Source organism: Thamnophis elegans, chromosome Z (assembly GCF_009769535.1).
Source record: "Thamnophis elegans isolate rThaEle1 chromosome Z, rThaEle1.pri, whole genome shotgun sequence".
NCBI lineage: Eukaryota > Metazoa > Chordata > Lepidosauria > Squamata > Colubridae > Thamnophis > Thamnophis elegans.
In genome coordinates, this window is record NC_045558.1 from 30,976,505 (window position 1) to 31,120,683 (window position 144,179).

Genomic DNA, 144,179 nt, shown 5'->3' on the forward strand with positions numbered 1-144,179 from the left:
ATTGAAAAGTATTCCTTTTATCTCATGATTCCTTTTGCAGAGATGGTGTTATTTGTGGCTTGAATCAAAGAGTATTTTTAGCAATATCAATTTCTTTGCCTTTTATCGTGTCTTGATTTTTTTCCAGTTTCCCTTTAAAAATGCTCTACAAAGACAGAGAAAGAACCTGAAAATAGTTCTGAAAAACACATTCTTGACAAGGATACAGTAAGGTAAAGTAAAGGTTCCCCTTGCACATATGCACTAGTTGTTCCTGACTCTTGGGGGCAGTGCTCATCTCAGTTTCAAAGCTGAAGAGCCAGCACTGTCCGTAGATGTCTCTGTGGCCATGTAGACATCATGACTAAATGCCAAAGGTGTACGGAATGCTGTTACCTTCCCACCAAAGGGGTCTCTATTTTTCTATTTGCAACTGCTAGGTTGGCAGAAGCTGGGGCAAGTAATGGGAACTCACTTCGTTACGCGACACTAGGAATTTGAACCGCTGAATTGCCAATCTTTCTGATTGATAAGTTCAGCAACTTAGCCACTGAGCCACCACATCCCTATAAGGATACAATATATGCAGGCAAATTAACCTATGTAGGATTGTGGGATTATTGGATTTGAATAAGGCTACCCAACCATAGTTATCATCTGAAAATTTCCCACACTATATCAAGGATGTTAATGTCAGAATGTATTTACAACAGTTGTAGCATTTCAGAACTATGTGACTGCCATTTGCAACCTTTCCAGTGGGCAACTGATAGGCAGAGCCAATGAGAGAAACCAGATTTGTTTAATGAACATAGCAAAAAAAAAAAGTCTGCAAATCAGGTTTGACTGATTTAATGTGGTGTGAATGGGGAAATAACAGACTTCAGCTAAACCCTAGTAAGATGGAGTGGCTGTGGGTATTTGGAGAGTCTGGGCCTGGATTGGAGTCTTATCATCTTTAGTTCCAGATTGGGTAGCACACCCCAGACAGACCTGGTGCACAACTTGGGGGTTCTCCTATATTTGCAACTCTTGCTTGAAGAGCAGGTGGCAGTTGCTTGTTAGACTTGGCAATGGTTAACAGCAGAACAGTTGGAGAAAGAAATAGATGGGTTAATTCTGACTGCACAAGACCAAGCCTTACAAATGCATATAAAACCAGACAACAAAGGCAACAAATGCCACTTCTGCAGAAAGTTGAAGAAACAGTGGGTCACTTGGTCAACTGCTACAGGAATATTGCATAGATTGAATGGCATGACAACCTAGCAACAATTGTGCATTGGTACATCTGAAGAAATACTATCTGCCTGCAAACAAGAATTGATGGGATCATAAAATAGAGAAAGGGTTCGCAACTTGGGAGTCCTCCTGGACCCACAGCTGACCTTCGAACATCATTTGTCAACTGTGACCAGGGGGGCATTTGCCCAGGTTCGCCTGGTACACCAGTTGCGTCCCTACCTGAACCGGGAGGCCCTCACAACAGTCACTCGTGCCCTTGTGACCTCTAGGCTGGAATATTGCAATGTGCTCTACATGGGGCTGCCCTTGAAGAGCATTCGGTGACTCCAGCTAGTCCAGAACGCGGCTGCGCGAGCAATAGTGGGTGCACCTTGGTTCACCCACGTAACACCTATCCTCCGCGAGCTGCGCTGGCCTACCTGTTGATCTCCGGGTGCGCTTCAAGGTGCTACTTATCACCTATAAAGCCCTTCATGGTAGTGGGCCTGGGTACTTGAGAGACCGCCTACTGCCAATTACCTCCACCAGACCGATTCGATCGCATCGATTAGGCCTCCTCCGAATCCCATCTTCTAGCCAGTGCAAACTGGCAACTACCCGGAGGAGGGCCTTCTCGGTGGCTGCTCTGTCCCTTTGGAACGAACTCCCCGTGGAGATTCGGACCCTCTCCACCCTCCAATCCTTCCGCGCTGCTGTAAAGATCTGGCTGTCCCGGCTGGCCTGGGGCTAAGATTATAGCCCCACTCGAATTGTGTGATTGTTGCGTTTTTCTCTTTTAATATGCTGTATTGTTTATTGTTTGTTGCTTCCCCCTCCCTTTTGAATTGTGAGCCGCCTTGAGTCCCCTTAGGGAAAAGGGCGGCATACAAATAAAGGCAAAAGTAAAAAAAGTAAAGTAAAAGTAATAGAAAATGAAGAAGCTAAAGTGCTCTGGAACTTTAGAATTCACAGATAGACACCTGCCATATAATACCCCAGACTCAACAATGGTCAATAAAAAGGTAAAATGAATGGAGAGTGGATGTGGCAGTACCTGGAGGCAGCAGAATAAAAAAGAAAGAACTGGAGAAGATAGAAAAATACATAGACCAGTAAATAGAATTAAAACAACTGTGACAAAAGAAAGCAAAGGTAGTACTAGTACTAGTCATAGGTGTCATGTGCAATCCCAAAACAACCGACATTGACAAAGTCACCATCAGTCAATTGCAAAAGGCAGCTTTATTTGGAACATCCTGCAACAATACCTTTAACAATACCAAACACCAACATCTGCTTATCCAGAATTTTGGGAAGAATTGATAAGTGAATAAAAATACCGTAGCCTGTCTCACCATCTGGCTGACTGTTATAAGCTATAATAATAACCACATAGCTTACAATGGAAGCTTCAGGCCCAATTATAGTCAAAAGTCAAGAATTATCTGTTTCATATTCTTCCAGTATGAAAATTGTTTTCTATGAAAAATGCAAAAACAGAGGCATGTATGCCCTCATCAATTTCTGAAAATGTTCAAGACTGAATTTTGTGAAATTGAGTACCTGCAATCATTCAAAACTTCTAAATTGGGAAAAATTGAGCCGATCTAGTTTTTGAAGACATTTGATTTTTTTTCCTGATGGATTTTCAAGGAGTTCTTGATTAAACATTTGATATTTAATTTCAGAATAAATAGATCTAATCTAATTGATCCAATTTCATGTAGATCTCAAGGTCAGCTGAACTTAAAGATGCAGCTTCTTTTCCTGGAGTAGATTTAGTACATATTTTTCAGGGATAGGATGGACAAATAGCTACTGTGAAAATTGGTTCAAACCCACTTGGAATCTCTTAAGCGATTTATCAAGAAAATCACTAGCTGCACTTACGCAATTAGAGAATAGTTTGTAGAATCTTGTATCTAATTCTAACACAGTTCATCAATTTTAACATATTATGAATTCCAACACTTATGAATGTCAAGCCATTTACTTGGCTAAAAATAATTGCACTAGCTAATCCTGTATTTGCTACAAATATTCTCTTGTTGTTTAATTCTAATATTATGTCTCTGTAACACCTGGAAGTTGAAAGGTCAGAATGCTTAACTAAGTGACAATTGTTTGACAGATAAAACTTATGCATGGCTTGTTTGAGCTATTCTGTTTCAAACAACTACACGAGTGGTGAACTATTGAACCATTGGAAATAATTTTATCACTTTTAATCTCTTGCAACATAATTGAAGTTATCATTAGTATGTGTTTCCACAAATTGTGTCTGTGTGTCTGTGTAATATAATCAACATGGGCCCCAACTGTAAGAAGCTAATATTATTTTTGTGCATTAGAATCTGTTCCATCTCTCAAAAGTATCACCACCACAGTTTTCCTAATTTAATACCTTCTAAACACATTGAGACCTCTATTCACTAAATTAACTGCCTGAGAATTGTTTAAAGAACTAAAAGGACTGTCCTAAGAGCATTCAGAAGTGGCACAACAAATGTACATACTGTAAAAAAAATAAATTATCCCTCTGTAATTCAGAACTTTACTCTTTAGGGATTCAAAAGTACATTTAGACAGTTTTAACACCTTTTCCATGAAAATGTTCCATTCTTCAACATATCTTAACAGAGAGTTAACATTTTAGAAGAGAAAGAAAATTTTGTGAGAAAAGATTTTGCTTTGTGAATCATGGATATTATATTGTCTGTTAAGACATTAGTATGTAAAGCAGCAGTCCTCAACCTTTTGGGCATCAGGGACCAGTTCCACAGAGGTTTTTTTTCTGCAGACTGGAGGGGTGTGTAGTTTTGTGTGCTGCCTGCATCTCCTGATGCTTCACTTGTCTGCGCGGCCCTGTTTCTGGCATGCTGCGGACTGGTGCTGGTTCACAAATGGGGTTTGGGGATCCCTGATGTAAAGGACAGGAAGAGCACGCTAGCCGAGAAGATTCATTCCCTCTCCCTCTCCCTCTCTCTCTGTCTCTCTCTCTCTCTCTATCTCTCCCTCCCTCCCTCCCTCCTTCCCCCCCTCCTCACCTATCTTTTCATCTATAACTATTTGGATTTCACAAGCACCATGAAAGGGTGAAAAATCCCAAAAACAGAGGCATGTATGCACTCATCAATTTCTGAAAATGTTCAAGACTGAACTTTTGTGAAATTGAGTACCTGAAAGGGTGAAAAATCAAATGCTAGGATCTCCTGCATTCTTGGTTTAAGGACACAAAATTTAAGAAGGGTTATCCATTTTGATCAAAACAAAAATATAAGGGCAAAGCCTTCCACAGGGAGGCTCAAAAAAGTCAGAATGGAAGCCATGACCCTGTAATTGCTGTTGCCCTCTTGCCTTTTTTGATGCCTAAGTTCAAAGCTGTGGAATAATCTGGAGAGCATTGGCTTCTGCCTTTGATGAGGATACTGACCTCCCAGCAGCCAAAGGGATACAAGATTCTTTCTGCCTTTAATACTCAACCCCCTATTGAATGTTACCATATCTTAGTCTTATGGGTGAATACTTTTGTTTAAAGTTATTTTCTTTTGCTTTGTTCAATAAATCTTTTGGGCTTTTATTCATTTATGTTTTATTGCATTTGAATCCAAAGACTTCCTCTCCACATTTTACTGTGGCAAAATAGCATCCAGATAGAGGAAAGGATGAAAATTGCTTTTTCAATCCAAAGATAGAGGACAAAGAATCTGCTGAAAATGAATGCTGACTGGAATCAACAAAGCCAGGATAGAATCCCTATAGAAACTGACTTCTTAAACCAACAGTCATCCCCTGCTTGAGACTGACAAATGTAGGCTTATAAGTGGAAATGTTTTATACTTAGTCACAGTGACAGGGCAAATCAGAATCTTGAATAAGAAGGTGAGTGCAGCAACCACAGGAGTCTGGTCAGAAGTCAAGAGAATGGACAAATATCTTAAGGGCACCACATACCTAGAGAAACGTAGACTAAGAACCAATAGCAATCCAGATTGATGAGCTATATGGATGCAAAGTGGGCAAAAGACAGGAAATACCTACAAGTGTGGACATCATTTCCTGCATGGACATGGGAAAATCAGGCAAGCAAAAGAGATCAATTGTTACTTATCATCCACTGAAGCAATCAATTCTTTAATAATGTGGAGTTTTAAGGCTCAAAATAATATGCTTGTCTTTTCTGGGAAAAACACAGAAGGGATTTGTCATTGCCTGTGGCCTACAGCGCTTCTTGTAATACAATGGCTGGTCCTGAGTGCAATAATCTAATTCTTTGGGGGAATCTCAGCAAGATCCTTTCAGCTTCTATCTAATTCCCTTTAAATAAGTCTGCTGCCAACTCTTTTATCAGCAGGAGGAGTTTTAGGGGTAATTTCCCTGGTCCTTCTGTAAATCCAGTAAGAGATTCTCATAATCTTTAGCTATATACAGACAAACACAGCTTTACTTTATACTTGCATGAAGAAATGGATACAGAGCAATACAGACAGTATTACAAAGGTATCCATAGATAAACAGGACTTTATAGAAGAGGAGTTTTTAATTCACTGGGAATGAAGCTCTTTGTGGGAGAAAGATTTGATTAGAGATTAAGGCCCCCTTAAAGGTGCAGGACATTTGAAAAGCAAAGTACACATTTACCCAGACTTTTCCTTGTTCTTTGCAAAATATCCACAGTTTTTGCAATGGCTCTCATGCAGCTGGTTTTCTTTCTTTTTCACTACCTTTTTTTAATTATATGGGTTAAAGTTTCTCCATTTGGTCTGTCAGAATCAGATCTAGTTCTCATCTTGATTTGGTAAACTACAATAATTCCCTGGCCAAATTCAGTGGGTATTCCTTACTGAAGAAGCTTTCCAAACTATTTATACATCAAACCAAATGTAACAATTATTTGAATCTTTTGCATTCCCACTTCACTTACAGGGAGCAAGCACTGAGTAACATTACAGTGAGAAAATCCTAACGCTCCCACCCCTCTTTGTTTTTACTCCTGAATAGTCATTCTCTGGTTTGCTTTTTAATGTTTATTCCTTTTACTTTCCCAAGCTTCCTAAAGGATGTGCATATGTGTGTTTTTGTATTTTCATTTTCCAGTTTAACCAACAGTTCTAGGATTTCCTGATGATCTGATTCAAGTAAAGATTAGATCTGTTTCATTTTAGCTTCTTGGAAATTATCTAAGTTCAGCTACTATGGGTTCATTTGAAGTTCCCTCTTTTCATGTTTTCTGTATGATCCTTGCATTTTTCTGGGAATGGTGCAAGGCTCGGTGTGAGTTTTGTCAGATTCCGAATAGTAGAATTGAAGAAACAGAGCTATCAACACATCCACCAATAATAATTGGCTTATTATTATTGATCAGTTGAAGGTCATTGAGTCCTACATGTGGGCATCTGAAGGACAATGAGGATGGAAGTGATATCCTGACCTTACTATACAAATTATATGAATTAAATACTTTGTGTTATTTGCATGATGACCATCAGAATGACATCATTGTGGCTTTCATCAAGGACTGGCTACATCAGGGGTGGGTTTCAACCGGTTCACGGCAGTCCCTGCGAACCAGTTGGTCGGCGAACCCGGAAGTAAGTAACTTCCGCGAACAGCGACTGGCCCACCCGCCCGCCCACACTCCTTACCCGGTTTTGATGAGTTCTGCGCTTCCACGCATGCGCAGGACGCATACAGCGCCTGCGCGATCCTCCAGGAGCAGCTGAAGCATCGCACAGACGCTAGTATGCATGCGTGCACCGCGCGCGTGCACGAGGACGCCACTGGCCCCGTTCCAACCGGACCGGTTGGAACGGGGCGAGAAACCCACCCCTGGGCTACATATATTTTGGTGCCCTGTGTGCAGCCCCCCTCTATTTAGGCTCATCTTCCAATTTTGTTAAGAATTTCAAAAAGGCACCCTCTTCTTTTTCTTTTAGTTTTTGAGCTTTACCCTTATGATTTTCAGATCTTTATTTTATTTTTTTGCCTTTCTTGGAAGTTTTACCATATTTGCATAGTAAATCATTTTAATTATCTCAACATCCATTATTTTCATACTGCAACAATTCCATGAAATTATATTTAACTTGCAAGGAGGTGCACTGTCTTTCAGAGTGTGTCATTACTGCTTTTTCTGGTTTTTTTGTGGCTTTCAACTTTAGTGTTCCCTAAAATTTTGCATCTCAGAGCTGGTATTTACTCAGCCTTAGCCAAGAGCAAGCCTTGTGTATATCAAATGTTTTATGGGCTTAGTTCTAGCAAAGTTAGGTTTTCTGAAGTTTTACCAAAATAATCTAGTTCTTCTTTTATGGGGAAACTTGAAGTTTTGTTAGATGGACTCACCCCGATGATGGAACAATCAGCATTATATGCTGTCCCAAGAGCATAACTGTTGTGATCATCTTCTGATTCAGAAAGTCATGTTGTAAAAGCATCAACTTTTGTGTTCTTCCATTTACCTTTATCTTTTAGATGGAATCAGAGATTTTTCCAGAATAATAAATGAAGAAACTCTTGGAGCATTGCAAACTGATACCTTCTTATTAACTCCAATCTCCATTTCGTCTAGCTACAGCCACAATTTCTATATAGCTGGAGGGACTATAATGGGTCCAGAAGGACCAGTTGTACCCTTGTCACAATCAGAAATAATAGAAACAGAGAGGCCAACATCCACTTGGAAACCCATGTTCACTAATAATTTCAAAAGTTATCTTCGGAAATACTTTGTTTACTTTGCTTTCTAACTTAACCTATGGCTGATGACCAGTTGAAATCAAGGCTTAGGGGCAGTTTCTTCTTTTAACCTACTGGCATCACATGATTTTTTAAATTGTAAATACACATTTTGTTGTTTCCCAGGTAGAACAGCTTTGCCCTGTGGTCTGGAACTTGGTAAGTCCACTCTTAAGGGCTTGTTCACCTTTGAAACCTGCAGTTCTGTTTTCTTCAACATGACCTGTGGAATCCCTAGGCTTACTTGCACTTAAAAAAACATGCTAATCCACTTGGACCTGAGCAATTAAAACCCAGAGTCTATGCTTCTGCCATTTTAAAATTTTACCATTTCAGCTGGGACATTCCTGAGTTCTTACCTGATCCTGGCACTTCTTTAACTCAGTTTGAGCTCTTTGATAATTACTGTGGATGACTTGAAACTCTCCCATTTTTGCAGAGAAATATGCTTCATCCAGCTCTTCCCTTTCTTGCTCTTGTCACGTTAATTAATACTAATGTTATTTTCTACATGATAGTCAGATTGTGATATGCCAATTTTCGTGACCAGTGAACTGGTTTTATTACTTACTGTTACCATTTGTTATTTAAAACATTTATATGGTTGCCCATCTTCTAGCCAACTTTGGGTTAGGGTTAGGGCTCCATTGTCCTCAAGACAATGCAAATAAAACAGTACAGTACAAATAAAACTTGTACTGTTTAATTGGAGATGGGTAGATCATTTCCTCCTTTCTCAATCAAACCGAGGTTCAGTGTCCCCAAATCAGAAAAAGACACAAACAAAATTGGTGGACTATTCACACATTACATCTGCTCTCTATTGCAATTTTAATGCAACCTGTAATACTATTACCTCCTATATTCTCTAGGCTCACATCCCAACCTTTCTCCCACAGCCTGGCATGTTCAAGAAGCATTTTCTGGGTGCAAAAGTATTGGTTAAGTGCTACAATTTGTTTTCATTATGAGGCATTTTCTCTCAAGGCAAATTGGCAAACTCTGCTTCCATTCTAATGTTAAAATTAGAGAAAAACATGGGACTAGTTCTCAATCAGTAGCATAATGAAGAATATAGAGGCAGGGTTTTAATGCAGCAAACCTGAGCACGTATAAGCCAGAAACAATACAATAATACAACTGTGTAATCAAAATCTTTTCTATACACAGTATTTTCTCATGTTCGTTTTCTCATTGGAAGTTCTTAATTGTTAAAAACTTTCTCTCAACCAGGGCTAAATATGTTCTGCTTTTTCATACGTCAACAACCATCATCCATAATTTTCTTCTCTGCCTTCTGCCATTTTTCCCATTGCTGGATTGCTAAATTCTATGTTCATAAAAATACAACCCATTGTCTCTATTTTTAAAATAGATTAAGAAAAAGAATTATGTCAATATTCATACACATTTTTGCCAAAATGTAGAGTGCTGAACATGAAAAGAAGTTAATTATATGAAACTCTGGACTGTGGAACTATAGTATTCATAGAAATGGCTTACAAAATCCTACTTAAGATTGTATTTATAATGCCTAGTGTGTAGTTTCCACAACTTATATTTATTTTACTTATGACTCTAAAAATTGGGCTGTCTTCTTTCTGGAGGTAAATTGCTAACTTAAATAGCCTTGAAAAAGGGTAGCTAAAGATTTTGAAATGGGTAGTTTAGGAACACTATTCCACACAATACAGAAAATAAAATAAAGTAAGCTTCTGGTCTATTTTTTTTTTTACTGGTATATAGAAAGGATTATTGATTTCTTCAGAGCTGTTTCTCAATATAGTCCCATCTTGCTTATTGGAAAAACTGGACCCAAAGTTTGATGCATCCACTTACAATTTTAAACTAAGTTATTAAATGAATAGAAGTAGTGTGAATGGGGAAAATGGCATCTCTTCAAGATTTTTCCTTACTTTCCGTGATATTTATGATTGCTAGATCAATGCTATGAAGTTTAACTAATGTTTCCACAGTCTTATTCCACATTCTTCCAAACAAGTGAATGGACTGTTATTCTAATTTATTGAGGAGGAGAAAATTTCGATAGAAGCACCGGACTGTATTTCAGTTTTACTCCCTGTAAGTTTTAGGAAATTTCCCATTGAATGACTTTGTATTTGTGTATTAAACTTGCTAACAGTGATGGGATTTAAATAATTTAACAACCAGTTCTCTTCCTTAATGACTGGGCATGTTACTAGTGGATGTGACCAACTCAATGTCAATCATCAGACCCAGCCCCCCTCCTGGCCACTTGCCTCAAAGGCAGAGGTGAGATTCAGCGAGTTCGGATTGGTTTGGGCTAATCCTACCACTTGCTGACCCTGTCCCACCCATTTTTCAGCTTGTTTAATTCCACAAGTCTTAAAGTTGCCAAGGTTAGATAACCCTGAGCTAGATGTTTTAATTGATTAGTGTTTTTCAAATTTGGCAACTTTTAAGATATATAGACTTCAACTTCCAGAATGCTGTCCGGGCAATTCTGGAAGTCCCCACATTTTAGGATTGCAAGTTTGAAAAACTCTCTCAAAAATGGGAAAATTAAGATCCTTTTTAGCTTTGGTCTCCTTTTTTAAAAATATTTTTTACAGATTATCCTGAGCAGCATATCTATGAAGGAATGGACCATAATTTATGAGAAGAACTTTGCAACAATCTCAACAGAAGTTTTCCTCAGCCCTGCTTTGCCTGAATATGCAATATCTATGATCTGTCATTGAGCTGTGATCATTCTGGCCCTAAAAATAGACACAAAGTTGTCTCAATGATAAGAATTGTTCTCCATTCTCTTTATTTATAGTATTAGAGACCCTAAAAATAAACACACAGTTCTCCCAATCATAAAACTGTCGTCCTCTATATTTATATTTTGGAATAGTCAGATAATGAGGAAAAGCTATACAGGACAGATACATTGATTATTGATCTGATTTATCCTGGAACTGTTATCACTGGAAAAAAGGAACTTTTACACTGATACTTAAGATCCCTTCCCTACCTTGTCCCATTACTTTTGGGGGGAGGGTCTCTTGGTTTTCCTTCCTCCTTTCCTTGATTTCTTTCCAAAGAGTCTACTTGTTTGCCAACTAAATGTGCTTGAGACAGATGTGTGTTTTAAAGCACACATATTTTGCAAAGAGATGTACTAATATGAGGAAAAGATCCAAGTAAAGTTTATTAGTACAGAAATTGTAATTGGAGCAAAGAAGGAACCAGTCCGAACCAACTGAAGCCCACTTCTGTTTGCTAATCACCATCATTATTGCAAATTAAGACTCATTCTTCAGGGTTGGAGAGCCTTGGGGAGCTGCAACCTCAAGGAGAAGACAACAATAAAAACAATTATTAATGTGATCAATTTAATCCCTGCAAGGAAGAGTTACGTGTATCAGACTGTAGCTTGTGAAAGATAATCTGATAGCTAGTGGCAAACAAGCTATAAATATTCTATGTTCCTTCCTATGCTGAAATGAGGGAAAGAAATGATAGCTATGTGCTGTTACTGTAAAGAAAATTTCCTACCTCCATCCGCATGCAGATCTAAATGGCTGGGAAAAATACTTTGAACTGTAGACGATAGTCACAGGTGAAACTTTAATCCCCAGAGCTATTTACCTAGGACCCCAGATCATTTTTAGACATGTCTTCTATTTTCCATCCTTCATCCAGTGCATATCTAGAAGGCCCATGGCCTCCAGAAATGCTTTTGATTAAACACAAATGGTAATTGAAGAGGAAAAGAAAAAACAAATGTTTTCTTCCATGAAATTATTTCATCTGCTGTACATTAGGATTTTAAAAAAATAATTATGCACTGGCAGCAGTCATTCTTTTTGGTCATAAAAGTTCATGTCTTCAGTAATTGCAATTGTTATACACAATCGAACATATTTGAATGACTCACAAATAGGCTTCTTCAGTGTACATGTATTATTTTTTTCAGCTGCAGTTTATTTTATACATTCTCAGCATGATTGTTGATAACAAAGAAAATATGCCAATAGCATGAGGTATTTGAAATATGGTCAATAAGAACCCACACATTCTGTTTAAAGATTTATATGATAAAGATTGGCTTGGGATAGAACTTCTGAAATATTTTTTCTTGAACAAAATAAATTTTCAGAACTTTTTTTTAATAGTCAAAACAAGATTCAATGAATAGAGTGACTCGATGAATCACAAAGCTGAACATTTTTTTCTAGATAAAAATGGCAATAGTAGGAATTTCCATGGTTATATAATACATTATGTAAAATTCAATTATAGTTTTTAAAATGTATCATGCACATTTTCTGTCAATGGCTCATTGTTATCCTTAAAATGATACAAAATTGTTGCTGTGACATAGCTTAAAAACCTACAAATGGTCATAAATATAGAATTTCTTTTAATTGATGTTTTATTAAGAAAAGAATTCCCATGTTTTATTCATCTATGACTAACAAAAATATACGCATTTCTGTGATGGTTGTAGTCTAGGCCATCAATTTAAAACCCAGCCTTTTTGATCTGAATCTTTTAAAAATGCTAGGGAATTTGAACATAAATATATCTTTCAAACATTCCTGGTTTAAAGGCAAGAACAAGTTTTTAAAAAGATAAATATAACAGGCAGCTCATTGTACAACTTTTAGGTATAATTAGCTGATAAATCACAGTTCTTATTTTGCTGTAGGATAGGCATAATCCAAACAGCTAAGCATTTTTAACACCCCTACTTTCAGAGGGTGACTCAAAAAATTGGCTTAAATGCATTTTAGTAAAATATACAAGACTCAGATATGGCTGAAATGTGTATTTTTTTTTCTTTATCTGACAAGAAGTTTAAAGCTTTTTTTTTTCTTTTTCTTTCTAGCAGACAAAAATTAAAATGAGGTCTTTATAGTTCCTCAAGAGGTTGTTGTTGTTTGCTGCAACATATAACTGTAATATTACTTAGCTATTTCCACAACAGTCATGATAATCAATGAAACATTATGACCTCAAATGTGCAATATTCAGGAACTCTTTAAAAATCTTTCCTTCAGGCCAGTTCACAATACTATACATTAAAGTTCTCTTGATGGTGTATAATAAAAATGAATGAAATTCTAACATCTTACTTTCATGTTTAAAATAGTTTTTATGAACTGATGCCTATTTTATAAGATTCACACTTTTAGTCAGACAAACAAGGGCTGACCAAACTGTATGACTGGCATGCTTACAATACAAATCATGCAACATGGCTTGCATGTGATAAACAAGAACAAAGAAGTCCAATGTAAACACTTCAGATTCCATTAGTCAAACATTACAAATATGGTCATAAGTTTATGAAAGGCATCAATTTGCATATATCTTCTCAAACCTATTTCTATCTATATGGAATATCTAACTTCCATGTTTGGACCTATCTATTTTTTTCCCTCCTTCCTTTTTGGAATTATACACTATTCCCAATTTCTAGTCTTATATGCAAAAGGCAAGAGCCGCTAAGACAGTTGAAGTGCTTGATGTTAGAAGAAAACAGAAAAACATTTTTTAAAGAAATATTGTGGAATGAAAACAACCAAGGGCACATGTGTATACAGGGGAGAGCAAAAGGCAAGGGCACAAGTACGATGAATCAGAAGGGCCAGTTCTTTCAGTAAGGCTTAAACATTATTCCAAACCACAATGATACAATTTCCAACAGAATATATACAGTATTTTAGATTAGGAAAGTTGAAGTGAATATTACAGTGCTTATAAAAGGACCAGAGATGTTATGACAGTCAAGAGGACTTCCTTCAAAAAACAGAATTTTTGATCAAATGGAAAGAATGAAAAAGAGCATAAACTACAACAGATAAAAGATGCCAAAAGACCGCAAGGCAAAAACTTTTTTAAAAACCACCAACAAAACATTCTTCTAATACATTCAGAACAATAAATTATCCAGGAGACCATTTAGCTATTGCATGACAGGGCAATTAAAGATGTGCTAAAGGAGGGTAATAAAACTACAGAAACTGAAGGATTATTGGCTAATAGTATTCACTTCTAAAGATATAGAACAGATGCCAAGCTGGCTTTTTCAAAGGGAAAATTATTTATTGTTATTGTTATTTATTAAATTTGTTCTCTACCCATCTTGCTGCAAGGCGATATCAAATTGGATGAGTTGAGACAACAGATAGAGATGAGTTTATAGTCCAGATTGACAGGCTGAAATATTCTCAGTCCAAACAGAACTATTTTTAATGATCTATGCCAAAATCTTTCATAACAGCCTTCATGGGATAAAGTGGGTTAAATATCATAACCCAACAGATACTATGTACTTTGATTTTATAACAGGTTTTAGTAACAGTCCTCATAAAAGGCTCCTGAGTGAAACCTAGTTGTCATAGCCCAGAGGCATTACTATAGGCTGCTAGCTGATCCAAACCCTACAGACAATAGACACTACAAGCAATTCACATGCTGGTGAGAACTGCAAAATGGAATTTCCTAAGGATTAGGATTGTTTTAGTGATTTTTAACTTGTACATAAATGATCTACAGATCTATCTATCTATCTATCTATCTATCTATCTATCTATCTATCTATCTATCTATCTATCTAATCTATCCATCCATCTATCTATATCATCTCTCTTTCTCTCTCATCTTCTATTTCTAGCTAGCTATTTAGCTATGTGTATATATATATATACATATGCTATATTTATGCTGATAAATAAATAAAGGGAGACTAGTATAGATCTATTTCAAGCTATTTAGCTCTCATCAGCTAGCCATACCCAAGCTGGTATATATATATATATATATATATATATATATATATATATATATATATATATATATATATATATATATATATATATATATATATATATATATATATACACACATACATACACATACATACACACACACACACATACATACATACACATACATACATATATATATACACACACACAGAGATAGAGATAGAAATAGAGAGAGAGAGAGAGGGAGGGAGATACATTCAGGTCTGTCTTGACTATTGACATTTGCCTGAAAAAGTCAATATAGGTTTGTTTTTTTTTGGCAAGATTTAGCTACGATCGAATGATAGTCCCAGTTGCTTATACATTCAGCTGGGATTAATGCTATTAGTCTCTAGCCTAGCATATTCACCACTTTCCCAAATTGGCACTCTCTAAACTATCTAGTATGATAAAATTAAAAAAGAACTGTGAAAAACTTGAAAAGAATCCCATTAAACTGGATTAACATACTAAGAGCATTTTGGTTTTGAAATGCTAAGAGCAATTCAACAAAGAAGTATAAAGAGATGCAGGTTGGCATAAAAATTCCACTGAAATCCAAATAGAAAATTCAAGACTCACAGAAGGATTTTTTTTCTCCTGGCTATATTAGAAAATTTGCAATCAAACTTTATGATAACACAACCAATGGGTGATTTTAAAACACAACTAATGGGTAGTTTTCAAAAAGGACAGCACAGGATTAATTGAAGTGCAAGCTATTAATTGCTACTAGGTACTCAAGGCTGTGTACACAATTTTTAAATTAAAACTATGTCAAACTTTCTCACGTGCAGAATTAAGATTTTGGTGCCGTTGAATCCAAAAATGACATGGAAATCACATTTCTGTGCTGCTTAAAATTTCAATAATATTTGTATGGAATGATATAAATAATAATGTTAATTACTGTTGGTACTATAAATTCTATTTGTGAATTTCAAGAAAAAAAATTCTAACTGGTTCTAACTTGTAAAATGAATGAATATTTAGAGTCAGAAAAACATCAATGGTAATATTAAAGAAGAACGAAAAAGAAAGGAAGAAAGAATTAAAGAAAGAAGCTATTTTCCAAAAAGAATTCTTATTTTATTTCCAGAAAAAAAATAGTTCCCTATCTCTAATTTTTTGGACTGAAAAATATGGCTGACAAATTTTCATTGAAACAATTTATATATAGCCGATGTACTGAACAAGGCCCTAGAATCATCTCAGTAGTCTTCCTGAGAGAATATTATTATATAATATTTAATGTCTTTTTTTTTTTATAGTCATTTATTTGACATTTATAGGCCGCCCTTTTCCCTGAGGGGACTCAGGGCGGCTTACAATTAATAGGGAGGGAGTGCAAGACAGAACACAAGAAAAAAAGAAAAATGTGAATAAAAAAAATAAACCAGTAAAACACAACATTCATTCAGCATTCGGGTGGAGCGAGGTTAAGGTCTTATCCCCAGGCCTGACGGGATAGCCAGATCTTGAGGGCTGTGCGGAAGGTCTAAAGTTTTTTCTAAACTTTATGATACAATAAATAATTTACCTTCATTTCTATCTCCTGCTTGATGTCAGAATAATATTGAATAGCTAGCATCCTGTTGTGGTAGTAAAGATTTACATATAGGACATATATTTTTGTATTGTTAGGCTCCAGGTTGTGGGGTGGGGAAAATCACTTTGAGACAGTACTTGGACTTACTGAAAATAAAATAATAAAAATGCTCCAACATAATGACAAATAATTCATGTTTATAGCAATAGTTCTTTACCATCTCCACCTCCAATTTGTACTTAGTTGGATAACAAGATCTTTTGTAGAAATAATGTGATATCCTAGTGGGATGTCTGATGCAAAGTTTTATTACTATTGCATCCTCATTTTATATGGCCAAGATATGGAACTGATGAAAACTCTTTTGAAAGATCATTGGCAACTGGGATCAGTCCCCATGTCTGAATCTCTATCAGACTTTCATGAACTGGTGCCACAAGAGAGCTGAATTTCTGCACTTTGCATATGATGGTTCCAGTTTGCTGAGCAAGTATGCACATTGCCGGGGCTTTACAGTCTGCTCCTTTGTGCAGAAATAAAAAGTGGAACCCTTTAATTATAAATTAAGCAGATGTCTCTCCAGATTTTAATGCAACAAGTTCGGAGTCATGTATGTACTTTCCATTCAGATGCTCACTGTTGGAATCATGATGATATAGATAAACAGGAACCTCCGTGATAGATGTTGCTGTGTAGGAGGTAGACCGTGTAGAGCAATGATCACGGCGCCTTTGACCCCACTGAGTTTTATACTGCATCCATTGCCGCTTCAGAGTTCCTTGGACCTATAACCAACATATATTAATTGTTAGCAAATACTTGTGAATTAATTATAAGAAGAAGAAAAAGGTCTGATTTCTGAAAAACATATTTAGAATGGAAATAACTTCAGTCAAAATACTACTCAGTTTTCTCAAATAGCCTTCCCATTTGTCACACTATAACTCCCCTAGCAATGATCACACTTTGCATGTGTTGACATCTCACATACCAGTGGGTGATTTCCATAATCAATAAGTGACATCAATGAGATATAAAGAAGCACATGTGGAATTCAGTTCATACAAAAAGATTGTCTCTTGCCTCCCTCCTAAAACATGCCCTTCCTTTATAGAATATGCTTAGAGATCAGAAACTCTCCAAAACTGAAGTATATGCTTCTGGAAATTGCATATAGAAAGAAAAAGACATCAGGATCAGTGGTGGGATTCAATTTTTTTTTACTACCGGTTCTGGCTTGGTGGGCATGGCTTGGCTTGGTGAGCGTGGCAGGGGAAGGATACTGTAAAATCTCCATTCCCACCACACTCCAGGGGAAGGATAGTGCAAAATCCCTACTTCCTCCTGATCAGCTGGACTCGGGAGGCAGAGAATAGATGGGGGTGGGGCAAGTCAGAGATGGTATTTACCGGTCCTCCGAACTACTCAAAATTTCTGCTACTGGTTCTACAGAACTGGTCAGAACCTGCTGAATACCGCCTCTGATCAGGATCAATCCTTCTTGTGCCTGAACAAATGTTCCTTCATTCAAGCTGGGCTCTGCCTTTTATTTTGTCTTCCTTGGAACCAACGGTGCCAGACGCTGTGCTGTTTTTGTGAATTTTGAGGAAAATATTAGCTATCCAATATATGACTCCCAAAGGAGATTTAATGCTCCTTGTGGTAATGCTTTTAACCTGCAAATCGCTAGAGATAGTTAGCTATTGTCCAGGATATAAATAGTAGTAAAAAAAGTGGGAAGAAAGCAGCAAGTCCACCCTGTTCAAATTAAGCCAAAGTGAGTCTTTGAAAAGAGGTCAAAGGAGTCCCACAAAAGTCAATTAACTAGCTAGCCCTGATAAAGAGTTTTTTTTTAATAAGGTAAAATTATAGTTAAAATCTGTGTCTTGTGACACAGAGCCAGCAACCATTCAGTGTTGAACCATTCAGCAATATAACACTGTCTCAGTCAATGCAATTTTGAAATCTTTCGTATATGGCTCTTATTGTATTATCACGAGCGATTGTGGGTGCACCAAGGTACACCCACGTTACACCTATCCTCCGCGAGCTGCACTGGCTACCTATTAGTCTCTGAATCCGCTTCAAGGTGCTGGTCGCTACCTATAAAGCCCTACATGGTATCGGACCTGGGTACCTGAGAGACCGCCTCCTGCCGATTACCTCTCTCAGACCAATTAGATCGCACAGGTTGGGTCTCCTCTGGATTCCATCTGCCAGCCAATGTTGGCTGGCGACTCCCCGGGGGAGAGCCTTCTCTGTTGCAGCTCCGGCCCTCTGGAACGAGCTCCCTGTCGAGATCCGGATCCTTACTACCCTCCTGGCCTTCCGCAAAGCCACCAAGTCCTGGCTATTCCAGCAGACTGGGGGGAGCTGAGAAGCACCTACCTCCATAGAAATTGTGAATGTTGGTTTTGTTTTTAATATGTTGTCTTTGTCTTGTTCCCCTCTTTCCCTTGTCTTTTGTGAGCCGCCCGGAGTCCTCTGGGAGTGGGCGGCATACAAGACAAATAAATAAATAAATAAATAAATAAATCTTCCTGATTCTCCTTCCAAAGATTTTTATATGATCCAACATCCACCTGTGCATCCATTCTGATCTGTAATTTTTAGTTGGCACCATACATTCAGATGTGTTTTATTTTTCAAATCTAGATCCCTGTTCCAATGTCCCCAAAGTCATGAACAATAAACAACCATTCAGCAAGTCCAAGCCTTTCAATATTTAGGAGCTTCGGGAATCAGAAATATCCATTGTGACTAACTTAAAGGACATCCGGATCATTCTCAGCTATACAAGCTTTCTATTTTAATCAACTATTTTAATCAAGTCCTTCCAGCTGCTAAAACGTATGTCCACTTATTGCCTGAGATTCAATTAAAGCCATACAGTGAGATGGAAATATTAGAGAAAGTTCCATCTAAAGTTTGGAAAATATTTCCCAGTTCCTGTGCTGCATTTCAAATGTTGTATTTAGACAAGAAGAAGAGCCACTAGAGTTGAATCTGGCTTTTAGATTATTATATTCAATTTTTTTTAAGGATTTGTTATACTGTGCAATCCAGCTTAATTTTAGTTCCATTAGCTTCTTTTGTTATAGGAGACAATTTTTGTTCCACATGAAAAAAGAAACATTATTAAGAAGTTATAATTCTGTGGCTTTGCTTGGGATACCCTTTTGCCATTTGAGTTAGAGGGAGCCAATACAATTTGGAATGAAAGAAAGGCCATCAGCAAAGTGTAAAAGGCAAACTGATTACTTAGCTTGCACCTTTGATATATTCAGTAATAACCAAATATAATTTCCAAAATATAAACCAGTTAGCCATTTGGACAAAATCATTGTTTCAAATTTAGAAGAGCTTCATCCTTGGTTCACTTTAATACTCTCCCCAGGATTGGAAGTGATAAACAGGAAAATTAATGTTTCCAAATGATTGCGCCCCATTGATGGAGGGCAATTCAATCCAGAGTGTGTTATATGGCCAATTCTAAGGAACACTCATTTTAATTGATCTTTCTACTCTATAAATTCAAAGGATGTTCTGACATCCATCCAACCAACCAACCAACCAACCAACCAACCAACCAACCAACCAACCAACCAACCAACCAACCAACCAACCTTAAATTCTTGGCTCCACCTGTGAACATCAGGGTTTTGATACAAATAAAGGGGGGGAAATCATGCAGAACATGGCTTCTAATTCTCCCCTCCAATATTTTAACAATAGTTTCCCTTTGGGCTATGACATGCAATTGAATAGGAAGAGAGACAGAAAGCTTAGAATGCAGAAGAGCTTAGTTTTTCCAGGTCACAGTCCAACCGCCTCTTCCACAGAGATCCACTGATAATTTTTTAAATAATTCCCCCTTCCAAAGAACACATCAACATCTGGGCCATTTTTAGCTCAGCTGTTTTGCTGGTTTCTTCTACCATACCAAATTTGGTTCCATTCTGTTTAGTGTTCAGGGTGTTAGCCTGCTGATGAGCAGTCTTAAGCCCTTTCACATACTTTCTAACATTGTATTGCAATGAATAAAATGGATTCTTCAGGCTATTCATTTTTAAAGTAATGCTTTTGGCTTTTTCTGAAATGATATCATTCTTGGTTGGTAATAATTCACTCTCATTTATCATCTATTAGGAATAAATTGTTAAAAATCAGTCTGAAACAACTTTCTCTTCCTACACCCCAAATCTCAGTGATTATTTCCTTCTCAACTTTAAAGGATAATGGCTAGCTTCACAGAATGGTCAGGCTGCATAAATCTGACAACACCAAAATTGCAACATAAAGACTATCTATATAGAGCATGTAGATTAAACTTTATATTACAAATGTATTTGGAATGTTTATAGAAAGCATCTATATCCAGTTTTCTACTGGTTCTTCCTTTCAAAATGATTCCACAAAAGAGAAAAATGTCAGCCATTACAAATCTCCTTTCATGGGCAATGATCATAATAAGCAACATGAATTCCAGGCTGGAACCATGAAAAAATACATCTTTCTTTAAATTGAAGAAATAGCTTATTTAGCGTCATGCTTTTTCACTAGGTGGGATTGAATTTAGGCTATTACGCCAGTTTGAAAGTTAAATGACATATAGAATTCCACAGGTTTGGTAGCCCTAAAAAAATTAGGCAATTTATTTCTGACTCAATTGCCACATATGTGAGATCTCAGTCATTGCATGCATTTCTAGGGTGACATTAGCCATTCAAATGATTGGCCCTTAAAGAAAATTCTGACCTCAATCATTTTAAGCTAGAGAGTCTTTAAAAGAGAAAGAATGCTTATGGTCTTTATAGACATGAAACTGTTTAACTCTTATTTTTCTTTGGTAAATGCCAAAAGTCATAATTATGGTTTCCTTTTTTTTTTTTATTAAGCAGACTTTTCCTGATTATTGTAGGAAACCCTACAACCTATAGAAGTTTGAGGCATGAAAGTTCTTTTTAGTCATTATTTCTTAATGTTTCTATATCATCAAAAATAGAGATGGATTTTACATTACTTTGTGGACTAAAAATATAGAAGTGCCATTAATTATATCTGAGTGCACTTAATTTATTCTTATTAGATAGTTCTGTCTTTAATTTACTGTCTGGCAGTTCCTTCAAATTATGGCTTGACATATGTGAGGTTTCTCAAACATAACGAAAAGAAAAAATACCTAGAAACTTGAGACATACCAGCTCAATAGAGGTATAAGCAGTGCTATGAATTCAATAAACAGTGTTTTTGAACTCACATTCAGTTTAGTAACTTTTTTATCAATATCAAAGATTTTTCCACATAAAAATTCTCTCCTGGATTTTCTCCCCCACCTGTTTACATTTTATTTTGAGGGCAAATCTATTAGTTGTTACTCTTGTTAAGCAAAAAAATCTTACAGTTCTGCCCATAAATCCCAGTTTAATGTCTTCCCATTCTCCTTCAAAGCTTTTTAAAAAAGATGAAGATTAAATAAAAATGCCAATAGATTAAAGTCACCAAGTTACAGAATTGGAAGGCCAACAGAACCATCGAGTCTGATTCCCCATTCAGTGCAGACATACAAATGAAAACATCTATAATACATGGTTTTTTGGTTTTTGCATTATACACATTCAACAAAGGAGAATCCACTTTCTCTAAAAAATTGGGTTTTTTTAAAAAAAATCAAATTGTTCTTATCATAAGTTTAGATTGAATACAGATTTAATTATATACAGTATACTTGTAATAAGTGAAATATTTATTTCAATGGACTTACTACTTTCAAATATGTAAAGATTTAGAGTCAGCATATTTTATTTTCTCGGTTATATTTAAAGCATTAATATTTAATTTCATCTTGTTCCTTCTATAATGTTGAACTCTAGATAAAACTGGTACTGAGAATTTGTAAATAACTGAACCTGCAATATTTGTTCCAAATGTAGGTACAGAATAATAACTTTTGAAATCCTTCAGTCTATCTTGTACAATGGAATGTACAATGGCCTAAAATATGCAATTCATCTTATGATAAAATGTAACTTCCATCTCATTATAGTTAATCTCCTTTTGTTGCAAAGGAATTGTTTTCTTCCTTTAAGAAATGCTTCACTGGAAAAAAAAATGAAAATGAAGGATCTGTGCAGAATATCTTCCCACCGTCATGGTTATGTGTTAAAATTAAGCTGAGGAAAAAGGATGTTTTCAGTGATTTTATATATATATAAGTCCCAACTCAAAGGAGCAGTTCTTATACCATCATGGGCAAATGAATGTCCAATCTTTTCGTGAAAATGTCCAGCACTCACAATTCTGAGTGGCAAACTCTTCCATTAATTAGTTGTCCTCATTGTCAGGAAATTTTTTCCTTAGTTCCAAATCTGATCTCTCTTTAAAGAACTTCCACCCATTGCTTCTTGTCCCACCCGCAGGTACTTTAAACCTGAGTTCCCCAACCTTTCTGCCTTTGTAGACCAGTGGGGGGATGTAGGCAAGCATGCACATGCAAATGTAGCGCAGATGCACATGGTCGCTCACTTCCATGGCTAGGTTCCAATTGGCTCAAGGCCCAGTTGTGCGCTTTGGCCTGGAGTTGGGGATTTAGAGAAGAAGTCAACTCCTCTGTGACAGCCCCTCAAAAGTAGTGAAAGGTAGCTATCATGTCATTCCTAATCATTCTTTTTGTTAGGCTAGACATACCTAATTCCCTTAATTGTTCATTGTATGCTTTACGCTCCAGATCAGTGGGGGGTTCCTACTGGTTCAGACTGGTTCAGCTGAACCAGTAGTGGTTTGGCAGCCTGGGTGGCTGAAACTGGCAGCGACCCAGGTCGGCCATGCCCCTGAACTGGTTCTCAGGGCGGCACCATAGGAGGCGCCATCTTGTTTTTTGCTTCTGTGCATGTGCAGAACAATTTTTATTGCACTGTGGATGTGCACACAGTGTGCACCAAGCATGCACAGTGCTCACCAAGCATGCACAGTGCGCATCAAGCATGCACAGTGCGCATCAAGCATGTGCAGCACGCCCAAGAGCAGTAGTGTCTGCCGGAACCCACCCCTGCTCCTGATCCTTTATCATCTTTTGTTGTTCTTCTCTGCTCTCTTTCCACGGTCTCAGCATCTTTTTTATATCATGGTAACTAAAACTGGATGCAGTATTCCAAATGTGGCATCACTAGTGCAGTACAAGGCAGGACTATCACTTCTTGTGATCTTGATGCTGTCTCTCTGTTCATACATTAAAATTTTCAGAGAGTTGGGTCCTTGCATAATGTGTCCTAAGTAGGATAATTTGATCCTAGTCATTTTTGTCTCAAGTAAGAACGCTAAGTTGATTTGTTTAATCCATTGGTTTGTTTCCTTGGCTCTCCATGATATTCTCAGGAGTGCTCTCCAACACAAAAGTTCAAAGACATAAATAGTCTTCCTATCCTTCTTTAAAGCCTACTTTTGCTTCAATAGAATATCCCAGCAAATATATTGACTTGCACAATTCTGATCTCTATAAATACAGTATAGAAACATCATGGCATTTTTTTTTCAAAGGCTTCCTGGCTGTTCTATCAAGTGCTAGTCTGTGGCATATTTCTTGATTGCTTGACCCAATACTGTTGATCCTATAAAAGGCAGAAGCTATCCACTTTCAATATCTTCACATCTTATCAACACAGGAATGTAAATAATGCTCCTGAGCAAAAGATAGCTTTAATATAAAATCACTGCATACAATTATTCTGACATTATAACTAAAAAATGACAAATGCAACATATAATTTTTATCAAGAGGTATCATTTATATTGCTCAGCCCAGCTGATAGAAGGATTGTCTTTGCTTCTGAACCATTTTTAAAAATGTTTGATCTTATCAGGAGCTGATCATTTAGCACAGAAAACGCAGATACTGTGTCCGCAGTAAAATGACTTAAATAACCAATTTCTTTCAAGTGGAACTTGTAGTTAGTGGCAGCCAGGTTATTCTCCCAAATCACAGTGGCTGCTTTCCAAAACAATAATATCGTTCAATATCGATCTACTCAAACTGGTATGGAAAGAACTGTCAAAATTGCAAGAAGACACTGATTTATATAATCTATGGCTGCGATGGCGAATCTATGGCACACATGCCAGAAGGTGGCATGCAGAGCCCTCTCTGTGGGCATGTGCGCCATCCCCAGCTGGTCTTCTAGTTTCTGGCATGCGCATGCACACTGGCCAGTTGGTCTTCACGCGTGCTGGAGAACCGGAAACCCAAAGACCAGCTGACCACCTGGTCTTTGGCTTTCTGGTGCCCCAGTGTGTGCAAAGATCAGCTGTCTGGTGTGCATCCATCTGCCGGAAACACAAAGACCAGGTGACCAGCACACACCTGTGCAGTGGCCAGCTGGTCTTCTGGTTTCCAGCAATCTGGCATGCACACATGCACACATTCTAGTTTTGGCACTTTGTGCCAAAAAGGTTGATCTGTGGCCTCATCATTATGCTCAAGGATCTGCAGATTTTGAAGATGACTGGATTCAATGCTATGTATACTTTTCTTTTGGTGAAACCCAGACTTTTCCCCATTTTTGTTTATAACAGTAAAAGGCAAGGATGCTACGGATCAAGAGACCGTTTCAAAAATAATCTGACATGATCCTCATGCTTTTAATTTCTTCTATATTTGAACTGCTAGAATGCTAGAATTGCAAAAGACCTTGGGACATTATTTATTGCACTTATTTACCAAGGATTTACAGTGCTTTCTACGGTTAATTAAAATCTATATCAAATAAAATTAAACCAAAGCTAAATTAAATTTAAACATACTAATTAGTCAGAGCATTATCAACCAAGCCAACAAAAACAAAACAACAGAAACAATCAATGGTGTCTCTGGCAGATCTCACCTTCTGTCATCCTCTGGAATGATATCAAAGAGGATAATTTAACATGCAAGGAGTGACTTTCCATAGGAAGGCTGAGTCCAAGAGATGCTATTTTTCACTTATGATAAAAAACAACAACAACTCCAGGTTCATCTTCATTTACATTATGAAACTGGAACAATCAACAGTCTCTCCTAGCATGGTTTAGAACTTTGTAGATCAGAATGTAAACCAGAATTTTGAATTGTACCTTATTGAGAGTCAATGCCTAGTCCACAACACCAGTGCCATATATTTCTGGAAGTCTGCTAGCAAGTAGGTTGTCGTATTTTCCCCATATTTGATCTAAACAGGCCCACATAGAAGAGGTTGCTGCAATCTAAATGCATAGCAATTAATAACACCATTCAACAACATTTTGGTGTGGCACCAATTATAGAGAAGATGAGAGAAGCCCAGCTCTGCTGGTATAGACATATCCTGAGAGCAGCATCTTCTACCATTGCCAAGACTGCCTACCAACTAGAAGTCAATGGCTGGCTGCCTTGCAGGTGCCCAAAACAGAGATGGCAAGATACCATCAACTAAGATACACAAGACATGGACCTGCACCCTGGAGACACAGCTGACTGTGCAAAGTGGCACTCATGACCCAAAAAGCAGACTATGCTCTTGCTAGGAGGAAGAAGATTTAATGAAGACATAACAGTTTACTGTATCAGGATCTTCAGTCTTTAGCTAGGGCTGTAAATGGTATATCTATTTCTAGTGTCTATCCACCAGCAGCCATGATTCCCCAGAAGGCTCACCAAATCACACATCCCAAATCAGACATAAGTAGGGAGATAGTTCTGGAACTGACAGAGAATCATGATGGAGAAATGCTAAATCTTTTTTCTTGAATTCGATTGCAGAATGTTTCAACCAATCCAAACCTTGACAGACACTAGACTCTGACAAGTCCTCCACAACCTCATCTGGGATAGGAATATTCTATTCAGTATCAAAAGCATAATTTAAAAAGCTATTGTGGTACAGTGGTTAACTCACTGCTCACTGCCAGGAGTTTGATCCTAACCGGCCCAAGGTTGACTCAGCCTTCCATCCTCCCGAGGTGGGTAAAATGAGGACCCAGATTGTTGGGAGCAATAGGCTGGCTCTGTAAACTGCTTAGAGAGGACTGTAAAGCACTGTAAAGCGGTATCTAAATCTAAGTGCAATTGCTATGAATCCAGGGAAGACAAAATGTACCATATGGCCTCAGTAGTTTTTTCCCCCCAGGCCCAGGAGTCTCTTCGGATTATGTAAATATGGACAACTGAACATGATTGTAGATGCTGATGTAATCAACTGTATCAATCAATTCAATGTGTTATTCATAGTTATCATGAATCTCAGTCATACCCAAACTTTTCAAAGCAATTGTTCTTGATGTTGGTGAATTCTTGCTGTGAATATTTAACGTTTTGGGCCTTCAGGATTTTTTTTTAATATAGGTAATCCTTGATTTATGACCACAATTGTGACTGGAGCTTCTGTCACTAAGTAAGGTGATCATTAAGTAAATCCTGCTCAAATGCTACCATGGTTGTTAAGTGGATCCAGCTTCCCATGCTGTCTATGCATGTTGAAAGCTGGCGAGGAAGGCTGCAAATTATGATTACGTGACCCTGAGTTGCTACACTCATTGCAAATACATGCTGGTTGCCAAGAGGCAAAATTCTGATCATGTGACTACAAGGTGGCTGCAATGGTTTTTAATGTGAGTCATAAGACACCTTTTTTTAAAAAAACCACTATCATAATTTTGACTGGTTGCTAAAGAAATGGTCATAAATTGAGGACTACCTGTAACGTTGATTAAAATCTTTTGTTTTACTTCCCTATATTGAAACCAGAAGTTTTTTTCTACCTGATACTAAAGATTTCATCCGTTTCTTAAAGATTCATTTATTCACTGTATTTGTATTAGTTCCATTACAACAGCGGCTTGCAGAGTAACAAGCAATAATAAAAGCTTATAACAAACCTTATAAAATATTTCAACACAACAAATAAAATAAATGGTAAGTATTAAAATGGCAGAGATAAAATGGATTAGTAAACCATGCATGCAGCATTAAGATAAATGTTAAAAGATCTGAGCAATGACTGACTAAAATTGACCTGGCTCAAAATATCAACCAAGGTATTTCTGTCATTTGTTGCGAGTAATTTGTTTTGTTTTCCAAGCTAATTAAACAGGAATTCTATTTATCATATAAGGACTAAACGGCAATATTAAATGACATGAAATGAAGTTTATTTGCTTACCTCTCCATTGAAGAAACAGAAAATAGTTGCCACAAGTAAGCCCTGAAAAGAAAAAAGAAAATCAAATTATTCAGATTGTTGCTTTGATTATAGAAATTATAGAATGAATTGTGTGTGTGTGTTGGGTTTCCATTTTTTTACTACTGGTTCGCTTGCGTACGTGTGTGATGTTTCTGCGCATGTGCAGAAGCATCCGGGCAGGTGGGTGGAGCCTCCTGCCACCGCCACTGCTGGTTCGCTTGATTTGGGTCGAACCAGCAGAAATCCATTTCTGGTGTGTGTGTGTGTGTGTTATTAGAATGAAATAAATCAGATATATTTATAACATTTCACTATATGCAGGTATAGTTAGAGTATAATAATTTACAATTCAAGAATTCTGCTAAAGAGCTATTTAACCTAGCATCCTGTTACAGAAAACAGACAACTAATCTTTTTCTCTAGTACAGGAGTTTCAAACTCATGTCATCAGAGTGGCATCATGTGATGTATCGGGACTTTTCCCGCTTCGCTAAACTGGGTAAGGGCGTGACCAGCATGTTGCGCATCCAGCCCTCAGGTCAAGTGTTTGATAGCCTTGCTCTAGTAACTTCCTCTGTTTCTCTAATCTTCTTTTAAAACTATTTAAAAACTAATCAGGGATCCTGAAGTTCTAAGTAAGAATGATCGAAATAAACATTTTGATACTGTTCTGATTCAATGGTACTTGAGTCGGAAATTATCACCACACACAATGAAAAGAAATTCCATTATTGATCTTCAGTTACATATTCATATTGATGTGAAACACTTCATTTTGTCTGTCCAGAATTTCACAATTTATTTCTTACATTTAGTTTTCCTCGATCAGAGACAAATCGAAAGGGGTTCAAAATGGAGTCTCAAAAAGTCAAGATGGCACTTGCAATCAAATTCCAACTCCATATGTACACTTTTTCAATCACTCACACACACGCACACACACACACACTTATAAAGGGATAAAAAGAAAGAAAAAACCCCATACAATTATGCCTTCTGCCCTTCTTTCTATTGAGTAATTATCATGTTGAACTTTCCCCCAAATGCTTAGTCTAAACCCCTGCTCCTTTATAACAAGAACTGAACCAATAACACTTGTAAGAAAATGGAGAGGGATTCAACAATGGTCATCATGACAATGTCATGACTTTTTGATACCTCCTTCTCTGCCTCCTGTGGATGCCTCTTATGTAAAATAAAAAGTGGCATTTTTGAAGTAGTCATTCTTTCTTCCCGTAAAAACCAAGTCTTTTGATACAGAGTGGCATTTTCACAAAGAGTAGAGAAATTTGTGGAAAGAAATTATCATTCAAATGCAAACTTACAGGGGAAATTAATGGTCTGAAAGTACTTATTTCTTTTCCAAAAGAATACAGGATAAGCAGGTTAGAATTTTGGGACATTTGAAAAAAAGAAACACACCTATTTGGTGCAAGCTTTATTGTGATATTCAACCAAAGGACATAACACCTTTGGATTGGGTGATCTTTTGTCGGCAGAACACGTGCCTTTCTTGCATGTTATATTATTGTCTCTATTTCTTGCCTGCTAATTTAAAATGAAGTGGAAGTTATATCATCAATAGGATTGCCATTAACTGAGCTACCAAATTCTTCATTAGATGGTATAAGGCTATAGGAAACTCTTTGCTGCCTTCTAGAGAACATCTGGATTGTTGTAGTTCAGATATGTCAGTCTTACCCCTTGATGCATTGACAAAGGATCCCTAATTATTTGTTGCAGCCAGAGGGGGTGGGGGAACCCCTGCAGGGAAGAGCTGAGGAATTTGTTCAGTTTCTGTCGGACAAAATCACTCAGTTTCGGACAGACCTAGACTCCGCTTGGGCAATACCAGCTGATGTGCCAAAACTGAGTCTAAGTCAGTTTTCCTGGGATGAATTCGATTTTGTCACCCCTGAGGAAGTGGACAAGGCCATGGGAGCGATGAGCGCCTCTATCTGTTTACTGGACCCGTGCCCCTCCTGGCTGGTTTCGACCAGCAGGGAGGTGACACGTGGCTGGCTCCAGGCGATCACCAACGCTTCTTTGCAGGAGGGGTCTTTCCCGCAACCATTAAAGGAAGCAGTGGTGAGGCCCCTCCTCAAGAAGCCTTCCCTGGATCCAGCCGTCCTGGAAAACTACCATCCGGTCTCCAACCTCCCTTTTTGGGGGAAAGTTATTGAGAAGGTGGTGGCGCTTCATCTCCGACGGACCTTGAATGAAGCAGATTATCTGGATTCCTTTCAGTCTGGTTTCAGGCCTGGGTACAGCACAGAAACCACTTTGGTTGCACTGACCGATGATCTCTGGCAGGCGAGGGATAGAGGGCATTCCTCTATCCTGGTGCTTCTTGACCTCTCAGTGGCTTTCGATACCATCAACCATGGTATCTTTCTGCGATATCTGGAGGAGGTGGGAGTGGGAGGCACTGTTCTATAGTGGTTCTCCTATTACCTCTCCGGTAGGTCCCAGTCGGTGTTGGTCGGGGGACAGAGGTCGACCCCTAGGCCCCTCAATTGTGGGGTGCTGCAGGGTTCGGTCCTATCCCCCCTCCTATTTAACATCTACATGAAACCGCTGGGTGAGATCATACGACGGCACGGGATAAAGTACCATCAATACGCAGATGATACACAATTGTATCTATCTGCCCCATGCCAGCTCAGTGTAGCAGCGGATGTGATGTGCCGATGCCTGGACGCTGTCAGGATCTGGATGGGGGTAAACAAACTCGTGCTCAATCCCAAAAAGACCGAGTGGCTGTGGATGCTGCCCCCGAAGCACAGGTCAGACAGTCCATCCTTAATGCTGGGGGGTGAAAATTTACACTCCTCAGAGAGGGACCGCAATTTGGGGGTCCTCCTGGATTCACAGCTGACACTGGAACACCACTTGTTGGCTGTGACCAGGGGGGCCTTTGCCCAGGTTTGCCTGGTGCATCAATTACGGCCCTACTTGGATCGGGGCGCACTTCAAACAGTCACTCACACCCTTGTCACCTCAAGGCTGGATTATTGCAATGCGCTCTACATGGGGCTACCCCTGAAAAGTGTTCGGAGACTACAGCTAGTCCAGAATGCAGCCGCGCGAGCGATATTGGGTGTACCCACTGGCTGCCAATTGGTCTCCGAATGCAATTCAAGGTGTTGGTCATTACCTTTAAAGCCCTACATGGCTCAGGACCAGCGTATTTACGAGACCGCCTACTGCCACATACCTCCCAACGGCTGATAAGATCCCACAGGGTGGGCCTCCTTAGGACGCTATCAGCCAGACAGTGTTGGCTGGCGGGGCCTCGGAGGAGAGCCTTCTCTGTGGCTGCTCCGACCCTGTAGAATCAGCTAACCCCAGAGGTCTGGACCTCACCCACCCTCATGGCCTTCAGAAAAGCTGTTAAGACCTGGCTGTTCCGGTAGGCCTGGGGCTGTTGACCTTATTATTTAGGGTCCAGCCCCAATCAGAACGTATGCGTGTTGGAGAATTTTTAAATTTTTTATTTTTAATTTTTATTTTGTTTGTTTTCTTTTCTTGTTCTGTGTAAGCCACCCGGAGTCCTCCAGGATTGGGCAGCCTATAAATCTAATAAATTGAATTGAATTGAATTGTAATAGCAATCTTCCTCTTTTTAAAAGATGTTTTTATCATGTTTATAAAAGCATTTCGGGTCATATAATTTCATGGACACATTTCACAAATATAATATAATCTGAACTTGTTCAGATGGCTTTGAAATAAGATTTTAGTTCCTTACTCCATAGGCAATACTACCAAAGGTAAATATAAGAGCCATGTAAGAAACAATGAGGAGGTTAAAGGCAATAAATGAGGTAATTTCAAAATAACAAATGCTCATTAAAAAATAGCTTGTTTTGCTTTATAACATTTTGAACCTGAAACTACTGTCCTTGCCTAAAACTATTGCTCTTCCATCAATGCAGCCTTCTCCAACAGAATGACTACTAGATTTCTTGGAAATTACTTCTAGAATTATGAACCACTAGATTACCTGGTCAAATTTGCCATGAATCTTAAGAATAATAGTTCCAATAGCGCTGTGGTGATTATTCAGGAGGAAAATAGTGAAGAAATATACATACATACATATACATTTACATATGCCTATGCCTACACCTATGCCTAAGCCTACACCTACATCTATACCTATAACTATACATCAGGGGTAGGTTCCTGCCAGTTCTAACCTCTTCTATAGAAGAGGTTCCACAAATCTACAGTGCCATTTAGAACCAGTTCCAGCTCCCTCCCCCCATCCGTCCACACATCATCAAGATGAAGAGCGAGAGGAGGAATTCTGGGAGTTGAAGTCCACAAGTCTTAAAGCTGTCAAGTTTGAACACCTCTGGGGTTTTTTTTTCCTAAAGGGTTAGGGGTGCAAGGGTCTTGTAACTTGACAGCTTTAAGCCTTGCATGCTTCAAATCCCAGAGTTTCTGAGCCAACATTTTGGTTGCTAAGCAAGAGTGTTGTTAAGTGAGTTTCACCACATTTTACAAGTTGGCCATGCCCACCCAGTCACATGGTCAGCAAGCCACTCCCATCCAGTCACATGGCTGGCAAGCCATTCCCACAAAGCAGGCCACACCTACAGAAGAGGTTCTAAAAAATTTTGAAACCCACCACTGATATACATATACATTTTCCCTTGTAAGATTGAGATTGTCTTGGCAACATTTCAGCGAGGTCTCAATTGCTATCTTCAGGCTGGTGTTTTGGGCTGAAGATGGCGAATGAGACCTCGCTGAAACGTTGCCAAGCAATCTCAATCTTACATGGGAAAAGACCCGAATACAACAAGACCAGCATACCTACACCCATGACTAGAAAGTATGTATGATGTAATCAGTGGACACATTTCAATGCATTTATTCCAGTATTTTAACACATTATTCCAAAGCAGTTGCAATATAATCCATCTGTGTTTTGCTAGAGATAAGGTACAATAATGTAGTGATTGTATCTCAAACATCCCTGAAGTGCTGTTCCTCTTTGAACAATTTCGAATCCAAATTCTGGAATAATAGTGAGTTGCACACACTGAGCTTCCATAACTTTATTACAGCATACAAATACAAAAATGGCAGTTCAGGAGAATCCTAGAATCATTCTACTTCTTCCTGTCCCACCGCAGCCATTTTCACACAGAACTGTAAAGTTTGAAGCAACTTGGGATAATACAGAATAGAAGCTAAACAAAAGTAGCAGTGCTTGTTGAATATGTTTGAGGGAAAGACGCAGGAGCCATGGAATCAGAGAGTAAGATGTTTATTGCGAGATGACAAGCGATTCAAAACGTCCCTGCAACTGTCAGGGTATTTATACTCGAGCCCAAAGCAACTGTCAAATGACCAGCCAATCAGAGAGCTGGTAACAGGGAACATTTGCATATATAACACTCCTTCCCCCCAGTTATTTGCATACTCAACACTCCTCTAACATTTGCATATATAACAGTGCTGACTTCATACATTGATATGTAATTGGAAAGACTGTCCCATTCTGGGGAGTTATCAAAGATTATTTTAAAGATTAATAAAGCAGTAACCCCTTTAAAAGCCAAACACACTTGCTTCCTATTATTTTATACCACAAATTGGTAATAAATCACAACTATAGCATTGTATGGAGATTTACACATACTGGTAAATCTAAGGCATAGGCTTTGGGAATTGTGTATGGCTTGCAGACTCAGGATTTGTCCTTCTGACAAAGTAGAAACTATGGTTTATAAATTACAATATCAAAGATTAAAACAACCCAAGTACATTGTGGCTCAGTCAGTGAATGACTATCAATGGAATTAAGTGATACCACAGCATACTCAGAAGAGTAGATGTTGCTTCAATTCAGGGCTTTTAATTAGAAAGAAATCACATGATTTCTTCAGTACTATCCAAGGGTTTGACTTGTTCACAAAATATGTGCCATTACAATCTAAATATTTTCGGTAGGTTTTTCTTATCTTCAGTGGCATCCAATTTTATATGAAATACTGATGATCTTGACAGCTTTCTGTTAAGCAGGTTTAAATATTACCCAATGTCAAGTTAAGTATGCATGTGCTTTTGTAAAATTTCTTAGAAGACATTTAGTATTATCTCAGAAGAACAATTCTTGTATGATCATCCTCTTGAGAGTAGTCACAATATATTCCCCAGTTTATTTCTTTGGTTTATTTGTTTTTAATATCTTATAGCAGCAATAATAAATCAATAGATTGCATTGTAGCATATGTATAACCTTACATATATTATTATAGCTTAGAGAATGCATGTATTACAAGCTAATCAACATATTACTGCAATAATATAGGAGTCAGTTTAATCTGCTTTGCTTTTTTGCAGAATACACAATGATAGATTAAAGGGAAAATGTGGCTCCTTCTCCTGCCAGCATCACATTACTTGCATGGCATGCAAAAAAACATATTTTTGATATCTCCTGAGTCCTGATATTAGAAGACTAGCATATTGCTGCATAATCTATAGCTTGATTTGATCTTGGTTTGATATCCTGGCATCATAAATGTTGTTCTTTGCTATAAATATACACAGCTAAATATAGCTTTTTTTATAGCTACAGATGTATTTAAATGTACTTGGAGCATCAGCAATGATTTCAAAGTCTGATATTATCTAAATGCAAATATTTGCTCAGTGAACTGTTACTTAACAATTAGTTATTTATCTCTGACTGCTGATGGATTTAGATTATTTCCCATTTTGGTGGCATAAGAACCATCTATAGCTAGTCCTCAGCTTACAGCCATTGTTAGGACTGTAACTTCCATTACAAAGTGATGTGGGTTGTTTGTCATGCCTGATTTTACAACTTTTTTGGCCCTGTTACTTAAGCAATTAACTTTGATTGTTAAACAAATCTGACTACCCTCACTTTGTTTATTGGAAATACCCTAGCAAGGACTCTCAGTGGCTACTTCTGTTGTAAATAAATTCCACTTGTAAGGTGCTTGAATTTTGATCATATGATCTTGGGGGATGCTGCAACCATTTTAAGTGTATAAGGTAAAGGTAGAGGTTCCCCTCGCACATGCGTGCTAGTCATTCCTGACTCTAGGGGGCAATACTCATCTCTGTTTCAAAACCAAGGAGCCAGCACTGTCAGAAGATGTCTCCGTGGTCATGTGGCCGGCATGACTAAATGCCAAAGGTGCACAGAATGCTGTTACTTTCCCACCAAAGGTGGTCCCTATTTTTCTACCTGCATTTTTAAATGCTTTAGAATTTCTAGGTTGGCGGAAGCTGGGACAAGTAACGGGAGCTCACTCCGTTACATGGCGCTAGGTACTCGAACCCCTGAACTGCCAACCTTTCTGATTGACAAGCTCAACATTCACTGAGCCACTGCGTCCCTTCTATTAAATGTTGTAAGTCACTTTTTTTCAACACTGTCATCAACTCTGAACAGTCAAAATTACAAATGGCAGTTAAGTCAAGGATGGCCTGTACAATGCTGTGGGTATTTGATTTAGGACTAGGAAGGATGGAGCCCCATTTGAGATAAAGGAAGAAAGAGATTTTATGTAGATCTTGTAATCTTGCCTTCCCCAAACACCTCCACCATTGCAAATGCAGCCTGCTGTCTGGGTGGGAAATGCCTGAAACACAATAATGCCCACCCACCCACTCACCTCCTTCTTGCAGGCTGGGTGAGAGAAGAGGCAGAGAAGCTGGAGGGGCCGAGCCTTTGATTGCAGGCAGAGCCATGTTGCCTTTTCAAACTTGTAATTAGTGAAGCTGGGCTTATATAGTTTTATTTAGCCGTGTGTGTGTGTGTGTGTGTGTGTGTGTGTGTGTGTTTGAAAAGGCAACGTGGCTCTGTCTGCAATCAAACTACACTTGGGGATGAAGTTTGAATTCCTCCTCCTCCCTCCAACCCACACGTACCTTTTCCAGCTGTTTCAGAGAGAATTTCAACTCTGCTCTTGCCTGTCATCATGAAAAAAAAAGAAAAAGTAAAAAGAAAAAGGCAAGAGCTGCGGTCAGGCTGAGCTAGTTGCTGCCAGAGTCAACGTCGATGAGGACCCAGATTGTTGGGGGCAATATGCTGACTCTCTGTAAACCGCTTAGAGAGGCCTGAAAGGCCTATGAAGCGGTATATAAGTCTACTGCTATTGCTACTCTGCTTAACTGTTTAAAAAAGCCTCTAAAAAAGCGCCCTCTACAGGAGGAGGCAGGAGAACGACGTGCCTCACCTATGTCAGGAATTTTTAGGCTTTTAACCCTTGCTTAACTCTGCTCGAGTGATCATAAAGTCAGACTAGATGAGGCACGTGGTTCTCCTGCCTCCTCCTGTAGAGGGTGGGGTTTTTTTTAGGTTTTTTAAACAGTTAAGCACTAAACAGAGAAATCCACTGAGACTCTGGTAGCAACTAGCTCAGCCTTTTTCCTTTTACATTTTTTTTCTTTTCATTATGACAGTGGTGAGGCTCTGCCTCCCTGCCTCCCCTGATTGCACATCTCTGAGGTGCAGTATGTGGTTTTGATTTTTCTGTCAGTGTTTTCTGTCATGAATGAGGAACACTGGAAAAAGTATACTGGAAAATGTACACCAAGCACTCTCAGGATGACTAATGAACCAGTGGTTGGATTCAAATTTTTTACTACTGGTTCTGTGGGCGTGGCTTTGTGGGCATGGCAGGGGAAGAATATTGCAAAATCCCCTTTCCCTCCCCACTCTCAAAATTTCTGCTACCGGTTCTCCAGAACCTGTCAGAATTGGCTGAGTACCACCTCTGCAATGAGCAGTATCTCAGACTAGCAAAACAAAGTGGAATGTATTCGTGGGCTGTCAGCCTAAGTAGTCTTCTTCCCATGGTGTTGGGAAAAACACTTAAGCAATGCAAACTGATTATATATCTAGTGACAATTCTCATTCAGATTAAATTTGCCACTCACATTTTTCTGCATTCTTTAGATTTGCAAGTACCAATATTTATTATTTCCATAAATATATTTTTAGATGTGACTATTAAACCCATTACCCAGGCAGTTAGAGAGGGGGGGTTAGTTACTTACCAGAAAGAAAGCATATACGTTTATTCTGTCTTCTTCAAGTTAGCTTTCCCTACATACTATAAATCCCTGCACAATCTTTCTTTTATGTAAAATAATATTTCTATACGAACATTAAAAAATAAGGGATAGATCTAAAATTGTGCCTCCATCTTCCATAAGATTCTATGTTTACTCAGTTAATATGCATAAGAACTCAGCCTAAATTATCTCACAAATTTATGCGTAGATTGTTGTATTTGGAAAATAACCCACAAATCAACTAATCTGCTGTAAAACTGACTTACTCTCATTGACTTCAGTGGCACTAATCCATTATCTGAAGCCAGCTGTGTTTCCTGGGAAAATATTCTTTTGTCAAATGAAACCTACTAGCCTTAGCAAAAAAAAAACATAAACATACCTGATAGTGCATTAAAATATGCATGATGTAATCATATATTTCTCCAGCAAGTTTATTTTCTGGTCTCCAGGGAAAGATGACAAACTGAATACCTAATAAGGGCACAAGAATTAAAGTGGCTCTGACAGCTTTCATGTACATATTGGATTCAGCCCGATGTGTATCTCTCAATTTTGTAACGAGAACTCGTACAATGTTGAGCAAAAAGAAAAAATTGACCTGAAAAAAAAATAAATGTGTTTCTTTTATTCTCATAAAAAATTAAACAAAGATAAAGACATGAATATTCCAATGTAAAGAAAATATTGCTCTCATTTTCATTTGTAACCAACAGGGAATAGCTCACAACCAGGAAACATTAAAGTTTGCCAAGATATTTGCAAAATGTCTGTAAACCACACTAGAAAAGTGGGAGCATACAAGCAACATCTGTTGGTCTTCCTGTCTTTGCAGCTTCAGAAAAGCTTATCCATTTATCCATTTTGTGTCAGAGCACCTCCCTAATCACCTGGGAAGCCTTCGCCTAGAACTGTGATGGCAAGCCTATGGCACACATGCCACAGGTGGCAAGCAGAGCCCTCTCTGCAGGGACGCGAGCTGTCATCCCAGCTCAGCTCCACCGCGTGTGCACATGGGCCTCCCACTGGCTAGCTGATTTTGGGGTGTCTGGGAGGGTGGGGTGCATGCGGGAGACATATGTGCATGCATGGGGGCTGGATGTGTGTGTGCATGCACGGGAGCAGTTAGATCGCACATGCATACATGGGGGGAAGGGAGCATGGAGAGTGTGGTGTACTCCCTCCCCCGCAGCCCATTTTTGATCCCAGGAGGCTGCAGGGAGACCTACTAGGCCAAAAATGAGGTACTGGGGGGTCATTCATGGATGCATGTGTGGGATGGAAAAGGGGAGCCTGTGGGGTCAGGCACTGGGGTCGGTGTGTGTGAGTTGTGAGCTCATTGCATTATGGGTGTGGCATGTGATGGCATGCGATAACAAAAAGGTTAGCCATCACAGACCTAGAATAATTCCTTACTTGGTTGCAATCCCAACATGCCAACAAAAGAGTGAACAGAAGATACAGGGCTGAACTGCGTGCTCCGCTTTGTTGCCTGCACTCCTAAATCTGTCTCAGACTATTAGTAAAGATAAACTCATTATGAATCAAAGCACCCTACTCTCTCCCTCAATGTCTTTAACCGCATAATCAATGCATTTTTGTAATAGCAAAAGTAGTGTGAAACCTAGATAATAAAGAAGGTTTGAAGACAGCTTTTCTTTTCTCCCCCATAGTAGTAATTAGGCCTTTTAAAAAAAAAATGATATATTTTATTTCCCAGAGTGATATAATATGGAAGATACATGTACCAAACCATATTGGTATTTCTGATATTTTGGAGGGAATGATTACAGTAAATCTTGATTTGATTGAAATTTTTGGGAAACCAAGAATCAGGGATGGTGTTCCCTTTCAAAGAGTAAAATGTAGTAGGATATTATGCACAGCAGTTGGTTATGACAATCTGTTACACTGAAAATATTTATGCAGTGTTTCTATTAGAAATTAATGAACTGTATGCAACAAGTATACAGTATTAATTGGTTTTTTTCTATGACTTTAATCTTTGCTATGTTTGTCATAACTATCATCAGAATATAAGCTTTTATCAGATGCTCCACATATCTGCAGGCATTATAAAAATTTGTTCACCTATTAATTCCTGTATCTTTTTTCCTAAGTAGCTGTATATAATGGTTGAGATCTCTTAAGAACCCAAATATATAGCACTTACCCTATTACTTCAGATTAAAGATTAAACCAGCATTTGCATCAGACAGTGGTCAATCCAACACATGCACCTTCTGCATTTGCTAGGACTTTTTTTTAACCAAATAAATACATATTATACCAAGCAGATTCCAGCTACTTGGTGTACTCAGAAAAATGCCCACTCATTTCAAGTTCAAAACATTGGATTATGGTGCTATGTTATTGATAGATTTAGCATCCAATTTACTTCTCTACCCATGAAGACAGAAATCTGCTTCAAGTCAAAATAATGGTTCAGAAGTCCTAAGGACACAAGGAACCATGGAATTGGGTGATTATCCTGAATACTGTGATAAAACAGGGGACAAAACATCTCAATAAGAACAATGAAGTGTAACAGAATTAGTTAGTGCTGAACTCACAATAAGCAGCAAATAATATTCTTACCAATAAAGCTGCCATAACAGGCCCATGAACAATGTACAGCAAATATGTGTCAACGCTAATCCAACAGCTGGAAGAAAATAAATAAATTAAACAATGAAATTATATATATATATTCATAATGTTAATATATATATTAACAGATCCTAATTAAGCTGTATATAAAGTAGCACAATACTCACTTATCATTGAAATATCTGGCTCTGGCCACAGCGTGAATTGATGCTGGCACTAAAGGAAAACCTAGAATAATAAATCATATATATATATATATCAGATTTCATATTATTTTGGATTCAATTATGGGCATGTATATATCTGTATGGGTATGTCTTAGAGACACAATACTCTTCTTAGTCCAAACAGTTATTTTTACAATGTATTTTGCTTTAACAAATTTTAATTTAACCAATCATTGTTAAACTATATGTGAAAGAATAAAAATGGACCAAACAACATTTTATATGATAAAAGTTCTGATTTGACTGAGATACATTTCTTGAAATAAATGTGAACTATAAAATTCACCTTGACTTGACTCAAGAGCAGGAGCAGATCACGTTGAGGCAACCTTAAAAACTGCTATCCTGATTGTATGGATTTCCACCATCCCTCTACACATCTTAAAAGAACTAAAGGTCACCTCCAGAAGTGTATCTTCAAAAAAAAGAGCAATTGTGCAGTCTGGCAGTGTTTCTTGACCACCAGCTCTCTCTCAGCTTTTAAACGTGAGATGAGCACAGTGAACAACAATGGCTAATGTATTAAGTGTGATGTTCTTCAATCACTCAAAACAAAGGTCAAGAAATCCTAAGGTCAGTCATATTACTTTGACATCTGAAGCCAAAACCTCCACTAAACTCTCCCTGATGGGAAAAGTAATATAATAATTAAATTAACCATTTGTTATATCCTGTCTGTCATTTGAGAGGATATAAACACAAATCCCAAAGTCATCCAACTGACTTTAATGTGTCTGTCTGTCTAGTGTTAGCATCTTAGCCATCCTACTGTTCCAATCTGCCATATTGGTTCTCATTCATGTTCTACACATTTTTTTTTCATAACAGCTTATAGGAGCTTTCTTTTTCTGTGGATTCCATATTTGCATGAGTCAAAGTGCTAATTATTTTAAAAACTCAGGGACAAAAGAAATATTTCAACAACTGGGTGGAAGACCACATACCCCAGCCCAGGAAGTAATACCAATGCAAGCGCTGTTCTTCAGCAAATACTGCCACCACAATCAGTGTATGAAGATATATTCCTTCACAAAGCATCCAGAAGTAGTTACAGCCCATTGTATATTGGTGAAAAAATTGAAGCACTTTGCAGCTTATCTGTCAGAGAAAAGCAGCACACATATGCAAAACAGATAACAATGTATATAAATGAAAAAGGAAACATCATAATAGACTTTCAGAAGTTTTTCCTGCTATTAAATCAATCTGTGCCCTACTTCAGCATCTTCCAATGACTGAATTTCTAATGTATCAGGTGTACTGACTAAAGGTCTCTCCTATATTAGGGCTTTGTGGAAGAAACCAACATGTCAAACACTAAAATAAACAATCCATATTTCAGATATTTTTGCCTGTGATACAGGACAAATACATGCAAAATTCAGTAAACTCAAGAGCTACACTGCCTGAATTCTTCACTAATCCACAGTAACCTGGTTTTCTTAAAACTTTTTTTCTCTTATAATAAGCATTAGGTGGTGCTATATAGCTAGAATGATTTTGAAAACAAATCATTTTTTAAAAGTTTGCTGGCTACTGAAACTTAGTTTTATGAAGAGCAGAGGTGGCATAGTGGTTAGAGTGCAGTACTGCAGGCTACTTTAGCTGACTGCTAGCTGCAGTTCAGCAGTTGGGTGAAATGAGATTGTTGAAGGCAATAGGCTGACTCTACAAACCGCTTAGAGAGGGCTGTAAAAGCACTATGAAGCAATATATAAATCTAAGTGCTATTGCTATTCATGAAACCACAGATTTCAGTATCAAGAATATGGGCAATAACAGAAATAATAGAAATGTCCATGTGGTATCTGTTGGGTATTGAACTAGGACCAAGGAATCCCAGGTTCTAATCCACTTCAGCAACAGAACCCCACTATGTGACTTAGAGCCTGTCATTGTCTCTTAATCCAACATCACTAGATATGTATTGTGTAGAGAAAAGTTGATGTACTGAGTGCTACATACATTGGAGGAAAAGCACAATGTAAATTTAAAACTTCAATACGTGTTAACATAAAAAGAAAGGATTTTCCTGAAGTCTCCTGGCAAAATACATCCATAACAAATAGTCAGACAATATGTTCACCTCTTGCAATCAAATTGGTCTTGGAATTCCTTAAAATGTCTTAAAATGTCACAACTTGTTCATCTCAGGCTAGGGAAGGCTGAGAATGGTTTAGATACAGCAGTTCTAAAACAGTTTGCATACAAGGGAAATGCTTTATTGCTAGAGAAGCTTTTAGAATAACCTTTTCTATGAGACAACACACTAATATTTACTGCACTCTCATTTATATAGGAAATTAAGGCTTTTCCTCAAAATAACACTTGACTCAATATGACTACATACCAGGGGTGGATTTCAACCGGTTCGCGGCGGTCCCCGCGAACCGGTTGGTCGGCGAACCCGGAAGTAAGTAACTTCCGGGAACGGCGAAGGGCCCACCCACCTGCCCACGTTCCTTACCCGGTTTTGACGGGTTCTGCACTTCCACGCATGCGCAGGACGCATACAGCGCCTGCGTGATCCTCCAGGAGCGGCTGGAGCATCGCACAGATGCTAGTACGCATGTGTGCGCTGCGCGCGTGCACGAGGATGCCGCCGGCCCCGTTCCAACTGAACCGGTTGGAACGGGGCGAGAAACCCACCCCTGCTACATACTTGTAGTAAATTAAATAAACACATTATACTTCATATACCTCTGTATCATTAATACATTGTTTATAAAACCACTACTTTAAAGAACTGGATTTACATTCATAATCATTTTTACATCCTTTCTAAAAAAAATGCAGTAATAAAATGCTGTCTATGTAGTATGAAGGAAAGTCCAATTTAAAAAAAAAACAATCCTGGGCATGGTGGGACAAAACACTAACATTTTTTTCTCAAGAATAAATATTTGCAGACGGGATGGAACTCATCAGGAATCAGTTTTCAGACCTATTTTCTATTCTGAAACTGAGTGGTGTGACATTCACAAAGGACACATTTTCATTATTTGTTATTCTCAAAGTTATTGTGAGACAGGTTTCCATATCTTGATTTAATTTTCTTTTTGGTGGATAATAGGAATATTTTTGAGTGAATGCATTGGTTTTCTGCTGACTAGGCCAGCAGGATTTAAGTCCATGCTGGCATTACATTATATTTAACTCTTAAATCAGAGTTGAAAAACTGGCTTTTTTAACTTAATTTAATTTAAGTCTGTAGGTTTGGCTTCCTACATTAGATTAAGCACTTGCCATGTATATAAAAAAGTCTATAAAAATTACTGGCTTCATTTCTTTGCAGAAAAAGAAAAGATGATGATCTCTTTTGAAATCCTCTGCTTTTCCTGAGGTTGCTAAGATTTGCTCCATGTAGTTTTGGTAGTCAAATGATGGGTGGATATTTGCAGCACATAATGAATAAGAATGTTCAATGATAGCAGATGCACATTGTTTGGTTATTCTTGTATGGATTATCCTATCTACCCACAATCTTTTTTTAAAAAATGGGTATATTCACTAAGACTCCTAGTTTGTCTTTGTCAGACATGTCAGGAATTGTAAGTCAATAACAAAACGTGTCTGAATTAACAGTGTCAAGCTTCACCCAGCTGGGCAAGATCAAGGATGCAAGAACACATAGATATCAATCTGATGTTTTAATACTAGCTCTGGAGATAATCAGCAATTGTGGAATATCCCTAACATATAGTAGATTAAATAAGGCATAATCTCTCTGAATGACTGAAATGCTTCTTCCAAGTTTTCTTTCCATTTGGAATAAATTGCCACTTATCTAAATAAACCATTAAATCACTCACTTGCTACCTTGTGGTTATTGAGGTCCACATTTCTTTCCTAAAATCCCATAATCTTCCACAAAAGAAGCATCTCTGTGTTCCTTATGCACTGGTTGATACGATCATTAATACACTATTTTCCCCTAAACACTTTTGTAAAATATCAGTAGTTCTATTAGTTTCACTGTATGCTAAATAAGCTACTCTGTGGGCATTGGAGGTAACCTTTTTCTGTTTATATTGATCCTCATGGCTTGTAGAATATTTCAGTGATTGATCGGCAGTGTTCGTACATAATGCTTTCTGGTCATGATGGAATGTTGTTTAATCAGAGCATGCCTATATCTAAAAAATCACCAATAAACAATTTCTGGCTTTCAGAGTTTTGTTATTTTGTGGACATTTTATTAAAGTGTCCTAAAGAACAGTTAAAAGATGTTCTAACTAGACCTTGGCATATGTCTGTAAATTTTATGTGATTATCTAAAAGTGTGCTGCTGCATTTTGTAGGTATATTGATCAGAGTACATTGGTGTCCGCATCAAATCACCAAAATCTTGCATGTATCTTTTCTTCTATGCACTATTCTGTTTTAAAAGAAAAGACATATAAAAAACAGCTTCACTTTGGACTCTAAATTAGTTCCTGCTGGCATATACAGGTAAACTCATTTTCTACAGTGACTATATTTGCAATCACAATGTTGATGAAAAAGTAACTTTGGGACCAATTTACAATCTTCTCAGGTCTTTAAAGCAAAGGAAAGCTGAGGTATGATTGTAACAGGGGTGGGTTTCTTGCCCCGTTCCAACTGGTTCGGTTGGAACGGGGCCGGCGGCGTCCTCGTGTACGCGCGTGGCGCACGCATGCATACTAGCGTCTGTGCGATGCTCCAGCTGCTCCTGGAGGATCGCGCAGGTGCTGTATGCATCCTGCGCATGTGTGGAAGCGCAGAACTCGTCAAAACCGGGTAAGGAGCGCAGGCAGGCGGGTGGGCCAGTCGCCATTCCCGGAAGTTACTTACTTCCGGGTTCGCCGACCAACCGGTTCGCAGGGACCGCCACGAACCGGTTGAAACCCACCCCTGGATTGTAAGTACAACAGCAGTTTCATTTAGCAACCACTTTGCTTAGCAACCAAATTGCTGCTCTGAATTATGATCATTGAAGGAGGACAACCTGTAGGATGTTTTTAATAAAGAAACAGAAAGACTACTAATGCTGTATGAAGCATATACATGGCCAAACTAATTTTAGGAAACTATGAAGCATAGCAATAGGAAAGAATGCATGAGCTAAGATAACATGAGTAGGTTCACATACTGTGTTAAACCATAACACAGCTCATTTGGCTCCAGCTGGACTGTGGTGTGAACCATTGTAGTTGCTAAATTATAGCAATAGCAATAGCAGTTAGACTTATATACCGCTTAATAGGGCTTTCAGCCCTCTCTAAGCGGTTTACAGAGTCAGCATATCGCCCCCACAGTCTGGGTCCTCATTTCACCCACCTCGGAAGGATGGAAGGCTGACTCAACCTTGAGCCGGTGAGATTAGAACCGCTGAACTGCAGATAACAGTCAGCTGAAGTGGCCTGCAGTATTGCACCCTAACCACTGCGCCACCTCGGCTCATGATTTGCAATAGCTATAACACTCAAACTTACATACTACTCCAGAGTGCTTTTACAGCCCTCTCTAAACAGTTTACAATGTCAGCATATTGCTCCCAACAATCTGTGTCCTCATTTTACTGACTTCAGAAGCATGGAAGTCTGAATCAGCCATGAGCCAGTCAGGATTGAACTCCAAGATGTGGGAAGAGTTTACCTGCAATACCACATTCTAATCACTGTGCCATCAAGGCTCCTGATTTACATGTTGCATAAGTGGACTAATTATTGTATTATAAATTATAATTAAGCAAGCCATTGTTTTGTAATGGTGTACAAGCTCAGTTTGTGTCTGTGTTAGTTTGGTATTTTTTAATATGAAAGGCAGAGTTAGCTGTTTATAGCTTTAACAGCTTTAATGAACTACTTTAAAATTATACATGACCAATGGAAAAATAGGGTAATTTCATTAATTTGGATAAAACTGTTCCTTCTGTACCCTCTTAAGAACAATATCTTGACCACAGAAACATGACAGAGAGAATAAACTGAATGCATAGGAGAAAGAATACTATTGATCTGCTTATAGCATATTGAGCACATGAGAAGGCATAGAAAAAGATGCTAACAAAGTATTGTTAACAAACGTGTATCTTCCATATAAGAATAAGTTACCACAATATTGAAAAAAATGACTTAACAGTGGTCCTCACACTTACAACCATTGCTGCATGCTCATAGTCACAAGATCAAAATTTGGGCACTTGGCAACCAGCACATATTTATGTGGTTGCAGAGTCCATGTTCATGTGACCTTTCCAGTTGGTATTTACTGTATAAGACGCACCCAGATTTTCACCCTCTTTTTTGGGAGGAAAAGGTGGGTCTTATATGCTGAAGAATACAGTATGTCTACATTGGTCAAATATCACTCACTGAACTTTGTTTTTATATTCTGACCTGCCAAAATAACTACATCTAAATAGAGGTGTATTGTAACTGAATTCTCTAATAAAGTTTTCAATTAAACTGTTCAATTAAATGTTGAAAATATGGAAACCAATTGTCTTGTAATGTCAGGGCTTTTAACTTAAATGATTAACTTCCACTATTTATTCAGATGTTTTCCTTATATTACTCAACATGATCTTTCTCATAGTAACGTCCAAATGTATTAAAGCTTCAGGTTCCAGACTTCCAATCTATGAAGTGAATGATTGGTTACAGAAAGATGCCTTAAGATTATAACCTCTACTTCTGAAATTTCACTTTAATCATTCTGTCAAGCTATAGTACGGATTACCATGGATTTCTTTGATAAATCAAAATTATTGCATTCAAACCATGAATCATATTTAATGGCTTAAGCAAGCTGAATTCATATAATAACAACACATAAAACAAACTGCATTATAGATTATAATATTAAGTAAACTGAGTATGATGTATTTGGCTTCCTGATTTAATGTCTGGTGTATATTTCTGGTTGAATTTGATATATCTCTTCTAATGACTTCCATGTGTAAGCCTCTTATATCAAGTTTTTAAGATTTTTTTTTAGGATTTTGTATCAATATGATAGATTTCTGCAGTACCTATTTTTATTAAATTTCACATAATACAACATTTCCTAAACATAACCAGTTTTCTGTGCTCAGACAGAAGTGCTTAATCTCTGTTGAGTTCTGATTTAAATTCAGCAACTAACGTCTGATTTCATTCACATGCATCCAGTTTAATTTATGGCTTTTGGAGAAAGTTAGTTTCTTGAGGTATAATAGGTCTGGGAAAGCTTTTAGACAAGGCAAAGGAATGTTTTTGGTTAGTGCTAAAGTTTCATCTCATCAACTTGATAACATAGTAGGAAAGGCTAGCATGAGGAGCTCAGTCCCAGCACTATATCAAAATGAACAGCATTAAAGAAATATTATTCAAAATGCAAGAGAGGTTTGTCTTCACTTGAAAACATTTGTAGCATTTTATCTGTTTATACAGAAATGGATCAAAATTATATTAGTTAAATTGCCTGGACTATGTTCATATTTCAGCTTCTTTCATTCAATCAAAATATGCACAGAAGTCTCTCTTTGACTGCAGTAGCAAAATGCAGAAGCATTCAAAGCCCTTCCCAGCTTTCTCACTGATATAGCCTTGAATTATCAAGAGACCATATCTTCTACTAAGAGCAGAAAAAACAAGAAAAGAACAATGAAAACAGTTTTGGAATAAAAGCAAATATGTGATTGGTTCCAGTGGATGGTAATGCTTTATTGGCTGGAAAAGAGCTCTTCATGGTTGTTGGCTGTTGTTGATTCTGACATCTGTTATTACAATCATCTAGATGCTTCTGAAAATATGTTGGCTGTTTCACATACTCCCATGTAAATCAGACTTAATACAAACTCAGTACTGAAAAAGCACTGGAATTTAGGTTACTTCATCATGTTTTGCTTCATTAAGAAAGCTCTAAACAAAGCTCTTTGAACAGTTAATCTCTAACACATACAGTATATCTCATAACTATATTTTTGGAAAAACAGACATACTCTTTTGTACATTCTCACTTCAATCAGAATAGAGCTGGAAGGGACTTTGGAGGTCTTCTTTGGAGGACTACTGTAACACGCTCTACATGGGGCTGCACCTGAAAAGTGTTCGGAGACTACAACTGGTCCAGAATGCAGCCGTGCGAGCGATATTGGGTGTACCGAGATACACCCATGTTACACCTATCCTCCGCGAGCTGCACTGGCTTCCTATCGGTCTCCAAACGCGCTTCAAGGTGCTAGTTATTACCTTTAAAGCCCTACATGGCCTAGGACCCAGATATCTACGAGACCGTCTTCTGCCGCATACCTCCCAACGGCTGATAAGATCACACAGGATGGGCCTTCTCCAGGTGCCGTTGACCAGACAATGTCGTCTGGTGGCTCCTCGGGGGAGGGCCTTCTCTGTAGCTGCTCCGACCCTATGGAACGATCTACCCCCAGAGATCCGGACCCTTCCCACTCTGTCGGCCTTCCGAAAGGCTACTAAAACCTGGCTATTCCGGCAGGCCTGGGGCTGTTGACCTCATGAATGAGGTCCAGCCCCGCCTAGATTGAGTGCATGAAGTGATTTTTTAATCTGTTTTTCTTTTCTCTATTTTTTAATTTTTATCCTTTTAGTGATGTATTTCTGTAAGCCGCCTGGAGTCCTTTGGGATTGGGCAGCATATAAATTTATTAAATTTGAATTTGAATTCTTCTAGTCCAAACCCTTGCTCCAATGATGAAGTACCTACAATTTCTGAAGGCAACCATCAAATTTTATTTTGTTTTCACCCAAGTAAATGTATTCAGTGAATTGCCTTATATTGCATTGAAAATCACGGGACCTAAATGTTTAGGTTTTTGTGGTTATTGCCCAAACTATCAAGCCATAACTCTACTTCACATTTCAAGCAAAATAACTTGATGCCAGATTTGAAAGTAGCAATAAGTCAAGCTAGATATGAGATCCATTCCTTTAATTGCAAGTATGCCCTGACCCTAATGAGTTGAGACTGAAGTAATGAGGTATGGACAGCTAATGTATAAACAAACAAAAGAATTCTAATTCTTATTAGCATCCATTCTTCGTAGATAACTTCTGCCAACTTTTTCAAAATGAGTTACAATTTTTTGAAAATGGAGTTCTTATAGTCCCAAACAAAATAGAAATGGCACTTATGTACAATATAAACACATTGTAGCTATAATTAAAGTTTGGGAGTAACAGACTGATTTTTGCAATGATGTAAGCAGAACAAGGATTTTACACTGAATTAGTTCCAGCACTACTGAATGAATCATATGTATTTTTCCTAATCTGATGTCATCTAGATACGTTGGACTTCAACATTCGCATTTTCTAACAAAAATCAACAATGGTGTCCCAAAACATCTGAAAAAAGACTCAGTTGGAGAAATCTATAAGGCTATAAGGAGAAGGCTATTATCCAAAAAATAATTATGTTGAGAAGTGTCTAATTAAATTTTTTATATGTACTAAAATATCAGAATTCAGAAAAAAAATGCTGATTGCCACAGGTAATCCAGTATAACTAGGCAACTTGCACGATGAAGCAACATAGAAGAAAACAGTTATTCAACAAAAATCAATTTATAGAACTACTTATTGTTCTATTTCAATAGATAAACAGTGGGTGGCATATTATATCTCCAGCATCTCTCAGTATTGATCATGCTAGCTAGGACTTCTGGGAACTGAGATTAACAACTGCTAGGAGACTATGTTGTGGATTTAAAAAAATAGATATGGAAGTATTGGGATTCTATAAAAATGATTGCATGAGGAAAGAATAAAAGCAAAAGATTTTATAATAGCAATAGAGAAATTTCAAAATTATTTCAATCTATAGATTGAAGATCTATAGATACTGGATCAGGGATTTAAAAAGTATATCTAGGTTTAATATCCAAACAGTGAGATACGAAAGCAAAGCAGGTCTTTCTGTTGCTGGGTCAAATGGCATAATCTTGGAAACATATGTCATTTTCTGAGTGACCATAATTTAACACAGCTGTTCCGGAATGATGCCACATGGTCCAGCAAGGCAGCAGCTTGCTTTGCTTTCCTACAAGAGTTCTACTGCAGAACGTTGTGAAAGGCTGTGGAATGCTCTGGAACGTATGGTTCAGAGGTGGGTTGGTCCCAGTTTGGCCCAGCTCAGCTGAACTGGTAGTGGCAGTGGGAGGCTCCGCCCACCTGCCTAGACACTTCGGTGCATGTGCAGAAGCATTGCGCGCGAGAGAAAGAACACAAGTGAACCGGTAGTAAAACTGTTACAAACCCACCATTGGCGTGGTTACATAACAAACCACTGCATTGCTGGGCTGCATGGTGTCATCTTTTAAGCAACCACTACAATCAATGCAGCCACTTGAAAAATGATGGCTACTTCTAGTTACATGGTCCAGCAATGTCACAATCTGCTCTCTTTCCCTAACCAGAACTCTGGAGCACCAGAACTCTTTGAAAAGTAAGTGAAGAGGAGATGGGTCTCAGTGGTGTGGGAGGTAGGTCCAAGATCTGCAGGGACATAGTAGAGTGGAGTGAAGGAATATAGGTGAGTTGGGCTCCTGGTAGTTGGTCATATGGGCAAATGATCATGAGGGATATTACAGTGGCTATAATTTTGGAAACATGTTTAAAGTAGCTTTTCAGGGGTCCCCCACAACTTAAATGATCACTAAACAAGAAGTCATAAGTGAGGATTATTTGTATAGTTTTTATATCTTTTCCTTCACTTTTATTAATTGCATTAACTTTTTTTTAAAAAAATAGGCTTTTATAATTTTTAAAGTTTTAGGAAACGGAAAAGAAAGGATAGTTTTGAAATTGCCCTGAATATTGTTATTCACATCTGTTAACCCATTTACATTGCAAACCTATTCAATAAGGAAAAAAGTAATAAATAAACTATCTGCCATTGGAATGAAATAGCGTAAGAGCGTGTTGGTTGGAAGTATTTGAATCAATTGCATTCTCAGAGTTCACTAGAGTCCCCAGCTGCTTTAGGAAGTGACCTGAATTTCCTAAATGCTGATGCAGAAAGCAAATAAAATAAAATAAAATACTGGGAGAGAAAACACATGGAAGCAGAAGAGAGAAAACATTTTTTTTATAGGGAGGAAACACAACAAATAAACAGAAGATGAACATTGTGGAGCAACACACTTCTTCCAATAGATAACCCACCAAAAGAGACAGATAAATAGTGGTGGGATTTATTTTTTATTACCAGTTCTATGTGTGTGGCTTTGTGGGCGTGGCTTTGTGGGTGTAGTAGAGGGAGGATACTGCAAAATCCCCATTCCCTCCCGATCAGCTGGGACTCGGGGGGCGGAGAATAGACCAGTCAGGGCCTATTCTCAGGGCCAGTCAGAGGTGATATTTACTGGTTCTCTGAATTGCTCCAGAACTGGTCAGAACCTGCTGAGTACCACCTCTGCAGATAAACCTTTGCCAATTTGGATGGCTAGAATATTTCTATGTTCATGTCTTCTTGGTTAGTGGGACAGTAGAAAATTGACTGTGTAGTCAGAAGAGAGACATAGTAGTAGTGTCCACAAAGAACCTTTTCCCCTTGATATGTTACTTCTTAATTGCACAAATTATAGGAGAATGGTAAAGCCAGCAGCCTAAGCCTGGAACATCTATTCTAAGATCTGGGAATCTACCAACTCTTTCAGCTACTTATGTTGATTAGGCCTTAAATTGCAGCTAAACTAAACAACTGCAGTTAGTTGGATGTGCAACCTGAAGATCCTTATTTCAGGGCCTGATATTCAAGCCCATGATTAACAAATAACTTCATGAATGCCTTACAATTCTAGTCACTTTGAAAAAAACCAATGGTTCTGCGGATGTAATATAATTACAGAAAATTTGCTACATCTCTTTTAACATCAAAAATAGCTTGAGGGTCTACTTCAGGTTCTGCTGACAAAATTGAAGATATTAAGATACTTTGTTGGACCATGCAATTTATATAAAACAAAGCTGCATACAGCTTGGAGCAATTAAATTTTCGTGGCTTCACAGATCACAACCTTTAGATTCCAACTTAAATTCCAAAGTATCCATAGTTTCAAATAAATAACCTTTTGCCCTCAATTAAGCATCTTTAGCTTTAAGTCAGTTTTATGTGAGAACATAACATATTGCTGGTAATACGCCTATGTATTTTCAAATACATTTCAGTCTTTTTCTAATAGAAAATGGATAGACAAGATTTCTTAAAGTTGTTGATTAAATTTGCTTTTTTCATATAAAGTCCCTCTTTCCTAGTTTTTGAAACATTATCAATAATATACAACTATAGTGTGACATTTATACAACCTCAATGAAAACATTTTTTCTCATTCAGGCAAAAAAGAGCATTGATCTTATTAGTCTTTTTCCCACTGCAGCTCACATGTATTCCTCTATGAGAATTATAATCTTTTCCATCTGTTGTTGACCAGTAACTTAAATTCACAGCCTGGTGCTATTGATCTTACAAAATGATAGGTTTGCAAAGGAAAACTGATATAATCACAAATAGCAAGTAATATTAGATGGGCTAATAGTATTAGATGGGCTAGTAGTGACATATGCTAGCCAAACAAGGCCAAGAGAAATGAAATTTTGATCTGTGCCATAGGTTTACCATCACACATCTAGTCTAAAACCTTGCCATTCCATGGAAATTTCTAACCCCAAAACAATCTGTCAGTAATGTACAAATGGTTATAATAAATTCATAAAAAATAGTACAAGCAACTACTCAATGTGTTCTCTATATTTTTCCAAGCAGTGCATTCTGGCAATTGCATTTCAATGGAAAAATATGAATTATGTCAAGGGTCTAATGAAATATTAGGGGCGATGTGGTGGCTGAATGATTAAAATGCTGGGCTTCTCAGCTCAAAAGCCAGCAGCCGAGTTTTGAAACTCAAGCGCCATGCGGTGGGGTGATCTCCCATCCTTGCCCCAGCTTCTGCTAATCTAGCAGTTTGAAAGCATGTAAATTAAGTCAATAAATAGGTACCAGTGGGAAGATAACAGTATAATGTGCCACATGACTGCAAAAATACCTTCAGATAGTACTGGCTCAATGGTCTTGAAACCGAAATGTGTTCAGAAGCTCCAGAGATGGTGTTGGAGTCCTTCTGTTGAGTCCTGAACTGCCAGATGTTTGGAAGACTTCAGCATGGAATTAGTTCAATTCTCTGTCTACAGAGTGACTAGAAGATATGTATCTTTGGGCTTAGACTGAGTTAAGAACTGGATCCAGTCAAGCCAAGGAAGCGTGTCTAAACACTTCAAACTCAGTCTCTGGGCTAATAGGCAGAAGTTATAACCCATACATGGAGTCTCCAAGCACTGCACAGGAGAAAGGCCGGGAGCAAAGAAGGATTACCCTAGAAAAGTAATTAAGTTTCCCATATAAAATAATATAAACAGCAAAGGGATACTTATGCATACTTATCTGACTCTTGACAGATGTTGTCACAACAAAAATCTTTCAAAGCTGGTTGTTTGGTATTCTGTACTAACAGATCAGTTCTGACTTAATTTATGTGGGAGGCTATGATTTAAAACTATAATTGTAGTGGTTGCATCCCACCATACTCTCCTCCTCCTCCTCCTCCTCCTCCTCCTCCTCCTCCTCCTCCTCCTCCTCCTCCTCCTCCTCCTCCTCCTCCATCATTATTTTCCTTGTCTCTCTGCTTTTATAAAAACCAGATATGAAAGTGAAAAGAGATGTACCACCTGATGTCCCAAAACTTTCTGTGAACCCTAACAGTCTTCAGTTAGAAGAATCTTGAACCTATTACCAAATTGCAATTGTTAATGTAACATAAATGTAAGATATTAAATATATGACTTAATAAACAAAATCAGTTTTAGTTTTTAGTCCAATCATATCACTATGTATACCATGACCTCCAGCATTCCATTCAAAGGCCTTATTTTAATCCAGAAAAAAATATAAAGGTAGATAATTTGGGTGAGACTCAATGAGGTGATTATAAATTGAGTTCTCTCCTGCAGAGGCCATAAATCTTTACAAAGGATTTTGCTGGCTCAGTGCGTGTTAACATCCAGCCTACTTATTTGGGGGTTCTGTATGCATCATCAAGAGCCTGATGTTTTTTAGAATTCACCAATTACATACCTATAATTCACAGAAGTTAATACGGTATTACTTCACAGTGTACCAAACACAAAGAGAAGGGAAATGAGTCACATGTACTGACCACAGAAGTATATAAAATGAAAAGAAACAGAACTGAAAAGTAGAACTTAGAGTAACAGGTAAAAAACTAAAACAGCTAATTGATATTAGGTTAATTTTGAAAGATAGTAGATAATTTAAATATTAATATTTTATCAGATTTTTAAACTACTTTAAATAAATTAAAAAGTTAATGCTATTATTTCTACTTTTGGGAAAGTTTACATTTCGATTAGGTTAATTTATAAATCATGCATCTTTATCCCCCCAACTCCTAAGTTTCTAAACATACATACAGTAAATGTCACAAAGACATTTCAGAAATCTGCACAAAACCTCTGCTAACAAAAGCATCATTTTATATTCATTCTATTTGCCCGTTTCAATACACAACATTTTAGATGATCATAAAAATTATTTCTGAACAAAAGTATACAGAAATTCTGTTCTGTTATCACTTATGCCAACTGGGTATCATTTTAACAGATTATTTAAATTCAATAAAGATTTACCCAAACTAGAATGTAATTTAATTCTGAATGGATAAATCAAATGAACCAAATGATATTGTATATTTAATCTATTGTTCATCATTATTTGCAACCCACCTCTAAACAAAATCCAACTGAAAATAGCATTAGTTGGAGTCAGTTTAATCTGTTTAATCTGTTAAGACTTAATGATGATATTCTACCTTTCATTGGAGAAAGTCTGAATATGTCTATGTCACGATGAATATATTTACTTGATACTTTTCAGGAGATAATAGGCGATGCATCTTAGTCCTATAAAAGAAGGTTTCTTGAAGTCTATCTAAATTATTCATATGCTTGAAATGCCTGTACAGATAATACCCTTCGGAAACTACAAATATCTTTAGGATATTCAGCTTTAGTGCTGACTCTTCAGTTTTAGTGATGAAAAAAGATAGATAATCCAAATCTGTTTAATAATACAAACTAAAAGCAGATCAGGCTTAGTTTTCTAGCTTTATTTTTCATAGGTTTTTACTGTCCCATATACAACTCTACTGGACATGATTATGCATACACTCACAGTGACATTTGTGAGGGAATATCAAGAAAAAGAAAACAAAATAACAAAAATTTAACCCTAAATTTTGCTTGAAAAATGGGAATGTTTATCTTTGGGGCAAAAAGCTTCAGTGTATATTTTTGTTATTGAATTACTATCATTCGAAAGTCATTTCCCCCCCCCCCCCCATAAATCATACAGTGACTCTTCTTTATGTTTTTCTCATTTGGTAATCATTCTCAGATATTTATATAACTTTTTTCTGACTTGAATTATTGTAAGCTATTAATTATACTTTTACCTCCATTGATTAAGAATGTTTACATTTAATTTCTATCATAAATTTCCATGTAAATATAAATGCATTAATTACCTTTTCCATGCTGCTTTCTTTAAATATTAATTGAAAAGAAGAGCATCTCAAATAATGACAGAAATTTGCAAAAAAGGGGGGCTCCTAAATGGGATACTATAGAGCCGGGGCAGGTGGGTGGGAATACCCATGATTTCCGGTATTGGTTTGGGTGAACCGGTCCAAACTGGTAGAATACCACCTCTGTAGTATAGTCCTGGATTTTGAGTTTAAGAATTAGCTAGTTCTTATGTAAAAAACTCCTCAATTTGGCATCCCTCCAGACATAAAATAGGCATTTCATATTATATATCACCTACAACTTTTAACTAAAGATGCTAAGATTTGAACTTGGATCCATGTTGCTACATTTAATATCATACAGCAGGTAAGATTATAAAGTTCTAGATTGAGTATTTGACCTATTGATGCTATTTTCGCACAAAAGCTTCAAGTAATTGAATAGTCAAATGATATTTGAGACAACTATTTCACTGTTAGCAATCATACTAAATCATTTTTTTTAAAAAAAAATGGCTTCTTAATCAGTCTTGTAGATAAAATAAATAATGGCTTCTTCTACTAATTCTGAGTTTCTTTACTATCTTTTCCTTGCTCTTACATTGTATTTATATAGATTACTTAGAGGCTTTAATGAAGATCAAAGCAGAGTAAGGTTGAAAACCTAACTTTTCCAGTGCATTGTGTCCTGAAGCCACTTACCTTTTCATTATAACAGATAGAAACACATTCCATCATAAAGTTGTATATAATTTTAAGCCAAGAATCCTGGCTTAATAAGTAATCATCTAACATGTTGCTGCATGCTAGTACTCTGAATTTCTCCTCTGACCAGTTATGCAAAGAAGGAAGGAAATAGCTTTGTTGTGTCCAAATTAAAAGATTATGAGTACTGTGTTCAAGCAGGTCAACAAGTGAAAATCAATTCTGAATTAGATATGGAGGGTAATAAATCATAATTCTAAACATGGACTTAACATAAATCTAAGCAAAGAGTGAAGTAGGAATATGGATTTCATGCAATAGTGTATTACACATCCACGGTATGGTTTGCTAAGCCAAAATTACTGGTCTGCTATTATAAAAGTTTAAAATTTCTAGCCAGTATCAGGATTTAATTGGGATGAAATAAACTTGATTTAACACTTTTTAAAAATATTCTTCCAACACTGCATTATCAAAATAGATGACAACTTTTTTTTTTACGTCCCGTGGTAATAAGGCAGGAAGGTCTTTTAACTTTCAATGTTTTAAGTTCAGTTGTTCAAGATGACGTATAACAAAATACTTACTGGATCTTTTTTGACCAGCTCTTGGTCAGGCACTATTGCAATGAGGTGGGCAAGTGTAAACACAGAGTTAAGAACATATGAACAAAAGAGATTCTTATGCAGTGTTATCCTTTGACAGCTGAGGCTCCTGAAAAACATGCACCACAAATATAGTACAAATTAGAAATTATTAGAGCTGATTTTGAGGTTGCTTTTATAACAAGAACATGTTGGCAATTCTTTCTTAAATATGCAATCTGACACAGGCAGTCGGAAAAAAATACGGCTGGCAGTGAAGCCATGGGAAAGAAATTCCCCCCTCTTACAACTGCTTACATGCTACATGCTTTCCCAATCACAGTTAGGGGACTTCTAATGTACATGATCAAGTGGCAGAAAAATTAACAAAATTACTTTGAGAATAAAATATATGTCTAATACATTTAATTTATTTTATGTAATAAATAAATATAAAAACATCCCACATATAGACAGATTCTTTGGAGCTATATTAAAATTAAAAATGCTTTCAGAAAGAGTTATCAGCTGAGTAAGAAATTTTGATCTGGAATTTTCTGATGTTAGGGATATTTAATTTCATTCCTTGCATGGTTGTGATTTCTTCTTGTTTCCCACAACTCTAAGACATTTTTTCTGCTTTATTAAAGTGAACTGAATCACGAAAATTACTATGCCATTTTTTCCTCTAGAATTATTCACAAATAAAATACTAAACCTACTGAACAATTTTGAAACAGTCAACAGTAATCTGAATAGTAAAATAACGTTTCCATTTATTGAATCAAGGTTATATAACTATATATTGAATATCATATGCCACTAAGGTATTCACATACCTAACATGGTTAGTTCTTTCTAGATTTCTTTATAGTTAGCTTATATAATTGATATTGCCACAAAACTTGGAATGGGAACCTTTATCAGATCATCATCTACCTCCTCCACCCCAAAATTGCAGTATCACTGAAATACCAAGAATGGATTCAGAAATTCTGCGAGCATTTAATAATCTTGCATAATATGTTGGTGATCTATTAAAATAATGTCGGATCTTGCAATTTGAGTGATATTTCATGAGTTTTGGATAATTTGAGGAGATGCATATGCTAGAGTGATAGTCCATAGTAGCTCCAGCAATGTGAAAATGTTACCAACCTCTTTTAACCTTTTAATTTTCTTTATACATATAGAAATTCTTCCCATTGAGTTCATGTCCATTTTATGTAGAAGAATCATAAACTCCATCCCTACCTTTACGGATGATGTACAACCACTTTGTTTGCAATCATCTACATTTCCCAAAATGCTATGGGAGGCCCTAACTTAAAGTTTACCACATTCGATTATGTCAAATCATTATTTGTATTCTATTTTTGTACACACACTCTTTAGTTACAGAGGAACATTTAGAATCTGCATTATGTCTTAAGCAAGTACATATGACTCCAAGAAGACATGGCACTTCCATTATAGAGAACTGGCGGACATAGCACATAGATAAAAATCACTTGTAAGCCAATGTGGCCAGTAAGCAAACGGGTGAACTATATGAGGCAAAGAAGTACTTCTATAACTCTTGCACATAGTGCAGCAAGAGAAAATAAATACTTGAAGGATGTACTCACTTGAAATAAAAGAAAATTCCCAAGGAAATCAGCAGGGAAACCATAGACAATACATGTCCTGCTATAGTCATGTAATAAACTATGAAAATCATCTGAAATTTAAAAGAAAAAATGAATAAGAAATGAAGATAGTTTAGAAATCATTGTGAGATACAAATAGTAGTAACAACGATCCCAGAACTTTAAAATATCTTTTACTTCACTTTAGATACATGGAACTAACTCTAAAAATGAATTAAATTGTGTTCATATTTATAAAGTACACATTATAAATGGTACTATTTTATATATGCACACATATATTCACATAGATATATAATTAATGTCCTTTGTTCATTTGCCTACCTAGATATTCTTGGTCTGTTCTATTTGGTTTCTTGATTTTATAATCTCTGTTCCTAGTGCTGCTATAAGCTGCCCAAACATAGTCCATCTGTTCAAAATCATATCAAAGTAATCTGTGTTCTGCTCTACATTATTTCTCCTTTATTTCTCCCCTCCCTGCATTTAGAGTTAATTATGGTAAGATTTTCTCTTGTGAACTATTTTCTTAATAGGTATTATGACAATCTTCTGCAATTGGCCATATAAAAGTCAACTCCATAAAGATTTACATTAAATCTTGAGAATTATTTCTTATAACAAAAGGTCATAGAGAGTCCTCAGCATTTTACAAAGTATATATCTTATATAAATCTAATCAAGCTTTTTCCAGATTACAATGTAATAAGTAAGGCATGGTTCAGTTTAAATGTAACATGCAAAAAATGGCTTAATATTTTTTTAAAAATGGAAATTCAAATCCAGGTCACCTTAAAAAAAAAGAATACAAGTAAAGATGTAAAATATACCCACCCATTTTCATAACATATACAAACTTATCTCTTCATATTGTATATATAATGCTTTCAGATATCTAATTGAGATGAAAGTCAGGAATCATTCTGATTGTACCCATCAGCCATGTAAAGGGAATTGCTAAGACATTTTCACCAGTCTTTAAAATCTCACACGGATTATAATGCCACCATTTTTGTCTTCATTAAAGCCAAGTCAATAGTGAAGGCCAGTGAAAGTTTGACATTTTATCAATTTTTTAGTGGGGAGGAATACATATGTTCATTTCTCTCTACCCAAATGGGTTCAGCATCTTGGCAAAACTTCTTTCCTTGCTATCAAAGACAATAATAGAGAAAAGAGAGAGAGAAAATTTCCTTGGGAATTTACAGTTCATAATATATAAATTCATTCAATTTTAAACAATAGGCACCCAGGATAAAGAACTATAGGCCTTGCTGTTACATTAGGAGTTTTAGTATAAAACCTGTGAGTTGGACATTGATTTATGTGGCATAATTGAACATGGCTGAAATGCAGACAAATCTTTTTACACTGCATCCATGATTAATATGAAAAAATCACAGATGGATAAAAGTTAGGAATTATCAGAAATTTTTCTAAAATGTAAACAACTTACCTTACGCTTTTCATTTGTAAAAGAATTGCAGCGTTTATAGTTGGACCAGGTCCGATTGGTTTCTGGATGCCGAAACCATGTTCCTGTCTTATCACAATATTTTGTTGCTATTTCTGTGAATTAACAATTCAGTAGATGTAATTCATTTGAAAAGCTTGTGCCCATATATTAAATCATATTACTTTTCATACATTAATTAAGTATGGCTGGAATTAAAGAAAAATCATTCATCACAACAGTGAGACAAATTGTGATAATTTGCCATTTCATTTTGTAAAAATAGCAAATCATTAAAAAGAAAGTAGCATTAACTGCTTTCTGTAACATATTTTGCTCACTGTAAGCCTCAGTGACAGAATCAGTATAATTAAAATACGTGTGGTAAATTATTTGTAGCCTACTTGTATTTAATGCATTAGAATGGTATAACTTTTTACACTTTAATTTTGATTTCCTCTTAGTTGAACATTATTTTCTCATTTTAGTGGAGCCATTCCCTAAATGAATTAAGGATGGTCCCATAGGCAAGTAAATTTGAAGAATTTCAGGAATAATATTTTGCCTTAAATATGAACTGACCAAATAACTGTTTTATTCTTTAACAATTAAAAAAAATGCCATCTGATTGTTGGCCAGAGTAGCTGCCTCACCATTTCTCATAATTACAGATGTCCGATTGATGGAGTAATGCCACTATTGCTACATTTTTATAAATAAGCCCTCCCCAGATAATAAGCCTTATCAGGCTTTTGAGCGCATGTGCTAAAATAAGCCTTCCCCATAAAATAAGTCCTCCCCAAAAATACTACAACACAGCAGCAGCCATGAGGTGACCACGTTTACTGCCTCCTGCACCTCAAAAATAAGAAGACCTCCCCGAAAATAAGGTCAAGTGCTAATTTTGGGAAACATGATATTACAAAGTACTTAACTCTATAAGGTACTGTTTATAGCCTTATGTACTACTCACTAAAACATACTTAGTCCTATAAGGTAAACCAGACAAGGAAATGAATGTCACATAGAACTAGAACTACTATTCAGTTACTGTGGTGTACAACAACAGAATCTTGCAAGTCTGAATGTCCTTTGAGTGAATTAGGTAGCTCTGAGACATTTACTCAATTTAATTTCTTGGCATGGACTCAAGCTGCACTTCTCTGATGTTGAATTGTTAGTAGATCTTCCTCCTGTCCTTTAAGGCTATTCCCTATTCCCTCTACAGCTGCATACTTACACATTTGCCAGGCTTCACAACAACAGAGCCTTCTACTAACATAAATCCTACTTTGATTAATTATATTCATATAATAGCTAACATACTTGCTGAACATGATGAAATTTTATTGTCTCACAAATGGCTGCCCATATATCAAGTACATAACAGTAAAGATTGATTACAGTGTTGGGACTATTTAGACAGAAAATCCCATAAACAGTTTTTCCCAAGAAGCGAAACTTCAACTACAATAAATGAACAATTAGCCACTATTTTGGGCATTTTGTATCTGCTTGAGGCAGTTAATTCATTTCCTTCATTCATTTATCAAGATCCTTTATTAATTACTGGAATGATATCCTATTTTTCACTTTAATACACCAATAAATAGCTCTACGGCTTTGTTTTAAAAGTACAATCATAACCCTAAATATTCCTAGGAGAAAATGATTGCAGGAGCAGTGCCAAAGCAACTTAACTGCTTATTCCTTTAAATTAAAACAGTGAACAAGGGATACAATCCTATTAAAAGTTCAAGGATAAGTTTTATTGAGTTCTTGGTATATTCCCTGAGCTTGATTTTCTTCATACAAATATTTCATTACCAGGCTTCAAGTGTTATGTTAAGAATAACTTACAAAGGGAAATCCCAATGCTATGGGAAACACCGCAGAAAAGGACTTATTTATGAAAACCACTCGGCTAACTCTTTAAGTATCTTGAAACTGTCTTCAATTGACAGTAAGTATATATTGGAGAAGTAGTTCTTCAAATCTTCTGCTGCTCCAGAACAATATGAGACCAAATCTTTTTGATGTTTGATGTTGACCTTTATGAAGCCAAAAATAGATGTGGTACAAATAATAAAGTCACCTTATAATGGACATGTAATATTAATAACATAACAGCTTCAAATACAACTGATTCACTTCTCAAGGTGCTGCTAATGTGATATTTAAAGCCCTATACAATTGGGGATACAGCTGCATAATGAACTGCACTTTACTATCTATGTATGCCTGGGTTTTAAAATCTTTGAGATATGTCCTTTTTACTCTGCATATATTGAAAACCAACTTTGTACAGCTAGCATCAGCTTTTGAATTTCCTCATTCAATATTTAGGTAAAGGTAAAGGTTCCCCTTGCACATATGTGCTGGTCGCTCCAGACTCTAGGGGGTGCTCATCTCCGTTTCAAAGCTGAAGAGCCAGAGCTGTCCAAAGATGTCTCTGTGGTCATGTAGCCGGCATGACTAAATGCCAAAGGCACACGGAATGCTGTTACCTTCCTACCAAAGGTGGTCCCTATTTTTCTACTTGCATTTTTACATGCTTTTGAACTGCTAGGTTGGCAGAAGCTGGGACAAGTAATGGGAACTCACTCCATTATGCGACGCTAGGGATTCAAATGTCCGAACTGATGACCTTTCTGATTGACAAACTCAGTGTCTTAGTCACCGAGCCACTACATCCCGATCTTTTGTTCTTAATAATAAGCAATGACGTTTTCATTCAGATAGGCCTGAGTTGTAAAAAAATTTACCATTAATTTATTTATTTGTTTTCTTTTTAAATGTTTTTTCATTATATTTTATTGCAATTTACCATATATTCCTAATTATATTGGAATTTGATAACCGTTTAAAGGAAAAGCAAGACATAAGCCTCTTTCTTCTGATTCTGTTCATTCCGTTACTAAAAGAGCAGCAAAAGACTAACAGCTGAGGTAATATGTTCACCTCTGCTAAGAAGCAGCACATTTTATCTGGAAACACTTGGAATAAGCACTCTTTAAATCATTCAAAGTATAGATTATCTGAAGCTGGAAAGTGTCTCAAGTAGCGCTTAAAGCTGATTGAATACAACGTACCACATTTTTTACTGTTATTCCATTGATATCGAAGGAATCATATTAATAACCTTTATTTCTCCTTTTCAATTGCATCACTTGGAAGGCAGAGAGGGAGAGGAAAATAAAGAAAATAGTTCCTTTAGTAGTTCTTGAGTCTAAATTCCAATATGTCTCTTTTATTAACAAGCCTGACTCACCGGCAGGCATCAAAGGTAATCAAAGGACATTTTCCTTGATACCTTCTGCTCTATAAAGCTATAAGAAGAAGATATACATTAGTTGCTGGAACTTCATTTTCCTTAAGATAGAAGATTTGTCTCAAGTGTCTAAGGAATGGGGGAAATGAGGTACTGTCGCTCTTTCAATTGTTACTGTTCCTTCATAAGAAAAGAGTTGGTGGATCTTGGACCAAACAATATTAAAAGCTCAGGTAATCCCTTTGTGGTTGAATTTTTATATCCATTCACAAAACGCCAAAGTGCTGCTTTGGGATAAATTTAAGTTATTGTGAATAATTTTTTTCCATCTCTTTTATGGTAAATATCCTAACCAGGATCCCCTCAACTGGCACCCAACAGACACATATAAATAACACCTGAAAAAAATTATCATGGTCAAAGTTACATTTGAGCAATGTTCTGTATCACACAGCAGCCAATCAGAAGTGTTCATGGGAAGGTCACACACATGAACTGAGGTGACAATGATTTTTATACTTTTTTACTCTAGCATTTAAAATAAGTTTCCTGTGATCAAATGGGTGTAGTCAGCCATCAAGATTAGTAACCAAATTTGTCATTAATTTCTCCAATCTCTTTTAAACTGTAAGCATTGTTTTAACTGGTGCTTACCACCTCATCTAATGGAAATCAATTCCAAATTTTAAATATACATTAGACAAAGAATTGATTTATTTATCCTATTTATCCTATTAAGATAACATCTTAGAAATTCTGGGATGCAGTCAGCTGATTATATCACTGGTTTTTGTGCTCCAGCCATTCAGATGGAATCTTGTTGGGTAGTTCCATAAAAAATTGCAATTTTATATAACATTAATTTCTCCATTGCTGTTTGTTTTCTCTAATCAGAAAGCAGAAATAAACACATGATGGTTTTAAAAGTATACTGTAAATGACTTAAAATGAAGGATTTTTTCATATAGCCATGTTATAATGAAATCTTGCATCTGTAGTTGGCAGAAAAAGTACGTCAATACAAATTGTTCCACTTTAAAAATTCAGTCTGAGAAATGATGTTTTACTTACAGATATGATATGGGTCAGTAAAATATTCTCATAGGAGCTGGAGGTTTTTTTTTTAACACACATTTTATTTATAGTCTAATAAATCAAACACCAAACTCCTTGCAAAACCCCAACTCACCAAAGGCACTCCTTTTATCATTAGCACCCAAATTCTTCGGAGAATAATAACCTACTTTTTATAATCCAAGAGGCTAGCCTTAGGTGTTTTGAGAGAATAGGAGAAGTCAGTGAGGAGCACTTTATCTTTTTCCCAGCCCTCATTTCCACAAATAAGGAACAGGGCAGAGTCAGACTCTAAGCCAAACTAAGTAATCTTTGGGAGCCTTTTCTTGCTACAGCACATGCTTACGCATCTAGCAATTTGTAACTACTGCTAAAAGGACTAATAACCGGAGTATCAAACTTGCATTGTCACGTTATTCTCACATGATGTATTGTGACTTTCCCCCTTCATTAAAATAGGGGAAGGCATGGCCAGCTTGTGACACATCTGGCCCATTGTCACGAGTTTGACACCCCTGACTTATAGGAAAGTCTATCCAGGTAAAACAGAAGTTAATGCATAAGCAAACAGATGAAGGAGCTATGTTAATTAGGAAAAGGAAAAGGAAAAACACATACACAGATGAAATAGTAAGTGGGTATAGTAAAACTGTAATGTCACACAGTCATGGATGATACTCTTCAATGTATAAAAGAAATAAAAGAAACATTTATTTCATCAAACTTGGTTCTTAGTGAATTTTGTTGTTGTTGTTTAGTCACTAAGTCACGTCCAAATCATGGATCATAGCATGCCTGTTCTCCACTGTCTCCCTGAGTCTGTCCAACTCATGTTCATTGTCTTGGTGACACTATCTAATTATCTTCTCCTCTGTGGTCTCCTTCTCCTGTTGCTATCTATCTTTCTCAACATCTTTTCCAATAAGTCCTCTCTTCTCATTTGGTGGCTAAAGTATTTGAGGTTCAGCTTTAGTTAATGAAGTGCAACAACATAAACAATTATTAACAAAAAGAAAATCTAAGAATGGTTTTTTTTACAGATTTAAGGACCTAGGAAAATACCAGACACACAAATAGATATCCTGCAATGGGACACAATATGAAGTTTTTTCTTGGCGCAATAAGTACAACAAAACGTAATGTGACAATACAGAAAGCCATATTTTACAGTGATGAAAATGAGATGCATCAAAATTTGGGCTTTGCTTATTTCCTTCCATTTCTTCTTCTGGCACAGCCACATGGAAGGTTTTGAACATGCATGCTTGGCTTCTGTCTGAACACTTTTGTTTTGTTTGAATTTGGCAGAAGATTCAGGAATATTTCTGTTTTTGATTAATTTCTGCTTGCCAATTTATCTGAATTATTTATGGCATTTTTATGCTAATGTCAACAGCAGAAATATTATCTAAGTCATTTTGCAAACAGTCACAACAAAGCGTAGTGATGATTAGTCTCAACAAGGCCAGAATTGTAGGCATGCAACCCATATGTGTCTTCTCAAGTGGCAGGAAGTGATTATTAGCTACTAGTCCTTTCAGCATGTATTTGGAACAAAATAAACAGATGGCCCAGCTCTGGTATGGGAAGCTGGAGCTAATCCTACCAGACTTATTCTATTCAACTGAAGTTAACGATCTGTGGCCTAAGATTGCCAGCAATCATTTGCTTACTTTAAGTGTCCTTAGAACATGCTGTTCCAAGGCATAAAGTGCTATTACAAAAACAAGAGAGAAATCAGAAGTGCGTATGCTTCAATAGGTACCTGAATGTGCAAAAAACAAACTATGGAAACATAGATTCTTCAGTTAGTCACATACTGCTTATTCCTTCTGATAAGCACAATATATTTTTAATAGTGTAGTTTACTGAACAAGCTACAAATTAAGAAATAAAAACATGACTTACAAGTCAATATGCCCATTCACACAATATTCAACCAATCATGATATGGTTTAGCACAATACAGAAACCTATCATTGGGAAAAAATACAAACATGGATTGGCTCTATTGGGATCTTAGATTCAAGACATTATTAATTCTGAAAGCAATCCCTTGGCAGAAAACTTTCACTCCTATTCTGTAACTGTGGAAATCCCATTTTCTTTTGAACTTGATCAACTTTATTCCACCTTCTATTTTTCCATTTCTCAACTGATATTTCAAATGGTATCAGTGCAATCTTAAACATTTCCTATCTATACTCATATAACAGCATACAAATTTTGCTGTAGTAGAAAACAGCAATCAACTAAACACACATTTATAGTTATTCGTGCATAAGAACTACAGAATGGTAGATCGTGCAAAAATGTCTCCCTTTAATAATTTATTTGAAGGTTCAATTTATTAATACTTGGTGAAGATATAGACAGAATATATATATATTGCTATGAATGTTTTAGGAAAAGTAATAATTACACACTTGATGACTTCATAAAATGTCAGTGGTGTTTTCAAGGTGTGGTTTTGAAAAAGGTACAATAGGATACACAATGGTACAATTGAAACATGATAGTACATATACAATAGGTAGAATTCCTATCACACTATTGTGGCATTGACAATATTGATTGCATTGATGATATCCCTATAAAGTATTATGAGTTTTAGAATTATGTTGCTACATATTATACAGGAACCTTTGATAATAAAATATTTAAAACACTAGGAATAAGATTCATGTCACACAAATGAATCAATTTTAGGAACTGCAATTTAATTCCCTAGCAATAGAATTATGATAAAAATGATTGACATGAAAAATAAACAATGCCATTTTCTGGATTGTCAATAGTCAATATGGCAAACACTAAGAGGATTTAAAGCAAAACATTCTGAACATTCAGTGCAGGTGTAACTAGAACTCAGGAATGCTATAAATAAAAGCTATTTATCTTGTTCACTTTAATTTTAAACAGGAATGACTACTTGATTTTCCTACTGCAATATTTGCATTTTGGGTGGGGGGAAAACCAGGTTATTTTTCTGTTTGCGGATTGGATTATAATTTATCTGTAAACTTTCTGTTCTGTGCATTTTTGTCCCATATAGGAGTATTTGCAAGTAATGTTCTCACATGCTAATGCATGTATTTTTTAAATGAGAGAATTTGCATCAAAAGCTTGGAGAAATCAGAAAAAATCACAAAAAATAAACTGTTCCTGCATATCTACAGTAACTAGTTCTGGACATGTAAATGCAAACCAACTATATTTTTAATGTTGATAAAATTTATCCTTTCATTTCCATATTCTACCAATTGGCTGAAAGTAACAAAGGTACTATACCAGTTGGATCAAAATCTTGAAAATAATCGGGACAATTCTGGTCAGCATATTCTCCAGCTGGTGTATCATCCCAACACAGCCATCCATCCCAGGTCCGGTTACAGTACAAACCTAGAAATTTGAAAGCAATAAAGCTTGATAGTTTTGGGGAAAATATACTGGCCTTTTTTTCCTAAGGTCAAAGTAATGTCTATCATGTTCATGAAAGCGCCTAGCATTTTTCTTGTTTTTACGTTAAAAGACAAAGACCCCTTTGAGTTGAACTTGACTTTTGATTATTATATCTGCAATTTTCCTGGCAACAATAAATAAGTGGTCTCCCACTGTCTTCTGACATATTATTTTCAATTTTGCAGAATGGCCTACTATAAGGGATATTGCATTATCTCCCATCGATTTGTAATTTGGTTCAACTTGACTTAGTTTTTGAAAGCTGCCAAGTTCACTAGGTTTTGTCACCTGTGCTGGATAACATATTTATTATTAATTATTAGAGGTTACTTCACATTACATCCCATAATAGAGTGAATTAAATGAGATTCATCAGAATTTAAGCCAAAATTGACATAGTTAAGTGGTCCCTTAAGTGTATACTCTAATAGGGATCACTGATAATAATTCCGTGAGCTTGTTTCTCTTCATCATTACAACTTGTTTATATAACAATTTCTTAGGCACCTAGATTCGCCTTTAGTAAGATGGATGGCATACAGGTTAGATGAATAAAAAAAATTTTTTTTTGCTATGCTGTAAGGTTCCTGGCAGCTGATTTAAATAAAAGTTCCATTTTGAAGTTTTGTTTAACAGAATTCTTTGTAAAGAATAGAGTTAGAATAGGGATAGAGTTACAAGATTTTCAGCAACTGAATTACAGAATTACTTCAAAACATTATCAGCTTTTTCATAACAGAAGTAATGTGAACTGGAGAACAGCTGGTTCTTTTCCCCTATTATGGAGAATTTGTAGGTGGCAATTTATAATACTTCTGAATCTCTCTCTATCTATGAGCATGTCATTATTATCTACTAACAACAGCAATAGTAGAAAGATTCAGAGCTGATTGTTTGCAATATGGCAAAAACTAAGATATTTGAGTAAATGGGGACAGTGGCAATGAAGGGACAAGATTATTTAGGCAGGATAGTATTCTTGAGTGTCAGGGCCACCAAAATCTGGATCTGTCAGTATAATTATGTTACTTAAACCTGGCAATAAGTCAATGAAATGGGAAAATCATCTTTGAAAATTTTGTGGCTAAATGATATTAGAACCCAAAACACGTGGTAAAAAATTTAAATATATCTAAAGTGCTTGGCTACCTTTGGAGCAGTTGCTACCTAAAAGAAAATATTACTGATTTGTTAGGCAACTTGAAAGTAGCTCCCCGGTGCATTTTCCTCATGATGGGAGGTCCGAATGTTTCAATGTGGGTAGATGTTGTTTTCTTTGAAACACAAAAGTTAAATTGTTCAGTTTTTTGTCTGATTAATATTGACCTCAGCACTCCATCAGTACAATCCTATTTCTTTTTTAGATACATTTTCTTCCAGACTTTGTACTGGATAAAAGAACCCTATCATGGAATTAGTGGAAAAGTTTAAGAAAAGAACAAAAATGCAACCAAAAAATATTTCTGAAAGACAGCGCAGTCAGTTATGTAGGAGGCTTAGTTTTTAATTTTGAAAAGATTTGTCATTTTATGAAATGAAAAACATTTGTATTTTCCAATACAATACAGAAACTTTTTCACCCAGGGGAAATAAAACAAGTTCCTCCACCTACACTTCAGCTTATTTTTGAAAAAAAAAAGAAGAAAAGAATAAAAACTAATTTTATTTCTGCACAATATGTACTTTCAATCTGCTTATTTGTTACACCTAATTATTTGTTGCCTCATTAAAACAATATTTTTTCCTTTTTACCATATATATCTTTTCAGTTCTGTATTATGCAACCTTACCAATGATATTTTTTTTCATTTAACAAATATATTATTTATTCTCTGTTCCCTCTACCGAAGAAAATAGCATTTTTGAGAGCTAAAAAGACCCCCGCTCTAGGTGCCACAATATTTTGAATGGCATGCAATCAAGTTAAATGATAGAAGGATTAAAACCAAAGATGTTTCATGATGCAGTGGATTTCTTTTGGATATGTTCTACCTAAGGAGAAAAACCGACAAACTCTTTTATAGATATTTGTTAGAGTACTTTACTTAAAATATTATATCAAGAACAGCTCTCTAATATCTATTATTAGATATCTAATACTTGTGCTTTAGGAGAATGAAATCAAATTCCAAAGCGTTTAAAAATATTATATAAAAGTAAACTCCATGTTATGAAGACTTTGGTGACAATAGCAGTATTGTGTGTTTTAGATCTGCTCAACATTAAAGATGATATTGAAATAAAGATCTCAAACCCAAGTTTCCTAGTCTTCTTGCCTCTAGATATTTCATACAATATGCACTAATTATATAAAAATGGTAAAAATAAATATGCATTTCTTGGTACTATGCTTAGCAAAGATGAGAAAAAAATAACTTTTAAGACATTCAAATGTTGGCAGATTGATGTGGGCTTTATGTGGTTCACTGTGAAAAATTAATGTTTGTCAAAAGAAAAAAAGTGGCTGTGCATTGCAACATAATTCTACCAACTTTGCCATATGGAAGCCAAATTTAGTCTTGTCAGAAGAAATGTAAAACATAAATGCTATGAAAAAAAGCTATATAATAAAACGACGAGGCAAACAAGAAAACCAGGTTTAAGAATTAATGAGGAATGATTATTGATTGAATATAAAAGTAAATGAAGAACAGAGGAAGCAAGTATATAGAAGTTGTTTGGTCAAATGCAAAGAACATACAGTAAATGAGGACTGAATCACAAAACACATAGTTAGCGGTTAATATATTTAAAGAAACCATTAGTGCTGGATGAAATTGATAAGATCAGGGGAGAAACTTATATGTCTACATTTATGCACAGAGTTGGGAGAAGCAAAACTTTTTTTTTATGATATAACAATATAGAGAGGTTGGTGAATTAAATTAATCAATGGTCTATTTAGCTATTTTCATTAATTATCTTTTTCTTGTTGCAATTTGTTTGGCTTAGTATTTCTTACTCCTTTTTTGCCCTGGTATAATTTCCTTATCCCAGGAAGAAAATGGTTATGTATATATAAGTATGCCTGTAAGTAATTTGAAATCTAGGTAGTCTTTGATTAATAACAGTTTATTTAGTGTCTGAAGTTACAACGCCACTTTAAAAAGTGACATGACCATTTTTTACACTTATAATTTCAGATTGCAGCATCCCCTTGGTCATGTGATTTACATTCAGATGATTAATGATTAGTTCATATTTATGATGTTTGCAATGTCCTGGGTTTATGTAATCAACTTTTGTGACCTTCTGACAAGAAAAGTCAATGGGAAATCCAGATTCACTTAACAACCGTGTTACTATTTTAACAACTGCTATGATTCACTTAACAAATGTGGGAAAAAAGTCATATGGGACAAAAATTTCTCACTCAGCAACATAAAAGTTTCAATTTTGGTCGTAACTCAAGGACTACCTATAGTAGGCTCTATTGAAACACAGATTTAGCTACATTCTCTTTAAAAGTGCTTCTTCCTGCTTTGTCTTTATCAAAGCAAGCAAATTACACTTATGGCATATCATGCTAAGTTTCTCTGTAGTACCTTGTGAGGGAGTGTTTTTCTCAGGAGGTGACAACTGTATACAAACTGTATGTTGGATGATCTTTCTGTTCTCCTTACCCTACTTAGTGTTTACTGATTTTCAGGAATCAATTAATAATCAGGACAAACACTAGAATCTTTCAGCAAAGCTCCAGAGTGGCTTTTTTGAAAAGTGAAAACCAAAATAAAGAATAGCTCCACATAGCTCTTGATTAAAGTAATATATATTCAACCAATGACTTTCCTTGTAGTCAAATATTTTATTACAGTTATTTATATCTAGTACTCATTAATCTCTTTGATGGTTCTGCCTCTTTTATTCAGCATGATGTGGCACCAAGTGGCATCTCTCTTTTTAAAAGCTAGCACTTTAAAACCACTTAGCCACTTAAATATTCAGCTAGATGAGCTGCTTCATTATACTCTAGAGATAAGGGTACGAAGGATCTCCGTGGATTCAGCATAAATGTAATATTGTTTCCTTAATTGGTCTCGATTCCCTACTGAGGGCAGGAATCTTAATTACCAAAATCTAGTCTTTAACTTCTCTTTTTCTTTGATAGAAGAGAGCAAGAATATATTTAGGTGTAAATATTGAAATGAAGTCACCAATTAAATAAAACAGGTTTTATTCATATGATATATTCATCAGTAGTATGGTATTTCAGTAGAGATCATTTTCTGTATTCATTAAAATGATAGAGGGTCTGGACCAGGGGTGGGTTTCAGGCGGTTCTCGGCGGTCCCCGCGAACCGGTTGGTCAGCAAACCCGGAAGTAAGTAACTTCCGGGAATGCCGAAGGATCCACCCGCCCACCCGCGTTTCTTACCCGGTTTTGACAAGTTCTGCGCTTCCACGCATGCGCAGAACGCATACAGCGCCTGCGTGATCCTCCAGGAGCAGCTGGAGCATCGCACAGGCGCTAGTACGCATGCGTGCACTGTGCGCGTGCACAAGGACGCCGCCGGCCCCGTTCCAACCGAACCGGTTGGAACCGGACGGGAAACCCACCCCTGGTCTGGACATGCTAGACTAAAATGTAGCTGGGTGGTTGTATGCTTGGTGTTTCATAGCCAGAGAATTAAGTGATGATTAGAGAAGCAATAACAGGACAAAAATTACTAGGAAGTAGCTTTCAGTTAAAGACTTAATACTCTTTTATCCATCTTCAATTGATGGGTATAAAAATAGTACAGATAGTCCTTGATTTACAACCACAAGTGAGCCCCAAAACCTGTTACTAAACAAGATAGTTGTTAAATAAGTTTTACCCCATTTCATGACTATTTTTGCTACAGTTAAGTGAATCACGTTAGTAACATGATTGTCAAGTGACTCTGGGTTCCCCATTGACTTTGCCTGTTAGAAGGTCGCAAAAAGTGATCACATGACCCTGGGAAATTACAATTGTCATACATATGAGGCAGTTGTCAAGCAGCTGAATTTTTCATTCCGTGACCATGGGGACATGGCAATTGTCATAAGTGTGAAAAATGTTCATACGTCACTTTTTTCAAGTGCCATTGCAGCTTTGAACAGTCACTAAACAAACTGTTGTAAGTTGAGGACTACTTGTGTTTGTTTTGTCTATGAAATCTTGTGATAATTCAAATCTAAATATAGAGCAATAAAAAAAATACTTTCAGCGGGAGGTGGAGGTGGGGAGAAAGGCCAGTATGGTTTGGAAATATCAACACCAAATCAGTTGTAAAAAAAAAATGTTGCCCCTGCAGAATGTATCCAACACACCTTCAAAATGAATAACTTTTCTGCTTAAAGAAATGTTATTCATAATCTAACGTTGCCCTTGACACTTTCACTATTTATAAAACTTTTTGAGGTTTTCAGTCTAATAGTTATTACCAGACATGTTTTCTTTATAATTATGTCACTAAATAAAGTGTTGTAACTGTTGATTTCCCCTCACTCCTTTTTCTTTTCAGCAATCCAAAATCAAAGCACTGCTTTAAATAATAATTTCAAATAATTTTCTTTCTTTCTCTCGTTTGTTCCTTTACCTTTTTTCTTGTAAGGAGGCGCTCTGTTCATCCTTTCATAGCACTTGAACTGTGAATCTACTATTTTCTGGTGTATCACTGAATACTCCATAGACTCTAAAGTAGGATCGACATAACTTACAGTAGTGGGGAAACTTGGAGCCATTCTCTGTATATATATAAAAAAAATATTTGAAAGTTATATCAGGACAATTCAACAAAAACATTTTTATTTGTTTGTTTGATCAAGGAGTTTGGAGTTGCCAGGAAAATGTAAAACGCTCTTAATCTCAGGGACATATATCTATAGAGTTGGCAACACGCAGGACTGAATGCAACTTTGAATGATTGTGTGCATTGATTCCCTGGGAGATCTTCTACCATATCATAAAATCATGCATAGAAAATCTTCATTCACTGTAGCGATCTAGTGTAAGAGCTGTCTGTAATTTCTTATCTCTTCTTTTAATGACAGTAGCAGTGGTGGGATTCAGCCAGCTCGCATCTATTCGGGAGAACCGGTTGTTAACTATCTAAGCAGTTGGAAGAACTGGTTGTTGGAAGAAATCTCCTTTTGTTTTTTTCCACTTTCCAGGGCTAATCCTGTAAGGAAGGCAGGAAGGAAGCATTCTGGTGTTGTTTCTAGTCTAATCTTTATTGCCCTGCTTACATAAACTGACCCTCCGGTTAACCCTGATTCCATTGTCACAGCTAAGGCAAAAGTGCCAATTGATGTGAGTGGCATTGAGTTGGCCACACCCACACACTCATATGACCACTGAGCCCCGTCTACCCAGATGGTCATTAGGGCAGAGAACCGGTTGTTAAATTATTTGAATCCCACCACTGGACAGTAGCAAGATAGTAATTAAAAGGTGGTTATGAAAAAAGACTTATTAGTAGAGATGTTATTGTTACTGTATTCTTTGATTATGTTGTTAATGTTGGAAACAAAAAAGAGGACAACCCCCCACATTATTTCAATAGTAAAACTACATTTTCTTGTAGCAATGTTCCATCTATTTTATTATTAATTTCCAGTGTTATCACTACCAAGAAATACTTAGCTAATCTAACTCTTTCACATTCCTACAGTATATGCAGTCTCAGGATAATGTTTCACATATTGATACAAAGAAATGTAACACTCACAGGTCAGCTAATTGTGAGTAAGCATATTTTATCTTTGTGCATATAATATAGTGGAACACTGTGTATTCCCATAAATTAAAATAATATTATTTAAAGCATGAGTGGGCAGAAGAGGGATTTAGAAGTACTCCTAGGATTCCAGATAATTTGCCCAATTTCTAACACATAATCAAGGAGAATTTGGACAATGCTACTAGCTATGATTTAGGGGTATGTATGTATGTATGTATGTATGTATGTATGTATGTATATATGTGTGTGCGTATATGTATATGTGTATGTACATGTATATGTACATGCACATGCACATGCATATATGTAAATGTTTTCATAGATTTTCATGCGTACAGGTATGCAGGTCTTGGCATATTCGGGTCTCTTCCCGTGTAACATTGAGAGTATCTTGGAAACGTTTCGACAAGGTCCCACTCGTCATCTTCAAGCTGGTGCCTTTGGCTTCGTACTTGTGCGAGCAAAGTGTGATCAGAGCTTCCGTTTTCTATAAATATTGGTGTGTGTGTGTGTGTGTGTGTGTGTGTGTGTGTGTAGTACCAGCTTTGTTGCTGTAAGTGGATTGGTTGGTTGTGTTGCACCCTGCACAGATCAACTCCATAGCCTAGACCCTCATCTCCAGAACCAAACGCCTAGCCAACAAAGACCACCTGAAAATTGAATTACACACTTTCACAAACGTATTAATTTCCAACGGATTCCAAAGAAAGACAATTACCAACCTAATCCAAAAGGAGACACTTTCTCAAGAACTGAGACACAGAACAGAACAATGGAACTGTCCTCCTCCCTTACATCAAAGGCATCACAGATAAAATCAGCAAAATTCTAATCTGCAAACATCAACTCCATCAACTAATCAAGATGTTACAACACAGCCAATCAATCCGCTTACAGCAACAAAGCCAGCACTCCACACACCCCTACCAATCTTTATAGAAAGATGGCAGCTCCAATCACATTTTGCTCGTACAAGCATGAAGCCGAAGGCATCAGCCTGAAGATGGCGAGTGGGACCTTGTCAAAACGTCACCAAGATATGCTCAATCTTACAGGGGAAAAGACCAGAAAACGCCAAGACCTGCATATATAAACAACAGAAAGAACAACATTGGAGATGTTTTTATGTTAAGGGTGGAGAAATGAAATAGGCTGTTTTGATATATCAAATCAAAATAATTCATGTCAGTCTCAACTTTTTGTGATTCAGTTTTTGTCTGCATGAAATTTTCTTAGCAACAGTACATTGCCTTCTGGGATACTTTTTAAATCTTCCAATCTTATTTATAGGGCAGCTACCAATTGGATTTTTGCAGCTTTGATCAGGTTGCCCTTGTCTATACATCTGGAATAATCTTCCTGCTAATTTCTCCTTAACTTTCAAGTCCACACAAAGTCAATCAAGTGTTGTTAAATACTGAAATTCCAATAACAAAGAATGTGTGTGTGTGTGTGTGTGTGTGTGTGTATGTATGTATATGTATATATATGTGTGTGTGTGTGTGTGTGTGTGTATATATATATGTATATATGTATATATATATATATATATATATATATATATATATATATATATATATATATATATATATATATATACACACACATATATATATATGTTATATTTATGCTGATAAATAAATAAAGGGAGACTAGTATAGATCTATTTCAAGCTATTTAGCTCTCATCAGCTAGCCATACCCATGTTGGGAATCGAACCTGTGCTCTATTGCCTCTTAGGCAGATGTGTTAACCATTGAGCTACAGAGCTCGACTCCTTATCAGCCAGCCAGGGTGAGAGGTATATATTTAAAGTCACAACCCCTGGTATGCCCAAATATGGGAGGAAGGTCACACTTCCACTTTCTGTCTTCGGCTCATCACAAGAGACCATCCAGACAGAAACCCAATATTTTTTACTGTTGCCTTTTTGTTACATTTGTTATATTTATGCTGATAAATAAATAAAGGGAGACTAGTATAGATCTATTTCAAGCTATTTAGCTCTCATCAGCTAGCCATACCCATGGGTATATAACAAATATATATATATCCAACAATAAGGGGTGGATTCACTTATCATGCAGGACTAATCTGAAATCAAATTACATTATGAGTTTATATTGAGCATGAACCATGCAAATCAGTAATGGCTTATGCATCAGGAATTGCCAATAATTTATTTTCATTCTACATCAATCTGCAGAATTTATTGAATTAAAAGATATAAATAGTAGGACTGTACCTAGCATGTGAAAGATATATGGAGGCACAAATGAAGCCCCTCTCTTTGAATTGTTAAAGCATTTGTGCCTTTTGCAACACTGTGCTTGGCTGGCTAGGTTTATTTTCCCAATTTCACTTTTAAAATATTATGCACAGCTTTAATATGTAGATTAATATGTTAATGTTGTTGTATCTGACCTATATTCTTCTCCATTGAAATAGAAAGGACTTTTTAAAAAGGAAAGGTATTTTTCTGACTGCAACTGGCATTTGATACTTTGCTGGATGCATCTAGAATTTGATATGATCAGATTCTCAGACACATATTAAAAAGAGATCCCACTGAATTCAGTAAGGGTTACTTCCAAGTAAATATGCAAACAGTTGTCCTATTAAAATACAACATACATTTTGCCTATCAGCATATTTCTATATACATCTTTATACTTCTAAGTATAATTTATGCAGCAAGTACATTTTTGTACCAGGTTATTACTTCTTTTTTTGGATTTAGTATATTTATTTAAAACCTCTGGTTAAGAATGAACATGTTTCTTAACTGACTTAAGACTAAAATGATGAAGGTGTACAGCTTTGGAAAGATTAGGTAATTTTGCATTTATTTTTATATTTCCAGCATCCACTTTTATTGTTCCAATTTACCGTAGAAATACAAATAAGGAAGTCTACTGGTGGCACAAAATCTTTCTACATGGGCTACTGCATGAGGCATTTGGAAATATTCTAATCTGTTCCTTTCATAAAATATTCTGCTCATCTATAAGACACTTAATGACTTAGTAAGGAATGCCATTGTACATCTAAGTGAACACATGAAGACTTTTAAAGTTCAATATCAGATTCCTTTTCAAAGGCAGCAGCAAGGAACGTCTTTGTCATCATTGCACTATTTAATTTGACTTACTACTATCACATCAACAGAACAATTTTCATGGTGTTGGAAAAATAAATTGGAACCATGTTAACTGTCATGTTCTCCCTTTTACATCTACTCCATCCAACATTTATAATCTTTATACTAAGTCTAACAAAAGCTATATGCAAGTTACGTGTTTCAGCTTCTATCAGTCAAGTATCTTGAACAGGTATTTTTAACCCAACCATATGTTCATTTAGAAAGTTTATTACAGTCTGTCAGATAATAATCTCCTAGAGCAACTAACAGAGATTGAACAAGATAGAAATTACTTTAAAATGCTAAGGTCCACAGAATAGCATGCTGCATAGTATAGATCACATTAAAAGATAATTGAAGAATCATAACCGAAGTGTCTCCTGCCACTGATTTCCTTCTATCTCTTACTGAATGTTGGGCAACCAAAAAAAAAAGCTTTCTAAGATGGGATGACATTAGGCATTACCAGTACAATTTGAGGATTATGGTATCCAAGCTCCTACAAAAAGACTGTTTCTTATGAAATTCATTTGTTCATTTATTTATCTGGCTGCCCATCTCAAGTTCATGATAGTGGACAGCTAACAATAGTGAACATTTATATAGAAACAAGCACAAAAAAACCCTCATATTAAAACCTTATAAACACAATTGGCAGCCAAGGTCCCAAAACCAATAGTAATTAATATAAGCACGGACTCTGTAAATTATTAGGTCTTATAAAAAGACACCAATATATTCTTCAGGGAATGCTGTTCCAAAGGGCAGGTGCATGGCAGAAATGAGTGTCTTCTGGACCCTGCCAGTTGACATGCTCTAAGTCTAAGTGATGGAATACAGAACATGTGTCTTCTGATGAATGGGGATTAGGGTATAATCTGATGGGTCAATTAGACAAAATCCGGGAGAGGTAGAGTCACAAATAACTCAAATGTTTGCATTTTTGACCATCTATTGAGTTCCTTTCCAATGACATATGTGATAAGCAGATGCTGTTTGATGATGTTAAAGGTATCATTGCAGGATGCAAGTTCCAAGTAAAGCTGCCTTTTGATGATGATTTTGCCAGTGCAAATGGTGTTCAGGTGGTGTTCCAGATGTTCTAAGATTGCACCCAATGTATCTATTACTATCGGTACCTTTGCTTTGTTTTGCCACAGTCATTCTACTTCTATTTACAGGTATTTTGTGATTTTTCTCCAGTTCTTTCTCTTCTACTTCTGGCTTATCCACTATCTAGACTTTTTTGTTTTTCCTTTCAACAATTGTTACATCTAGGATGTTATGTGGCAGGTGGTTGTCTGCATGGATTCTAAAGTTCCATAGCTTCTTCATTAGCTATAATTTTGTCTGTTTTTGTGCTCCTACCAGTTCTTGCTTGCAGGCAAATGATATTTCTTTCAGATCTTCCAATGTACTATTGTTGCTAGTTTGTTATGCCTTTGTTTGTAGTCAGTCTGTGAGATTTAGCAGCAGCTAATTAGGTGTCCACTGTTTCTTCAGCTTTTTTGGAGAAGTGGTACCTGCTGTCCGTTGCTGTCTTTTCTTTCCTGGCTTTGTATGCATTTGTTCTTAATGCTTGGTCTTGTCAAGTCAAAATTAGCCCGTGTCTCTTTCTTCAACTTTGCTGCTCTTAGTTCTTGCTGGGTCTTGTAGTTATGTGCATTTTCTCTCTGTGTGTGTGTACTAACCCTGTAATGCTTTCTCTTCCCATGTCTCTTTTCTGTTTTTCGTTTTGTCATTCTTGTAAGCCAATTTGGTCTCTCCAGAAGTCAGGAAGCCTTCCTGAAATACTAGCTTCAGTGCATGTTCTTCACTTTCCTTCAGATATTTTTCTAATGCCCCTTTGTCTTCTTTAACTGTCATGTACTTGCAACATTCCATGTCTACCTATGCTCCATGTTAAGGAGAGTGAACTGCTTTAGTGATCACTCAGCTCCAATGGACTCTGGGAAGTATACAATAAAATCACATTAAAACAGCTAGTTGTTGTATAGAATGAATAATCAGAAAAAGCAACAGAAGACAAAGACCTCCTCAATTAAGCTCCCGCTCACTACAAACCCATTTATTCATAAAAGCTAGTATTCCATAAAGGAAAGGATAGAAGTAGATAACAGGCTTGTTCTACCTGGATTCTATCTTCAAGATGGTGTTTCTTTTCTCATCAACTTCAGCAAGCAGTCATGAGGATATTCCATGCAGGTGGAAGTGTAGCAGAAGATAAGAGCACAAAGACAGTAACTGTCTGGACCTCTTTCTCTTCAAGAGGTCAACACACCTATTGTTTTTGCAGCAACAAGCCAGTTTGTCACCAGAATAAATATATTGTATCTTAGATATGTCATCTAGATGTTGAATGCAAGCTTTGTCCTGGACAAAGTTAAATATGACATTTTAGAAAGAGTTATTATGTTATAGACTAGATATTTATGTACAGAAATGTCTAAATGTCACAGCATGGTATCAATTCAAATATTAAAATAGATTTTAGAAAAATAAATGTTGACCTTTTCTATTAGATATCTCATGCTGAGACATGTTATGCTGAGTTTATGTGTTGTCTGTCTGTCTGTAATCTATAGCTGTCTATCTATATTTGTCTGTCATGGCCCCATTGGAGTCCAGTTCAGAGGATAGAGTGTTGAAATTGGAACTGTCCGACGGGATGGCACATCTCCCTTGGAACGTTTGGAGAAGCCAGGGATTAAGGATGATGCAGTCCTGGGCCCCTCGGGCATTGTGGGAAGGTGTTGATCAGAGAGCTACTTGCCTGCCTAGACACAGGAGAGAATCGGCGGGTGATAGTAGTGCTGATAGGAGCAGATCTCCTCTGATGAGAAACAGCTGCCTCCTCTACTTGATCCAAGGGCATGGACAGTGGAGCATAGGCAAGCTCAGCGAAGGGCTGCAATGCCACTCAGGAGAAGGTTGCCCCACTCCTCCTCACAAGGAACACCTGGAATGGATTGACTTAAGGAGAAGCCATGTGGAGTTAGTCTTTGCCAGAAAAAATTATTTGTTTTGGCTTACACTCCTCTGGCTTCGACTCCTGCTTTTTGCCTTCTGCCCTGCCTTGCCTTGAGAGCTGCCTTTTGCTTGGTACCTTTGTACCCTTTTGTCTTGCGTCTTGTGTCTTGCCTTTGCCTTGTGGACTACAGTTTGCCTCATGGACGCACTTAGCTGGGTGGACTGGTCTTGGAAGCCAGGACTTTGCAGAAAACCAGGATCACTCACAATAACTCTTTATAAAGGCTCCCCTTGAAGAGATTGTAAGGCAACAATCTCTGGTGGCTTTTAGAGCTAGGGGAACCAAAGAAAAGTCATCTTGTCTAAGCCATGATTCAGAGCCTTCAAATGAACGTTGTTTTCACATATATAACAGATATGGGTACCTGAGAGACCGCCTCCTGCCGATTACCTCTCTCAGACCGATAAGATCTGACAGGTTAGGTCTCCTCCGGATTCCATCTGCCAGCCAATGTCGGCTGGCGACTCCCCGGGGGAGAGCCTTCTCTGTTGCAGCTCCAGCCCTCTGGAATGACCTTCCCGTGGAGATCCGGACCCTTACTACCCTCCTGGCCTTCCGCAAAGCCACCAAGTCCTGGCTGCTCCAGCAGGCCGGGGGGCTTGTGAAACACCCAGCCCCACGGAAATTGTGAATGTTGCGCCTTTTTTAAAGTGTTGTCTTGTCTATTTATCCCCTTTCCCTTGTCTGTTGTGAGCCGCCCGGAGTCCTCCGGGAGTGGGCGGCATACAAGACAAATAAAATGAAATGAAATGAATGAGATATAAACACATACAGAAGAATGCCATTTTAACACCATTAATTGGATGGAGTGAGCAGGAATGAATCTCCAAGTTAGTTTCATCTGGAAATAGTTAAGTTAGGTTGAAAAGATTGAGTCAAGTTATTTGATCTGATTTGATTTTTAGGGAAGTCACCCCTCCTAAAAGAATGAAATATTTTGAAAACTATTTAAAAAGGCAGAATATTATATTTCCTCTAAAAGAGAAATAGAAATCTTAAGGTAGACAGAAACTCAGCCTCAGCCCTCAGCAGATATTTGGTGCTCATTAAGAAAGACTGGGCCATCCTATCTACAAGACAAAAGACGTTCATCTCCAGGGTGATGGAATTAAGACATGACCCTCTATATAGGATTATCTAGCAGCAGAACTCACTGCATTGCAAAATCTCCTAAGGACATTGCATCAGCAAACCTCAACCAAACCTATCTCAGAAAAACACGACCCCACATGGCCCCATGAGAGTCTGACAACAGCCAATAAAATGCATGTTCTTGCACAGGAACAGGAAGCTCAAGTCCAAAGTCCAAGAGAAGGTGTAAGTATCTCTCATTCTCAACTCTATGTGTTCAGCTGCACCAGGACATGAGGTTAGTGGTTCTGTTCACCATAAACCTTCTTTCCAATCAGCCTCCATGTTTCCAGTGTCTGTCTCTCGGCTTGGAATTGAACCAGATGGATATTTCCTCCAACAGATTTAAATCAAATAACAAACAATTTATGATATTTCATTAACTTGCACGGTGCATTGATGGGCATTTAATTAGACCAAGTGTGGTTGAACCAAGACAGCAGTAGGAACAGTGGGTTTAAAATTATTTACCCTGCATAATATGGTTTCTGCATTTAAAAATCATGCACACTTTGGCCTGAGTGGTTTTCAGATAAATGTTATTAGTTTTTTTTTACTTACAATTAGTAGAATGATCAGTAAGAAATAACCACTGCTTTTTTTATTCATTGCAGGTCTTTTCTGGAGAAATATGTCTTTCCTGGCTCTAAGGGAAATTGGAAAAAAAAACAGACTCGTTTAGATTTTATTTTATACATGGTCAGTTAAAACATTTCTGTCTTCTGGTATTACATTTTAAATAATTACACTAAACGTTTATGGCATATCAAGTTTTCCCATTAGTTCTTCTTTGGAAAATTAAATATGTCAATGAAACACAGATTATAAAATTTAATTTAAGCTAGTGCTAAAATGATTTACTGTGAAGCTCAGTGTTTCACATCATCGAAGTTTAATCAGATAGCTTCATTAATTCTTGTTTTTAGCTAAGATCACTATGTGAAATAGGGGTCCACATAAGTCCTTTAAATAAACAAACAAGCAAATACATAAATCCCCTTACTTCGCTGTTCCTAAAATGAAGACTTGTCCAGCAATGTTCTCTAAGGTAGGTTGAAAAATTAGTTTCTCCATGGGGTGAAGTTTAGATACTCTGCCAAATTATAATAATGCATGGAAATTCTTTCATTATAATTACAAAGTAAGTCAGAACTCAAGAGCTAATTTTTTTATATAACCGCCTCGACAGTAAGATAAGGTTTCCTCTCTGTCCCTTTATTCCCAAGTGATATAAAAAATGGGCTGGAGCTTCCAATCGAGATATTTTATTTATGATCAAACTAAATCATTACATAGTTTGTTTAGTCTTGCTGTATTGCTTGGCCTTAGCATATTGTATGAACATGGCCATTTCATTTATTAAATGAACCAGTAGTGGTTTATTCTGTAAATCATAATTAAATAAAATATGAGTGAACAATGTATGAATCCACTGTAGAACAACCAATATCCGATGAGCGTTTAAAATGTGTAACAGAATGTGTGCCTGACCTTGGAGGATGAAGGGAACAGAATGTACCTGGGAAATAAGATATATAGAAACTCCTCATGGTGTAATGGTCAAAGAAAAAAGTTTAGGATCCAGCAGTTAAAAGTGGAGACAAGAAATGTACTGTATATACTCGAGTATAAGCCTAGTTTTTCAGCCCACTTTTTGGGCTGAAAAAAGCCGCCTCGGCTTATACTCGAGTCAGTGAAAAATTTGCCCGAAATGGAGGAGAAAAAGGGGCGGGGCCATGCCACTGGGTGACACTCGTGAATGGCCCAGTGCCCCTGTGAGTTTCCCCTCCCTCTGTGTCAGTTTGCCGCGCAGCGCGCACCGCACCATCCCCCCTCCTCACGTTCTAATGTAATGCAGGGCTGTCTTACGATTTCCCTTCCTCCCCCTCCTGCCGCTCTGCAACGATGTCCCACCTCCTCCTTGTTATGGCAAGCAGCCACATAGTGATGTCCCACCTCTTCTGGTACAGTGATCCAATGATAGGAATCACTGTGCCGTGTGTCATAGGAGGCGGGACATCGCTCCCGCGGCTGCACGGGACATCATCATCACAGCGGGACATCAGCATCATGAGGTGAGTGAAGTATTTCATTGAATACACCGCTAGTTTACTGTTTTTCTTTGAAATAAATATTAAAAAACATTATTGGTATCTATTTTTATTTTTGAAATTTACCGGTAGCTGCTGCATTTCCCACCCTAGGCTTATACTCGAGTCAATAACTTTTCCAGTTTTTTTGTAGTAAAATTAGGTGCCTCGGCTTATATTCGGGTCGGCCTATACTCGAGTATATACGGTATGTCTTCAGACAGACAAGATTTAAACTTACAATAAAGTAGAATTAGGTCATCTAGTTTCCTATCTGGCTTATCTGGGGGAGACTGACAAAATATGGGTTTTAAATTTTGATTGGGAAATTAAGCTGAGTTAGAATCATAAAAGATTTAAACATTTATCTGAAAAAGATTGAGCTCTTCCATTCTTCCAGGCCTCACTTCTGAAGCAGAATTGAGTTCTGGATAAGTTTTCCTTAAACGCTTACAACACTGGGAATGTTCCTTTCTCGAGAAGGGACAGACAACCATAATAAACAAAGGTTTTAATCTTTTATAATTCTTTTTTTAAGTTGGGGTGGGGAACTATGGTCCTTTTATGACTTGTGGACTTCAGCTTCCAGAATTCCTGAGGCAGCCATGCTAACTCAATAATTCTGGGAGTTCACCACCTCTACTTAAATGGACCTAACACATTGTTTCTTGTTAATAATGGAATATTTTGGAGGTTAGGTTAATGAAGACTTCGCTCTGCCATCAGAAGAAATTTGTTATAAATGACAGTAAGAGCCACAATGAGAATATAACTTATTTATATGATATGATTTTATAATTTGTTAGCTTTCTATGCTATATTTATTCAAGAAGTTCAAAGCTGTGTGCATGAAATTCCCTCTTCTTATTTTATTCCCATTACAAGCTGAGTATTGAGAAATTAAGAAGGTTGAACTAAAAGACAAATTATGGATCTCATTCATTCAGCTTCTTTATCTGAATGAGGCCATCCTAGTCCAATACTTAATCAGTACATATTATAGGTTATTGGTGTATGTTCCAAAATGATACATGTAGTTTTCAAATTACAACCATTTATTTAGCAACTGTTCAAAATTACAATGATACTGGGGGGAAAAAGACTTACGACTGATCCTCATATTTAGTGTACAACTTCACAACATCATCGTGGTCATATGATCAAAAGTCAGGTGCTTGGTAACTAGCATATATTTGCAATGTTGTTCTTAAATCATGTGATCATTATTCCCACCTGGATTCTGGATTTGTGGCAATTTGCTTACTTAGGTAGGACTGTGTTGATTTAATTTTGCCTCCATATTTCTACGGTAGGGTATTGAAAAGCTTGATACTTTTGGGAAGACTATAGTTTAATGGCTAAATCCTGGCAAGTAGGTAGAATTTTTACATACATACATACATACATACATACATACATACATACATACATACATACATACATACATATATATATATATATATATATATATATATATTTGTTATATTTATGCTGATAAATAAATAAAGGGAGACTAGTATAGATCTATTTCAAGCTATTTAGCTCTCATCAGCTAGCCATACCCAAGTTTTTGGGAATCGATGGATGGACTCTTGTGACGAGCCTAATGACAGAGAGTGGAAGTGTGACCTTCCTCCCATACTTGGGCATACCAGGGGTTAAAAATATTCTCATGCCTGGGTAAAAGCAACCTGCTGCTTAGATTTTTAAAAATGTACTAATTTAGAATATTATATTATAATTTAAAGCAATTTAACAGATGCAGATATTTTTCTGCAATGATTTGTACATATATTTTAACTTGAATAGTTTATTTTAATCTTTGGATACTATATATTTTCTTGCCTGCACAGTTCAAAATTTAATAGACTAGTCTTGTCAGAAGCAGTAAGAAATGCTTAATTGCATATTTAGTAAAGTGATGGTTTGAGCCTACCTGACAGGGATAATTGATGTTGTCATTTTAGAACAAAAATGTAAGAAAAGCATATTTTAATTCCTAGAGGCTGTGAATAAAGAAGTTAGACCTCTGATAGATTACTCCCAATGGATTTTTTCTCCTTCTATCTTAACTGAAAGATGGGAAAGAAGCTGGAGAAATGGTATCAAAGTATTTCCTTTAGATACTAAAGTATTTCCTTTAGACAGTTTCTCACACACTTAATTAATATTGATTGATTTATAATGTGCCCTCAAGTCATTGTTGATTCTTAGGATCCACATTCATATATACATTTGGCAAGATGCTCTGTCTCAATATGTCCCTTCAGGTTTTCTTATAATGGTACCCCTTTGTAATCAAGTTTATCAACATGCTGCTGCAACTTCCTGTCGCTGGTTGGCTCCACAATTGAAAGGGCTTTTGGTTAGGACAGGTAGAGGAAAAATAATGCCGCACTAGGAGGAGACTCTATGGTGAGGGAACCAGACTTCCGGTCAACTCCAGAATTGAATGGGGGGCTTCTGGTTAGGACCTTTGTGGCTCTTTGAGTGTTTAAGATTGCCGACCCCTGCATTAGTCCATAATCCTTCTAGCCAGATCCAGTTGGATCTTAAATCTTGTTGCTTCTGTCTGGCCAGTCTGATTCCGAGGAAATTTCTTAGGTTATTTTCATCCTCTTACATAGTTTTTTTTTTTTTTTAAAAAAATACTAAATTCTTAAAGTAAGAAAAATGAAAACTAAAGGGAAAAAAATACTTGCACAAAACAAGAAAAAAGAACATGCCAGAATTCGGTGACAACAATATTTATAGATTATTTTAAAACCGAATGTTATATAATGTAAGAGTTGGATGTAAATTTTATTTTTTTGTATGTGCTGAAAAAAAAACCCAGGTTTTTTTTTTGTATTTCTATTTTTTTTAATATATATTTTATTTTGTTGCACCTCTTACATAGTTAATACCTGCTTTCTGTCTGTTTTCTCACTTGCTTTCCACCTGTTTGATCTATTGTTTTAAGCAATTTAGAAATGGGCTTGTGCCTCCAAAAATAGGCTCTTTTCCCTCCTGATTTTGATTCACCGCACTACAGAGAAAAAAGTTTCTCCTGTACACATTCCCAAGTTATATATCATATAGGAATGAAAAGGAAAAATAAACTCTTAGTGCCTAATCTAGTGTTTTGCCATCTTTTGTACATTTTGTAAAATGCATGGTGTTAGTCTCTGTGTCCATTAATCATGGAAGGTGCAGGAACAACAATGAATTATGTGTATAGCTTACAAAAGATCTATATTTACTGCCAGGATAAATCAGACCAGTTATATATACAATTGCAGCTGAGAGCATAGGTTCAATATACAAGGCATGCCTGATCCAATCCCACAAATTTACAGTTTATATACAGGAGTAGTTACAATGTATACTTTGTGTGGCTTCTGTTCTCTAAAATAGGATTTTCGTAGCATTTATTTGATATTCATAGCATTGTTTTGGCTATTTTTACTCAACTTTTAATAAACACATCTTCCTTGTCTTTGCTCAAAACCAGATAAACGGTACAGTCCCTATCCCAAAGATTGGCAGTTCAATATAGACATATTCAAGAAGTGCAGTAAACAGCAGGCTGGTGTTTAAATAAGTGAAATTCTCAGAAGATCACCAAACTTTTTCAAGATAAAATAAGAATAGAATAAAAGCAGAGTTGGAAGGGACCTTGGGGGCTTCTAGTCCAACCCGCTGCTTGACCAAGAGATGTATACCATTTTAGACAAATAGTTGTCCTGTATGTTTTTGAAAGCCTAAAGTGATGGAGCACCAAAGGTTCTGGAGGCTGTTCCATTGGTTGAATGCTCTCACCATTAGGAATTGTCTTCTTAGTTCTAGGTTGCTTCTCTCCTTGGTTAGTTTTCCTCTATTGTTTTTAGCCTTGCCTTCTGGTGCTTTGGAAAATAGTTTCACCCCTCATCTTTGTAGGAGTCTCTGAAATATTGGAACTCTGCTATCATGTCTGTTGTAGTCCTTTTTTCATTAGTCTAGACACACCCAATTCCTCACAAAAAAGTTTTTGCGTTCTGCAACATTTTTATTTCTAAAAATGTCTCTAAGACTTCAAACATGATAGACAGATTTCTTCCAATTTTTATAGAAGAGATGTCAAAAACTATTCTCCTTTTACACAGTTTTTTTTTAAATTTTGAAGCAGAGTTGAACTCTTTCAAGGACTTTTGAAAGACAGGACTGCCTCCTGACAGCTTTCAGACAAAGAAAATATCTGAAAGTTGGCATGTGGCCAGTCAAGAACACATGAGAAGATCATTTTGTAACACAGATTTTGATTCAAAGATTTTTTTAAACAATATGCATTAATTAATATTAACTGATGCAAGTTTTATAAACATTCATTCTGCTGTATAAGACTATTTTATAATATGATATATAAATATAATAATAAATATAAAATAAAATAAAAGGTTGGTCACTTTGAGTAATTCATTTAATAATTTATTTCCATTTCTAAGTCTTTTGATATGGGAGTGTCTTTTAATACAAGTTGCCAGAGCTATCTGTTACAAGCAGCAGTAAAATAAAAAAATGACTCAATTATATTTGTATTATGGGGACCACCATGGAACATCACTCATTTGTGTAAGTCTTCTGAAGATAGCAATAGCACTTAGACTTATATGCCACTTTACTGTGCTTTACAGCCCTTTCTAAGCAGTTTATAGAGTCAACATTTTGCTGCCCACAGTTTGAATCCTCATTTTACCCCCCTGGGAAGGATGAAAGGTTGAGTCAACCTTGAGCCTGGTGGGATTTGAACTGCCAAATTGCAGTCAGCCAGCAATCAGCAAGGGTACTTCACTCTAACCACTGTGCCACCATGGTTCATGCATGTCCCATAACCCATTTGTCTATTGCATATATTTCTACATTGGCATAATGTAGTCAAATGTATGATATATGTTCATGACAGGAGTGAAATGCTACCAGTTTGGACCAGTTTGTCCAAACTGGTAGTAAACAAATGAAACTGGTTTGGGTGAACCGGGTTTTCCAACAATCAGCTGTAATGCGTGATTTATATTAGCTAGAGAGCAGGATTTTCTGCTTTCTAGCTAATGTAAATTGCATGGCACAGTGGATTCTCCCCCTCACTCTTCACTTACCTTTTCAAGTGCGCTCAGTAGCAGACTCCGTCCATCTGCCCGGACATCATCATGGCCATTTTTGACACTGTGCATGCACGGGAGGTCCTGTGCATGCACAGAGGTGGTGTGTGCAAGCAAAGCGCACATGTGCTCACATTGCTACCAAACTGTAACAAAGGTAAGTGGATTTCACCCTTGGTTCATGAGCAATTAGAACAAATAACAATCAGAAGTGTATTTTCGGGATTGACAGAAGAATAAATTTTGATTGCACTCATTGGTTATTTGAAGGGGGAAGGGAGATTGTACTCCAGTAAATTTGTTTCCAAAATCTGAAGCAATAATGACTGATATTAACTCCATGGTAAGAGCATCCGTCCTTTTCATGTTAAGGTTACATAAAATTTATTTTCAGAAATCTGGTTATCCAGAAGAGCAAGTCCAAATTAATCTTGAATCCAAGATAGGCATGCAATAATTTATTATTAATGAATGTGGGGTTGAAATATGTATTTTAATTATTGTTATATTTTGCACTTATATTTCTTCTTAAAATATTATCTTTAGCAAGATAAATCTTTTTAATAGTTTTTTTTTAAAAAAAAATATAGGCTAACCCAGAATTGTAGCTGGATATGAGGTAACGTTTCAGATTTCAAGAATCAGGAGTAATTTGACAGCAAACTGACTTATGTGGTTACAACTGGGAAACAAACACTGATGATTTTATACAACTTTCCAGAGGTACACATTCAGTTTTTAAAAAAATTACAGCTGTGAATGAAATTAGCTATACTCATGAAAGCCAGCATGGGGCACATTGGAAATGCCACAATGATTTAATGAGAATTTGCAATGTTGAATCAGAATGTAATTTGATTCACCCACTATAGCAGAACTTCTCTCCTATTTCTGTTCACAGAAGCAGATCTATGCATCAAAATTACACAAATGAAAAATATCAGCTTTCAGTGTTGTGCCTACATAATTTTGAAGAAGGAAAATTAATAAAATCTTATTTTTTCTGTCTATATTTGCAATTTTTATGGGTTCAAATTACAAAAAATATACTCAAACTAGTTAATCCCACTTTTTAGATTTGTTCAATTGACTTCAACAATCAATTGACAGAACCATCTTTCTAAGCATGGTTACTGAAGTGTACGTTCTCTTCAATCCAGCAACACCCATTTCTTATGTTAGTTTCAATACAAGTAAGAAACAGAAACTTTATTTTTGAATTTGAAGTTCATGCCATCCACAAAATATGCACAGTCATTTCAAATGCCAAAATAAAATAGGAATCCTAACACTCATAAAAAATAAATAGTTGAACTGAGCTTGATTATTCTGGAGCTCATCACTCAGTATTTATACCACAGATAGTAACACTGATGATTTAACAGATCATTGCACTGTTGGGGAGAGAAATTTTGAAGCAAAACTCATAGGCAGACTCATTATATACCAAATGCAATCTTTAACCCAGTCAGCATAGCCAATGGTGAAAAGGTATAACATTTCCCTATAAACTTCACAATGCATTTCTACTATTGGGAGTATTTAAATAGAGATGAACATTGTGATCCATAAGTAGGTGTGTATAAGACACTCTTTTAAAACCAGGTACACTCCGGTAGTGGTGGAAGCAGGAGGCACCATCCCCCTGCCCAGATGCTTCTGTGCATGTGCAGAAGCTTATGAACATGCGCAGAAATATCGTACACGCAAACAAGTAAAATAAATTGAAACCTACCACTGGTACACTCCAAAGAATTTGGGGTTGCATCTCCTATAATTTTCACTCAGTTTGGCTAATGTGTGAGGGAATAATATATCCTAGAGTCCTACAATACTCTTATTGTTGACCTGGGGAACTGGAAATTCAGGGATTTGTATTTTAGTGTAGCAGGCAGATGTCAGCTTGATGAGGAAAAATAAATATTTTGAGCACAGTTGCTAATACAAAATATGAAGGAAAAGGTGGATAGAGCAGAAAATTAAATCAAGTTTTAAGTTTGTTCTGAGTTTGTTCCTCTTCACAACAATATTGATGCAATGCTAGTCTTATTCATCCAAGTAACCATATCATTATCTGCTTTACTAACTAGTTATTTTGCTTGGAGGGCAATAAAGAATGAAACATTCTGCAGTAATTCTAGCAGACTTTTTATAACTATATAGTGTGGACATCTACATCCAAGAGGGTATTATATAACACCCAGGGGTGTTAAATAAATATCTGCCTAGAGTAGACACCTGATAATTGTTATCATCCTAGATTTGGAAAATAACCATATTTTTGCAAATGCTGGCATTATTGCTTTCTTGACCCTCCTCTCTTACATTCTCACTAGTGGCTGTTTTTGTGGATTTTATTTGAAAGCAATAATTTTGTTTCTCAAAGGGTAAAAAGTAATGGCTTTATGAAGTACTAATGACAGTAAGTATCAATGGTGGGTTACGACCGGTACATCTTGGTACAGGTGTACCGGTGCTTGCCAGGAACAGAGGTACCATTCCAGTATGGTGCTCCAGAGGGCCCACCTGCGCTCCTTACTGGTATTTGAAGTTTTTGGGGCTTCCACGCATGTGCACGGAGTGTACGGCACCTGTACGATGCTCCGCAGAGCAGCTATAACGTTGCGTACTGGTTGCAACGGGATCCAGAACCCACTACTGGTAAGTATGCTAATAACAGCAAAAGTGTGATTCCTAACAGCTAGTTTTTACTTTTTTCTGAAAATTTAAATACCATTCATTTTGATTTTTGGAAAGGGAACAAGAACTCCAAGACTTTTCCACTATATTTATATATTTTACTTGCTAGAAAGTAAAAGGATAACATACTTTCTTGTGGAATGTAATAACTTAAATTTATCTTAAATGCTCACATTTTTTAACTGATATTTTCAGATGAACTCAAAAGCTGGAGTGTCACAATCTGGTAATGGAAGATCCCTGATGTTTTAATCTGAATATAAGAATCAGATAATATAATTGACAGATAATTATCTTGACAGTGAAAATAGGACGATTTCACCACACTACCATCCAGCTATATGAATCATATTCAAAGGACACATTAGTTCCACAAGATAAAACAAGCTTCAGCGAACTTAGCATTTGTATACTTTTTCCCTAGCAGAGCAAGGGAGGTTTAAAGGCTTTTGATTTAACACAATACCTGAATGGCCATTTTAAAAGGGAAGATAACCTCTGGCCATGGTTTTTAAATATATCAACTGGTTATAGTTAATGGCTAGACTCATATTGTGCCCTATATCACAATATGTTTAGATTTGTTTTAGTTTAGCATAACAAAGCACAAAATGACTATACATTGTGGTTTATTCAATTCACCATCTTTGAAACATACAGTTCCTTAGCATAAGGAATGACTACCATTAACCATTTTCTGGATGTGGAGAATATTTTAAAAAAACTATGATGAACTTAAAAAAAAATTACAAAATTTTCCATGCAAGAGCGGCAAGGAAAAAAGAGTTGACCATATGAATGTTAATAATGTCTACATATCACAATAAATCTTGTCTCTGCATATTGTTTAAATGTTGTCACTAAAACTGGGTTCACATATCAAGTTTGTGCTCTCTGAGCTTGTTTGTTTTCTTGCAGATGTTTCTTCAACCAAACTACTACTGATGATTGGGTAATGTTTGGGTAGTTTGGGTAATGAAATGTTTTCAAGCTCACAGAGCACCAAGGACCCCTCATTTCAACCATGAACTATAAATATTCTCCTTTATTGGTTATGTATGAATTATGCCTACCTAAGCTGAATTTTCCTTATTATATACTTTTTAAATTTTTTATTCTTCTGAGCTATTTCTAAGGTGACAAAAGCTACCATGTTTTCCCGAAAATAAGACAGTGTCTTAGCGCTTGGTCTAATTTTTGAGGAGGTCTTACTATTTTTGAGATGCAGGAGGCAGTGAGCATGTTCACCTCATGGCTGCTTCTGTGCTGCAATATTTTTAGGGAGGGCTTATTTTTGAGGGAGGGATTATTTTAGCACATACGCTCAAAAGCCTGATTGGGCTTATTATCTGAGGAGGTCTTATTTTCAGGGAAACAGGGTATACATAAAGATATTATGCATTTCAGCCTGTGATAGTCCCCAATTCCTTTTTGCCAAAGGCAGGTAGACTTTTGATGTTCAAGGATCAGACTTAATTATTTTGAGTGAATGAACCAACATAGCCTCTATATAGAATTTCTCTTGCATCTATTGATATTATTCTTTGAATTATTCTGATATCATATTTCCTATATCTGGAAGTAAATATCACTGAAATAAGATTTGAAGCAATGATGAACTTTCATACTGAATGGCTGTGGACTAGTTTTCTTTTGTTCTGACATTTTGCCAACAGCTGAGGCTGCATCTTCAGAGACAAGAAAGTGCATAGTGGTGTATCTCTTGACAGCTCATAGGCAACTGAATTGGGCTGAACATAAATTTAGATTTTTAAAGGCTATCAGAGTTTCTCTCCAGATGTACCGGTAAGTATCGTAAGTCTCACCTTCTATTAATAAAGCATTTGTCTAGATTCCCTTTCTGCTTCAGTTATAGGGCATAAAAGATATCTGAAAAATATTAATGCACATAGATTGTGCATGTTGATTTTGTTTCTCCAACAGAAAAATATTATGTTACATAAATATATATTAAAGCAAGATACAGGAATATAGACCAAATAAAGCCTCTAGAATATCTACATCTCTTATTGGATGCAATTCAGATTTTGCATTTTTAGTGCTGTTCCATCTCCAGCTACATCAGTAATAGATCAACCTTACACATCTTGGTTAAGAAATTCATAGATGCAATACTATGTCCCTGGCATTGTTTACTGATCAAAGGTAACAGTCACTATGTAATTTTTCCTATTGTCACTTACAATTTTGGCCTTGGCTGCAGCTAAAATGTGACTGTTAAAAAGTTTCAATCATGTTATCAACCAGAAAATGTGCATCACTCTTTCCACACAATTATTTCTATATCACAGTTTGGGAAAGGCGTTGAACAATGGTTCTAACTAAAGATTGCTGTTAAGTAAGTGCATTACTTTACAAAATTAGCTCTTATATTAGAAGTTCACTGATTACTCTATTGAAAGCTGAATAAGACTTATGATGTTGGAAGATGCATGTTAGGGAGGAAATGACATCAAGAACTAAGGTTAACTGCCTTGTGCAACAAATCTATGTATCCTTTCTGTAAAAGGCAGAATGAATACTAGCAACTAGAACTATATAATAAGTATCCATAAACCTTGCTTAACTAAACTAATTAGAACCTGAAATTAATTCACTAAATGAAGAGGTCATAAGTAATACATCATGTGATTACACTGTTTAGCAATGGCAATTCTGATGCTCCTAATTGCCCTTATTAAATGACATTAGGCAATGACCTCATGATTCCTGTTGTGTCATGCTCACCTCCATTTTAAGACAGTCACCCAACTATCTTCTCCTATCTCTGCCTTTTGGGCTGCCCTACACTACACCACAGCTACCTTTTCCTGCTGCTGGTCCAGTGGTGGGTTCCGGATCCGATTGCAACCGATATGATTGCAACGGGGCTCAGAGTCCCCCACATGAACATGCACAGTGCATGCATCGTCTTACCCTCCAGTGACGCCTTCGCGAGCCTCTGCAATGATCCAGCTGCTTTGCAGAGCATCGCACAGCCGCTGTATGTGCTGTGTGCGGAAGCACCAAAAAGTTTAAAGACAGGCAAGTATGACGGGCGGGCAGGTGGGCCCTCCAAAGCACTGTACTGGAACGGTACCCGGTGCTCCGGGCAGGCACTGGTATGCCCGTACTGGAGTGTACCGCCTGCAACCCACCACTGTGCTGGTCCCAAAAGACCTTCATTATCTTTCTCCTACTGCTGACAAAGCCCATCCTGCAAGACAGCTATTGTCTTTTCTAATCCTTATCTTGGCCTTCCCAAGGCCTTAACAAGGACTTCAACACAGACTCCCCCCTTTCCCACTGGAAGAAAAGAAGGAAGGAAGAAAGGAAGGGAGGGAGGAAGGAAGAAAGGAAACCTTGTGGTTTTGGCATTGCCATGCAAGGCCTTGCTGCGAGGTCTTAAAATGCCATGTGAAGGGCTTATGTGGTATTATGGTGGTTTTATGTGACCTCACAAAGGGCCTAGTTGCTGCTTTGCCTCTTTGTGTCTTGTTGGCAGCGGGCAAAAGACGACGACAAAAGTTAGCTGGTGTCTTTTTTCTATTATCTACTATATCTAATCAGGGGTGGGTTCTGGCATTCTCTACTGCCGGTTCGTTTGTGGATGTGCCATGTGTGTGTGTGCTTGATGCACACTGGGCATGCATGCACAGAGCAATAAAAATTGTCTATGGCTCCACCGGGACAATCAATTTGGGGACATGGCAGGACTGGGTCACTGCTGGTTCCAGCACTTTAATTATTAAAAATTATTAACTATAATTATTTTTATTATTAAAAATAAACAGAATAATTATCCCACAGCTTGTGACTTTAACAAAGCATATTTTTATTTCACCATTCAAAGAACTGGCTTTGTTTAAAATAAAACAGAAGGATCAATAGTCTTTAGCAATTTAACAATGGGAAATATTAATATAATTGTAAAATTAACTACTATTTAATATTTGCTTAATTTGCAGCTAGTTTTTAATTCATTCTCATAATTCTACTGCATAATCAAAATTCATTCCCAAATTGATTACATAACTATAGAAATATTGACTAAATTAAGACATCTTCAACCTTTTGTTGCACCAGGCTGGGATTCTATCATGATTTAAGACTGCCATCATTGTATCAGTGCCCTCCAAAACTACCATCACATGACTTAATGATTACCATCCAGTTGCACTCACTTCCATTATGATTAAGTGTTTTGAGAAATTGGTAAAGGACTACATGGTTTCATGCCTTCCCCCTACATTTGACTTATTACAGTTTGCCTATTGGAAGAAACGCTCTATACATGATGTATGTTATGTTCCTGTTGCAAGTAATGTGTCCATGCGCCGTCGTTCCTGATTGGCTAAGACGTGAAGGCAGAGTGGGAAGATTAGCGCACATTGAATGGTGCCCCATTGACAGCTCGGGGTATAAAAAGCTTTCAAAGCAGGAACTGTTCTGTTGCCAAGTTCTGGAGTTGCTGTCAACATTACTGTTAACTTGCCAATAAAGGGCTTCTGTTAAAGCAGCCAGCTTCACCTCAGTCATTACCGCTGCTTCTACATATATAATAATGCACTTTCCTATGTGCTTCATCTTAGCTTGGAACACCCATGGAGAAAGAGAATATCATGCATGAATGCTGCTTATTGATTTTAGCTCAGCGTTCAACCCAATCATTCCTCAGCATTTGGTGAACAAACTGGGCCTATTAGGTTTTACTAGTCCTTTATGTAATTGGATACCGGATTTCCTTATTGATAGACCCCAGTTTGTGTGAATTGGGAGAAAAGTTTCTAACTCCATCTCCTTGAGTACAGGTTCCCCACAGGGCTGTCTTGAATCTGCTACTGTTCACCTTGATGACCCACGATTGCTGTGCCAAAGCTGATACAAAATCATATTGTGAAGGATGCAGATGACACGGCAGTGCTGGGTCTTATCCAGGATGGCAATGAAGATGCTTATAGGGAAGAGGGGTAGACTCTGGTGGACTGGTGCAATAAAAGTAACCTGGTTCTAAATGTTAATAAAACAAAGAGATCATCATAGATTTTAGAAAGATCCAGCATGGTCACACTTCACTCAGTATAAAGGATGCAACTGTAGAGATGGTCAACAGTATTAAGTATCTGGGGGTGCAGGTAACTAATGATCTGAACTGGTCTCTCCACATGTCATCCTTGGTAAAGCATGCAAACCAACATCTGCATTTCCTGTGTCCGATGAGGAGAGCACATCTTTCTCCTTCTATCCTGGCCACTTTTTACAGAGGCACGATACGATTGAGAGTGTTTCAACAAACTGCATCATTATTTGGTTTGTTGGCTGCAGTGCCTCAGAAAGAAAGTCTATTCAGAGCGTGATAAGGACAGCTGAGAAGATCATAGGAAGCTCTCTTCCGATCATACAGGTTACTGCTTATAAGTGCTATGTACTTAGAGTGCAAGGCATTGTTGGAGACCCCACACACCCACGTTGTGGATGGTTCTGTTGCTCCCCTCTGGGAAAAGACTTTGAAGTATTTCTAGCAAGACTACCAGATTTTGTAACAGCTTTGTTCCCTATGCCATCCATCTGGTAAATTTGAAACATTCATTTCTTTCTCCATGAACATGTATACATCCAACTAGACTCATATAATATATGTGTGTATATTATGCATAATATGTAAGATCATATAACATATGTGGGTATCATATTTTTTATTTTTGTATTTATTTATTTATTTTGTCATGTTCATATTTTGCATGAGCTGCATACAACAAAATTTCATTTTAATATATGCTGATTAGTTCATTCAAAGTGACAATACAGTTATTCCAAGTCTAAGTCTAACTAATTCCTAAAATTAATTTAATGGCTTAATCTACAGATGGTAACTGGTTTGTTTTAAATATTTCACAAGCTCTCACTAGGATACTTTTTTATATGTCTGAAACTGTCCTAGTTTGCAATAACACAAAACTAGATTTTAAAGTGATTTTTATTTATAAAAATTGTGGACACCAATAATTTCACGTATGAATCAATAATGTTTGATGTGTGATCAAAGTAATCTAACTCCTATAAAATGTTAACTGATAAAACTAAATTGTGATTGAATTCACATTCAAAATCTGCTCTACAGGGGGTAAAGCCAGTGGTGGGATTCAACCAGTTTGCACCACTTTGGGAGAAATGGTTGTTAACTTTCTGAGCAGTTTGGTGAACTGGTTGTTGGAAGAAATCATTAGGGGAGAGAACCGGTTGTTAAATTATTTGAATCCCAACACTGGTAAAGCCCAACATAAGACCAATATCAGACCTTTTAAACATATAAATCCAGGTAATTTGGTTACAGTAAACTTCAACACACACTAAAATATTGCTGATCTTTGACATGATATATTCCCTCCCTCCAGGGATGGGTTAAGCCAGTATGCCCGTACCTGTTTGTGAAATTTAGCATGTCTTCCCCTACTGTTCCTTCCGGAGGCCTCGTACTGGAACGCTCCCTCCCCTGGCCTGCCTCTTGCTCACTCCCCCCCCGCCCGCCCAGTTGCAGATTGCTCACTCGCTCGCCCTGCCTGTCTGCACCAGGCTTGCCCCCCTTTCTTTGCTGGAGCAGAGAATTGGGAGAAGTCCACATGGCACACGCTTGTTCTCTTTGACAGCCATCTAGTTTCCAATAGGAATGAGGGGAAGAAATCCATGTTTGTCTTCCCTCTGCATGGATTCCCCCCCAATTGCAAATGAGGTGGCTGTCAAAGAGAAGGACGCACACACCGCGTGACCTTTTCCAACAGCTGAACTCCCCTCCTGTTCCTTCTTTGGCTGTTGGAAAAGGCCACATGGCGCGCGCTCCTTCTCTTTGACAGCCGCCTGGTTTCCAATGAAGTGGGGGACAAATCCATGTTTTTCCTCCCTCTGCATGGATTCCCCCCATTTGGAAATGAGGCAGCTGTCAAAGAGAAGAAAGCGTGGGTTTCTTCCATAGCCAAGGAAGGAACAGGAGTGGAGGACTCGCCCACCCCACCAGGTTCCTCCAGGACCACAATGGATCTCATTCTAGCTGCTGCTTCTCTCTTACCCTCCCTTGTGGGAGTGAGGCAGGGCAGCAGGCACCTGAGCAACCTATCCCAGTGCCTTTGGTGCCTGAAGCCCATGGGGACAGGACCAAAGGTTCAGCACCCAGAGTTGGGGAGTGGGGGGAGCCAAGTCCCACCGATTTTTGCTGGCCGAAGCACCGGCCACTCCTTCACCCTCAACTCTAGGGCAGACAACCCCGGAACAGCCCTGCCTGACCACCAGAGAAAGGCAAACCCCAGGAGAGGCAGGGCGATCAGTTGTGCCGGATGTGCAGAACCGAGGCGGGAAAGAAGATTGAGAGATATACAGCCACAGACCCCTTTCCCCCTGGAAGGAAAGAAGGAAGGAAGAAAGAAAGAACGAGGAAGAGAAAGGAAGGAAAGAGGGAGGGAGAGACACAAGAAAGAAAGGAAGGAAGGAAGAAAAAGAAAGGAAGCTACAAAGGACAGTTGGAGAGAGACAAGAAAGAAGGAAGGAGGAGAAATAAAGGAAAGAAAGAAAGTTGGAGAGAGAGTGAGAGAGACAAGAAAAAAGGAAGGAAGAGAAAGAAAGTGGGGGAGAGAGACACAAGAAAGAAAAAAGGAAGGAAGGAAAGAGAAAGTTGGAGAGTGAGAGAGGCAAGAAAGAAGGAAGGAAAGAAAAGAAAAGAAAGAAAGTAATTGGGAGAGAGAGACACACAAGAAAGAAGTTAGGAAGAGAAAGAAAGAAAGAAAGTGGGGGGGGGAGAGAGAGACAAGAAAGGAAGGAAGAAAAAGAAAGGAAGGAAAGAATGAAAGAAGAAAGAAAGAAAGAAAGAAAGAAAGAAAAAGAGAACTTATGATCACAATTGAGTCCAAATTTTGGTTGCTAAGCAAGACCGTTGTTAAGTGAGTTTCACCACATTTTCCAACTTGGCCATGACCGCCAAGCCACTCCCACAAAACAGGCCACACCTACAGAATAGGTTCTAAAAAATATTGAAGCCCACCAGTGCCTCCCTCCCTCATTTCCTCCCTCCCACCATTAGCTGTAAAAGCCAAACATTCATTAAGCCCAGTATGCCTTCACTCAAACAGAGTCTGAGTAAAAGGAGAGATATTTATTTATGCACACAAGCAAAGAGGGCCCTCTTGACCTCTCAATCAAGAACAGAAGTTATTTCCTGCTCTTGAGCACTACTTTTATATATTTATACTTGAGAAAACAACAAGCAAGAGTTCATTCATGGATTGCCGTAATTTGGCACATCACTGACATTTTTGTATCTGCCCATTGACTTTCAAGAGTACCACCCGATAATATATTTAGCATGAGCCTGTTAATGTTCATCTAATTATTCAGAAGGTGTGTTTTCACCATTCTAATACATATTCGAATGCAAAAGGTCAAGCAGGACGTTCTTGACCAGTTCTTACAGGTTTAATTGTTGATATATTCCTCTCTATCTAATGGATTTAGGAATTGGAGACAGAAATATCTGATCTGCTAATATCAACCCCTGACCCCCCCATCATGCTAACTCACGTTCAAATTATAAATTCAGATTTGTGTAAATCTTCCCAATATTTTATCTTCATTTTTAGTCCTAAAATAACAAGCTTTTAAAACTGTGCATCTTTCTATAAACAAAGTAGGGAGTGAGGCTGAAGTAAGCAGTTGATGCAGAAAAAATGTTGAATGTCTAAATTTTCTCTCATTCTCATATTCATTTTCTTATTTGTATCCTCCTCCTTTCTTTCTGATGCCCTATCTTTTGTCTCTTTTTCTCCTGATAGCAGGAAAGGAAGGCAGATTGCTCCATTCAGAGGAATCAAGTGACTGTTTGCAAATGACGGATGAAGTTAAACCAAGATGACATATTTCTGATATATTTCTCTGCTCAGAAGATTGAAGTTGCACATGACTTATGGCCATAGATAATCCATCATGCGCTGTGGATCATGAGCTGTGGCTTAATAGGTAAATTGTAGCTGACACTCCATGAGAATAGAAAGAAGTTGCTTGAAATATATTCTGAAAATAACTGTTTAAAAGGATCACCCTATATGTAAGAAACTGAATGGCAGTATGAATTGATTCAACCAATTGGTATTTTGCGCAAATCTGAAGCATTTCGGAGTACCAAAACCGCCGGTGAATTGGCCATATGATTCTGGATTTCAAAACTGACCTTCCACATTGTCTAACTGGCAAAGAGTCACTGTACTAGTGGAAGGCTATTTGGCATGAGACTATTTGGCATGATAAAGCCCATAATGTGCCAACTGATTCCAATTCCATCCATCATGGATAACATATTCTTCAGATGATCAGAAAAAGCAAAATGACAATACTAATTTCCATAAATATCTTATTTAATTCCTTATTTGCAATAATCAGATGATACATTGGCATGTCTTCCCATGATCATATAATACACAAGCTACTCATGTTGTGTGAATCAGGGCCCAAGCTATTCCTTTTTAAGAACATCATTAATCCTTAGTTGCAAATGAATATTGGACAATAAATTGTTAAAAGTTGGCATCAAGAAGGAAGATAAAATCCCTGGTTCTTCTACATCTATACAATGTTCAAGTACTAAATCACTCCTCCACTTTTTAAGCTTATGACAGATATAAAAGCATTAAATATAGGCCAGAATTGTCCACAAGGTATAGTCAACAAAATCAAGATGAGAGTCACAATGGTGAGAATGAAGATATCTTATTTTCTATGAAGAAAGTAAAGGAACAATCAATATGTTTTACGAAATGCAACAAAAGAAGATAACAGCAAGGAGATAAGAGTGGTGAACAAAATAACGTTCACTCAATTTACTAAATTGTTGACTTTTGAAGGTTATGTAACAAAAGCAAAACACAAGACAAGGGCAGAAAGTCCATCAAATAAGAATTACAGGTTTTCCCTATGATATTTGTTCTCTGGCTTGTGTAACATTACTGGACAATGACTCTCCACCTCCCTTGGGTTGGCTATTTTGGTTGAAACAAAAGCCAGAGGGCTCCACGTTCTCATTTCTGTTTTAAAATTTCTACCATTCATATTAAGGAATATTATATTCATATTCTAATTAAAGGGGGATGGATAAGGAAAAGTCCAAAATGATGAACTTAATTACACAAATATGGCCTCATCAAAACCTTGCTCTTTTGTCTTCCTGCCATGTCTGCCTCCAGCAGCTGATTGTGCAGCTTCTGCTTGAATATATCAAAAAACATTAAGTTCACCACGCATTACTCAAAGAAGTTGATTGGATTTGTAGCCTAAATTATTCCTTCCATGGTTCTGTTATTTTTTTGTACATGTTTATGGCCAAATGGAGAGGGTGATATATTTCTGTCGTCAGAAGCCATATTAATTTTCTTATCTAATTTATGAATCATCACGGTATCATTTTTTTTCTTCTCTCTCAACTTATGGATACTGTGAAATTAAATTCCCAGTCATGCATGAAGTGGTTGTGGTTGCTAGAATGAAAAAAAATATTTAGAGAATCACAAGTTCTCCACCCTATTGTAGAAAGAAACTGGAGAAAGAATCAGGTTAACATTTGTTCCAGCTTCATTTAAATGACCAGAAGCTATCCTACCTTGGCTAATTTCAATGGATTGAGATGGATGATAAACCAATAGGTAATATCAGGGCAGTAAATTGGATTGGAAGGTAGAAACAATTGGTGAAATGACAATTTCATACCACCGTCCAGGCCTTCCGCACAGCCCTTAAGAACTGGCTAGCCCGTCAGGCCTGGGGACAAGGATAGCCGCCCCTCCCGAATGATGAATGAATGTTGCTTATTACTTTTATTATATGTGTCTACGTCATTGTTTGTATTTCCCCTTCCTGATTTTATGTGAGCCGCCCTGAGTCCCCTCAGGGAAAAGGGCGGCCTACAAATGTTAATAAACATTCAAACAAACATTCAAACAAACTTTGATACTGGTGCAAGAAACTGTAAGATCAGGGCAGTCAAGTTCAACTTAAAGGAAATATTTTGTGTACATCTAATTTAAAAAAGTAGTTCACTCCTTCTATTAATTATTTTTCCTTTTACACCCCCGCAACCTCCAACTCCCTGAGATCTGGAGCATGCTTTGAACTTGTTACTGTTATTCTATTTCTCATTGTACTTCCAAGTTTAATTTGTATTTATTTGTACTACTGCAATACAAATTTCAATAATAAAGAGATCTGTAGCATGGTATAGTCTAGGGGTCTCCAACCTTGGCAACTTTAAAACGTGTGGACTTCAACTCCCAGAATTCCTCACTGGCTGAGGAATTCTGGGAGTTGAAATTCCAAGGTTGCCCTGGTCTAGTCATTAAGGCACCATGTTGGAAACCAGGCGACTGAATTCTACTCCCACCTTAGGCATGAAAACTTGTTTGGTGATTTGGGGTCATTCATTCTCTCTCAGACCAACCCACCTCACAGGATTATCATTGCAGGGACAACAGGAACAGGTAGGAGAATTAGGGGTATGTTTGATATTAATTATTTATAAAAAAATTAATAAAGGCAGGATAACAAAAAATCTAAAACTTTTTCCCTTCAATGTGGAGCAAATTCTCTGTTCTTTCGTGATATAAATATCAGCCCTTAGTTGCTTAACTAATTTCTGCAAAAGCTTTAGAATAAAGTAATTATGACCAGAAAATTATGAAGCCAAAAGTAGAATTTATGGTTAATCATGAGGACTAAATCTCTTTGTAAAGTAGGACAGGAGATACACATTAAATCATCTGGCTTGTCCAATTGGGAATTTAGTTAGGACTTCTCCAGATGCTTCAAATGGGAATTTTTCACACTATCTGACATTATCATCCAATTCCTTTCCAAAAGGAGAAAGTTTATTCAAGTGATATAATAGTCTCCCATTTCACTGAAAACAGTGTGGCTACATTCTTGAGATATCTGAACAGCTTGTAACAGCTGGAAACATGGCTGTTGTCAGCCACCAGTTGTAGTATGCCCACATTGGATTAATACTTTTTCCTGTCAATCAAAAAAAAATCAAACTGGTAACACACTAATGCATGTTGTTTGGTAGAAATAATTACAGAATGCAGGTTAGCAAAAAGAGTGTCCTTCCAAATTTCATTTCAGAATGTTGAAAACTGAGACTCAAGACCAGTGAGGCAGAATGAGAGTCAGAGAAGAACAGAATACCACTCTTGGCTTCAAGGAAGACTCAGATTTAGCAGGCATACCAGTATGCAGCTGTCAGACATCCTTGTCCCAGGATACCCCACACTCTCTGTTTCAATGTGCACAATATAATATTTAACTCTATGTCAATTCCATAGAAGTATGGAGCAGATATACACATATGGCACTGAATAAAGACTTCTGCAAAACCCAAATGTAATTTTCAGTGGACTTCTCCCAGGTAAATATGCACTACAGTACAGTACTCAACTGAAAACTGGTCACTCGGCAATCATTCAGAATTATGATAGACCTCCCCAGGGTTACTTGAAGCAGTTCTAACAGGTTGCTCCAGCCCTCCTCTCTATGGCCATGTGATCACATTTTGGGCGTCTGGCAACTGATTCACATTTATGGAAATTTGTGGCCTCCTGAAATAACACTATCAGTTTTACTGTATTTTTGACAAAAGTCAGCATTTGCTCCCAGCACTGTTTGGTAAACAATTGGTTCACCTAACCAACTGCTGCAAAAAATGTCATAAAATTGAGTTGGTCACATGGGTGACTCTTTATGCCCATCTTGACTTATCACCATAAGGTCCATTATAGTTGTTAAGTCAAGGACTATCCGTATAAGTGTTTTTTATGTGTAAGCCATTATAAAGTGCAAGACGCATAAGAATCACATTAGTCTTCACTGAATTAATAGAGAAAATTGAGCTCCATATTACTGTTTGTGCCATATGCTACTTTTGTTAATTCAGAACAAAAAGAATAGAGATTTCCCCCTCACATCAATCTTTCATGTTGATTTCATCAACACATTAAACAAAGCAAATTTAATATGCAAATTGGACATGTCCTTCAGATTGCAATACTACTCTCAAGTTTGTGATGCATTTTTAAAAACTAAAATATAAAAGTTAGGACATTATTTGACGGTAGATATAAAAGTATGACTATTGAGTAATTATTCCCTTAAAATATTTTAATGTGCTTTTTAATTAGAACAGATTAATGTCTGAATATTTACAAAGTTGAAATAGATAGAAATAGGATGATGTAATTATTTCTACTGTTAATCCAATTATATTTTCACTATAGACTTCTAAAAGTATTATTATGTAGAGAAAAATGTCTGCAGATAGATGAAAAAGCCTCCACTTTGACTTCACCAGAAAAAATACATTAATTTTTTTCCTTTTTTAACGATGGGAACCACATCAGCTCTTTTCCAGTCCTCTGGTAGTTCCCCAGTGTTCCAGGATCTCTGAAAGATATAATTCAGTGGTTCTGAGATCTCATCTGCCAGTTCCTTCAGAACTCTGGGGTGTAATCCATCCGGTCCTGGTGATTTGAACTCGTCTAGGGTAGACAGGTGCTCACTTACCATTTTCTTCCCTATTTCAATTTGTGTTCCTAATCTGATTTTTGTGCTGCTGTTTTTGATAGGTTGGACTGTTTTATCCCTTTGTGTAAAGACAGATGTAAAACATGAGTTAAATAGTTCTGCTTTCTCCCTGTTGCTTGTCACCTTCTTTCTCCTAGCAATAGACCAATTGTTTCCTTAACTTTTTTTCTTGTTTTTAACATGTTAGAAGAAGCTTTTTTTGTTAATTTTTACTTTTGTGGCAAGCCTTTCTTCATTGTGAGCCTTAGCTTTCCTTATTTCATCTTTACAGGCTCGGGCTATTTGCTGATATTCTGCCTTAGTTATGTCCCCTCTTTCTACTTTTTATACTTAATTTTTGTTGTCTTTCAATTTGTCAGAGAGTTCTTTATGCAGCCATGCTGGTTTCTTTGGGGAGCTGTTATTTTTATTCTTCATTGATATAGTGCTAGAATGGGCTTTTGTAATCTCATTTTTAAAAATTTCCCAAGCTTCTTGAGTTGTTTTCCCCTTGAGAATTCTCATCCATGGAATTTTTCCCAAGCTCTCTCTAAGTTTATTGAAATTAGCTCTCTTAAAGTCCAAGACTCTAGTTTGACTTTGTTCTACTACTTGTGTTTGCATAATGTTGAATTCCAATACTGCATGGTCACTTGCCCCCAGGGTTCCTGTGGCTTCAACACCTTCTATCATTTCCTCTCTGTTAGTGAGAATTAAGTCCAATATGGTTGATCCCCTTGTTCCCTTCTCCACTTTTTGAGAAACAAAGTTCTCTGCTAGGTTTGTTAGGAACCTGTTGGATCTTCTACTTGGTGCAGAATTTGTTTCCCAGTTGATGTCAGAGTAGTTAAAATCTCCCATTACTATTGTGGTGTGCTTAGATAACTTTAGTTATCTGACTAGCAAAAAGTTCATCTACTTCCTCTCCTTGGTTGGGTGGCCTGTAGTATAGACCTATGGCAATGTCGTTTCCACTCCAATCTTTAATATTGACCCAAATGCATTCAAAGTAGTTCTCATCATTGTTGTACTCTATTTCTGTAGAGATGTAGAGATGTCCATCTCCTTTTTTATTTGGTCTATTTCTTTTAAATAATTTAAATCCTTCTACCTGTATGTTCCAATTATTGGTTTCATCCCACCAAGTTTCTATAATAGCAACAATATCGTATCTGCCCTCTTTTACATGAATTTCTAATTCGCCCTGTTTATTCCTCATACTCTGTGCATTGGTGTATAGACATTTGAGCCCATTTTGATAGACCTTGTGTTTGCTGTCTACCTAACCTGTGTTATGCCTGACAGTTCCTATTTTCTTGCCACTTGTATGATTCATGCACATGGTATGGCAATCACTATAAAATGCTTGGTTTTGCTTGACAGCAGGAGTGATAATCTTATCTGCACAGACATCTATGTTACATGCACTTATAACCCTATGAATTTTAGTTTGCTGGGGACAGAAATGTTCTGTATCTATTAATTCTCTGTCCCCGCTGTTCAGTTTAAATGTTTATCCAGAAAATCTGAGAATTTAATGCCAGGTAACTCAGTCCTTGCCTGGATGGGTGCAAACCATCTCTTTTGTACAGTTTTTCATTGCACCAGCTATAGGCATCATGACTAATAAAATCAAAGCCATCCCTTTTACACCACTCCTTTAGCCACACATTAAACTCTGCTACACACTGGCCCTTCCCTTTGTTCCTTATATATTTTTGTTCCTTATATACTGGTAAAACCTCTGAAAAGATAAGCCTACAACCTATACTATTAAGTTCATAACCCGAGTTCTGGAAATCAATCTGCACAGAAAGTACAACTTTCTGGGACAGATCATTTGTGCCAAGATGTATAATAGCCTCAACGTCACAGTCCTTACTTGCATTCTTGAGTATCTTAAAAATATGCCTCTTGTCTTTGCTGGCAGTAGCACCTGGCAGACACCTGACCTCTTTTAAAACCTCCATATCCTTTCCTAAATTTACATCCCTTATGATTTAATCACCAACCAGAAGGTGACTTCTCTTTTTGCATACCTTGCTCTTCTTGTGCGACTGAGGTGTGATACCTGGGTCCCCATTTCACCTTTCCAAAGAAAGTTCTTCATTTTGGACCTCGATCCCCTGCTTATTTGAGTCATCCTTATCACAACTACCTTGACCTGTCACTTTAGTGTCCCCATTAAGGTCAGCAAGGATGCTATATCTGTTATGCTGGGACACAGCAAAAGTTTTGTGTTTATGGTTCACAGCTCTCTACCTGCCAGATCCCACAGTTGTCCAGACTGCTCTTCTCCTGCAAGATCTTTGTGGTAGAGGAGGCTGATAGCATGGCATCTCCGTAGAGAGGAATGGCCAAAGTACAGACCTAGTTTCTGCTTGGAGAGCACAGATTAGAGATTCTAGATAGGTAATCTGTCTATGTAGACTAGTAATCTGTTTACAAAGGGGACAGTATCCAAATTTGAAATTTTCTAATCCAACACCTTGCTCAAGCAGGAAACAATATATCATTTCAGTCAAATGATTGTTCAATGTCTTCTTCAAAGTCTCCAGTATTGGCGCATCCACAACTTTGGGAGCCGTTCAATTGAGTAATTATTCTGTCAGGAAATTTCTTCTTAGTTCTAAGTTGATACACTCTTTGATTAGTTTCCATCCATTTATTCTCGCTTTGTTTTCAGTTCTTTGGAAAATAGATTTATCTGCTCTTTATGGCAGCCCCTCAAATATTACAATGCTGATATCATGTCATACTTTAGTATTTCTTTTCATTAGCTAATTCCTGCAATTGTTTTCATATGTTTTAGCCTCCAGTTCTCTTTGTTGTCCTTTTCTGCACTCTTTCTACAGTAGATTCTCAACATATTTTTTATTTCATGGAAACCCAAACGAGGTGCAGTATTCCAAATATGGTTTTACCAAGGCATTATAAAGTGGAATTAACACATCACTGATCTTTTATTAAGTCTACATCTGCATTGGCTTTTTTGGCAAGTGCAGCACACTTCTATCTCATATTTAAGAGACTGTCCATTAGTCTACTACAAGATATCCTGCAGTTACTAGTATTGAGCTAGGCAGGGACATGCAGTCTCTAGAGGCAAGGGAGGCGGAGCCTCCCCAGTCTCCTGAGAGAAAGGAAAGAGTTTTAAATATTTTTTTTAATGAATTAAAGCCAGGATAGTTGCTACCAGATTTCAAGTCACAGTGGCTTGGTGTCTGCTCTCAGTGTTAACTAGGAGGAGGCCAGAGAACTCGGGGCCTCTTTTGCTTAAGGAATTTTTCGCCTTTTAAAAGTTAAGGCGGAGTTAAAAAGCAAAAGATTTAATATGCAAAAGAGGCACTGATTCTCCCACCTCCTGATCTGGGAGCAGTGAATCATGTCTTGCACTTGAGCGACTGCGCAAGTGCAAGGGTGATTCTGGAGAGGTTTTTCTTTCACCAGCCGCCATTTCTTCTGCAGCCAGCCCAGCACCGAGCAGGGAGGACGAGGAGGAGGAGGAGGAGAAGAGCGGTGAGCCCTTGTCGGGTGGGGGTGGGTGGCTGGCTGGGTGGGAGGAGAAGAGCGGTGAGTCTTTGTGCTGGCCGGCCGGCTGGCCAAGCAGGGAGCAGGTCGGGTGGGGGTGAGTGGCTGGCTGGCTGGGAGAAGAGCGGTGAGTCCCTCCCCAGCCAGCCAGCCACTCACCCCCACCCGACCTGCTCCCTGCTTGGCCGGCCGGCTGGCCAGCACAAAGACTCACCGCTCTTCTCCTCCCAGCCAGCCAGCCAGCCAGCCACCCCCACCCGACCTGCTCCCTGCCTGGCCGGCCAGCCGGCACAAAGACTCACTGCTCTTCTCCTCCCAGCCAGCCAGCCACCCGACCTGCTCCCAAGAATGTCAGCGGAGACGGAGGAGGCAGGGGGCGAGGCGGCAGAGCGTGGCAGCGGCGAGAAGCAACACCCCCACCTCTGTGTCCGACAGGCATCTCGCGTTTATGTCCATCATAAACGAGAGACGCCTGTCGGACATAGCGGCGGGGACGTTGCTTCTCGCCACTGCCGCGCTCTTGCCTCACCAACAGTATCCCTCACCGCACGTCACTGGAGCTAGGTACCACCTATTCTATTGGCTTTTAGTACCTAAATGTACTTTTCTTTTTTTAGATAGGCTTCAGTGTTCAAATCTGTCAAGATTCTTCTATTCCTTAAGCCTATCATCTGGGGTGTTGGCTACTCCTACCAGCTTCATCTGCAAATCATTGATGAACATATTGAAGGGTAGTAGGCCTAAGACAGAGCCTTGGGGTACACCACTGCACAATTCTCTCCATAATTCTCTCCAGGTATATGCAACACTCCATCACAGTTTAATACTGTGGGATAATTCCATCCAGGATGAAAGCATGATGCATTTAACAATAAATGACAGGAAAGTGAAACAATTTAAAAGAAATCTTACTTTTGTGAATGCGAATGAGATATACTCTGATTTGTTGATATTACCAAGAGTTGGTAAAGCACTTTAAAAAAAAAATGCCATTACTGCCTAATTTGCTGAAATATCAGGAACTTATTTGGGCTGCTCGATGTCAAGAATTTTATTGAGACAGAGAAGAAAATGAGAGCTTTTCAAATGGATTATTAGTAGAACGAGACATTTATCACAGCCAACGGGTCAAAAATTTAAAAGGAATTACTCTCTATCTACTGCAATTTTCTTCTTTTCATTGCTTGAGTGGTTTGGGTGTTCTGTGGAGTGATCTTTCTCCTCCTCCTCCTCCTCCTCCTCCTCCTCCTCCTCCTCCTCCATTTGTTGAAAATGAGCCAACACGAGTTCAATATAATAGCTTTAGATACTATGGGGAGAGAACAGGCAGATCTGTCCGGCAATACTTTAAGATTAAAAAAAGAAGGAACACCTCACAGTTCTGTGCTACTTCATCTTTACTTCCTTCCACGTGTCTTAATTCTATGCTTGAAAGCGTTTTCCCAAACACAGTGCTAAATATAGTTATAATGTCTACTTAGTGGAATTAGAAGAACTTCCATATTTTTATATCATTAGTCACCAAGGTCTCACAGCAACAAAAAAAATCTTGCTGCTGTCATTTTTAGTTTGAAATGTTTATAAAAGTTGTCGGGGGCACAGGGCATTTTAGAAGGGTGTGGAGGATCAATGTATAATTAAAATTTCTGGAGATAATACACATTTAAAACTGCATTGCTTCATCTATTTTAACTTTCTTGAGTAAATTACAGATAGCGATCGCAATAGCGACTTAGACTTATATACAACTTTACACTGCTTTACTGCCCTCTCTAAGTGGTTTACATAGTCAGCAAATTCCCCCCAACAAGTTTGGGTCCTCATTTTACCCACCTTGGAAGGATGAAAGGCTGAGTCAACCTTGACAGATAGTCCTCATTTAATGACCACTTGTTCAGCAACCTTTCAAATTTATGACAATACTGAAAGACTGTTAGCTACGAGCTCATACCTGCAGCCATTGCAACATCCCTGTGGTCAGTTTTTCATAAGTCAAGATATGGGAAAGCAAGCAAGAAGTCAGAAGTTGCTATCATGTGATATCCTCACTTAATAACACCCACAATTCTTGCTAAATGATGGAAACTAGAATTGCTGGAAGTGGCATCACAACAGCATGGACACATTTTTTAAATGTATGATCATCTTGCCAACCAACAGAAGTTCTAGTCCACATGTGATGGACACCAAATTAAAGAATGGAATAGGAATAGGAATAGGAGTAGGAGTAGGAAAAGAATAGAATAATTTTATTTGGCCAAGTGTGATTAAACACACAAATTATTTGTTTCCGATGCATTAGAGAAGGTTTTGTATCTATTCATTTTACTTTATGTGCTATATTTATATTTCATCCTTCCTCCGGGAGGTCAAAGCAGCATAGATTCTGTTCAATGTTTAAAAAGCTGAGACTTTTTCAACCTCTCAAGTGTTCTAGGAATCTGCAGAGAAAACAGTACTGAAACCATGAACAGAGCTACAGAAACCCGCTGACTAAATTTACAGAACACACTAGAGGCTAGACCTGTGATGGCGAACTTATGGCATGCATACCACATGTGGCACGTGCAGCCATATTTGGTGGCATGCCAGCCACCAGATGATTTTTTACTCTTCTGTTTTCACCCTTCCCAGGTTTCAGAAAAGTGTTCGGAGATTGGGGAGGGCAAAAAATGGCCCCAAAGGCACAACTGGAAGCAATTTCGGCACACCATAAGAAAAAGGTTCGCCTTTACTGGGCTAGACCATAACTTTGGGTTTAAAAAGTCCATAATTTTTGCATTTGCCTAACACAAACAACCCTATTATAAGTCTACTAAGTACCAAGAGGATAAACAGGCATCAAACTGAATTATATCTTTTCTAACATATCAATAGTACAAACCCGCATAGTAAGTTACGGTAACATATTATGTGTATCTAATTTATTCTGTTTTTTTCTAAGGAAAGGCAGGCTCATATGTAATCTGGTAGAACACTCATAGGGGAGACTTGTCTTGTGCATTCAGATTAATGCCTGGAATTTCAAATTGAACTTCTGAACTTAAATGGTTTAAATTCAATCCTACAGTACTACTATGGGAAAATAGATTCCAACAAGTCACAGAAGTCTGCATCGGTATTGTTCTAACAACTTAAATGTCCATTTTTTCAACAACAACAACACTTGGAAATGTCACTGAAGAGGTTATTCAACCAGCTACCATTCTGTATTTTCAGCAAAGCTTTGTGTGAATAAATTGTATGCATTATTCTAAGTGAATATGATTACCCCACTTTAATATTAAAGAAAGTCTCCAAAGGAAATACCTAGGGTTCTCATTTCCATTAGAAAGTAGTTATTTTCCTAGCACATTCAGAACATTCAGTTTGGAATATTATTCATCTGTATTAATGATTAGCACAAGAATATAATCTGAAACCGTGTTACAGAAACCAGATGATTGTCTATCTTGCATCACAGCAGTTTAATACACAGTTGTGCTTTAGCAAAGCAATTTTTAAAAATGTTTTCTCCCTAAAAAAAATTCCTCAGTTCCTTATGCGGAATGCAAAACTGTTAACTTTAATACCGAGCCCTGAAATTTTATAATCTATTAGAAGAAATTGCCATCCCCAAAGCCACTTGGGCATGAAATTGAATAGAATTTCATTTTTTGAAGTTTAAAAAAGAAATAACAGAATCTCATCAAAAGATGCTACTTTGCTCTATTTCAAACTTGATTTGTACTTATTTATTTATTTATATCCCACTTTATTATTTTTACAAATAACTCAAGGCAGCAAACACATCCAACACACCTTAATCCTACTATTTTCTCAACAACAACAACCCTGTCAGGTGTGTTGAACTGAAGAGAGTGTGAATGGCCTAATGTTACCAGGCGAGTAACATTTCCAAATGTTTATCAGTCACGTTTACAGCATTTGAGTGGGAAAGATGAATATAGACTTAAATTTCTTTTAAAAATAATAATAAAGAACACGAATCCAATATAGGAAAAGAAAATTAAGGAAATAATTTAAGAATTTTGGATTTGCTCACATAGGTAACATGACCAGGTCCATTTTGTGTATTCTTCTGATTTTTGTGGTGCTTAAGATTAATTGTGATGTGGTGGATCAGTGGCTAAGACGCTGAGCTTGTCGATCAAAAAAGTTGGCAGTTCGGGGGTTTGAATCACTAGTGATGCGTAACGGAGTGAGCTCCGTTACTTGTCCCAGGTTCTGCCGACCTAGCAGTTTGAAAGCATTTAAAAATCCAAGTAGAAAAATAGGAACCACCTTTGGTGGAAAGGTAACAGTGTTCCGTGCGCCTTTGGCATTTGGTTGTGCCAGCTACATGACCACGGAGACATCTTCGGATAGCACTGGCTCTTTGGCTTTGAAACAGGCGAACACTGCCCCCTAGAATCAGGAACGGCTAGCACATATGTGCGAGGGGAACCTTTAACTTTTCTTTAATATTAATTGCAATCCTTGAACATTAAAAGATTCTTCGTCCACAGAAATACCAAGCATCTGTGACCTTTTAGAGAAGGTTATCCAATCAATCCTGCTATCCTTAAGCTATGCAAAAATTCTATAGCTAATGAGGCAGAATTATACCCTAACACACTGTTGAAAATTGTCCTTCATCGGTTGAATGTAAGAATCTTCCACTATGTTTCCTTGAGACTTTAATTTGCATTTGATGGATACATCATTATGGAGAAATGTATTCAAATTGTAACATTCCCAGACAGCTTCAATCAATTCATTTCTGATTAAAAACTGAACATTTCAACATTCCATCTAACAGATGACTGAAGCAGCAAAGTTGTCATAAGATTCTTTCTGGAGGCATCTGTCAAGAAAAAGGGCTTTCATTTTTCAGTCTTCGGTTGCTCTGGTCTTATTGGTAAAAAACAAAAAAGTGCTACAAAAATGGCAAAAGCAACAAAGGAGAGGAGAATGGGGGGAAAAAAGCATAATATAAGTATAATCTTTATTGCCATTCTACTTAAATACAATGAAATTGGTTTTAATCTCATGGGTGCAAAATTATAACAGAAATAAAAAAAGAAAGAAAAAGAAAAAAAACTAGCATATGCATGGAGTGATTGTGGTTGTATTTAAAAGTCTCACAACCCAAGGATAGAAACTATCTTTAAACCTGTTTGTTCGGCTGGCAATACTTTGATGTCTTCTGCCTGATGGTAGAAGTGTGAAGACACACTGACTAGGTGTGAATCATCTCTGAGTATCTTCTTCCTCTGCGTAGCAGCGAGACCTGGAGATGTCATCCAGTGGTGTCAGAGGGCAACCAATGGTTTCTTGTGCCGAATTGATCACTCTTCCTGTCCGCAGCTGTTAAACCAGCATACCATACTGTAATACAATATATGAGGACACTTTCTATGGTGGACTGATCGAAAGAGGTCATCAGGCTTTGTTCCACCTGATTTTTTCGCTGGGTCTTTCCAATCACCAGAGATGTGTTGTTTTTCTAGGTGAGATCTTGACTAATAAGCACTCCCAAGAATTTAAAAGAGGAAACCCTCTCCACACAGCCCCCCTCGATATACAGTGGGGCAGGTTCCTCTCTGTGCTTCCGGAAATCTAGCACCATCTCCTTTGTCTTACTAGTGATGCTCGCTTTGCCCCTCCATCCAGCCCTTACAAAGAGAAAAGATTTGGCTGCAACTGGTGATTAAGCTCTGAATCACTAGCCCAAGAATACAGCCTGGATATGTGCAATGTGTACTTTGTACTTGCTAAGTGCATAACAACAACAAAAAAAGAGGCTATCACAGTGATTTTCTTGAAAAATACTTTGCACGTGGAATATGTACTAAATGTTTGTTTTTTTACTTACAGAATTATGGTCCTTCCAATCAACTGACCTTGCCACAAGGAAGACAGGGGTCAATGTTTTCTCCAAAGTATCTGAAGGCAGGACAAGAAGTTACGGATGAAAACTAATCAAGGAGACAAGCAACCTAGACCTAAGGAAAAATTTCCTGGTAATTAGAACAATTAATAGGTGGAACAGTTTATCTCCAGAAGTTGTGGGTGCTCCAACACTGGAGGTTTTTAAGAAGAGATTGGACAGCCATTTGTCTGGAATGGTATAGGACAGGGGTGTCAAACTGGTGGCCCACAGGCCGAATGCATCACACACAGGCCACATCCACCCCAGCCCCACGAATAGGAAAAATGCCACAGAACATCATGTGACAGCAACGTGACACAGTGAGTTTGACACCTGAAGTATAGGGTCTAATTGTCTAATTAATTGTCCAATACATAAGTGGAAGTAATACAGCACTTGCTAATTTTAGATATGAAAGAAAGAATATTCTGCTGTCCTGGAATTGGGGAGTTCTCCTGCATGGACATGCCTGCAACAGCAGTGGCAGAGCACACCCTGCCTTCACCCTGCCTTCGGGGGCCTGTTTCCCCAGCTGAATCAACCACGGTGGCACCAACGGGCAGCGGGAGAAGGAGGAAATTGCTCCATGAGGGCAGGAGGTGCATATGTGCAGCAGCCCCAGAACATCCACCTGGCACCTGGCCTCCTAGAGCACTTTCTTCCTTCTCCTGCAGGCGAAAGAAAGAATATCCCACCATCCTTTGGTGCCATCGTGGTTGATTCAGCTGGGGGAATGGGTCCCTGAAGGCAGGGCATGCTCTGTCACCGCCGCTGCAGCAGCTATCAGGCACATGTATGCAGGATAACTCCCAGCGCAGCACAATTCCAGGATGGAAGAGAGCCCAGTCAAGCTCTCCCCCCACTGCCGCTGTCATCGTTGCTGCCAAGCTGGATGGATGAAGTCATGTGAGCATGGAATCACCAAATGGAAATTCTAGCCACCCGCTAGAGATAGCCTAGCACGAAGTCCTTTCCATTGCCCAGCATGGCTCCTGTGCACTACTGTGTTCTTGGTGGGTGGCTGGGAGAGGGTGGGATGGGAACAGCTGTCCTGGGTTGAACGCTAATTTCCTGGGCTCAACTCCAAAGAGCCTTGTGGGTAAAATGAGCAGTGGGGAGATTAGGAGCCTAACCTACCCATGCTGCTCTGCCACAATAAAACTGGCTGGTAGCTGGGAAGCCGCCATTGCCAGCGCTCTGACAAGAAGATCGCTCCATGAACTGGAGCTTCCACTGAGGCTGGAAATGGCTGCCCCTGCTCACGCATGTTTCTCGCAAGCTGGCAAAGTCTGTGAGCCTGGAAGCAGGCGTTGCAACTCGCATGCGCCACCCATCAGTTGCTAGGGTCTCTCCATGCAGCCAAGCTGTCAAAATCAAAAAACTGGCTGTGCCTGCTTGCTCAATAGAGGCAAGTCTGGTGAAATCTGACTAAAGAACCTCACTCATTGGCCACAACATCGGGAACAGATGCACCTGCTTGCACATGCCTTCCGTGGTGTGCCCAACACCTTTGGACACCTACTGGGTCACCCACCGAGCGGCAGAAATTGGAGCTTTGGCAAAAGGAAAAAAAATGTTTGAAATTAGCCCTCTCTGCCACTTTGCTAAAAAGGCAGGAACTGTGGCCAGGAGATAACAGAACGACTAAGCATATTCAGTTAACTCCCAGAGCGAGAAAAAGCTGAATTAGAGGCTCTGTGAGTTGGTTTGTAGGACACGGATGGCCGTGATCATAGGATTTGTTGGGTGTTGGTTTTAGTTCATAGAATATATCTACGAATATAACTGGAAGGGATGTGTGTGGGAGAGAGGGGGGGGGAATAGAGAAAGAAAGAGAAAGGAAGGGAGGGAGGGAGAGAGAAAAAGAGAGAAAAAAGATAGAAAGAGAAAGAAAGAAATAGAAAGAAAGAAAGAAAACTTATGACCACAATTGAGTCCAAAATTTTGGTTGCTAAGCAAAAGAGTTGTTAAGTTAGTTTCACCATATTTTATAAGTTGGCCACGCCCAACTGGTCACATGTCTAAGCCACACCCACAAATAGTCCATGCCCACAGAACAGGTAGTAAAAGTTTTTGAAACTTACTCCTGCTCAGTAGCCTCTGAATATAAAAGGTAAAGATTCCCCACGCACATATGTGCTAGTCTAGGGGGCGGTGTTCACCTGTTTCAAAGCCAAAGAGCCAGTGCTATCCGAAGATGTCTCCGTGGTCATGTAGCTGGCGTAACTAAATGCCAAAGACACATGGAGCACTGTTACCTTCCCACCAAAGGTGATTCCTATTTTTCTACTTGCATTTTTACATGCTTTCGAACTGCTAGGTTGGCAGAAGCTGGGACAAGTAATGGGAGCTCATTCTGTTATGTGGCGCTAGGGATTCAAACCGCGGAACTGCTGCCTTTCTGATCGACAAGACCGACAAGTCTTAGCCATTGAGCCACCCTAGGCTCTGTATATAGTTACCTTTTTAATCATGGATACAACATTTTTGAAACCAGATGGTGGACAGTAATAATGGTATAAGAGCATCACATACATGAACTTCTCAGATGTACTTCTTTGACCAATATATGACAGAATATTCTCCACACTGTCTGGAATTCTTTCAATTACCTTTAAAACTGAACTATATATATGTACTATATATATGAAAAATGTTTGTGTGTGTGTATGTGTGTGTGTGTGTGTGTGTGTGTGTGTGTGTGCGTTTGTGTATTCATTCCCACAGATGTACTACTTTACTTCCTAAAAGTTGGAATATGGTAGCTTCCATGTTTGCATGGTTTGTATAAGCACTCTGAAAATTTTGCACCAGGATTCAGTTAATTCATCTGTCAGCAACCTACAATTTCCAAGATTATAGATGCGTTTGTGGATTTCTCTACTACCCACACACATACACAGGGAAAGGAGCAAAAAAAAATTATCTCCATTAAAGATCTAAAATGACATCAGGTTGTATTTTTTAAAATAAAGTATATGTTTCTGTTATAAATTCATTCTACAGAAAAGCAGAGTAAAGATCAAACAAACTGTAATCTGAAAAAAAATAAAGCTGTATCAGAAAATTAATTTCAATGCGAAACATAAAAATTAGGATGACGTGATTGCCAGAAAATGACATGCTTTCAACTTATTCAGCTGTAGAATTCATTCTTATATGTTATATTCCTTGACAAATTATGTTCCGCTATGGCCTGAATTGTTTAGTTACCTGAAGTGATGCAGTATGGTGTTAACTAAGGGAAACCGGTTTTCACCTGGAACTAATCTTACAGATGTATCTTGGTATAGAATCTTCAGTACTAAAAGTAAAAACAAAACAAAACAAAAACAAATCCCCCCCCAGCTCTCTATATGCTTTTCATAGCTATTAGGATCATTTTTTTGCAAATCATGTATCTTTCATAAATGGCAGCCCTGTCCTGTGTTTACAGTTTCATTTAGCAATAGCAATAGCAGTTAGACTTATATACCACTTCATAGGGCTTTCAGCCCTCTCTAAGCGGTTTACAGAGTCAGCATATCGCCCCCACAATCTGGGTGCTCATTTTACCCACCTCGGAAGGATGGAAGGCTGAGTCAACCCTGAGCCGGTGAGATTTGAACCGCTGAACTGCAGATAGCAGTCAGCTGAAATGGCCTGCAGTACTGCACTCTACCCACTGCACCACCTTGGCATTCATTTCAATAATGAATGTCTCAGATAGCAATTATCATGTCAGCAGAGGACCCAATCCTACAATTTGAGGGACAGGTCCACGCCATGATCCAAGATAGCATGTCAAGTTTACTCTGTGAAAATCAATAACATTTCACTTCAGGTTTACCCAACTTGTAATTCCCCCCCTCCCAATAAATACTTTATCCTGGGAACCAAGGACATTCCCACAGGTGGCTAGAGAGAGGAGGAGTGAAGTTACCAGGCAATTGGACGGCACCTTGATTGGACCATGTGACTGATTGTTTGGGAAAGAGAGAAAACTTTTAATAAGGTGAAAACCGCAGAAACATTCAGTCGATTTTCACCAGTCTGTTCCAATATGATATATTCAATAAAAATATTCTTTGAGAAATCTACCTGCCTCAAAGTTCTGTCTGCTATGGGTGTATTTCTTGAAATCCTGACATTGTGTTAGCATAATAGAGTATATGTAGTCTGGGAGTTATGGGAATTATCGTATGCTGTGGGTTTAGGATTACAATAAACTACAACGAATCTTACCCCAGAGACTAAAAGGATTCCAGAAGGAGAAATGTATGTATGCAATAAAGAAATATAGATGATTAGCATCATGTTCCTAAGAACCCAAGACAATCACAAATCAACTTAAACTGTAGTGTTCCATGGCCATCTCCAAAAGTTGTTGAATTAAAGAGGAGATGGTCCAAAAGGACAGTTTGAGCACTTATAACAAAGAATAATTGCACAAAATATTCAGGGATCCATTTATTGTGGCCATTTATTGATACAGCTCTCAGAAGACAAGAACAGCAGGGTGTAGTATTCTAACAGAGGCCCTTGGCTGCTTTCAAGCATTCCTGGGGTTAACAGATAATTGGCAAATACCAAGAAAGCCGGAGTGTTAATCAGTAACACCAAAGAAATGAGAAGTGCCAAGGTTTCTTAAACAACCAACTTGAACTTAAAGGTCTTTCACAGTAATTGGTTTTTCAATTTGAAGGTGGGGGGGGTGTGAGTTCCTCTAGGCAGTATTCTTGTTGAATGAAGAAAGCAGCACATTCTCAACAAGTAGATTACAATGTTTTCTCACTGAGAAAATTTGATCCCTCGTTTATACCCACTGGCTATATTTATTGCAACTGGGACTACTGGCATATGGTTGCATGCAAATTAGAAAAAATTGTGACAACATCACTTGCAATAAACTACTTCCATCCTATACCCATCAAAAATTACAGGTTAACTGCTTTGTAGACCTTCAAATAATAATGGAGATATTAATAATCAACCTTTTTTTCACCATGGACTCCCTTTGAATACCATCTGTGGCCATGGCACATGGACACCTCCCCAAGACTTAATTAGACATTTAAATCATAACTTTTCTTCAAGTCTTTGAAGACACCACCACTCCCGCTGTGACAACATCAAGTCTCCCCTGCCCCCAGCATCCACACACCACAGGATGAGAACCACTGGTCTAAATTGAACAGATTTATTTTGTCACTCCTTCATTCAAATAAACAGTTTTCATACCTGCAAACTACTGCAGTAATATCAAGGAAGGGCATTAACATTATTTTACATTACTTCTTAAAGCAATTTATTGGTTTTCAATTGTTATTTCATCTCAGGTTGTACATATTTACTATTTATTTACTGAAATAAATTCAGCTTCTTACATTCTTTTAATAAATACTTTCTGAAGTGTGTGTGTATTCAAATTACCAGTATATGTTTATAGCAAATAATTAAACAATTGTTACTAAATTTATCTGAAATCCATTGTTTGAAAAATGCACATAGTTTTCAAAACCTCAAATGATGACAGCTTGTTGAAACAAGCCAAGACTGCCTTAGCTGTCCTGGCAGCTGCAGAATATGCTTAATCTGTGATCAGAATACTCAAAAAGCATTCTTGTAGATGTCCAGATAAATTATATGCCATCATTTCCATCCTTAGCAACCAGATATGTAGACCTTTCCAAAGTAAATATTCTAGTTCACAAAAAAACATTGTGAAGATGCAGTTGCATGCTTGGCATCTCCATGTCACATGGATCCTATTATTAATTGACTACATTATTTTCAGTGCAATGATTTGTTTATAATAACAAAATCCTTGAACATAAAGCAGTTCCTAGCCTGAACAGTTTAGAGCTAAGATCCTTGATACAATTCAATATTATAAAGCTGCTTTCTTCCATATTTCTTTCTGCACATTCTAAGTTTATATTATAGAGGAGAAAATATTGTGGGATGAAAATTCAAGCTTCTCTGGCTTTCAACTGCTGCATTACAGTATTTATGAAGACCACACAATCCCATATTTTGTATAATTTTACATTCGGTTCATGAGCCAACCACACAAATATTAACTAAGAGAAAGGAAATATCTCTATTATGTTCAACTGTCAAGTATCCCAGCAATCTCCTGTACTCATCTCATTAACCTACTTTGGAATGTTCTAGCACAACATTCTTGTTAGCCGGAAAATTATGTGCAGCAGAGAATGCATGCAAGCAAGACCAACATTTATAATGATTGGTGTCAAACATTTTTGGAATAGAAAAGAAATCATACGGAGAGGAAGCAATTAAGCCAATTAGCAAAGCAATACAGAATAGCTGATTGAAAAAATCCAATTAACTATTTTCTCATGTAAACAGCGGCCATCAAATACTGTCGAAGGCATTGTCACAAATGGGAAAAACAGAATCAGGCAGCTGAATCAATAGTTATAAGTTTGCATAAAACAACATGAATATACTGTAAATACTTCCTAAACAATAGTTATTTTATCTCTTTATAGTGGCTTGCTGTATCTTATGGGATAAATTTATACCGTAAGAACAGAAAAGGAAGTTAAAGATTAGGAAACCTACTTTTCTTTTAAAAAGTTTTGTAACAAGAATATAATCCAGTAAATGAATTCTGTTTTTGCTGGACTGAATTCACTTAAATCCCTGTCTCATGGTGCAGATAAGGCTGCCTACTTGAAAGGTCCTAATTTTTTTTTTATAGCAATTGGCTTGAAAATTTGGTGCAATTTAATCAATTAACTTCTGCACTTGCCAGCCTGATTTTTAAATTTGATCCTGAAACATTATGCAGGTTTGTTTGTTTGTTTTTTAAAAAAGCCCTTCACAAATACAAGAAAAGTATGAACAGTATGTTAATATGTTGCCACCTACTGGTCATTTTTATCCCTCATCTCCAAGGAATCTGATTAGAGTTCAGATGTCTCTTGTTCTTTCAGATTTATTTTAAATATCTGGTAGGAAACCATAATGCTAATGTTGCCCTTAGAATATGAGCTCTTATTTTTTTCAATACCTTTCTCGTATGTAACTATTTTCCATTTTTCTACAATTGTCCCTATAGGAATGGATTAAGAATAAAATGTATTCATTTAATGCCTATTTATGAATTAGCAGCTATATAGCCAGGACGTAGCTACATTAGCTAAGTGGGGGGAAAAACTTGGGGGGAGTTGCAAGTTTATTTAATGCTTAGTATAAATGTACAATTAATACATAGTGATTAAATGATTGGCTGTCATTGTTGAAAATGCACATACTTTATCAAAAACAAAATATTGAATCGCTTTGCAGCAAAACTTAGCAGGAGTGAAAGAGAAATTTGGACATTGAGATTCAGATTCTCCAGCGGTGAGTTATAAAAGAGTGTTCATCCCAATATAATATTCTAGAAAATAATTTGAACATTAACATAAAAGAAAAGCTTAAAACTTTGAATAGAGAGAAGAAATCAACTGACCATAAAAGTTGTAGACAATGGAAAAAAGGATGACCCAAAAAAGAATTAGTAGTAATTCTGCCCAATTCTGTGAAATTCAAACATGTTCAAATGTATAGAATTTTTCAAGCTTAATTTACAGTTTTCAACTATTCCTCAAAACTTTCAATATCATCAATTTTACCCTTTAAGATGAATAAACAATATCAGACAGATAATTGTTGACCATCTTAAACCATAATAAAGATTTTTGGGCACTTGATTCCACAGTTGACAGAACCAATACAATATGAAATTGACAGTAATAATACAATACATATGTATTTTATATTATATTGTATTATACATAATACATGATACAATATTGTATTGTATTCTATATAATACATGCAATATATATCTGTTCTATATAATAACCAAAAACATGAATCATTTCTAAGCCTGCCTATAATACCCACAATTAGGCATTCATGCAGTCTGGATATTGAAACATTTTTTACTCCGTGAAATTTGTCTGAAGATCAGCAGCTTTAGACAACTATTTTGAAAGCTTTTCAGATTTCCAAATGAGAACCAGAATTACATAATTAAACACTTTCCTGTGTTCCAATCTCTTTGCATCCGTAACCACTTCAGAAGAGAGATCTGGATGAGCTTTACTTGTAACAGTAATTTCTGACATAGAGCTTTGGAATAACAACCAAACAAAAAACATATTCAGTAATGTTATAGTCTTTTGAGATTGTATAAGCAGCTATTTTGGATCATCTGAAACCAGATCTGAAAAATGGTATCTGAAGTCACTGTTAGTCTGAAGAAACCGGGGAAAACTTTTCTAGGCTTTTGTTAACCCCCCCCCCCCCCCCCCGAAAAAACAAAATTGAAGTAATGTCTCATGGTTAAATACAGGTAATCCTTGACTTACAACAGTTTATTGAGTGACCATTCAAAGTTACAAAAGTGACTAATGACAATTATTCACAGTTACAACCCTTGCAGCATCCCCATGGTCATGTGATTAAAACTCAGATGCTCGGCATCTGGTTCATATTTTATGACAATTGTAGTGTCTTGGGGTCATGTGATCACTTTTTGTAACCTTCTGACAAGCAAAGCCAATGGAGACACCAGTTCACTTAATTTACTAATTCAACAACTGCAGTGATTACAACGTCAGGAAAAGTCGCAGAATGGAGCAAAACTCATTTAACAAATTTCTCACTTAACAACATACATTTTTGGGCTCAATTGTGTTGCAAGTTGAAGATTACGTGTATGGAGTCCACCTGGATCTTATTAAAATACATCTTGATCATATCAAGAATAAAACACTATCTATCTATCTATCTATCTATCTATCTATCTATCTATCTATCTATCTATCTATCTATCTCTCTGTGTGTGTGTGTGTGTGTGTGTGTGTGTGTGTGTATGTAGGTATGTATGTATGTATGTGTGTATACACACACACACACACACACACACACACACACACACACACACACACACACACATATATATATATATATATATATATATATATATATATATATATATATAGTATTTAAATGAGAATTGCAAAAATAGTGATGACCCGGGGATTGGGGGAGAAAACACCAATCAAATTAAGTATGGAATTACAATTAGAATTTAAATTGTTCCCATGAACAAAGTAATTCTACCGCAAAAGAAACTTGGTTTCCAGTGACTGGATATTACATAATATACAAGTTCACCCTTAAATATTCATAGCTACTAATGATAAACTGAGATTATATTCATCAACCAATTACTGATTTTGTTCAAAAAGGCAAATTTATAATCTGTGTTTATAAAGAGAGCGTTTATGATTATAGAGATGGCTGTTTTATTACAAAATATTTAACTTAACTTTGTATGTATGCCTTCTCCTGCTAGGTCTAATGTGAGAAATTTAAATAAGCAGATTGGATTACACACACGATTTAAAAGAATAATCATTCTGTCTGCCTGTCTGTCTGTCTATGTATCTAACAATAATATCTATCTAAGATAAATGGATGGATGGGCAGAAATTGAGATGATTGATAGATAGATAGATAGATAGATAGATAGATAGATAGATAGATAGATAGATAGATAGATAGATAGATAGATGATAGATAGATAGATGATAGATAGATAGATATAAGATATAAGATGATAGATGATAGATAACTAGGCATCATGTGATTATAACCAATTTTATTACCTTTTTGCAGTGAGTAAGTGAATTATCATAGTCATTAAATGAACCATCGCATGACCATGACTTGTGACCCTTCCTGCTGGTTTCCCATTAATTCTGTCAGAAACTAAGAATGGGGATGGTGAAACCATTACCAAGAAACCAAATCATGATCACATGATTGCAGGGACATTGCAACAATCATAAGAGCAAGGACCAATCACTTCTTTCAGTGCCGTTGTAACTTTGAACGGTTATTAAATGAATGGTTGTAGGTCGAGGGCGGATATAAGGCTCCTCAGTAACTGCTTCCATTTTCTTACCATGTTGCTGAGTAGTATTTTTTTTTTAATGTGTCTCCAGCAGCCTTCGTAGTTTTGCATCTAGGATAAAGCTTTGAAATCAGCCTAGTAGCTAGTGCAATATTAATTCCAGTGAAAATTTTAACATGCAGGAAGCTTTGCGGAGGGGTGGGGTGGGAAGGGAACTGAATGTATAATTCTATATCCATACTCTGGAATCATCCACTGAATATTAAATTATCCCATTTTAGACCAGTAAATGCTAAATATATATCAAGGGATGTAAAATTAGGATCCACGTATAAACAAAGCTCAAGTAAAGTGAGACAAATAACCTTGAATATGGCTCTGAATCATACTTTTCTCCTCTTCTCTTTATCAACTTACTAAAAAAGGACAAGAAAATATTATCAAGGATAAAATTTAGTCATACAAAACTTAGGAATGCTGTTGTGATCTTCAAGGATCAAGATAAGTCAATAATGTTAAACAAGTGAAATAATACACTATTATGAAAATCATATGCTTTCATTCATTTTGGAGCATTAGAATAGCAATCTCCTTGAATCACTTAAACCAAGTATGTGAAGGACATTTTAAAAGAACTATAGTTAGACATAGTAATTTTTCACATCTCGAAAGACAGGGAGAACCTTCATTCTTTCAAAACTATCCATCAAAGAGAAGGGCAGATCAATCCCATTGTCCTATTTTTGTCAGCAGTTATACTAAGAGTAATGTTGGTGGTGCATAATCACAGCTTTAGATCATAGTCACAAAGCAGAAAATTCTACATCACTCTGGGCAACTCTGTTACTTATTCTGAGTGATCATGTTGTGCACTGGAATCACCTGGTTTGAGACAGGTAGTTTGGCTTAAGGACTGGACACTTAATAACTGATCAAAAGTACGAGTCGACCTCCCCGAGTTACTTACAAGATGCTTCCAAAGTTCCAACAGCTGTAGAGACCCACATAGTTTCATTTTGGCCCTTGGCAACTAGATCGCATTTACAACTTTTTGCAGTATCCAATGATTACATGATCCTGATTTTTTTGCTTATTTTCTTTTATGGTTTTAGGTATTTCCAGCAAAAACACCCATTGGGTTTAGTGAATTCATTTAACAACATGGAGTTTGCTTAATGACAGCAGTATTTGCTAAACAAACAAGAAATGTCATAAAAATGAATGTGATTACTTGGTGATCCACTTAATTACCACCATGATTTACTGTAATTCCAGGCTCAATTGCGGTTGTAAGTCAAGGATTATCTGTAGTAAAACTGCTATATCAGAAATACTGCAAAAAATAGCCACAAAACTAACTGCAATATTGGAGTCAACACATTAAAGTATATAAGCAGCAACTTGTACATCCAGTCAGGGTATTATCTAAGACTCCTGTCAAATAAACATAAATTCTCTTGTAGCCCAAATAAGAACAGAAAAGGGAACTTCCTGTTCAGTGGTGGGTTCCAGATCCTAGTGCAAACTTTATGGTGCAACGGCGCCCGGTGTCCACCACATGCATCCTTACTTTCTGCGATGTCTCCGTGACGCTCCAGCTGCTTGGTGGAGCATCACACAGGCACTGCACGCTCTGTGTGCTTGCATGGAAGCACCGAAGAGCTAAAATACAGGTAAGGAGGGCGGGTGGGCCCTTCAGAGTATCATACTGGAACGGTACTCAGTGCTCCCAGCAGACACCGGTATGCCCATACCAGGGCATACTGTCTTCAACCCACCACTGTTCGTTATAGTTCCTCTTTGGAAGCCCAAAATCAACAAATTTTCCTTCACAGAGATACATATTCAAGCTGTTGTTTCATAACAGTAAAACTAACCCAGGACACAAATTATGCCACAATTCTTATATTCAGGAAGTATTTTGTCCATTTTAATCTTCTTCCTACATTACTCCCCAAAGGGGGAATTTGTGAAAATTTCATATATGCTCAGATTATACTTAAGGTAATACAAGCAATATCAAAACAATAGATCATATCAATTATATATGGACACTCTTGTTTTTTTTAATTCTTGGCATAAACAATTTACTATTGCAATGTACTTTATTTATGACCATGGTTGTTTGCTTGCAGACATTTCTTTACCCAACTTTGTAATATCTTCAGTGTATGTGTGGGGTTTGCTCCCTAGGAAACGGCCCATTTATTCATACCAATGTTACCTAGTTGGGTAATAATACAAGCAAACAACCAAGCTCAGACAGCACCAAGGATTCTATTGTTCAAACCTAAGTTAAAGATTTGGTTTGGACAAAACTCAGCAGCACTTTTTTATGCAGCTATCGATAAAAATAGAATTGCCAACATGATCGCCGACGTCTGATGATGGATATGGCACAAGAAGAAGTTAAAGATCTTTTCTTAGTACTATACTTTAAACATTACCCTCAGATAAAAATGCTTCTATCTCTCTACATGTAATAGTTTTGTTCTATTTGCAAATTATAAAACACCACCGATTTCAGGGATAGTTCTACCAAATCTCCGAAGTCATGATTCCAACTTGAAATATTTTACTAGGTCCATTCAAAAAACAATAATAATATAGGTAGTTTTAATGACAATTAGAACATAGACATCTTTATAAAAAATCAGATTAAAAAAAGGAATTATATTCAGAAGTATATCTTAGAGCGAATTGTTTTGCAGATAAATACTGAAGGACTTAAAGGTATAGGAAAAATAAAGAACAGATTGTGTAATTATTTTATTTATTTATTATCAGCTTTCTATTATTAGAATCTACTGTCTTCAATATAGTACCAACCATTTCAGCTTCAGCAGACACCTATAATTTTCATTTGCTTAAGTGTAACTTTTATAGCTTTTTTTTGTATTTTTACTACATCCTTTTTAATTTCCTTCAAAATGAACAGCAAGGAACTATTCAAGAGTTTAGAAGCCAATTACAAAAGAAAGCTTTTCTTTTTAGTTTTTTTTTATTTCAGAGACTATGCTTTCATAATACCTCTTTTATACAACTTTCTTTGGTAAATATCTGGTTCCTAGTAGCCCATCTGGATGATATTGTATTTATTATTCCACTACAGTGAACCTCTTTCTCTTTCTTGATGTTCTAACAATTGGTAAATTGGTTTAGCAACTAAGGTCTCTTAAATTAAAAGCCTTTAATTCTTTTTTATTTGTAGTACTACAAAATACGACACACCATTATGGCATTATAAATAATGGCAATAACTAACTTCATTCAGTTGAATATGATTTATTTCACAGTATAGCTGGCTAAATTGAACTTGCTACATAAATAGTTATTATATGAACTATTAATATAGCTGCTTAAACAGAGCCATCTGTGTATCTCGGCACCAAACTAATGCAAAATAGATGTGCTCCAATCTCTTTCTTCAATGATTTAAAGCAGTGGTCTCCAACCTTAGCAACTTTAAGACAGGTCTTAAAGTTGCCAAGTTTGGAGACCACTGATTTAAAGGACAGTCGTGTAATATGCTATCCAGATCATGAGTCAGGGGTGTTCATTGGGTATAGTTAAAAAGTCAAGGAGATGACCACAATGCTTTGATCAAATTATGTTCTTTATGTGCTAGTGACCAGCATAGACATTTGGTTTGTTTTTACTATAGTCTACAGACATCCCAACAAGAAAGGAATAAAATGGAAAGGATACAGAGTTTGGCAAATGTTGGGGCAATTTCCTAACAGAAAGATCTGTCAACAGCAGAATAGACAGTCACTCTAGTCCAACTCCCTGCACAAGCAGGAGACATTATACAATTTCAGACAAGTCCAGTCTCTTAAAAACCTCCAGTGATGAAGCATCCACAACTTCTGAAGACAAGCTGTTCCACTGGTTAATTGTCCTCACTGTTAGAAAGTTTCTCCCTAATTCCAAGTAGCTTCTCTCCTTGATTAGTTTCCATTCATTTTTTCTTGTCCTCCAGTGCTTTGGAAAATATGTTGACCCTGGTGGTGGGTTGCAGGCAGTATGCCCCGGTATAGGCGTACCGGAGCCTGCCCAGAGCACTGGGAAACATTCCGGTACGGTGCTCCAGAGGGCCCACCCCCCCCCTCCAAGCTCCTTACCTGTCTTTTAAAGCCTTCAGTGCTTCTGCACATGGCAAGTACAGCACCTGCGTGACGCTCCGCCGAGCAGCTGGAGCATTGAGGAGGCTTGCGGAGGCATCGCTGGCAGGTACGATGCATGCATGCACCATGCATGTGTGAGCATGTGCTGTGTGTCCATGTGGACAACACTGGGCCAGTTCCAACCGTATCAGTTGAAATGGGATCCGGAACCCACCACTGGTTGATCCCCTTCTCTTTGTGGCAGCCTCTCAAATATTGGAATAATGCTATCATGTCTCACCTAGTCCTTCTTTTCGCTAGACTAGTCAAACTCAAATCCTAAAATTGCTCTTCATATGTTTTAGTCTCCAGACCTTTAATCATCTTATTTGTTCTTCTTTGCATTTTTTTTCAAAGTCTCAGCATATTTTTTGTAATGTAGTGACCAGAACTAGATGTAATATTTCAAGTGTGCCCATACTAAGGCTTTGAAAGGTAAAGGTTGCACATATGTTCTAGTCATTTCCGACTCTAGGGGGTGGTACTCATCTCTGTTTCAAAGGCGAACAGCCAGCACTGTCTGAAGACGTCTCCATGGTCATGTAGACAGCATGATTAAACACCGAACGCACACAGAACGCTGTTACCTTTCCATCAATAGTGGTCCCTATTTTTCTATTTGCATTTTTACATGCTTTCAAATTGCTAGCTTGGCTGAAGCTGGGACAAGTAACCAGAGCTCACTCTGTTACATGGCACTAGGGATTCGAAGTGCTGAACTGCCGACCTTCTGATCAACAAGCTTAGCAACTTAGCCACTGAGCCACCACGTCCCATCTAAGGCTTTGTAAAGTGGTACAAATACTTGGGTAATTTTGATTCTATGCCTCTGTTTATACAACCAAGAATTATGTTAGCTTTTTCGGCTGCCACACACCACTGACTCCTATTTAAGTTGTTCGTCCATAAAATTCCAAGGTATCTCTCACAGTTACTGTTTTTTGAGTTACTGTTTTTAGGTTGGCCCTAATCTGTACTTCTACCTTTTCATGTCTAAATGTAAAACTTGCTTTCTTCACATTAAATTTCATTTTGTTGAATAGGGCTCATTGTCCAAGTCTGTCAAGATCTTTTTGGAGCCTGAGTTGTCTTCTGGGATGTTGGCTATTCCTGCCAGTTTAGTATCATCTGCAAATTTGATGAGTTTCCTTCTATTCCCTCATCTAACTCATTAATGAAGATGTCGAAGAGTACTGGTCTAAGAGGGATCCTTGTGGTATCCCCTGTTTCCGTCCTTCCATGTAGATGTAGTACCATTAGAGACTACTCATTGAATATGTTAGCCACTTACAAATCCATCTGGTGGTGATGCTGCTTAGTCCATATTGTTCTAGCTTATTAATAGGTTGTGGTCTCCTTTGTTGAATGCCTTGTTCAAGTCCTAAGTATACTATTTTGCTGGTCTATTAATTAGTCACTTTATGAAAGAATAAAATAAGATTGGTTTGGATGATCTGTTTTAAACACAGATTTGCTGGCTTTTAGTATAATTTTATTTCTAGATGTTCACAGATGTTGTTTTTAAATCAACTTTTCCAGTATCTTCACAGGTATGATGTTACACTGGTTGGTCTGTAGTTTCCTGGGTCTATTTTTCCCCCTTTTTAAAGAATCATATCAGATATTTTCCAATTCTCAGGTAATTCTCTTGTATCCTAGGATTTTTTGAAAAAATATGGGTTCTGAGAAAACATCTGCCAGTTCTTTCAAGATTCTGAGAAGTATTCTGTCAGATCTCGATGATTTATATTCATCAGATCAGGTTAGGTATTTTCTAACCATTTTCTTGCTTATTTTTAAACCTGTCATTTACAATAAGTCTGTCAGTTACATTACATTTTTGGTAGATTGGGCAATATTTCTTTTTGCGTAAAGATGCCAAAGAATGGGTTAGCCGTTCTGCTCTTTCTCTGCTGCCTGTTACTTCCTTGCCATCTTCTCCTCTTTAGTAATTTTACTGTTTCCTTAACTTTTTTCTTGTTATTTATATATTGAAAGAAACTCTTTTTAAAATTATCTTTGACTTTGTTGCAAGTCTTTGTTCATGCTGTGCCTTTGCTTTCCTGACTTCATCTTGCAGATTCAGGCTATATGCTGTTATTTTGCCTTAGTTATGTATTTAGTGCTGTTTAGAATAGCATTGCAGGACATCATAAAGCCTTTGAAAAGTTTGGCTATGATGCTTCCTAAAACCTGCTGCCAAATTATGAAAGATGAATATTTCATTTGTTCAATCTAATTCCAATTACATTTAAACAGAATAGGAACAATGGTGGCTTAATCTGACAGGAACATTGTAATAGTCAGATTCCTTCCCTTAGCAGAGAACCTGAGTTTTACATAATTCTACAATTCACATATTTTTTAAAATCATCAAGATTGAAAATCATCAAGATTTCAAAATCATTGGCAGCTAGTAATCAAAATGATTCGGATTTAGACCATAGCAAGTGGAGAGGTTATTTACTCTTTTTCCCCTCGACAACATTCCTTGTATCAAATCCCGTCCTCAAGCATGAGGGATAAGAAGTCAGGGACAATAAGTTTATATATAAAAAGACAATAAACTTGGCAAAGACAAAATATCAAAAAGGAATGTTGGACATTATGTAAATCAATCAGAGAAAGATGTAGAGAGACTAAACATCTCTGTGTAGAGATACACAGACTAAATATTTTTTAATTAATAGCAAATGTAGGATTTATAATTCATCCTAACCTTATCCTAACCTTATTAAAGCAGCTGTTAGCAAGCATCAGGAAATAGTCTTATTAGATACAGAGTCTCTTGACAAGATTACTCTTTCGATATAACTAAACAGAAAGCCATATACCCAAGATGAAAAAATATAATTTTTATATGCCTCTTAATAGTAATTTGAAAAACTCATTCTTCAGGACTTTACAAAGATATAATCCAAAAGAATTATAAAGATATAATCCAAAGAAATAATCCAAAAGATTAAATAGTATTTACTGTCTTTCTAGAGTTTCAGCCAAATTTTAAACCATACGGAAAGTGTTAGCTTTACATACTAACACTTTCAGTGTGTTTTAAAATTTGGCTGAAACTCTAGAAAGACAGTAAATACTATTTAATCTTTTGGACTAAGTGCCACATGTGTATATAGCCACATGGTGTACAGAGATTACTTGTCAGGGCACAGCACAAAACACTTCTGTTGATTGATGAAAGTCAGGAAGACAAGGGATCTTGAGGCACAGTAGATAAGAGAACGCAAAAAAAAAAGTATTTTTTTTCCTGAGGGAAACTATATATACAGCTCTTTCCCATTCACCCTCATCGGACCTGGTTGTAACTGTGCTTTTACTGGATTTCAAGATACATGCTATTGCCGCCTCTGATAATATGAATAGTAATGCAAAATATACAGATTTAATAGGTTAGATGTGGATCAGACCTGCTTAATTATGAGTATTGACTATCCATAAGTACTACTTTGCTATTAGTTGTGTTATGGCAAAGAAAATCCTTTGGTCTATATTTCTCTGCTGCATGGTCCGTTAACCTATTGCTCACAACCTTTTTTTTGTCCGTTAATTACAAACCCATTAGAAAATAGAATAAATAATCCTACTGTAACCTAAAACTACAGGAAAATGGATCAAGATAATATTTATTTCTATATGAATTAAGGGTCCTGTAGTGCCCAATAATGTTTTCTCATTCTGGTTGCCAAGATATTCTACCTATCCCAGGGTCTACTTCCTCCCCAAAGCTTTGTATCATTTTTTTCTATTGTTTTCCCACAATGTCTTTTGTGCTTAAAAGTTTCACCCATGCAACAAGAAAAATATCTCACTGGATGTATTATTATAGACCAAAATCAAACACCACTGGCAATTCACCTCTTCCCTGACGTTTAGGGATTGTAATTTAGTGCTCTTGTACATTGGGGGTTAGTAGATAAATGTATTTTGACTTCTCAGACTAGAATAAGAGAATGGCAGGTTTAAATCTGCTTGTCTGCCTAAGAGAATACTAGAATCTGGAACTACCCATTCCTTAACCACCATGTGCATGTGTGCGCACATTTTCAAATGAATGCCAATATAAATTTCTGGCTTTGCATCTTGTACTTTTGTTTTTCATTCCCTAAAATGACCCAGTTTAAACCCTGCAAGAAATTCTGGTATAAGTGTAGGATACAGATCCCGTGTTTAATGTATTCAAGAAACAAACAAGTGAAGGTGAATGTTTCAGTTCTTTTCTTTTCCTCTGTTTCAGCCTGTTTTGTTCTCCCTTCTAATCTGTGCAAATAACTATTCACTTCAAGGAGATATAATCTTTTAAAGTTTTCAAACAATATCAAAGAAAAAACCAAGAGCATACAGGTGAAACTCAAAAAATTAGAATATCGTGCCAAAGTTCATTTATTTCAGTAATGCAACTTAAAAGGTGAAACTAATATATGAGATAAAACTCATTACATGCAAAGCAAGATAGTTCAAGACGTGATTTGTCATAATTGTCATGATTATGGCGTACAGCTCATGAAAACCCCAAGTCCACCATCTCAGAAAATTAAAATATTACATGCAATCAATAAAACAAGGATTGTACATAGAACAATATCAGACCTCTGAAAAATATAAGCATGCATATGTACTCAGTACTTGGTTGGGCCCCTTTTGGCAGCAATTACTGCCTCAATGCGGTGTGGGCATGGAAGCTATCAGCCTGGGGCACTGCTGAGGTGTTATGGAAGACCAGGATGCTTCAATAGAGGCTTCAGCTCTTCTGCATTGTTCGGTCTCATGTCTCTCATCTTTCTCTTGGCAATGCCCCATAGATTCTCTATGGGGTTCAGGTCAGGTGAGTTTGCTGGCCAATCACGCATAGTAATCCCATGGTCATTGAACCAGGTTTTGGTGCTTTTGGCAGTGTGGGCAGGTGCCAAGTCCTGCTGGAAAATGAAATCAGCATCCCCATAAAGCTCATCTGCAGAAGGAAGCATGAAGTGCTCCAAAATCTCCTGGTAGATAGCTGTATTGACCCTGGACTTAATGAAGCACAGTGGACCAACACCAGCAGATGACATGGCTCCCCAAATCAACACAGTCTGGAAACTTCACACTGGACTTCAAGCATCTTGCAGTGTGTGCCTCTCCATTCTTCCTCCATATTCTGGGTCCTTGGTTTCCAAATGAGATGCAAAAGTTGCTCTCATCAGAAAAGAGGACTTTGGACCACTGAGCAACAGACCAGGTCTGTTCTTCTTTAGCCCAGGTAAGATGCTTCTGACGTCTTTTGTTGTTCAGGAGAGGCTTGACAAGAGGAATATGACATTTGAAGCCCATGTCCAGGATCCGTCTGTGTGTGGTGGCTCTTGATGCACTGACTCCAGGCTCAGTGCACTCCTTGTGAAAGTCCCCAACACTTTTGAATGGCCTTTTCCTGACAATCCTTTCCAGGCTGCAGTCATCTCTGCTGCTTGTGCACCTTTTTCTTCCACACTTTTCCCTTCCACATAACTTTCTATTAATGTACTTTGATACAGCACTTTGGGAAAATCCAACTTCTTTTGCAATTACCTTTTGAGGCTTTCCCTCCTTATGGAGGGTGTCAATGATGGTTTTCTGCACAACTGTCAGGTCAGCAATTTTTCCCATGATTGTAATTCCTACTGAACCAGACTGAGACCATTTAAAGGCTCAGGAACCCTTTGCAGGTGTTATGGCATAATTAGCTGATTAGAATGGGACACTTTGAGCTTAGAATATTGCACCTTTTCACAATATTCTAATTTTCTGACATTGTGGATTTGAGGTTTTCATGAGCTGTAAGCCATAATCAGCACAATTATGACAAATCACGGCTTGAACTATCTTGCTTTGCATGTAATGAGTTTATCTCATATATTAGTTTCACTTTTTAAGTTGCATTACTGAAATAAATGAACTTTTGCATGATATTCTAATTTTCTGAGTTTTACCTGTATCAACCAACCACAATGCTACAAGCATTGCATCTTAATTTTGAGAAAATTTATGCTAAAGGACTCTGTGGAGATAGATTAAAGAGGGTAAGGAGAAAAGGGTTGAAATCCAGATGTGCAATGTTTGTTTTATGTAGAATAATTATAATAAGGTATTGTTATATCAAAAAATGTAGAATATGTCCCAGAATGTCTGTATTTTTATTACAATTTCATTGTGATTTTATATAAGTGCGTGTGTGTATGTATATATGTGTGTGTGTGTGTATATACAGTATATATACATATATACATACACACAGATATATATATATATATATATATATTATATATATATATATATATATTATATATATATATATATATATATATATATATAGATCTATAGATCTATATATATATAGATATATAGATAGATTTTCATAGATTTTCATGGGTGTAGGTATGCTGGTCTTGTTGTATTCGGGTCTTTTCCCGTGTAAGATTGAGATTGTCTTGGCAATGTTTCGGCAAGGTCTCACTCGCCATCTTTAGGCTGGGTTTTGAGCTTAAAGCGTAGTCGGAGCTGCTGTCTTTCTATAAATCTTGGTGGGGGTGTGTGGAGTGCTGGCGTTGTTTCAGTAAGTGAAATGATTGGTTGTATCATGATTGGTAGATTGGTGCTGATTGGTGCCGGCTGTGTGTCCATTGTTGTTTCGTGTTGTAACAGCCTGGATGGTGGGTGGGGTTCGTTTGTTGATTAAGACTGGTTTCCAGATGTCTGGTAGGTGGGAGGTATCTTCATGTTTATTCATCTAAGAAAGAACGCAGTAAGAAAAAAAGAAAAAACTTCCTCCCTTTTCCAGCACCTTAAAGCTACAGGACATGAAATTAATTTTGAAGGAACCAGGTTAATCCCCCAAGAGAATAATTATGGAAGCTATCAAAATAGAGAAACACCCCCACAACCTAAGCCAGCTTTAGTTGCTAAAATAAATAGGCTATAATAGCTGTAAAGATCTGAAACAAATCTTACAACCTTTATGGAAATCCACAATGGAGGGCAACTGCACATTACTTAGAGAAAATGTTCCACACTTTTTTTGGGTGGTTGCAGTTACGACCTTACTTTTTCCATAAAAGGTTTTTCTTATACTTCATCTTGAATTATAACAATACCTTATTAGGATTAACCACTTGGTACAGTTGCTTAGAAGACAAAGAAAAAGAAGTGAAGCAGATCAAATTGGTAGTCTGTGTTCTTAGTGCAAAAAATAAATAAATCAGATTTGTATGTTTTCCACTACTCAATCTGTGATGGACAGTCTATATAGGTAGTCCGACTTATAGTACTTGAACTACAACAGTTACAATTACAATGGCACTGAAAAAAGTGACTTAGGACCATTTTTCACATTTAGGATGACTGAAGCACCGTCATGCGATCAAAATTCATATGCTAGGCCATTGATTCATATTTATGCCAGTTGCAATGCTGTGGGGGTCAGGTGATCACCTTTTGGAACTTCAGACAAGCAAAGTTTACTTAACAACTGCTGTGATTCATTTAACAACTGTGTAAAATGGGGCAAAACCCATTTAACAAATGTCTCACTGAGCAACAGAAATGTTGGTCTCAATTGACACAATAGTTCAAAGCCATACTGCTTTTTTCTTTGAATGGGGCCTCTGATCCATGTGTGAAATATTTTACGCTAGAAGTCATAAAGTATAGATCTAGATCAAGGGTGTCAAACTCAATTTGATTGAGGGCTGCATCAGGTTTGACCTTTGGGAGGGAGTCATGAACAGGAGACGTGGCCAGTTCAACGTCACTCATCGAGGCTCTGTTTTTGGCTGTGATGGCCTTCTGCAGCCCTCTGTGTTATAGCCTCGTAAGTCCTTGGACTTACAAATGACAGCTCGGCAGCAGCCAGGCGTGCCTTAGCCAATCAGGCGCGCCTGCGAGTTGCCGGGCTGTCATACGAGAGGCTATTGGCTCATCCATCTGACAGCTCCATATAAAAAACTGTCAGACGGAGGAGAGGTGCCGGTCTACCATCTGTATTCGTTCTTGCCTGTAATAAAGAGTTTGGTTAAGGTTACCTCAGACACCTCTGTTTTTCTTTCCGCCGATCTAATACTCTGTCAGCGAAAATTAGCTTGGGAAGGCTGCGCACAGCCTCCGAGCTCCGTTTTCGCTGGCAGAGGTACCGCCTCTCCTTTGTTGTTTCAGTGTGGGCCCACAGGTCAGATCTAAGCACCCCACAGGCTGGATCCGGCCCATGGGCCTTGAGTTTGACACTCCTGATGTAGATAATATATTTCATAAAAATATATAATGCTACTTTTGAAATGATTTTTAAAAAATACTTCCTAAACACTGAGGGCGGCAACCAATCCATGATTCCTTATTTTTCAGCTGCATTACATATGACTGGGACCAGCATACTATTTTGTGTTTTACAGCATGTCAGATTTATAAATATGGTCATTGCTGTATCTGCTGTTAGCAGGCTTACCAAACAAGGTATTTAGTTCCTGCAGACTGAGAAAGCTCTGTCACGATACTGAATTAAACTGGATTTTAATATAAATTATTTTTTTCAAGATTAACCAACCAATTAAGTAATTAACCATATGAATACTAAGTCTCATTTATATAACTAATTATTACAATTAGCCTAGCAAACAAAGATAATATATACCGGATTTTTCGGACTGTAAGATGCATTCCCACCCCCCAAAAGTGGGTGGAAATGCCTGTGCATCTTATAGAGCGAATACTGCGACAGGGGGGAGGTGGATTGGTGCGGTACCGATCAGCTGGGGTGGGGACTGGTAGCGGGGACTGCCACTGCCGCCTATCCCCATGTATTGCTACCACCACCATTCACGGCGACTGGCGGCAAACAGGTTGCGGTGGTGGCAAATAGGCTGCTGCAAATAGCAATTAGACTTATATACCGCTTCATAGGGCTTCCAGCCCTCTCTAAGCAGTTTACAGAGTCAGCATATCACCCCCACAGTCTGGGTCCTCATTTCACCCACCTCGGAAGGATGGAAGGCTGAGTCAACCTTGAGCCGGTGAGATTAGAACCACTGAACTGCAGATAACAGTCAGCTGAAGTGGCCTGCAGTACTGCACCCTAACCACTGTGCCACCTCGGCAGCAGCAAACAGGCAATGGTGAATGGGCCGCGGTGGCAGCAAACAAGTCGTGGTGAATGGGCCACGGCGAATGAGATGCAACCATAGTGAATGGGAGGCAAAGGCAGATTTTTTTTTCTTGTTTTCCTCCTCTAAAGCTAATGTGCATCAGCCTCTCTTTCTTTTTCTTTTCTCCCCTTCAGTCAATATGCTTGAATCTTGACTAGCTTTCTTGGAAAGGTTTTTCAGAAACCATTTCCCATTTTTGGCAGTGTCTCTCAGGAAGACGATGACAGAGACGTGGTTGGCCCAGGTTATCCACCAGTTTCATAGTTTGTAACCTGATGCCTTAATCACTACACCAAATTTGATCTCTTTTTGCTTTCTTAATCCGCATTTAATGTTATCCTTTCTAGTGAGATACTTTAATCAGATCTTCTTTCATTCCTTGCCCTAATTGTTAATTTTCTATCATTTTCTTTTATTACTTCTACCAAATTTATGGCTCATTTTTTATGTCTTCAATGGCCTCTCCCCCTCTTCAAAATTTTAGTCAGATGACATCTTGTCTCCCCTGAATGGTGACTATATTATGACTATTCCTTTATATTTACATTGTTATTTTATTACACTGGTGCTATGATGCTGTTATGTTTAATCTTAATCTTATTTTGAAAGTCTGAAAGCCACTCAAAATAGACATATTGCACCAATGGGTAGCAAACAAATTTAATAAGTAAATAAAATAAAAATGATTGGAGCAATATAGAAGACTTATAATTAATTAGGGCATAATCCTCTTACTCAAGGCCCATTTCTGAAGGAAGTAGGTTTTTATTCATCCCCATTCTGATATTTGTCCTTCTTGAAGGTTACATGATTTTTATTTTTAAAACACCCTAAATACTGTTGTACCAAAACAAATGCTTAGTAGCTGCCTTTTGTCCCAATCTTAGGAAAACCATTTACAATTTCAACTCTCCTGTATAATTGTTATTTAAAATAATCAAGAACATCTAAAAAATTGCCTGAAATTGCATTAAATATGTTGCATAATTCAGTTGAAGAAACTGGGCAGGTTTCTTGTAAAAGTGAAGCTCTTAATATATTATCTTACTTTAAGCTGTTAACTGCTAATTCAGCAGCCTACATTCATTATGAAGAGTTCAAATAGTAAGAATTTAAATTTCTCTTCAACCTCAAAGAAATTGACTACAATGGGGAATATTATTACTGCAGACATTTTTACTTGCCTTTAAATGAGGTCCATAGTATTACCTGCAATTTAAAGGTTGCGATTCTAAGCAAGTTTGCTTGCAAATTAACCCGACATATTATCAACAGATTTTAAATAGAATGAAATTTCAGGTGCAAAAGACCGGGTCCACACATGAAGATTTAATTAAGCTGATTTATTTCTAAAAGCTTATGCACAGGAATCTTCTCAAGTAATGATCAGCACCAGGTTAGAGTTAGATAAGGGCCAATGGCACTCAAGGGAAGGTTGAAATTAGTTCATTTATGGCTATGTAGTGATTCTAGGTAAATCCCCCTTTTTACTCAGCCCCCAGGTTCTGCTATTCCTTTTCCTACATGAATCATTTATTAAGTTGGATGTGTAAAAATTTTTTACAAAAAATATACGGCCTTCCTAGGATCTTGCTTATTTCTTTAAAAGAAATATTATCTATCCTTCTTTGATTTCTGCCAGCTGTCTTCAACCCAATAGCCCATAGAAATACCAGGCTTGTTTTCCATTCTTTCCTGGCAACCTGGATCATGAGACTTGATAGTTGATGATGCCCGCTCTACATATTTATTTAATCCCTGTATGAGAAAATAAACAAGTCAAAATAATATCATCAATTTGGTATAATTAATTTATACTTGCAAAATATAAAAAATAAAAATGAAGGTGGTTTCACAATTAAAAATAGATTCAGAATTATGTAAAGATAATCAATTAAGCAACAGACAACAGTACTGAATATTTTAATATAAATAAGGGTTAAAATAGCTCTAATAATTTTCACTAACATGAAAAAAGCCAAAGCAGATCAATTATATAAAGTGCTTGAGGTTCCTTTGCAAACCTTAACCTGAAGAGTCAAAAATTCTGGAGAAGGACCAATTAATTTTAGCCATAAGAACTGATCGTGTTTATCATTCACCCTCTCACCTTAACCTGTTTCACATCATTATTTTAAGGATATCTGGAGGTAAATGTATAGTCCTCTGAGATCCTTGGAGAAATGATAAGATTATTTCATTTTGGTGGGAGGACAACATATAGAAAAGCAAACATTTAATAATTCAAAAATGGCTAAATTAATATGGATGTTTGCAATTACTGAAGAATTTGACGAATATGACCTTCACAACCATGTAATTTCACAACCATGTGAAATTAGACTTTTGGTATATGTTGCTGTGCAAACAGTTATTGAGTAAGAAATATATAGTATTTAAATTGAAGATAGATAATACCAGTGGATTTCCGAATTGACATACAGTTCCTCTAACAACATAATTTCATTAAATGTCAAATGCTAACAGAAATGCAGAGTACGTGTCCCTACACTCTGAGGTTGTGTTACACTGCAATTCCCAGAATAGCTACTACTAAGAAAGTTTTGGGCCAATACTAATGGAGGTATCAGATTTGTGAATAGAATAGAATAGAATTAGAGTAGAATAGGACTAGGAATAGAATCTGCAAGGGACCTTGGAGATCCAGTCCTCTGCTCAAACAGGAAAATCTATACCATTATAGACAAGTGACTGTCTAGTCTCTTCTTAAAAACCTCTAGGGATGGATCACCTATGATATTTGAAGGCAAGCTGATTCGTTTGATTAGTTTCCAACCATTGTTTCTTGTTCTGTTCTCTGATGCTTTGGAGAATAACTTGACCCCCCTCTTCTTTGTGGCAACCCTCAAATACTGGAATACTGCTATCACGTCACCTCTAGTTCTTCTTTTCTTTAGATCAGTCAAACCCAAAAGTTACAGTCATTCTTCATATTTAGTTTCCAGGCTTTTGATCAGCTTAGTTGCTCTTCTATGAACTTTTTCCAAAGACTCAATATATTTTTTTGTAGTACGGTGACAAAAATTGGTTGCATGGTCTTACTGGGGTTTTATAAAGCATCACTAATGTTTCACCTGCTCTTGATTCTATGCCTCTGTTTATACAAACCAGATTGTATTAGTTTTTTTGGCTGATGCTGCACACTGCTGGCTCATATTCAAGTGATTATCCCCAAGGACTCCAATATCCCTCTTACAGTTTTTGAGCCAGGTCTCACCGAATCTGTACTTATACCTTTGATTTTTATTCCTTCTTAAATGTAAAACTTCACTTTTCTTCACATTAAAATTCATTTGGTTGGATAGAGCCCATTGCTCAAGTCTGTCAAGATCTTTTTGAATCCTGAGCTTGTCTTCTGGGGTGTTTGCTATTCCTGCAGTTTAGTATCATTGGCAAATTTGATGAGTTCCCCTTCTATTTCCTCATCTAAGTCATTAATGAAAATATTGAAGAGTACTGGACCTAAGATGCAGCCTTGTGATACCCCACTGCTCACTTCTTTGCATACATATGTAGTATCATTAAGGACTACTCGTTGAGTAGAGTTTGTCAGCAGCTACAAATCCATCTGGTGGTGATGTTGTCTATTTCACATTTTTCTAGCTTACCAAGAAGTAGATTGTCTGTCAAATGCCTTACTGAAATCTAAATATACTATGTCCACAGTATTTCTCTGGTCTACTAATTTAATGACTTTATCAAAGAATGAAATAAGATTGGTTTGGCATCATCTGTTTTTAACAAACCTGTGCTGGCTACTAGTTATAACTTTGTTTGCTTCTAGCTCTTTGCAGATATGTTTTTTTTTATTATCTTTTCCAGGATCTTTCTTCCCAGGTATTAATGTTAGACTGATTGGTCTGTAGTTCCTGGGTCTATTTTTTTTTTTGAAGAATCATGCAGAAGACAGGAGTATAGTCCACTCACAACTTTAGTCTTCTAACTTTAAATATATGCATTGCAAAAATATTTAATCTGCATATCATATTTCTAATGTACAACCAAAAAACACACAAAAACCATAATGACTTCTCACTTTTGTTTTAGTTAAAAAAAGGTAGGAAGGGGAGAAGAAGATCATTTGAATCAAGGACTTTAGCACAGATAAAGTAAGTAATAAGTAAATAAGTAATTTTTTCCAATTTAAATTCCCTCCATATTAGAATTAGAGTTGGGGAGATGAATCAGGCTTTGTAGACTAAATTTATGTAATATGAACCTCTCCTTCATTCCAGATAATTCTGATGTTGGTCCCAGTAACTAAATCTCTTCTGTTTACACTCTTGTGTAGCCAATTATGGACTTGAGATACAGATATTCTTATTTCCTTTTGAGCTCTCTTCCATTATTAGAAAGAGAATACCATCTGAGAGTCTGAGATTTTCAAAGTCTGCAATCATACAAGCTAGTCTTTTCAGTATCATTTCCCCTTATATTAGCAAGAAGGTAATGCTTTGGAAACTGTGGCAATAGCATAAAAGAAACCCCTCAAAGAAGGTAGAATTATTTCTGCTTTAAATATATTTGCAATAATTGCTTAAGTCCATTAGTTCCCCTATTTCAAAGTATTACAAAAACTGGTTTTGAGAAAGGAAATTAACCATAGTACTGGAAGAACAAGAATGGAATTGACCAAGAAACTGCCTTCATTTATGTAGTGAAGCAAAGTTACTACACAGGAATGAAAAATGCTAGGGGAGCAATAACAGCTCCCTTGTTGTGCCTTCTGAGCACAATGGGCAGAAAACTCTTGGGGGACCAAACTAAATGAATTTCAGTGTTTAAAATTAACCAAGTATCCTCAGGTACTTTAGAGCATGTCCAATCAGTGTTAAAGTAATTCAATTGCTAGTCCAAATGTTTTCTGTATGCCAAATAGAACATACAGGCAATATATTAGGCTGGAACTGTACCACAGAGTGAACCAGAATTTAACTTTTAGCATCAATGAGGGTTTTTCTAATGCAATAAAGAAGAATATCCTGTCATAATGTACGATCCCTTCTCTCTCCTATTTAAAATATCCATATGCATGATTGTATTCATTGAAACTTGTAGTCTAGTACAATGGGATTGAGGTACATTTAATTTGTTAAGACATACATAAATTTTATGAAACAGAGTTTACAGTTAGCAAAGTAATTCTTTTCTGTGTTACTGTATTGAAATAAATGGCTTATTTATGAAATTATTACTATGCCTTTGGGTGGTTTCCATACACTTCAATGGAACTCAGTAGAAGACATTTGTCATTTGTTTATTATTATGTAAGGTGTCACTCAGTTTTTTTAATCATTATTGAACATTTGAGGCTTGATAACAGGGTTTGATAACTGGAAAGCAAGTGTATTTAAAGAGCATTCACATAAAGGATAGTTCCAAACTCCATGTCAATTCATAACATGGGTTCATTGATGCTTTGGCTTAGTGCAGAGGGTAAATTCTTCAATTTTGATACAATATGATGCAAAATACTACAATGTATTCAATAAGTCAAAGTTTTAAAACTTCTACTTAGCAGCATACGAACCACTTTGTGTCCAAACTGAAATCATGTTGGAGTATCCTTTTTTAAAAAAAAACAAAAACGTGATTATGATAAAATATGGAAGTTAACTCCATACCTAGCTTGGTTAGATATCTCATTTAGATACCAAGAAGTTCCTTGATATATAGGAAATATTAACTTTCATAATGTGGAGAAAATCCAATGGTACAATCTCAAATTGTGGAACATTTTGTAGCAGAAAAGGAAGGAGGGCAGAGAGATTGAAACTAAATTTTCTTATGGTCTCACACACACACACACACACACACACACACTCACACATATACATGCAGACACAAACACACACACATATATAGAAGAGTCTAGAACAAGAATTCTACAAGTCTAGAATTCTTTCAAAATAATCTAATTTTAGCTGTGTCTGAATATACTTTATTCCTACTTATTCTTCAGATCTGAAACTTTTAGCTCAGTCTGTGCTCCTTCCAAAATAGCAAAAATAAATAAATAAAATTTCTGCACACTTGGACGTCTAAATAAAAATCTTAAAGCCACCAGTGTGGTATAGTAGTTAAAATGCTGGACTCAAACAGCAAAGGTTCAAGTTCATCACTGGCCACAATAGCTTACTAAGCTATTGGCTTACCATGGGCCAATCACCCTCTCTGAGTCCAACACTCTTAGTGTGTTGCAGTTGTGAGGATAAATAGAAGGGAAGAATATTACGTTGGGTGAATGAAAAAAAAAGCAGGTTATATATATTGCTGATTAGAATTTATTCAATCAAGAATGTTGGCTTTTCAAATCTGTTTAAAATATTTTTGAAAGAATATCTCCTTCATAATTATTGAGAATTGGAATATTCCAACAAAATTCCTAATATCTTTTAGCATTTGTGCCACTGGATTTTCATTTTATTAGTATGGTTTCATTACCTGGAAGCACCCAGAATTAAACTGTATATTTTCTTGAGTGTTTTGCTGCAGAAAAACAATTAGCTAACTATTATGAATAAGCAGAATAATTCTAAACCAGAGAACCACATGCTATTTCACAGTACTTAAATTCACAGTACCTTAGTTTTCTACTGGGAAGCAAAGAAAAGAGTTGAGTATAAATGGTGGCAGTTTAGCAATCTTAAAATGCAGTATCTTGGGAAGCATTAACTTGAGGCTATTGTGTTCCTGAAAATGAGATGTGACCTCATATGATACCACTTCATATCCATGTCCAATTTTTAAAAGATAAAACTGAATGCAACAGAAGAAAAGAAGAAGTGATTTCTAATTTATTTTATTTAGAGCATGTGTT

The 144,179-nt window shown here is 37.1% G+C and overlaps 1 protein-coding gene across 1 annotated transcript; it reads right to left on the reverse strand.

Moving 5' to 3' along the window:
• Positions 1–16,727: 16,727 nt before the first annotated feature.
• CALCR (calcitonin receptor) lies at positions 16,728–81,765 on the reverse strand. Its single transcript, XM_032237980.1, has 12 exons — positions 81,718–81,765; positions 72,710–72,857; positions 66,975–67,085; positions 59,342–59,454; positions 57,865–57,956; positions 56,240–56,366; positions 40,315–40,468; positions 39,311–39,371; positions 39,132–39,198; positions 36,916–37,134; positions 27,441–27,482; positions 16,728–17,057 (listed from the first exon to the last, which is right to left on the reverse strand). Exons 1-12 carry the CDS (start codon positions 81,763–81,765, stop codon positions 16,836–16,838), a joined length of 1,404 nt encoding a protein of 467 aa, XP_032093871.1. The 3' UTR covers positions 16,728–16,835.
• Between the last annotated feature and the right edge of the window lie 62,414 nt (positions 81,766–144,179).

Coding starts and splice junctions, on each gene's coding strand:
- CALCR (XM_032237980.1), bottom strand. CDS start 81,765: ATGAATAAAAAAAGCAGTGGTTATTTCTTACTGATCATTCTACTAATT. Junction 72,858..81,717: donor TACTGATCATTCTACTAATT/GTAAGTAAAAAA, acceptor ATATATATACAG/AGAATGGCTCCAAGTTTCCC. Junction 39,372..40,314: donor GTATTACTTCCTGGGCTGGG/GTATGTGGTCTT, acceptor TTATTATTCTAG/GTTTTCCTTTAGTGCCAGCA.